The sequence below is a fragment of the Ptychodera flava genome, chromosome 21, assembly GCF_041260155.1.
Source record: "Ptychodera flava strain L36383 chromosome 21, AS_Pfla_20210202, whole genome shotgun sequence".
NCBI lineage: Eukaryota > Metazoa > Hemichordata > Enteropneusta > Ptychoderidae > Ptychodera > Ptychodera flava.
This window is the reverse complement of record NC_091948.1, coordinates 4395895-4540073: the sequence shown is the minus strand read 5'-3', so window position 1 is coordinate 4540073 and position 144179 is coordinate 4395895. Positions and strand designations below refer to the sequence as shown.

At 38.1% G+C, this 144179-nt stretch overlaps 4 protein-coding genes across 4 annotated transcripts; all 4 read right to left on the bottom strand.

Moving 5' to 3' along the window:
* Positions 1-10054: 10054 nt before the first annotated feature.
* LOC139120923 (G-protein coupled receptor 161-like) lies at positions 10055-21686 on the bottom strand. Its single transcript, XM_070685511.1, has 3 exons — positions 20793-21686; positions 11947-12131; positions 10055-11670 (listed from the first exon to the last, which is right to left on the bottom strand). Exons 1-3 carry the CDS (start codon positions 21419-21421, stop codon positions 11450-11452), a joined length of 1035 nt encoding a protein of 344 aa, XP_070541612.1. The 5' UTR covers positions 21422-21686; the 3' UTR covers positions 10055-11449.
* A 32487-nt stretch (positions 21687-54173) lies between these two features.
* LOC139121161 (beta-1 adrenergic receptor-like) lies at positions 54174-77899 on the bottom strand. Its single transcript, XM_070685837.1, has 3 exons — positions 77196-77899; positions 54842-55029; positions 54174-54569 (listed from the first exon to the last, which is right to left on the bottom strand). Exons 1-3 carry the CDS (start codon positions 77822-77824, stop codon positions 54274-54276), a joined length of 1113 nt encoding a protein of 370 aa, XP_070541938.1. The 5' UTR covers positions 77825-77899; the 3' UTR covers positions 54174-54273.
* A 3928-nt stretch (positions 77900-81827) lies between these two features.
* LOC139121160 (histamine H2 receptor-like) lies at positions 81828-101648 on the bottom strand. Its single transcript, XM_070685836.1, has 3 exons — positions 100554-101648; positions 83960-84144; positions 81828-82752 (listed from the first exon to the last, which is right to left on the bottom strand). The coding sequence occupies exons 1-3, from the start codon at positions 101306-101308 to the stop codon at positions 82460-82462; spliced, it is 1233 nt and encodes a 410-aa protein (XP_070541937.1). The 5' UTR covers positions 101309-101648; the 3' UTR covers positions 81828-82459.
* A 6290-nt stretch (positions 101649-107938) lies between these two features.
* On the bottom strand, positions 107939-122421 carry LOC139121164 (nucleotide triphosphate diphosphatase NUDT15-like). Its single transcript, XM_070685842.1, has 3 exons — positions 122202-122421; positions 110889-111085; positions 107939-108177 (listed from the first exon to the last, which is right to left on the bottom strand). Exons 1-3 carry the CDS (start codon positions 122387-122389, stop codon positions 108053-108055), a joined length of 510 nt encoding a protein of 169 aa, XP_070541943.1. The 5' UTR covers positions 122390-122421; the 3' UTR covers positions 107939-108052.
* Between the last annotated feature and the right edge of the window lie 21758 nt (positions 122422-144179).

The window sequence follows — 144179 nt, the reverse complement described above, 5'->3', positions numbered from 1 at the left end:
CTGTACCTTATTAATTATGCGCATATCTAATTCTGAGCCAGCCAATAGAGCTAGAGGTCTGATTTTTGGTATATAGGGATAAACTTAGCAATACAATTTTTTTGACAAAATGTCACGTGACCTCGATGACCTTTGCCCTTAAATATGAGCATATGTACATAACTCAGTAACCACAAGTGCTACACCCTTCATATTTGGTATGATGGGAGACCTTATGACACCACATCCTGTACCTTATTAATTATGCGCATATCTAATTCTGAGCCAGCCAATAGAGCTAGAGGTCTGATTTTTGGTATATAGGGATAACTTAGCATTACAATTTTTTTGACAAAATGTCACGTGACCTCGATGACCTTTGACCTTGAATATACGTATATGTCAATAACTCAGTAACCACAAGTGCTACACCCTTCATATTTGGTATGATGGGAGACCTTATGACACCACATCCTGTACCTCATTAATTATGCGCATATCTAATTCTGGGCAAGCCAATAGAGCTAGAGGTCTGATTTTTGGTATATAGGCATAACTTAGCATTACAATTTTCTTGACAAAATATCACGTGACCTCGATGACCTTTGACCTTGAATATACGTATATGTCCATAACTCAGTAACCACAAGTGCTACACCCTTCATATTTGGTATGATGGGAGACCTTATGACACCACATCCTGTACCTCATTAATTATGTGCATATCTAATTCTCAGCCAGCCAATAGAGCTAAAGGTCCGATTTTTGGTATATAGGGATAACTTAGCAATACAATTTTTTTGACAAAATGTCACGTGACCTCGATGACCTTTGACCTTGAATATACGTATATGTCCATAACTCAGTAACCACAAGTGCTACAGCCTTCATATTTGGTATGATGGGAGACCATATGACACCACATCCTGTACCTCATTAATTATGCGCATATCTAATTCTGAGCCAGCCAATAGAGCTAGAGGTCTGATTTTTGGTATATATGGATAACTTAGCAATACAATTTTTTTGACAAAATATCACGTGACCTCGATGACCTTTTTGACCTTGAATATACGTATATGTCCATAACTCAGTAACCACAAGTGCTACAGCCTTCATATTTGGTATGATGGGAGACCTTATGACACCATATCCTGTACCTCATTAATTATGCGCATATCTAATTCTGAGCCAGCCAATAGAGCTAGAGGTCTGATTTTTGGTACATAGGGATAACTAAGCTTTACAATTATTTTTGACAAAATGTCAAGTGACCTCGATGACCTTTGACCTTGAATATGAGTATATGTCCATAACTCAGTAACCACAAGTGCTACATCCTTCATATTTCGCCGCCATATTGGATTTAACGTAAAACATGCAATTCCCACTGACACGTACAGTAACTATGAGATGATGTTCAAAATCATACTTTTCCAAGATCGAATTTTGCACATAATATCATTAGTGCAAGATCTTTCAACCATGTTATCCACTTGGGCCCTGCAAACGCTGCTTGCAGCTTTAATTATTATTATTATTATTATTATTATTATTATTATTATTATTATTATTAAAAACTTCTTTAAAGCGCACTACACATACGTCTCAGCACGCTGTACATGAATGAAGAAAAATAATACATGTAACTTTGGTTTAGGGAAATTAAATTTGTGAATTTATTTGAGTCTCACAACTTTCTATCTTTACACAGCAGTATAATTTGTCCTTTTATGTCAAAGATGATATTCTCAGTATGCCACATGTAAAAAACATAACACAGCGACAGCATGTCGCGGAACTGATACCAGACGAAAACATGTTAAACAGCGATAATATGAACAGTTCTAAAGGCCTGTAAGAAATTAGGTAATCAATCGGGGACTCAATTACAGTACAACGTAGCTGCAATGATTGTGTAGTGAGAGGTCGCTCGCTGAATTTCACGTTGAACGCGAACCCTACGCTGCGCTACAAGGCCCTATGCCATGGGCGATTGGCCAATCAATTTTCCCAAAATCATTTGGTTTCGCCATAAAACCAGGGATGAACAGTGCGATCGCCTACTTTGGGTAGAGAACGTGAAATTCAGCGAGCGACCTCTCGCAACAATCATTGCAGCTAAGTATGCGACGATACAACAACAGAAAACAACTAAAAGAAAGGCAGTCCAGTGAATTACAGGACACAGATTAAAAATGCCTACATGTACGGTAAAAAACGCAACAGATACATACGGGGGCGACAACGCACGGAAATGTGTATCAGACGAGGGGAGTCATCGGACCCAGGTAGACTGAAAGATTCCGTCGCGTGCGGGCGCTCCGGCGCAGTGGGTGGACTTGATTGGGACGACCGGTGTAGACCGGTGCACCCAGGGCAAGTAAGTTCGTCCTTGATTGGGTCGGGGATTCTGCGCGCGCATCTATTCGGGGATCCCCGAATGGCCCGATCGATTTTGGTCGGGGCAGACGACGAATACAATATGGCGGCCACTTGATTGGAGGATCCGCCGGATGACCCCGACCACGTGACGGAAAGAACCGGTCATACTCCGGTCCGATGAACCGGGGCGTCCCAATCAAGTCCACCCACTGCGACCAACGATCTACTGCGCCGTAGCGCCCGCACGCGACGGAATCTTTCAGTCTACGGTCCTAGGCCGTTGAACTTGAAAACCGAGGCCACATGGCTACCCACTCAGCTCCGGACAATCAACAAAGAAAGCCTCGTATATGTATACAAATATCTTCGGCACAACTTATAATAAAGTTATAAAACCCATCTTCAAAATGCGATCGCTCTCCGAAACGTTACAATATCTAAGCTCTTGAACGATAACGCATGGTCGCTATGCTTGAATCATCGCAAAGCATGTCCGGCAGACGAGTCTAAACCATGATGGAAGGCGTATGACGTAACAGTATAGCGCCACGTACGGCGGGTATTTAGAGAAAAATAAAAAGCAAAAAGCAACAAAAAACTAAGAGAAAGAAAGCAAGAATTATTAATAGCTAAACGCAATTTGATATTTGTGCAATGCAAAATAAAAAAATAAATAAACAAACAAGAAATACCCGTGAAACCCGTCCGAGCGGAGCGATGACGTCATACGCTTGTCGCAATGCATTCTGGGTAATATAGGTAAAATTTGCATATAGCATGTTCTGTGGTAGTAATCATAAGGGATAGCCTATGTGTGTGTAGGTGTTTTGGGGTGGGTAGGTGTTTTGTTGTATTGCTAATAAAGGTTTATTCTACCAAACTTTGGTGTTTTGGTCTTGCACTGCCCTTGACAAGCTTGCGTAAACGTTTTATCAGCATGCTGCATCTATTATCTGACCAGTTACAGTTTGATTGCCTAATTCGCCAAAGCAAGCAAGGTGGTAATTTAGTCAATTATCTGATGAGTTTGAGTGCCTAATTTGCCAAAGTAAGCAAAGGTTAATTATTAAACTGTGGACACTGTCACCAGATTATCACCGGATTAACTTTGACAAAGTCAACAACGAGCGCACCAGGAAGGTATAACTGTTTTATCTTGACCATCAAGTTAAATCGAGTAGGTTGTTTTTATGAAATATGAAAGAGGAACTTATGAAATAAACAAGAGCAATTCAAATCATTTTGAGAGACGAGCAAAATATTACAACAAAATCAAGAAAAGTTGATATAATATGATACTTCGCTGCTCGGAATATGAAGAAGTACGTGATGTTGATGGTGGCCATCGAAGGTAACAGACCGGCAAAGAGGTAGGTTAACCCGTAGACCGCAGAATATCTCCACTTGGTTGTGCAAGTGAAAGCAGCAGGAATGAAGTCGTATTTCCCAAATCCAAACAACGGCAAGATTGATAATGTTCCCATGTACATCCAGAGGGCACAGAGTGAGACCGCCATTGCCTTTGTGCTCATAATTTGAGAGTAGTGGAGGGGCTTCAAGATCGCGATGTACTTTTCTAGACTCATAAGTGCAAGCGTCCCGAACGACACGGAGCAGGGCAAAGACGTCAGGAAACTATAAATTGACACAGTATGCGTCCGAAAACCCAACGGCTGTACGCTGACGAGATAATCGTCAGTGGTAGGACGAGGGATCCGTAGGTCAGGTCCATCGCGAAATAAAATTCATCCCGTAATTTCGGCGATTTTATGAAGACAACCATAACCATGAAATTTCCAACGAAGATAGCAGTAACGAGAAAGGACATTACACAAGGAAGAACGACCTTTAAGGTTGTCCGTGAGTGAAAAATTCTTCCATCGCGATCGCTGGTATTCGCTATTTCCATTTGACGATTTGAAATAGAATGTGTGGCGTCGATGTTTCATCAAACTTTCTCCTCTTATTGTGCATTCGTAGAACAGTCAAAGGTTTTAGTTCAAAATTTAGGTTGACATTATATAACAATGCAAAACAAAGACTGGTAAGGGTAGGATTATCAACATATTGCAGTCCAATCATCGACAGGAGTAAAATAGAAAAACGCGCCCTCAACTATGTCGCCACCACGTACACGGCTACTTTGCTGAGGACGGTAAAAATTGAATCTGGACTTGAGTGGTTTCCTTCTGGTTGTTTTGTAGTATACATCAATAACATGTCATGAATAGTCATGAATATCTATCGATGAAAGAATTAATGTTTGTTACAATCATATGAAATCTACAAAATAGTTCTAAAATTAAAGAGTTTTTAAAAACTAAGCTGAACAATCTCAAGTACAAGTTGAACGCACGTCCTGATATCCAATTTAGTACGTATCTTTTTATGATGTTCTTTTCAAACTGAAATCAGTTCAAAGGACATGGCTGTGATACTTTGATAACATTGTCTTTCTCTTTTCCCTGAAGTGTGTTATCCTGGCTAAAAAAACGTATAGTGTGCAATATCAGACTTTATTTAGTTTTTATCATGTGAATTCTAGTCCGGACTAAACTTCAGTTGTCATCAATAAAATGCGGCAGTGTGTAAACACTAGCTTTGTTCACAACTGCAGGGAAGGCTAGGTATTTCAACATGATTTTTGGAGAAGAACAAGAAACTGCCTGTTGTAAATACAATAGAACAATGGAAAATAAATGAAGTTACACCTTGTCAGTGTTGAAGATGTATAACCGAAGATATGTGTGCAATTACAAGTAACTATGAACTAAGACTTGATGAAGAACATTAAATAATATTATTGGGTCCCACTAAAATATGTCTACCCCTATAAATCATGCATAAAATGAAATACATGCTAATACTAATAAATTGTACTAATTTGAATTCTCACATAAACGCAATGTTGTCACCCATTAGAAAATATCCCGATGTATTTGATTTATTTGACCAAACTCCACGTAAATTTCCACAAAACTTAAGTTACGCCCTTTCAATATTCAAATATTGTATATATCCTCAGATCTCTGCAGAATATGTAAGAATGGGGTTCATCATGGTTTCAAACAGTTTAAAATACAGTGATAGCTGCATATTGTTAATTTTACAACAAAATTTCCGTAATATAGCCATATTTTTGTTTGCTTGATGCGCTAGAGTATTTACTGCTTTCCCCAAACTTCCCCTGATTAAAAATAATAAACCCAGATATTTGTAGTGACTAACACATAATATCTTTTTCCCATCATAGTACCATTTGGGAAGAAATATTGACGCACTCACACGTATGTACGGCCAACGACAATCACCTTTGACCTCCGAATGTGCTTTTCGATGATAGGTGAAAGAGTGATTTAAATAAATTTACGGGTATAAGAATTGGGAATAAATGTCACAGACTGCTAATCAAGACCAAAAATAACCTTAGACGATCAGCCGGACAGACACACAGACAGGGAAGTCATGCAGGTAGACAGACAAACCGATTCTTCATGCTCTGCTGCCCTCAATTCTTCATAATATAAGCAAATCATTGTAAGTAATCCCCATGAGTTGCAAAGAAAACTTTATAATTACTCCCGCAAATACCTCTTGTCACTGAAACATGATCGATACACCAGCAGGAAAATGAACACTTAATTAGCTAATCAGCTAATACATCGAATATCAGCGGACAGCTAAAATATATATTAATATTGTTGTGGTGATTTATGTGAAACATGAATAATTTACTGTGCTACTTTTCCCTCCTCTAGATAAAGCATTATCCCTTCCATTAATTGGTAGCTTCTTAGAACTCAATCGAAATTAGTAAGGGAGAAAAAGGGCCGGATTTTTCACCCAAGCCTACTCACTCACTCACTCGTTCAAGATTAGCGCACGCATTTACTTATTTACATACCTTTCAGTGAGTTATTTCCTATATACCCATCCACTGTACTTTTTACTCGCATAAGCATACTTTAATTGTTTACCTTATTCATCTCACTTAAAGGTCCTGTAAAATGTAACTTTTGGCAATTGTTGACATTGCATGTGTAGGTCTACTTCCCACCGTACGTTGAAATACTCAGTATTCAGCTTGTCAACATTGACTGTATGTGTGCCCTAGATTGCTAGTGTTGACAATCAAATTCAGTTCCGGACTTGAATTCAGTTATCTACAATAACTATTCATGTCACAAACAGTCACACCGCATTGACAAACAAAGTACTGGATATTTCAAAACATGCTGCGGGAAGTAGACGAAGAAACTGTAGTTGATACAACGGAAAAAACCAAAACACCCCCCTTGTAATTTTGGTTTCGTTGATTTAGTTTTTGCTGAGTCATCCCAGTGAAATGCACGAGTACATCTACAAATAAGTCAAGCAAATACACAGTTAAAACGTTATTTTACATTTTCTTTTTTAATCAGACTTAAACGTTAAATGACTCAACAAAAACTAAATGAGCGAAACCCCAAGTACATGAGAGGGTGTTCAAAACAAATTTCAAAAGCGACAATCACTGTAGCTTTAAATACAGTGTATCACTTCTCATCTTTTTGATGATATTTTGCTAATCTACATACTATTACAATACTCTGATTCTGCAAACAATAGAAAAGATATACAAATGTGTACAAATTTTCACTTGCCAGTGCGCGGCATGCCATAATTATACTTTTTCAAACCGACGTCATGAATAAATTAAAACGATATTAAACAGCTCACTATGATAGCTGGCTACGATACAATAAGAACATGGAGTTACCATACATACCTCCGTTATGAGAAGAATTTACCACTGGGTTTCTTCTTAATTTTGTGAACGAGTTCGGCCATGTTGTTGAACCCCGTACTAGTATTTTGTGGTGCTGTCATTGTTTTGCTCCTAATCAAATGGAACCGTGAGATACTTATCGCGTTCATGGGCGCTAATTTATCGCAAAATGTTGAAATGTAAGAAAATAAATCAACACCACCAAGGCAGAATATCGAAATATGACAGTAATGAAAATTTAAGGCGTCAAATATTAATTTTTTGAGGAGTATGACACAATCTTGACATCGATTAAATCATCGAGTAGCTTGTTTTTATGAATAATGAAAGAAGAGTTTATCAAATAAACAAGAGCGATCCAAGTTATTTTGAGAGAAGAGCCAAATATAACAACAGGACCCAGAAAAGCGGATATAACATGATACCTCACTGCTCGGAATATGAAGAAGTATGTGATGTTGATGGTGGTCATCGAAGGTAACAGACCGGCAAAAACGAAGTTGAAGCCGTAGACCGAAGAATACCTCCCCTTGGTTGTGCAAGTGAAAGCAGCAGGAATGAACTCGTATTTCCCAAATTCGAACAACGACAAGATTGATAATGTTCCCATGTACATCCAGAGACCGCAGAGTGAGACCGCCATTGCCTTTGTGGTCATAATTTGAGAGTAGTGGAGGGGCTTCAAGATCGCGATGTACTTTTCTAGACTCATAAGTCCAAGTGTCCCGAACGACACGGAGCAGAGTAAAGACGTCAAGTAACCTTTAAACTGACACAGTATCCGCCCGAAAACCCAACGGCCGTACGCTGACTAGACAATCGTCAGTGGTAGGACGAGGATTCCGTAGGTCAGGTCCGTCGCTACCAGAGTCATCATATAAACACCAGCGATGTCCCGTAATTTCGGCGTTTTTATTAAGACAACCAAAACCATGAAATTTCCAATGACGATAACAATAAGAAGGGATATCATAAAAGGAAGAACGACATTTAAGGTTGTCCGTGAGTGAAAAATTCTTCCATCACGATCGCTGGTATTCGCTATTTCCATCTCTACCCTCAACTACGTCCCTAACACGTATATACAAGGCCGATGGAAATTGAATCATTAATTGGTGGTTTCTTTCTGGCTGCTTTGCTATGTAGATCGATAACAATTGTCTCCATAAATATCTAAGAATGTTATAAAAATAAAAAGAACTTCTGAAATTAAAGAGTATTTGAAAACTCAGCTGAACAATCACAAGTACAAGTTGAAAGTAGGTTCTGAAGTGCAAATTGGTACGTATCTTTTTAGTCCCCACGGACACCGTCCGGGGGTTTGGTCATGTCTGTGCGTGCGTGCGTTCGTGCGTCCGTCCGTTCACGCAGATATCTCAGAGATGCCTGGAGCGATTTCATTCAAACTTGGTACAAGGATTACTTCATATGTCATACATATGCACGTCGATTTGTTTTTCTGATACGATCCAATATGGCCGCTAGGCGGCCATTTTGTTACGATTTTTAATATACGGAGCCATAACTCAGGCACATCTCAACTGATTCTATTCAAAGTTGGTACAAGGACATTGACCTATATCATACATATGCACGTCAATTTGTTTCACGATATGATCCAATATGGCCGCTTGGTGGCCATTTTGTTTAAATTTTTCATGTACAGAGCCATAAATCATGTACGTTTCAACCGATTTTATTCAAAGTTGGTACAGGGACATTGACTCATGTCATGCATATGCACATTGATTTGTTTTGTGATACGATCCAATATGGCCGCATGGCGGCCATTTTGTTATGATTTTTTCATGTACAGAGCCATAACTCAGGCACATCTCAACTTATTTTATTCAAAGTTGTACAAGGACATTGACCTATATCATACATATGCACTTCAATTTGTTTCACGATATAATCCAATATGGCCGCGTCGCGGCCATTTTGTTACATTTTTTCATGTACGGAGCCATAACTCAGGCATGTCTCAACTGATTTTATTAAAAGTTTGCAAAAGGACATTGACCTATGTCATGCATATGCACGTGAATTTGTTTCACGATGTGATCCAATATGGCTGCATGGCGGCCATTTTGTTACAATTTTTTCATGTCCGTAGCCATAACTGACAGGCAGGTCTAAACAAATTTCATTTAAAGTTGGTACAAGGACATTGACCTATATCATACATAAGCACGTCAATTTGTTTCACGATGTGATCCCATATGGCCGGATGGCGGCCCTTTTGTTACAATTTTTTCGTGTCCTTAGCCATAACTCAGGCAGGTCTAAACAAATTGTACTGCATCAAACTTTACCGGTGATAATCTGTCAGTGTTAGGATAGGATGCAAAAATGTTTGGCAGCATCCTGTTTATTAAGAACTAATTGATTCATTTAAATGACCTTTTGTAATTAGTACGGCAGCTTACATCGGTTTCATGTTTTCACCACCATGGAACTCATTTTTGACCATTAAGCCCCATCTGCATCGCAGTATTTTTCATCACAGACCTAATTAATGAAGATTTTTTTCCTCTCAGAGGACTTGTAATTAAAGTACACGTGGGGACTGTGTCATTGTCAATGACTTGTTATGGTGCTATTTTCAAACTGAAATTAGTTCGAGGGACAATGGCTGTAATTCTCTGACAACATTTTCTTTCTCTTTTCCCTGGAGTATATTACCGTGGTAAACACAACGTAGGCCTATAGTGTTCAATACCAGACTTTATTAGATTTTTATCACGTGAATTCTAGTCCGGACTAATTTCAGTTGTCATCAATAAAATTCGGCAGTGCGTAAACACTGGCTTTGTTCACAAATGGAACGCTAGGTATTTCGGAATAACTTTGCAGTAGAAAAAGAAACTCTCTCTTGCAAACACAACAGAACAATATATTATCCTGGTAAACACAACGTATAGAGTGCATAATCAGACTTTATTAGATTTTTATCATGTGAATTCTAGTCCGGATTAATTTCAGTTGTCATCAATAAAATTCGGCAGTGCGTAAAAACTGGCTTTGTTCACAAGTGGAACGCTAGGTATTTCGGAATAACTTTTGCAGTACAAAAAGAAACCCTCTCTTGCAAAGATAACAGGCAAAGATAACAGGACAGTGGAAAATAAATGAAGTTACACCTTGTCAATGTTGAAGATATTTACTGAAGATATGTGTGCAATGATTAGTAACCATGAACCAGAATTTGGTGTAGAATTTTAAATAATGATATCGGTTCCCTATGAAATATATCTACCTCTATCAAATCATGCATAAAATGACAGACATGCACATGCTTATTAATTGTACTCATTTGAATCATCAAAGAAACACGATGCTGTCATCCGTTAGAAAATATGCCTGTCAGGTCCCTTCAATTACGTGTTTTGTTCTCTTGTTTATTTTGAAAAAAATGATGAGAATATAAAATGAACTGAAAGCAATTAAATTTACTCATCAATGATGTCAAAAATGAATGTAGTAGTAAGTAAGTAAGTAAGTAAGTAAGTAAGTAAGTAAGTAAGTAAGTAAGTAAGAGGCCAATTCATCCGTGGATAGACTTCAAAAATATCTTAAAAAATTGAAAGTTACTTTTGACGTAAGCAAATTACGTAGAGATACAGCTCGTGGATATTAGAACTATCACAGTATCTTTGCCTTTTGAAATCACTCCGCACTTCATTTACTCTACAGTATGTGAACGCCCAGAGCATTCGGAAGCTGATCACCTGTTTCGTCTACGGCTGCAATTGAGATTGCTGTTTGCTCAAAAGAATCTCATCTTACAGAAGGGCTGGAATTGAAATTGCTGATCGCTCAAAATAATCTCCCCTTACTGATTCTAGTAGGATGAAAGCATCCTTCGTCCCGATGGACATTTCTGATATACATTGCTTCCTTACTAGTTTGACTCTGAATCAATAATTTGACACATTCTTATGATCAGGCAGATTCTTTCAAATGAGATTTTCAGAGGAAATACTTATAAGGCGACACAATTTTGGCATTGATGGATGCTCTTTTCCTGTGCGTGTTTGCAAGTATACAGATCTACTTCTTAATATTGTAATAAATACGATAAGTAACAATTATAAATACAATATTAACAGCATTTAGTTACAATTGATGGAAATGGAAAGACGGTAAATAATAGTTGCATTGTGTTCACAAAATGCTGAATTTAAAAGGTGATGTGACAAAAACCGAGAGTAAGTCCACTACATTCAGGTTCAGTGACTTCAACGATGCACTGTATGAGTCACTGTTGTATAGGCTCAGTAGTTTCTTCAACATCTGGTTGCCATGACAGACAATTCAGCTGTTTTCCTCCCACTGCGCACGAGCAGGACTACCCACACGCCTCAGCCCGTTTTGGAAACTCTTCGTCCTGACTGCGTAGATGTACGGATTCAGGGCAGAGTTCAAACAGGCGAGCCACGTTACAACCAACTCGACGTAAAATGGTAGTGGTGTGTTAGTGGCCACCGACCAAGTGTTGGCAATAGCAAAAGGACTCCATGACAACATAAACACACCTGGGAAAACGAAGCAATAGAGTGACAATTGCTATAATGTAAGTGCCTATTAATTATCTTTCAACGTCGACAGGTACATGCACCAATATTTCGTCTTAATGAAATTATAACCGATTCCTCACCAGATGAGATATGAAAATACAATGGGCATGGACTTTTTAATTTCACTTGATCATTCGCGCACAGACATCTTGAGTATTCTGATCCACTGCCCCTGATAATTTGATGAGACATAAATTTTACACACAAAAGACCGCCATGGTGTATTACACTCACCTATTACAATAAGTACTGTCATGGCGGCTTTGGTCTGCGTCTTATTAAAACTCGTTGGCAGATGGGACTGACGTTGACCGTTTTCGACGGAATTAGTAGGTACACTAACACCAGAGTTAGCTTCTTCCGTAGCATCTGTTCTACACATGCGTACTTCAATCGTGTTGATCCTTCGAGCTTGCTGTCTGTAGTCATTTAAAACAAAACTTGCATAGGTAACTGAAGGGAATCAATTAAAAACCATTAGCTTAAATTGTATTCCTGCTTGCAGTGATGGACTAATTTGACATTTGAATATTGCAATCTGGTACTGATACATAGAACTGGGTGTTGTTGAAACGAATTTCAGCCCGGATGTGGAATAATTATTTATCACAATGACATATACTTGAACATACGGAAACACATAGGCTATGTTGACAGTGTGTCGGTTGTGCAGCTCCGAAGACAGTCAACCAGTTGATCTTATAACATGGACTGCTGTTTGTCACCTTTCATCATATACACCGACAAGATTCATCCTGATTCCCGTTCCGAGATCTTAGGGATTGTATTGTGAATTTGATTGAAGGAGTGATTTAAATTAATTCACGGGTATAGGAATTGGGCATACATGTCACAGACAGCTACAGACCAAAAAGTAACCTCAGACCATCAGACTGATAGACACACAGACAGGGAAAGTCATGGAGGTAAACAGACAAACCGATTCTTCAACACAGCTCATCGTGAATACTCGCCACGAGTTGCAGAGGAAATTATATAATTACTTCCGCAAATGCCTTATGTCAGTGTAACGTGATGGACATACCAGCAGGAAAATTAAGTTAACTCTTAATTAGCCAATAAATGGAAGTATCGATGAACAGTCAAAATATATTTTAACATTGTTGTGGTGATTTAAGGACAAAAACGAATAATTTAAAGAGTACTAATATTTATTGGAGATATATGATTATCTCTGGGATTATTGACAGCCTTTGGGAACTCAAGGGAAATTAGTATGAGAAACAAAGAGATACTACAGACCTGCGAGTTACCCATTTTTTCACCCAAGCTACTCACTATAAAAATTCATGTGAAACACAGTCACGCCGCATTGATAATCAAAATACTGAGAATTTGAAAAATACTGCGGGAAGTATATCTAAAAAATGTAGTTGTTACTGTCAAGAAAAAAAATTAAAACCCCCAAAAATACAAATACCAAAAGTTTCAATCACAGTAGCTTTAAAATACAAATAGGTAGAGGATTAACACTTTTCATCTTTTCGATTAGTATTTGCTAATCTACTAAATGTGCAATTGTAAGTTACCCCTAAAATAGGCTCGCATGTTGAGTAATCTGAGACTGTTACTGGCAGATTCGGGTGATTTAGTCAAGATAAAGCTATGCTAATCCATATAGAAACAGACACACACACAACTACCTACACACACACACATACACACACACACACACACACACACACACACACATATATATATATATATATATATATATATATATATATATATATATATATATAAACAGATTACTTCAAGTACAAAGTAATGAAATCTATTACTTAAGTTTCATGCATCTTGCAATCCTCAGATAGAGTGAAAGGATTACTAGCTCGACACTCTTACATATATGATTGGGACGAACCATTCTATTTGTAGGTAGTGTTAAAATTCGATAAATAATATTTGTTTTGGTGGCGACATTTTGAAACCAACTCAGAGCGTTTGTTTAACAGTGTAGATTTGTCAGCATTGATAATATGCAGTTTTCTGATATGCAAAGATTACATCGCTTGTTCATGTTAGAGTAGCTCAATGCTTTATCAATGATTGACCATGAAATGTCAAAGTCTTGTCCCTTATTTCTTAAGTTCCATACATATTTTGATAACTCGGTGTCGTTTTTGTATCTCTCGTTGCGGAACGACTTCATGTGATTAGTGTAGCGCGTCTTGAAGGTGTTATCAGTGAGGCCGATGTAAACCCTCTCTCCGTTGCCCTCCGTTGATACGTTGGCCTTGTACACCACGCCTTTGACTTGACAGTTACCCTTCAAGGGGCATGCTGACTTAACCCTTCAATTGCAATCAGCTGGTTGGTCCTTACGCTGTTCTCCGGAGATTACCCTCTTATTGTGCGATTTGATTATACTTGCCATATTCCTCATACAGCTATAACTCACTTTAATTGTGTTTCTGTTGAAGATCTTGTGACCAAACAATGTATGTCCATAAGCAGTCTAATCACCCGCCAACCATTATTAATCACATACCTGACGCAATAACCAAACGCATCTCAACAATATCTAGTGATAAGGGCATCTTTGATAAATATAAAGGGCGATACAATACAGCGCTAAAGGCAAGTGGCTACACCGAACAAATTGAATTCACCAAGACCAACCAATCAGCGAGGAGAAGCAATAACAGGAAGCGTCATATCAAGTGGTTCAACCCCCCTTTCAGCAAGAACGTGGAAACAAACATCGGCAGGAAATTTCTCCAACTTGTCGATAAATATTTTCCAAAGGGGTCTAAACTTCACAAGATCAAACAATGTATGTCCATACATATGTGACCAAACAATGTATGTCCATAAGCAGTCTAATCACCCGCCAACCATTATTAATCACATACCTGACGCAATAAGCAAACGCATCTCAACAATATCTAGTGATAAGGGCATCTTTGATAAATATAAAGGGCGATACAATACAGCGCTAAAGGCAAGCGGCTACACCGAACAAATTGAATTCACCAAGACCAACCAATCAGCGAGGAGAAGCAATAACAGGAAGCGTCATATCACGTGGTTCAACCCCCCTTTCAGCAAGAACGTGGAAACAAACATCGGCAGGAAATTTCTCCAACTGTCGATAAATATTTTCCAAAGGGGTCTAAACTTCACAAGATCTTCAACAGAAACACAATTAAAGTGAGTTATAGCTGTATGAGGAATATGGCAAGTATAATCAAATCGCACAATAAGAGGGTAATCTCCGGAGAACAGCGTAAGGACCAACCAGCTGATTGTAATTGCAGGGTGAAGTCAGCATGCCCCTTGAAGGGTAACTGTCAAGTCAAAGGCGTGGTGTACAAGGCCAACGTATCAACGGAGGGCAACGGAGAGAGGGTTTACATCGGCTCACTGATAACACCTTCAAGACGCGCTACACTAATCACATGAAGTCGTTCCGCAACGAGAGATACAAAAACGACACCGAGTTATCAAAATATGTATGGAACTTAAGAAATAAGGGACAAGACTTTGACATTTCATGGTCAATCATTGATAAAGCATTGAGCTACTCTAACATGAACAAGCGATGTAATCTTTGCATATCAGAAAAGCTGCATATTATCAATGCTGACAAATCTACACTGTTAAACAAACGCTCTGAGTTGGTTTCAAAATGTCGCCACCAAAACAAATATTATTTATCGAATTTTAACACTACCTACAAATAGAATGGTTCGTCCCGATCATATATGTAAGAGTGTCGAGCTAGTAATCCTTTCACTCTATCTGAGGATTGCAAGATGCCATGAAACGTAAGTAATAGATTTCATTACTTTGTACTTGAAGTAATCTGTTTATTATAACGCTCTGCTTTTTGCATTGAGCACTGTAATTTCCCTCGAGGACATCTGTATACTTCAGTATATATATATATATATATATATATATATATATATATATATATATATATATATATATAATATATATAATATCTTGAACTAAACAAGTATATATCTATATCTATATATCTATATATATATATATATATATATATATATATATATATATCAAAAAATAAAAATTACTGAGTGAATTGAGCTTGAATATCTCATCTTAGGAAATGGATCCTTGAGAATAGCCTATTGACACTTGCTAGAATTCTAATGAAAGTTTGCATAGATAAAACTGATAGTGATAACATTATGTTCATAGCAGTTGCACAACTGTAATTGCCTTATGTGTCCGCAGGTAGAAACTAATTCATTCCAGATTCTCTTAATAACAGGAATGAATTTAGTTTATTACTTGCCCATGCGTGGAATGCTACAATTCCATAGTTTCAAAGCCACGCTTATGGCGTGTAATCCATGCCAAAATAAACACCTAACATTTTGAGCCAACCTACGACTCACCGAGCTACATGCAACTCACCGAGCGACATGCAACACACCGAGATACATGCAACTCACCGAGATACATGCGACTCACCGAGCTACATGCGACTCACCGAGCGACATGCAACTCACCGAGCTACATGCAACTCACCGAGATACATGCGACTCACCGAGCTACATGCGACCACAGAGTAAGATAGACAGAGTGGCAACACTTGCATGCCTTTTGTTCCATGGTCGTCTCGGTAGACTATTGGCTTTTCATATTAAAATGAGGTTCAAAGGTGTTAAACTTTTTGGAGGCTTTGTTTGTGGTTGATAATTACACGAGATTATGCAAAACATACGACGAGATGGCATCGTACTGCCAGTCGCGTAGCAACCATAGTTACTTTGTGAGCTCTCAGGCCAGAAACACTGCTTCACGCCAATCAAAACATAACACGCCAGCAGTTTCATAAACATGTCCTTTCTTGACGCACGTGTAAAAGACGGTATGACTGACCGTAAACCATTGAGTAAAACCAGACAGTATCGATTAAAGGCTTTCAAATTTGGTTCAAACACACTCATTATATATTCATAAAAATATGAGAGGAATTTTTAAAACGGTAAAACCCACTTTCCTGAAGCTAAAAACACTCCCGTTTTTGCCAGCACATCAATTCCGATCAGCACCACACGACAACAACAACACAAACTTTGTCAAACATACTTTCGCTTAACAATTGGTGAAAATCCGAAAATTACCGAAGGGTGCATGGTCGGCACTCTTCGGAAAAGAGAGCCAAGAGCTTCGTGAGGCGAGGCAAACATGGATTGCTTACGTAACCGCTTCACGCCTTAAACAATAGGTGTTGCTACTCTGTCTATGATGTTACTCTGTGATGCGACTCACCGAGCTACATGTAACTCTCTTGAAATGCATTTGCTTTGCGCTGCTGCGATTGATTTGAATCGGACTCCCTAGATTACCTTTGAAGCTCAACTCATCTTTTGACTCGCAGCGTGTTTGCAAGGTTATATCTGATTGGTCGATTGTCACTATTCACAGCAACTTAGGGAGTTTATTTGTATTATTTCATTATAACGGTACGATTCTGCCAACCAATTGGATAACAGCTTCGAAATCGCTGCGAGTCGGCCCTGACTCATTGCTTGAAGCTCGTTTTTGAGCTGAACGCATTCGTGTCGGGGGTCAGTCCGTGTGAAGGGGGAACTTGGTTGGGGTAAACCAATTTTAAATAGGTCCGCTGCATGCTGCTTTCGATTTAAATAAAGGCACTTCTGGGTTGAGAAAACCATACGTTAATTGGAGTTCACTGCAATCGGTTAACGTGTGTGAATGAGATTCTATCGTATTTTATTTGACTCTCGTTTGACTTCAAGTAGACTGTGCCACAATGTGGTTTACAATAAACCAACCCATCATTAAAGTGACTAACTTTGCCCCGACAACACGGAAGCTTATGAGACGTCACAACGCGTCATACAACGTCACATGACGTATTCAGGTGTTTTCTGTCAGTGAGCCAGGGGATCTGAAAAAAATGACCCGACATATAGTATAATGCAGTGCAACGAGCGACTTGAGTTGCCTGTTGCGTTGCCTCGTTTGTACGATGTCATCGTGTCGCTCGATTACCATGGACGAAAACGACAATTGTCCGCGCAGCGTAAAAATATCCGTGCTCTTAGAAATTCTCCGCGCTGTGTAAAAATCTCGGCGCTGTTTAAAAATCTCCTCGCTGGGAAGATAAATCGCGGCGGTGTGTAAAAATTTCGGGGCTCTTGAAAACTCTCTGCGCTGTGTAAAAATCTCCGTGCTGTTTGAAATTCTTTGCGCCTTTTTAAATTTCTCTCTACTGTTTAAAATTTCTCCGCAGGCTGTTTCAAATTCCCTGCTGGGAGACAATTCTCCGCACTGTTTCAAATTTCTCTCTACTGTTTGTTCTCCGCGTTATTCACTTCTGTGACTATTCAATAAGGAAACTGAGGGCAACGTCACACAGCGTATGCGTACAGCTGGCAATGTTTAACGGGTCGAATATTAGCCTGCTAAATACGTAGTCGTTACAATCGCATTGTCAGACAAAACAATTTGAAATCATAAAAATCGACAGGAAATGGCCCAAGGATATATCCTTTACAATCGAATTAATGTAAGAGAACAATTTACAAAAACACTGGACATTTTTGCAGTGTGCAGATTGCCTTAAAGCCATGGCATGGTTACGTATGTACAGCATGATGAGTGATTCCTGGAGATTCCAACATCACCGACAACTTTAGATTTCATAATTACTTTCTGGGAGGTCGTTCACAATTTTTTGTCCGGAGGCTTTTCATAATTTTGTTTACCACCTGATTTTTTAAAGGTTCATACTTCAACGTGGACAATTTGCGTATATTGTGTACTGTACTATGCCTAAATCATCAAGTCATACAATATTTTCACAGTACATTGACCGTATCGACATCGATAAAATACGAGTCGGGATAAAATAGAGTAATATATTTTACAAGTTTTTCCTTCGCGACCGGACGTAGAGTCGTGGCGATAAATGCCGAGAGAAACAGCACATGCACATGCACATGGAGAGAGTGTACGTTGGTATACATCGCCCCATCGTGTCAAAGAATGATGGTATCCTTGCAGCGTTTCTAATGGCATCTACATTGCGTTTGAAACAGCCACAACACAACATTTATGTTAGTTGAATTCCATTTGTCAACAACAACAACAACAACAACAACAACAACAACATCACGACTAATAAACATAAACAACAATACAGACAACAATAACAACAGCAACTAAATTTCTTGGTTTTATGGTTTAAACATTAAACTAAGAACAGGCAGAGGTCATAGCCTGCCTGCCAGGATCGCGAGTCTCGTCTGATTAGCATGGCGAGCAGCGCGTCCCATTTTGTAGGGAAATCGGATCGTTAATTTTGACACCTACCATAACGCAAGCATTTAAAGATTAAGAAAGTACCCATTTCGATAAAGCTTATATGGAACTACCTCTCAGTTCATTCTGAGTTCTGCTATCTTTCTGGATTTGCAGTAAATTGCCCACAACCCGGCTGATGAATTTGTGTCACAGAAAGTGCTCAGTTTGACATGATTTATAAAATAACTGAGTGAAAGGAAATTTTGGAATAAAATCAATGAGCGCCATAGGTCAACATGTAATTTACGTATGTGGTAAATGTCATGTATTTTGAGCGCATCTTTTACGTTAGTTTTTCGACGGCAAATCCGAATCGCCCGTACAGTGTACATTCAAAAGTTTTGCACGTCACTCGCGATCGGTTGATAGTGTCTATATATGCTAATGAGCGCTTGCTGTCTGACTGTCTGTGACTAGTAGGGCCGATAAATATCGGCGATTTCGGACTTAAACTATGATACTAGACGATAATTTGTCAAATCGTGGGTAAATATCCGATGTATATCGGAGATTTCACCACCCAACAGATCTGACCATCCAACTACGCAGAAATAGCATCCATGGTCGATAGTCAAGAATCCTGCATGTTTTACATTATTAGATTTATTCATTCACGAAATACGTTTTTTACGTAAGGTAATCTATAAGGAGCATGATTCAAACGAGTCGCGGCGCAAAGCGAATGCATTTCACGAGTCGCATTGAGTTTCGTGAAAGTTGGATAGGTTGGCGACAATATTGGATGGAATTTGGCGAGAATTGAATGAAGGTTGGCTCAAAATGTAAGGTGTTAATTTGGCATGGATTATACGCAAAATTGGCGAGAGTTGAATGAAATTGGCCACAGTTGGGTCGAATTGGGCAAGAGCTGAATGAAGTCGGCCACAGTTGTTGATACCGTGCTAGTGTTTAATGGCGCTACCATTGTTTTGCTCCCAATCGAGTGGAACTATACATAATACTTATCGCGTTTATGGAAGCTAATTTATCAGAAAACATTAAAATGTAAGAAAACGAATCAATGCCAGCAAAGCAGAATATGGAAACATGATAGTCAAGAAAACTTATTAGGATTATGACAATATGATGACGAGTTAAACCGAATGTGCTGTTTTTATGGAACATGAATGAAGAATTTATGAAATGAACAAGAGCGACGCAAGTCATTTGAGAGACGTGCCAAATGTTGACAACAGAACACAGAAGTCCCGGATGTTATAGAGATTGTATAAAAGAATTAATTATTCACTGGGCTTTACTTCCACTATTTTCGCTGAAACAAAAACCTCGCTAAATTAAATTCCAGTGAAAAATGTTTAGAATATATTGTTTTACTGACAAAAACAATGAAATTAAGGTAGTATGCACCTCGAAAGTGAAAGACTTAAACTTTTGCTCAAACGTTCCTTAAAGAATCTTTCAACCATTCTCTTTCAAAATCAAGAATAAAAGTCGGGGTCACCGTGCAAATTTTGGTACTAGAGAAACAAATAACCTAAGATTTACCTATATTTTAAATTCAAAATGGCCGCCACCCCTGTGTTAACTCTATGGAAAAAACTTAAATTTTCGAATTTCGAAAATCTAAGCCGGTGAAAAGTTTTCTTACACGAAGAGCTTTAAAATGAACCCCTATAACTGGTAGATCAGAAAAGAATTGTAAAAGTTTGAGAGTCCGAATATCTGTCGCCGAGGCGCATTCTACCTTAAATCCCCGTAAAAAATATTTTTTTTATATTTTATAATACCTCGCTGCTCGGAATATGAAGAAGTATGTGATGTTGATGGTGGCCATCGAAGGTAACAGACCGGCAAAGAGGAAAGTTGTCCAGTAGACCGCAGAATATCTCCACTTGGTTGTGCAAGTGAAAGCAGCTGGAATGAAGTCGTATTTCCCAAATCCAAACAACGGCAAGATTGACAATGTTCCCATGTACATCCAGAGGCCGCAGAGTGAGACCGCCATTGCCTTTGTGGTCATAATTTGAGAGTAGTGGAGGGGCTTCAAGATCGCGATGTACTTTTCTAGACTCAGAAGTCCAAGGGTCCCGAACGACACGGAGCAGAGCAAAGACGTCAGGAAACCTTTAAACTGACACAGTATCCGCCCGAACACCCAACGGCCGTACGCTGACGAGATAATCGTCAGTGGTAGGACGAGGGCTCCGTAGGTCAGGTCCGTCGCGACCAAATTCATCGTGTAAACGCCAGCGATGTCCCGTAATTTCGGCGTTTTTATGAAGACAACCATAACCATGAAGTTTCCAATGACGATAACAATAACGAGAAAGGACATTACACAGGGAAGAACGACATTTAAGGTCGCCCGTGGGTGAAAAATTCTTCCAACAAGATTGCTAGTATTTGCGACTTCCATTTCTCACGAAAATTGGCTTTTCTTATTTCAAACCTGTCTTGCTTGACGATTTGAAATAGAATGTGCGGAGTTGGTGTTTCATCAAACCTACTTCTCCCTTCCTCCGAGCGTAGAACAATCAAACGTGTTGATCCATGAGAAAATTCAGGTCGATATTACCATGAAAAACAGAGACAGGCAAGTATTGATATTACAGTCCAATCATCGACAGGAATAAGATCGAGAAAAGCGCCCTTAACTATGTCGCCACCACGCATGCGGCCGATTTGTTCAGTAAAACAAGACGAAAATTCATTCCTAAATTGAGTGATTACCTGCTAGTTGCTTTGCTATATCACAGAGTAATATACACAGAGTGGCAACACCTATTGTTTAAGGCGTGAAGCGGTTACGTAAGCAATCCATGTTTGCCTCGCCTCACGAAGCTCTTGGCTCTCTTTTCCGAAGAGTGCCGACCATGCACCCTTCGGTAATTTTCGGATTTTCACCAATTGTTGAGCGAAAGTATGTTCGACAAAGTTTGTGTTGTTGTTGTCGTGTGGTGCTGATCGGAATTGATGTGCTGGCAAAAACGGGAATGTTTTGAGCTTCAGGAAAGTGGGTTTTACCGTTTTAAAAATTCCTCTCATATTTTTATGAATATATAATGAGTGTGTTTGAACCAAATTTGAAAGTCTTTCATCGATACTGTCTGGTTTTACTCAATGGTTTACGGTCAGTCATACTGTCTTTTACACGTGCGTCAAGAAAGGACATGTTTATGAAACTGCTGGCGTGTTATGTTTTGATTGGCGTGAAGCAGTGTTTCTGGCCTGAGAGCACACAAAGTAACTATGGTTGCTTCGCGACTGGCAGTACGATGCCATCTCGTCGTATGCTTCGCATAATCTCGTGTAATTATCAACCAAAAAAAAAGCCTCCAAAAAGTTTAACACCTTTGAAGCTCATTTCAATATGAAAAGCCAATAGTCTACCGAGGCGACCATGGAACAAAAGGCATGCAAGTGTTGCCACTCTGTCTATTGGTACTCTGTGGCTATATACATCGATAATAATGATCGTTAACAATGAAGTAGGTCATCTGGAACGTGTGCCATTTGCACTCACGACTAATTTCAACAAAATGCTTGCAGTGTAAATGGATATGGAGAGTGACAGAACTTTACCTAATGCTCTCAAGTATCAGTGTGATAACGACTTTGTTCAATACTCAATATTTGCAAACTCTTATATATATATATATATATATATATATATATATATATATATATATATATATATATATATATATATATATACATATATATAGATATATAGATAGATAGATAGATAGATAGACAGATTTTTCTTGTATTGTCGGTGTTATGTAGGTCATTTCCCCCTACACTCATCATGACCTGAGTTCAATTAGTCTAGAACATTCTCAAGGTCACTGCCCTTAATGACCTCACAACCTTGAATTCAATTAGACATGTTTGGAATTTTCTGGAAAGTTAATTAGTTGTGTAAGAGAGATAATTTTAGAACAGTAATTAGCATGTCAATAAAAGTTCTAGATTGCTCTTATATGCCCTTTGTAAGCACATGTGTATAAAAGGAACGTGCACAGCTTAAAGTCAGACTTTTGGGATCGTGTCTCTTGTGTGTTACTACATGTGTTTGGAAACCCAGCAGTAGTCATTCTCAAGACTTTTCAAGACCTTCACTGCCAACGCTGGATTTACTCTGTTGACTTTGTGCAACTTCAAGCCTGCAAGCCAAAGGACTGTTCATTCATCCGACAGACTGTTACAACTCTGAGACTGGAGCTTTGCCGTCCCAGCTGAGATAAGTAGTCTGTACACTTTTAAAGCTTGTACTCTATCCCTGACTTAGCAATTAGTTTTATTTTCGTAATAAATTTTGTTTAAACGTTAACTGCTGAGTTCACCCTTTTTGTTCGTTTTCTTTGCACGTAACAAATTGGGGGCTCGTCTGGGAGTCGAACCCGGGACCTCTCGCAAATCGTCAAGAATTCGTTTTCTTTGCACATAACATCGTTCTTGTAATTTTTCACTAAATTGTGTGACTTTCTGTGTAAAATCGGTTTCGTTGTTGCATGTTCTGACGTATCGTAATGTTTCACCTTTGATCAGACCATTGAATGTTGCTGCCTGATGGCATGAGTTTCTTTGTAAGAATTGGAATGTATCTGTTGGCTTTGTGTGTGTCTTGATGTCGAGAATATTCTCTTTGTTGTATCGATGACCTTTGTAGATAGTCAGGTCTAAGTATGTGATTTCTTGAGGGGAGCTTTCAAACGAAAATGTGAACGTGGGATGCATTTGTTTATGTTTGATATGAATTGATTGAGTTCGTGTTGTGTTCTGATGAAAATCAGAAAAACATCTTCCCTGAACCTCAGCCAGGTCGATATTTGTTGTTTGTGTTTATGCATTATTCTCATTTCTGCCTCGTGGAATGTGAGGTCTGCCAACTGTGGCGAAGATGGCGAACGCATGGCCATGCCGTAGATTTGCCGGTAGAATTCATTATTGAATTCAAATGTGTTGTTTTTTAAGATTATTTCTAGCAGAGCTATCATGTATTTCGTTGGTGGTTGCTTGATTATGTAATTGTTTGATGATCTTTCCTGATTTAATGCTCTGCCGACTGATTCAATGGCCTCATCATGTGGTGTATTCCTGTACATGGAATTTACATCCAGTGTTACTAGTGTCGCATTGGTTGGAACTTTGATTGTCTCAATTTTCCGTATAAAGTCTGTTGTGTCTTTGATGTATGTTGGTTGTTTCTTGACGATTTGTTTGAGAAAATGGTCAATGAACTCTGATATGTGAAATGTTGGACTGGAGCATCCATTTATGATTGGCCGTCCTATGAATATAGCTCCTGGTGGCGGTACTTTGTGAATTTTCGGTAGAAGGTACCAAAGTGGTGTTCTTATTTTTCTATTGACTGGATTCAGATATTCATATGTGTGATGGTCAATGTCTTTTTCATTGTACATTTCTGTTATGAGATTGCGTATGTCTTCTATTGTATTTTTTGTGTCATCTGTTGCCAATTTTGTGTAGTATCGTTGATCGTTAAGTTGACATTGACATTCTCTTATGTAATCATCAGTATTTAAAATTGCTGCCCCCCGTCCTTTATCAAACGGTTTGATGGTTATCTGGGTTTTTTTTGATAGCGTTTTCAACGCTATTTTTTCTGCACGTGTAATGTTATTTTTTGTGTTTCGAAAAGGTGTGTTAACGATAGCCAATTTTGTCGCTTCCAAATAATTCTCTAGTTTTGTGTTCTCGGTTGTATGTGGGATCCATTTCGAGTTTACTTTGAATGGGTGTTTTACGGTCTGTTTGTGTCTCATAATATATCGGAGTCTCATTTTCCGAATGTACTTTTTTATGTCCTCTAACAGGTGGATTCTGTTAGGAAGGTTTGGTGTGGGAATGAATTTTAAGCCTTTGCTAAGTACGTTGATTTCGATGTCGGTGAGTTTGTGTGTTGATAGGTTTTTAATGAATCTGAGATTGTTGTTTGTTACAGTGCTCAATTTTGTTCTATTGCGACGTTTCGTTATTTTTGTCATACTGTGATTCTTGTTTCTGTGTTCCCTTTTTTGTAGCTTTGTTCTGTTTTTTGTCATTTCTATTGTGTTTGGATTTGTGTTGTCTGTGTTCTTGGTAGTTCATTGTTTTTAACGGTAGTTCTCTTTTCATATGCGTTGGCCTTGAAAAAGGCCGTTTGTGGTTTGGTTTTGTTAGGCGAGAGCCGTCACTTATGGATGTTGCTGAGACGGCTTGCTGTTTATGTTGTCTTTCGCCTTCTTCCTAGCCGATTTGATAGTCGAGCTAAGAAGTTGGAGTGCTTTCTCTCTCTCAGTCTTGGTGCGGATGGCCCCCGCTTCCCGACGAAGACTTCTGATGAAGGCTTTTGTTCTGAGTTTTTGTTTATCTAGACGTACTGGAAGGTAGTTGTGGAGAAGGGTGACGAATTGCTTACCGCTGTGTCGTTCTAGTTGTTGCCACTTCTGGATGAAATCGTTGTCTGGCTTGGTTCCCGCGATAAACGCTTTCAGACGGACTTGGAGGCTGCGAGGTATTGTGGATGTTCTGAGGAAGCATTTTAGTGTTGTCTACTGTTTGCTTATCTTTTCCTCGGTGTCGTACAGTGCCGTTAGTTCGTGTTTCGTCTTGTTGATTCTTTCTGTGATGTTGTGGTCGTTCTTTCTCTTAGATGTTGTGTGTTTTCTTACCTTAAATGTCAGATCGGGAGTGCTGCTGCGTTGTGGCTGGCTCGGCGGTATGTGAAGATCTAACTCGGAGAGAGCGAAGCTGTCGTCTGTCTCCGTGCCAGATAGTTGTTCTTTGTCTTGATGACTTGGATCTTGTGTACCACTGCGTATAGGTTGAGCTGATGATAGGCTCTGATCGTTATCAGAGAGACTAATGAAGCTCACGTCTCGTGTTGAGAGATTGCGGTTGCTATCGGTGTCACCACAGAGTAACATGGACAGAGTGGCAACGCTTGCATGCCTAGACTATTGGCTTTTCATATTAAAATGAGCTTCAAAGGTGTTAAACTTTTTGGAGGCTTTGTTTGTGGTTGATAATTACACGAGATTATGCGAAACATACGACGAGATGGCATCGTACTGCCAGTCGCGTAGCAACCATAGCTACTTTGTGTGAGCTCTCAGGCCAGAAACACTGCTTCACGCCAATCAAAACATAACACGCCAGCAGTTTCATAAACATGTCCTTTCTTGACGCACGTGTAGAAGACGGTATGACTGACCGTAAACCATTGAGTAAAACCAGACAGTATCGATAAAAGACTTTCAAATTTGGTTCAAACACACTCATTATATATTCATAAAAATATGAGAGGAATTTTTAAAACGGTAAAACTCACTTTCCTGAAGCTCAAAACACTCCCGTTTTCGCCAGCACATCAATTCCGATCAGCACCACACGACAACAACAACACAAAATTTGTCGAACATACTTTCGCTTAACAATTGGTGATAATCCGAAAATTACCGAAGGGTGCATGGTCGGCACTCTTCGGAAAAGAGAGCCAATAGCTTCGTGAGGCGAGGCAAACATGGATTGCTTACGTAACCGCTTCACGCCTTAAACAATAGCCGTTGCCACTCTGTCCATGTTACTCTGTGGTGTCACTCATTGTGAGATACTGACCGTTATTTTTGTCTGTGTCATAATTTGTAGTAAGCGTGATGTAATCTATCTTTCCCGCTTTTATTTTGATTGGTTGTTTTTGTTTCCTGTTATGTTTCTATTGGTCATTACATGAGCACTGCTATTGGCTAATATTTGTGTATTTTTTGATCTCAGAATCTTGTTTGTGCACCTAGCTCTGATGAATTTTGTGTTACGTAGACAGCGGTGCGCTATCTGTATATTCTCTGTATCGAATAGTGCCTTGGCTAATTAGTATATGAGTGTAGAAACTGCTCGGGGCTTTTTGGTGTTACGCATATATGTATATGACGATGGATACCTTAAAAGGTATTCTCGTGTATGTAAGCTTTCGACTTAAACCTGCAAAACAGGGATAAGAATGAGTCATAGGTAGTAAAGGGAAAGCAACTCCACACATCGTTTATATTTGGGTTGTTTGCGTTTTAAGTATGATATCGTGTATAATATAAGTGTATATCCTGTTTTGCTGTTGTTTTAGCCATGGCGAGACGTACCCGTAATCTACGTGTCTTGTGTTACTCCGGGTTGGAGCGGAGAGATTACTGTGACACTACGATCCTTTGGCGCTACGTTTCGAAAACAGAGTTTTCTTCATCAGTCGCTTAAAATTCAGTTTTGTTCGGTGAGACGTGTTGAATGGTTGATTGTTTTTATTTTGTAATATGTTTTTCCACTTGAGTTTGTTGTTCAAATAAGGAAGCTAAAATATCTACTGTTTGATCTCGTTGTGTTTGTATAGGTTCTTGTGAACCTGAGTTTGAGCTATTGTAGTTTTTTTAGCTTCCTTATTTGAACAACAAATAAGGAATAATTCATTCCAGGTTCTCTTAATCACAGGAAATCCATGCCATAAATAAATTAAAGCGATGTTTTAACTTTTATAGAAGTTCCGCCATGTTGTTGATACCGTTCTAGTATTTTGTGCCGCTACCATTGTTTTGCTTATCGCGTTCGTGAAAGCAAATTTCTCAGAAAACGTTGAAATGTAGAAAACGAATCAATACCAGCAAAGCAGAATATTGAAACATGATAGTAAAGAAAACTTATTGAGGATTTATGAAACAATGATGACGAGTTAAACCGAATGTGCTGTTTTTATGAAATATGAATGAAGAAGTTATGAAACGAACAAGAGCGAGGAAGGCATTTTGAGAGACGTGATAAATGTTGACAACAGAACACAAAAGGACCGGATGTAAGCTTAATATGATAGTGTAAAACATTAATTATTCACTGGGATTTACTTTCACTATTTTCGCCGAAACATTAAATTCCCTAAATTAAATTCCATTGAAAATGAATAGAATATATTGTTTTACTGGCAGAAACAGTGAAATTAAGTCACAGTGAAACTCTTAAAAATTAAGATAGTGAAATAAAATCCCCATGAAAATTAATTTAATATTTTATAATACCTTGCTGCTCGGAATATGAAGAAGTACGTGGTGTTGATGGTGGCCATTGAAGGTAACAGACCGGCAAAGAGGTAGGTTAACCCGTAGACCGCAGAATACCTCCACTTGGTTGTAAAAGTGTAAGCAGCTGGAATGAAGTCGTTTTTTCCAAATCCAAACAACGGCACGATTGATAATGTTCCCATGATTTGGTTATGATTTGAGAGTAGTGGAAGGGCTTCAAGATCGCGATGTACTTTTCTAGACTCATAAGTCCAAGCGTCCCGAACGACACGGAGCAGAGCAAAGACGTCAGGAAACCTTTAAACTGACACAGTATCGGTCCGAAAACCCAACGGCCGTACGTTGACGAGATAATCGTCAGTGGTAGGACGAGGGCGCCGTAGGTCAGGTCCATCGCGACCAAATTCATCCCGTAATTTCGGCGTTTTTATAAAGACAACCATCATGAAATTTCCAATGACGATAGCAGTAACGAGAAAGGACATTACACAAGGAAGAACGACATTTAAGGTTGTCCTCGTGTGAAAAATTCTTCCATCACGATCACTGGTATTCGCTATTTCCATTTCTCACGAAAATTGGCTTTTCTTGCTTCAAATCTTGTTTGACGATTTGAAATAGAATATGTGGCGTCGATGTTTCATCAAACTTTCTCCTCTTATTGTGCATTCGTGGAACAGTCAAAGGTGTTAGTTCAAATTTAGGTTGACATTATATAACAATGCAAAACAAAGACTGGTAAGTGTAGATTATCAACATTTTGAAGTCCAATCATCGACAGGAGTAAAATAGAAAAACGCGCCCTCAACTATGTCGCCACCATGTACGCGGCCACTTTGTTGAGGACGGTAAAAATTGAATCAGGACTTGAATGGCTTCCTTCTGGTTGTTTTGCAATATACATCAATAACATGTCATGAATAGTCGTGAATATCAATTGTCGAAAGAATGTTTGTTACAATCGTATGAAATCTACAAAATAGTTCTAAAATTAAAGAGTTTTTTTTAAAAAAAAGCTGAACAATCTAAAGTATAAGTTAAACGCAGGTCCTGAAATGCAATTTAGTACGTATCTTTTTATGATGTTCTTTTCAAACTAAAATCAGTTCAAAGGACATGGCTGTGATTCTTTGATAACATTGTCTTTCTCTTTTCCCTGAAGTGTGTTATCCTGGCAAAAAAAAAAACCGTTTAGTGTGCAATATCAGACTTTATTTACTTTTTATTATGTGAATTCTTGTCGGGACTAAATTTCAGTTGTCATCAGTAAAATCCGGCAGTGCGTAAACACTAGCTTTGTTCACAACTGGAAGGCTGGGTATTTCAACATGATTTTTCGAGTAGAACCAGAAACTGCCTGTTGTAAATACAATAGTTCAATAGAAAATAAATGAAGTTACACCTTGTCAATGTTGAAGATATACATAACTGAAAATATGTGTGTAATTATTTGTAACCATGAACTAGGACTTGATGAAGAACATTAAATAATATTATCGGGTCCCCCTAAAATATGTCTATTCCTATAAATCATGCATAAAATGACATACATGCTCATACTAATAAATTGTACTAATTTGAATTCTCACAGAAACGCAATATTGTCACCCGTTAGAAAATATGCCGATTTATTTGATTTATTTGACCTAACTCTAAGTAAATTTCCACAAAACTTAAGTTGCACCCTTTCAATATTCAAATATTGTATATATCCCCAGATCTCTGCAGAATATGTAAGAATGGGGTTCATCATGGTTTCAAACAATTTAAAATACAGTGATAGCTGCAGATTGTTAATTTTACAACAAAATTTCCGTAATATAGCCATATTTTTGTTTGCTTTGACATAAAGATTTTGACTATTACGGCGAGCCTCCAGTTGATACTAGTAAGCAACTGTTGATTGGGAGACCGTTTGGTGGTGTAGCTATTTTATGGCGCAAATCTTTGGGTAATGCCATCAAAGTTAAGTCATTCGATGACAGCAGAATTGCTGGTGTAGAATTTGACAGTGGCACGTGTAAAATGCTTATTATATGTGTTTATATGCCTACCTGCAGTAGGGAAAACTATGATGAATTTTTAGACTATTTGGCGAAAATTCATTGTATTGTTCAATCTAGTAACTCTCATATTTGTATGGTTATTGGTGACTGGAATGCTGATAAAAAGTCTTTGTTCGGTTCATCATTGCAAAGCTTTTGCAAAGATTACAATTATTGTCTTTCTGACTGCGCTTTTTTGCCTGAAAATTCATTTACTTATGTCAGTGATGTACACGGCACTACGTCTTGGATAGACCATTGCATTTCTACTTATGGTGCTCATGAATGTATAGATTCTATCTCAGTCATGTACGGTACGATCTCTTCAGATCATTTACCTCTCAGCATAAATTGTGACATTGGTATTTTACCATCAGAATCTACCCCTAAGTCTGACTCCGGTACTGCTGTGGAGATTCAAATATCGCCGAAATGTGGCGGGAACATTATTGTAACCTCTTTAATGATGTGCATAATAACAGGGATCAGAAGATTGTTTTGGATATGATAGATGATTGTGTAATTGATAATGAAATTCTTGTTTCTCCGTATGGCATTCAGTGTGCCATTGGTAAATTACAAAAGGGTAAATCTGCTGGTCCTGATTCACTTTCAGAAGAACACTTTATTCTTGCTAGTACCAAAGTGTCAGTTTTGCTTAGTATGTGCTTTACAGCAATGTTGGTTCACGGTGTATGTCCAAACAGACTTTCTGAAACTATTTTAGTCCCGATTATCAAAGATAAGAATAGTAATATAAGTAGTATAAACAACTATCGTCCGATAGCATTATCGAACATTGCTTCTAAGATAATGGAAGTTGTTATTTTGAGTAAAATTGAGTCGTTTCTAGAAACTTCGCCTTTCCAGTTTGGCTTCAAGAAAGGACATTCAACTGATATGTGTCTTTTCGTTTTAAAGGAAGTTATCAACTACTATAGGAAACATGGAAGTGATGTCATTGTAACTTTCTTAGATGCATCTAAAGCATTTGATCGAATAAATCATTGGTCACTTTTAAAGAAGTTGATTTCCCGTAAAGTACAAATCTTTATTGTGAGATTTCTCCTTGTCTGGTATAGGACTCAGTGTATATTTATTCGTTGGGGCGACTAACTTTCATCTGGTTTCAGTTTCTAACGGTGTGAAACAAGGGGGAGTTTTATCACCAAAACTGTTTAATGTTTATGTTGATCAGTTAAGTACACGACTTACAAATTCTTTAACAGGGTGTTATGTAGGGGGTTGCTTCGTAAACCACCTCATATATGTTGACGATATTTGTTTGTTGAGTCCCTCTGTTAAAGGGACACAGAAGCCGGTAAATATATGTAGGAATTATAGTGATATTTACGACATTACTTTTAATACTGGAAAGACTGAATGTTTATGTGTCACTACTGATAAGTCAAGTACTGTTCGTTTGCCCACGGTATATCTTAATGGTGTTAAACTTGTTTTCGTAGAGAACAAAAAGTATCTTGGTTATATATTAACAACCCACTTCAGAGACGATGCTGACATTGAACGACAGAAAAGATCGTTCTACGTTTCAGCTAATATGCTTCTCAGGAAATTCTGCTCATGTTCTTTTGATGTTAAATGTACGATATTTAAGATTTATTGTCATAAATTGTATGGGGCACACCTCTGGTTTAACCATACTGCCAGTGCCCTGAGAAAGTTGAGGGTCGCATACAACAATGCGGCTCGGATATTTCTAGGATTTGACAAACGGAGTAGCGCTAGTGACATGTTTGTTACCAATAATTTGTACAACTTCGATGCACTTCGTAGAAAACAAATGTATAGTTTTATGACACGCTTATCGAAAAGTGAAAATATGATTGTTAGGTTGGTACATGATCGTCTTTATTTCATCTCTGATATTTGTAAATTGTGGGTCGATTCCCTGTACCTTTTATTTTCTCTTTCTCTACAAATACAGAAAATCATATTTTTGTAATGCTTTAAGAAAATTTTCCTACCCGTGAATTATGAATTAGTCCGAAATAAAGTGAAATAAATAAATAAATATCTTTTTCCCATCATAGTACCATTTGGGAAGAAATATTGACACACTTACACGTGTGTACGGCCAACAACAATCACCTTTGACCTCCGAAAGTGTTTTTTGATGGTAGGTGAAGGAGTAATTTAAATAAATTTACGGGTATAAGAATTGGGCATAAATGTCACAGACTGCTAATCAAGACCAAAAATAAACTCAGACGATCAGCCGGACAGACACACAGACAGGAAAGTCATGCAGGTAGACAGATAAACCGATTCTTCATGCTTGGCTGCCCTCAATTCTTCATAATATAAAAATTAACACTTAATTAGCTAATCAGCTAATACATGGAATATCAGCGGACAGCTAAAATATATATATTAATATTGTTGTAGTGATTTATGGGAAACACGAATAATTTACTGTGCTACTTTTCCCTCCTCTAGATAAAGCATTATCCCTTCCATTAATTGGTAGCTTCTTAGAACTCAATCGAAATTAGTAAGGGAGAAAAGGGCCGGATTTTTCACCCAAGCTTGCTCACTCACTCACTCGTTCCAGATTAGCGCACGCATTTACTTATTTACATACCTTTCAGTGAGTTATTTCCTGTATACCCATCCACTGTACTTTTTACTCGCATAAGCATACTTTAATTGTTTACCTTATTCATCTCACTTAAAGGTCCTGTAAAATGTAACTTTTGGCAATTGTTGACATTGCATGTGTAGGTCTACTTCCCACAGTACGTTGAAATACTCAGTATTCAGCTTGTCAACATTGACTGTATGTGTGCCCTACATAGCTAGTGTTGACAATCAAATTCAAATCCGGACTTGCATTCAGTTATCTACAATAACTATTCATGTCGAAAACAGTCACACCGCATTGACAAACAAAGAATTGGATATTTCAAAAAATGCTGCGGGATGTAGACGAAGAAACTGTAGTTGATACAACGGAAAAAACCAAAACACCCCCTCTTGTAATTTTGGTTTTGTTGATTTAGTTTTTGCGGAGTCATCCCAGTCAAAATTCGATTATGGGAGGAAAAGAAAAAAATTATATTGCAGCACGAATACATCTACCAATAAGTCAAGCAAACACACAGTTAAAACGTTATTTTACATTTTCTTTTTTAATCAGACTTAAACGTTAAATGACTCAACAAAATCTAAATGAGCGAAACCCCAAGTACATGAGAGGGTGTTCAAAACAAATTTCAAAAGCTACAATCACTGTAGCTTTAAATACAGTGTATCACTTCTCATCTTTTTGATGACTTTTGCTAATCTACATACTATTACAATACTCTGATTCTGCAAACAATAGAAAAGATATACAAATGTGTACAAATTTTCACTTGCCAGTGCGCAGCATGCCACAATTATACTTTTTCAAACCGACGTCATGAATAAATTAAAACGATATCAAAAAGCTCAATATGATAGCTGGCTACGATACAATAAGACTATGGAGGCAGTAGAGTTCAAGACCCGGTAGGTCCAGAGTAACGGACTCACTGTCGGAGGATGGTGAGTTCGAGACTCTAGCACGGTGTTGTGCCCTTGAGCAAGGCACTTCACTCCTCAGTGCTCCATTGGGGGGTTTGTGGGTTATTTACCTCATCCTGTTATTGGGCTAACGCCTGTTGGATGATGGACTGAATAAAAAAAAAAAAAAAAAAAAAAAGTATACAGACCTCCGTTATGAGAAGAATTTACCACTGGGTTGCTTGTTAATTTTGTGAACGAGTTCGGTCATGTTGTTGAACCCCGTTCTGGTATTTTGTTTAGCTGTCATTGTTTTGCTTCTAATCAAATGGAACCGTGAGATACTTATCGCGTTCATGGGCGCTAATTTATCGCAAAATGTTGAAATGTAAGAAAATAAATCAACACCACCAAGGCAGAATATCGAAATATAACGGCAATGAAAATTTAAGGCGTCAAATATTAATTATTGAGGATAATAATTTATGAAATAAACAAGAGCAATCCAAGTCATTTTGAGAGAAGAGCCAAATATTACAACAAAACCTAGAAAAGCGGATATAACATGATACCTCGCTGCTCGGAATATGGAGAAGTATGTGATGTTGATGGTGGCCATCGAAGGTAACAGACCGGCAAAAACGAAGTTGAAGCCGTAGACCGAAGAAAACCTTCCCTTGGTTGTGCAAGTGAATGCAGCTGGAATGAAGACGTATTTCCCAAATCCGAACAACGACAAGATCGATAGTGTTCCCATGTACATCCAGAGACCGCAGAGTGAGGCCGCCATTGCCTTTGTGGTCATAATTTGAGAGTAGTGGAGGGGCTTCAAGATCGCGATGTACTTTTCTAGACTCATAAGTCCAAGTGTCCCGAACGACACAGAGCAGAGTAAAGACGTCAAGTAACCTTTAAACTGACACAGTATCCGCCAGAAAACCCAACGGCCGTACGCTGACGAGACAATCGGACATTACACAAGGAAGAACGACATTTAAGGTTGTCCGTGAGTGAAAAATTCTTCCATCGCGATCGCTGGTATTCGCTATTTCCATTTCTCACGAAAATTGCCTCATCTTGTTTTAAACCGTGCTTGACGATTTTAATAGAATGTGTGGCGTCGATTATTCCTCAAATGTCCTCTTCCTACAGTGTAGTCATAGAACAGTCACACGTGTTGATTCATATAAAATTTATTTTGACATTACATAACAATGCAAAACAGAGATGGATAAGGGTAGGATTATCAACATATTGCAGTCCAGTCATCGATTGAAGTAAAATAGAAAAGGCGCCCTCAACTACGTCCCTAACACGTACACGGCCGATGAAAATTGAATCATTAATTGAGTGTTTTTTTTCTGGCTGCTTTGTTATGTAGATCGATAACAATTGTCTCCATAAATATCTAAGAATGTTATAAAAATAAAAATAAGTTCTACCTCTATTAAATCATGCATAAAATGACAGACATGCACATACTAATTAATTGTACTCATTCGAATCATCAAAGAAACATGATGTTGTCATCCGTTAGAAAATATGCCTGTCAGGTCCCTTCACTTACATGTTTTGTTCTCTGGTTTATTTTGAAAAAATGATGAGAATATAAAAGGAACTGAAAGCAATTAAATTTACTCATCAATTCTATCAAAAATGAATGTAGTAGTAAGTAAGTAAGTAAGTAAGAAAGTAAGTAAGTAAGTAAGTAAGTAAGTAAGTAAGTAAGTAAGTAAGTAAATAAGTAAGTAAGTAAGTAAGTAAGTAAAATAATCGCAATCATACCAATCAATAATCCAATAACACTATTAGATTTCTTGCACACATGCACTTGTAACCACCTTAGTCTGATCAAGTACATTAACATCAATAATTAAGCTAATATGCACCTCGAAAGTGAAAGACTTAAACTTTTGCTCAAACATTCCTCAGTGAAACTTTCAACCATTCTCTTACCATAGCAAGAATAAAAATCAGGGGTCACCGTGCAAACTTTGGTACTAAAGAGACAAATAACTCGCGATTTCTCGATTTTTGAAATTCAAAATTGCCGCCATCCCTGTGTTGACTCTATGGGAAAAAATAAAATTTTCGATTTTCGAAAAACTAAGACGGTGAAAACTCTTCTTTCGCCAAGATCTTCAAAATGAGCCCCCACAAGTGGTAGGTCATAAGAACATTGATAAAATTTGACGGCCCAAATTTCTGTCCCCGAGGCGCGTTCTACCTTAAGAGTACATAAACATACAGACTTATCGAGTTTTGCATTGTAAAATAATATTCATAGTTTCCTCATAAACTACAATGTATAGTGGATCAACATTTCGGTGACATTCCAATATCAAATTTCTTGCACACACATGCACTTGTAACCACCCTAGTCTGATCAAGTATATTGATATCAATAATCAAGCGAACATTATTACACAGATTTACCGAATTGTATTATACACGTCTATCTGATAATGAGATCACTACTTTAGGATCGACTTATTCGTCTATGAATTTCTGTAAGAGATTTCCAGGTCCCAACTCCCGTAAAATCCGTTCCATCCATTGAGATTTGAGTGATGTACCCTGCAGTGCAATAACTTATGCGTCGGGCAAAGCGAATGAAAGTTTGCACGCTCAAAGAAAGTGTCCGAAGGCGTGCGCCCTCTATATAATCATATAATGACTTTAAACATAATAATAAAGACGTTACACATAATAATAATGGCGTGTGCACATAATATATTGACGCTACTAAATAATATATTTACATTACCTTATAATATAATGGCCTTTTCAATTCATATATTGCTGTGATCTAACAATATAAGCACTACTTAATCATATACTGTTATTGACTCGAAATATAAAGGCATTGCCTATTCACATGTAGATGTCACCTAATTATATATTTACGGAACCTTATGATATATTGACACAACCTCATAATATAAAGGCGTCACCTAATCATATATTGACACGACCTAATCATATATTGATGTCACCTAATTATATAATAACAGCACCTATGGTATATTGATACCACCTTATAATAGAAAGGCGTCACCTAATCATATATTGACACGACCTTATCATATAAAGGCATCACTAATCATATAATGATGTCACATAATTATATATTAAGGGCACCTTATGATATATTGATACCACCTTATAATATAAAGGCGTCACCTAATCATATATTGACACGACCTAATCATATAAAGGCATTACTAAATCATATATTGATGTCACCTTATTAAATAATAACAGCACCTTATGATATATTGATACCACCTTATGATATAAAGGCGTCACCTAATCATATATTGATACGACCTAATCATATAAAGGCATTACTAAATCATATATTGATGTCACCTAATTATATAATAACAGCACCTTATGATATATTGATACCACCTTATAACATAAAGGCGTCACCTAATCATATATTGACACGACCTAATCATATAAAGGCATTACTAAATCATATATTGATGTCATCTCATCAAATACAGCAAATAAACCACAGAAGGCAGCAACGGCGTTCCGATCGCTCTCCGTAACGTCACAATATCTAAGCTCTTGAACGATCACGCACGATCGCTATGCTTGAATCATCGCAAAGCAAAAATTCAACATGTCCGCCAGATTAGTCTAAACCAGGGGTGCGTTCGATTATCTTCCTCGAGGCGCCATTGGGCGGCCCGGGGCGACCCAGTTTCTGTTCGATTATCGTGTGACGTCATTGTCGGGGTACCTCGGGGTAGATTTCTCCGCCCCTGCCCTGCTCGTTGAGTCGGGGAAGTGAGGGGCACTGTATAACAAATATGGCGGACGACAAACAGAAAACACTAGTGCTCATGGACGTGGTGGAGTTGTTGAAAATAAACAGGGAAAAAATAGCTAATCTGTGGCGAAATCTTTGATTTACGTCTGTATTGTTGTTGTCGTCTGACATTTTGTTCCCCGGTAACGTTCGATTTTCCCACTTCCCCGGGTAGCCCCATCGTAACGTCATGACGTCACTTAGGGCTCCCTTAGGATCATAATCGAACGCAGCACTGGATGGAAGGCGTATGACGTAACAGTATAGCTCCACGTACGGCGGGTATTTAAAGAAAAATAAAAAGCAACAAGAAACAAAGCGAAAGAAAGCTAGAATTATTAATAACTGAACGCAATTTGATATTTGTGTAACGTAAAATAAAAATAAATAAATAAACACAAGAAATGCCCTTGAAACCCGTCCGAGCTGCGCGATGACGTCATAACCATGTCGCAATGCATTCTGGGTAATAAGGGTAAACTTTGTATATAGCATGTTCTATGGTAGTAATACGAGAAATAGAGAAAGAAAGAAAGAAAGAAAGAAAGAAAGAAAGAAAGAAAGAAAGAAAGAAAGAAGGAAAGTGAGCAAAAACTAACAGTTCCAGAGCTGGTCTCTGGAACTGATTAGCAAGCGAGAAAAAAGACCTGATTTTCATGCAAGCTTGCTCATTCACTCACTCGCTCACTCACTCGCTCGCCGGACAATGCACGCACTCACTTATCTACATACCTTTTAGTAAGTAATTTCCTACAATCACTCTAATATTTACTTGCATAAACTTACTTTAATTGTTTACCTTATTCATCTCACTTAAAGGTCCTGTAAAATGTAACTTTTGGCCAATGTTGTTGCAGGTGCAGGTCTACTTCCCACCATACGTTGAAATACTCAGTATTCAGCTTGTCAACATTGACTGTATGTGTGCCCTAAATTGCTAGTGTTGAGAATCAAATTCAAATCCGGACTTGAATTCAGTTATCTACAGTAACTATTCATGTCACAAACAGTCACACCGCATTGACAAACAAAGTACTGATATTTCAAAAAATGCTGCGGGGAGTAGACGAAGAAACTGTAGTTGATACCACTAAAAATCCCAAAACGCCCGCTCTTGTATTTTGGGTTTCGTTGATTTAGTTTTTGCTAAGTCATCACAGTCAAAATTCGATTATGGGAGGAAAAGAACAAAAGTATATTGCAGTGCGAGTACATCTACCAAATGACTAAATGACTCAGCAAAAACTAAATGAGCGAAACCCCAAGTACATGACAGGGTTGTTCAAAACAAATTTCAAAAGTTACAATCACTGTAGCTTTAAATACAGTGTATCACTTCTCATCTTTTTGGTGATTTTTTGCTAATCTACATACTATTACAATACTCTGATTCTGCAAACAATAGTAAGATATACAAATATGTACAAATTTTCACTTGCCAGTGCGCGGCATGCCACAATAATACTTTTTCAAACCGACGTCATGAATAAATTTAAACGATATTAAACATCTAAATATGATAGGTGACTACGATACAATATTGAACGTGGAGGTAGCATACATACCTCCGTTATGAGAAGAATTGTTTCTTAACTTTGTGAACGAGCTCCGCCATGTTGTTGAACCCCATACTGGTATTTTGTGGCGCTACTATTGTTTTGCTCCCAATTGAGTGGAACCGTGTGATACTTATGTCATTCATTTGCGCTTATTTATCAGAAAACGTTGACATATAGGATAATGAATCAAACAAGCGAGGCAGAATATGGAAACATGACAGTAATGAAAATTTTAGGGCGTGAAATATTAACTTTTGCGGATTATGTCACCATCTTGGCCATCAAGTTAAATCGAGTAGGTTGTTTTTATGAAATATGAAAGAGGAACTTATGAAATAAACAAGAGCCATTAAAGTTATCTTGAGAGACGAGCAAAATATTACAACAAAACCAAGAAAAGCGGATATAACATGATACCTCGCTGCTCGGAATATGAAGAAGTACGTGATGTTGATGGTGGCCATTGAAGGTATAGACCGGCAAAGAGGTAGGTGAACCCATAGACCGCAGAATATCTCCACTTGGTTGTGCATGTGAAAGCAGCTGGAATGAAGTCGTATTTTCCAAATCCAAACAACGGCAAGATTGATAATGTTCCCATGTACATCCAGAGGCCGCAGAGTGAGGCGCCATTGCCTTTGTGGTCATAATTTGAGAGTAGTGGAGGGGCTTCAAGATCGCGATGTACTTTTCTAGACTCATAAGTCCAAGTGTCCCGTACGACACGGAACAGAGCAAAGACGTCAAGAAACCTTTAAACTGACACAGTATCCGTCCGAACACCCAATGGCCGTACGCTGACGAGATAATCGTGATCAGTGGTAGGACGGGGGCTCCGTAGGTCAGGTCCGTCGCGACCAAGTTCATCATATAAACACCAGCGATGTCCCGTAATTTCGGCGTTTTTATGAAGACAACCAAAACCATGAAATTTCCAATGACGATAACAAGAACGAGAAAGGACATTACACAGGGAAGAACGACATTTAAGGTTGTCCGTGAGTCAAAAAGTCTTCCATCACGATCGCTGGTATTCGCTATTTCCATTTCTCACGAAATTTGCCTTATCTTGTTTCAAACCGTGCTTGACGATTTGAAATAGAATGTGCGGCGTCGATTATTGATCAAATGTCCTCCTCCTGCAGTGCAGTCGTAGAACAGTCAACCGTGTTGATTCATAGAAAATTTAGGTTGACATTATACAACAATGCAAAACAAAGACAGGTTAAGGGTAGGATTATCAACATATTGAAGTCCAATCATCGATTGAAGTACAATAGAAAAAAGTGCCCTCAACTATGTCCCTACCACGTACGCGGCCGCTTTGTTAAGGGAAGATGAAAATTGAATCATTAATTGAGTGGTTTCCTTCTGGTTGCTATGCCATATTAATCGATAACAATGGTCGCCATGAATACCTATGAATTTTTGTTAAAATCAGATGAAATCTACGAAAAAGGTTTTAAAATTAAAGAGTTTTTGAAAACTAATCTGAACAATCTCAAGTACAAGTTGAAAGCAAATCCTCAAATGCAACTTAGTACGTATCTTTTTATAATGATCTATTGGAAATGAAATTAGTTCAAAGGACAATGGTTGTAATTCTTTGACAACATTTTCTTTCTCTTTCCCTGAAGTATATAATCCGGGCAAACACATCGTACAGTGTGCAATATCAGACTTTATTTACTTTTTATCATGTGAATTCTAGTCCGGACTAAATTTCAGTTGTCATCAATAAAATTCGACAGTGCGTAAACACAGGCTTTGTTTACAAGTAGAAAGCTAGGTATTTCAAAATGATTTTAGGGGTAGAAGAAGAAACTATGTTACAAACACAATACATATAGAACAATACAAAGTAAACGAAGATAGACATTAGAAATGTTGAGGTACTTACTGATGGTATTTATACAATTAGTCGTAACCATGAACCATAACTTGATGTAGAACTTTGAACAAGATTATATATTATCGCCTGAATACATGGGTTTATGTGTCCGAGAGCTGGTGACAATTTGCCCGGCGCCATAAACCCAGGTGTTCAGGCAATAATATTTCTATTACATGCCTCTTCACAGTTAATGCTATATGAGATTTAGTTACATGCAGGGTATTTTGAAACAATTTTACCATTATCGACCCGCATCAAACAGATTTTAACGAAAGTCAAAATAGCAGTCGCGCATGGATATTTTACATCTAGCGTTAAGCGTCTACTTTGACGTCGAAAACATCGAAGGGCTTCACTGGACCGCGTAACCATGGAAACCGGTCAGTATCTCGTCCACAGGCCCGGTAACTCCCCGGATGTTCCTATTCAAATCAATACATTGATTTGTATTCATATTGAGGCATGTAATAAAAACAATGATAACGTGTTCCTATAAAATATATCTACCTCTATGAAATCATGCATAAAATGACAGATATACCTATACTAATCACTTGTACTCCGTTAGAAAATATGCCTGTGAAGTCCATTCACTTACATGTTTTGTTTTCTGGTTTGAAAATGGTGAGGATATAAAATGAAGTGATAAACCATTATGTTTACTCATCCATTCTGTCAAAAATAAAATTTTTAGTAATGAAGTAAATGGCAATTCATCCATGGATAGAATTCAAAGAATAGCTGAAAAAATGGAAAGATACTTTTGACGTCAACAAATTACGTAGAGATACAGCTCATGGATATTTAAAACATCACAGTATCTTTCCCTTTTGAAATAAATCCGCACCTCAGTTTTACTCTATAATATATGTCATTGCCCAGAGCATTCGGAAGCTGATCACCCTGTTTCGTCAAGGGCTGGAATTGCTGTTTGCTCAAAACAATATAATCTTACAGAAGGGCTGGAATTGAAATTGCTAATCGCTGAAAATAATTTCCCCGTACTGATTCTATGAAAGAGTCCTTCGTCCCGATGAACAGTTGTGATATACATTGCTTCCTTACTAGTTTGACTGTGAATCAAGAATTTGACATCTTCTTATGATCCGGCAGATGCAGTTGCAGATGAGATACTTCTAAGGCGACACAATTTTGGCATCATGATGGATGCTCTTTTCCTGTGCGTGTTTGCAAGTATATAGATCTGCTTCTTAATATATATGTAATAAATGCGATAAGTAACAATTATAAATCAAATATTGACAACATTCGCTTAACATTTGTCGGGAAATGGTAAGACAGGATAAATAGTAGTTTTATTTTGTCGACAAGATGCTGAATTAAAAATGTGATGTGGCAAAAACCAGAATAAGTCCACTACATTCAGGTTGAGTGACTTCAACGATGCACGGTATTAGTCATTACCGAAAGCTCAGTAGTCTCTTTAACATCTGGTTGCTATGACAGACAGTTCCGCTCTCTTCCTCGCACTATGTACGAGCAGGACGTACCCACCTGCTCAGCCAATTTTGGAAACTCTTCGTCCTGACTGCATAGATGTACAGATTCAGGGCAGAGTTCAGGCAGGCGATCCACGTCACAACCAACTCGACGTAAAACGGTAGTGGTGTGTTAGTGGCCACCGACCAAGTGTTAGCAATATCAAAAGGACTTCATGACAACATAAAAACACCTGGAACAATGAAACAGTAAAGTGACAACTTGCTATCTAACTGCCTCTTAATTATCTTTCAATGCCGACAAGTTACATGCATCAATATTTCGCCCAAATGAAATTAAAATCGATTCTCACAAGATGTTATAAAAACAATATGAGAATGGACTTTTTAATTTCACTTGACCTTTCGAGCACCGACCTCTTGAATATTCTGATCCACGGTCCCTGATAACTTGATGAAATACATTCTTACTCACAACAGACCGCCATGGTATATTACACTCACCTACTACAATAAGTACTGTCATGGCTGCTTTGGTCTGCGTCTTATAAACATTTCTGGTTAACAGATGGGACTGACGTTGACCGTTTTCGACGGAATTAGTAGGTACACTGACACAAGAGTTAACTCCTTCCGTAGCATCTGTTCTACACATGCGTACTTCAATCGTGTTTACCAGCAGGAAAATTTATTCTTAATTAGCTAATAAATGGAAGTATCGAATATTTTATAACATTGTTGTGGTGATTTATGGACAACGCGAATAATTTAAAGAGTATTTATATTTATTGGAGATATATGATTATCTCTGGGATTTATTGGTGGTCTTTGGGAACTCAAGGGAAATTTTACTGCTGGTATGTCGATCATGTTACACTGACAAAAGGTATTTGCGGGAGTAATAATATAATTTACTCTGCAACTCATGGCGAGTATTCACGATGAGCAGTGTTGAAGAATCGATTTGTCTGTTTACCTGCATGACTTCCCCTGTGTGTGTGTCTGTCCGGCTGATCGTCTGAGGTTATTTTTTGGTCTAGCTGTCTTTGACCTTTATGCCAAATTTCTATACCCGTGAATTTATTTAAATCACTCCTTCAACCACATTCAAAATAAATTCCCTATAATCTCGAAGTGGAATTAAGGATGAATCTTGTTTGTGTATATGATCATGAAAGGTACAAGACAGCAGTCCATGTTATAATATCGACTGGCTGACTGTCTTCGAAGCTGCACAGCCGACACACCGTCAACATAGCCTATGTATGTATAAGTATGTACAAGTATGTCATTGTTGATAAATAATTATCTAAAATCCGGGCTGAAATTCGTTTCAACAACACCCAGTTCTGTGTATCAGTACCACATTGCAATATTCAAATGCCAAATAGTCCATCACTGCGAGCAGGAATACAATTTAAGCTAATTTTTTTTAATGGATTCTCTCCAGTTACCTATGCAAGTTTTGTTTTAAATGACTACAGACGACAAGCTCGAAGGATCAACACGATTGAAGTACGCATGTGTAGAACAGATACTACGGAAGGAGTTAACTCTTGTGTCAGTGTACCTACTAATTCTGTCGAAAACGGTCAACGTCAGTCCCATCTGCTAACCAGAAATGTTTATAAGACGCAGACCAAAGCAGCCATGACAGTACTTATTGTAGAAGGTATTTTATAACATTGTTGTGGTGATTTATGGACAACGCGAATAATTTAAAGAGTATTTATATTTATTGGAGATATATGATTATCTCTGGGATTTATTGGTGGTCTTTGGGAACTCAAGGGAAATTAGTATGAGAAAAAAAGAGTTACTACAGACCTGCGAGTTACCCAATTCATCCAAGCTACTCACTCACACTTACTCACTATACCAATTCACGTGACACACAATCACGCCGCATTGATAAATAAAATACTGAGTATTTAAACAAATAAAACCACCTTATATAAATAAAAAAAAACGTCAATCACAGTAGCTTTAAAATACAAATAACTGGAGGTTTAACACTTTTCAGCTTTTCAATTATTATTGGGTAATCTACTAAATGTGCAATTGTAAGTTGCCTAGTATGCTGGCATACTGAGTAATCTGAGGCTGTTAGTGGCAGATTCAGTGGATTAAGTTAAGATAAAGCTATGCTAATCCACACACACAGACAGACCTATGTATATATATTTTTACACACATATATATAAATATAAATATAAATATAAACAAGGCAGTATTGCTGAAGGCAATGAGTACTTGGGCGATGATAGAGTAATTTTGAGGACAATATATACTACTATTCAAATATGGTCTTGAATTTCCTCCTGTCAATTAGGCATTTGATTAAGTGATTATTAAACGAAGCAATGGCATGACAATGGCAAAATATGTCTAGCAACTTTTGTGGAGTTTGAGGCAGGGGTTCTTTATTTATAGTGGAAATTGCTTAAACTCCTTCAATATTCAAATTACAGCAAATTTCTTTTGTTCTCGATGGTAGATGTCTTATATTTAGATGGGCATATTTAGATTTCTACCCTATAGTTATCATTATATACCAAAAATAGGACATCCAGCTCTATTGGCTTGCTCAGAATTAGATATGCGCATAATTAATGAGGTACAATATGTGGTGTCATAAGGTGTCCCATCATGCCAAATATGAAGGGTGTAGCACTTGTGGTTACTGAGTTGTGGACAAATATATATATTTGAGGTCAAAGGTCATTGACGTCACGTGACATTTGTCAAAATAATTGTATTGCTAAGTTATTCCTCTAGACCAAAAATCATACCTCTGGCTCTATTGGCTCGCTCAAAATTAGATATGCGCATAATTAATGAGGTACAATATATGGTGTCATAAGGTGTTCTATCATACCAAATATGAAGGGCGTAGCACTTGTGGTTACCGAGTTGTGGACAAATATGTCTATTTGAGGTCAAAGGTCATTGAGGTCACGTGACGTTTTGTCAAACAAATTTTATTGTTAACTTAGCCTTATATACCAAAAATCAGACCTCTAGCTCTATTGGCTCGCTCAAAATTAGATATGCGCATAATTAATGGCGTACAATATGTGGCGTCATAAGGTGCCCCATCATACCAAATATGAAAGGTTTAGCACTTGCGGTTACTGAGTTATGGACAATAATGTATATTTGAGGTCAAAGGTCACATGATATTTTGTCAAAATGTCTGAGATATCTGGTGAACTGATGGACTCACTGATGGACTCACGGACGGATATGACCCAATCTACACAAAAAACTGTGTCACTGCATTCTTTAGGCAATATGAATACAATGAGAAACTAAATTTTTATTTTTCTTGGCCTTAGACATGGGAGTCTATGGAGAACTGCCTTATACATGGGAGTCTATGGAGGTGTAAACTAAAAAGTCCTCTAACACGGCCAAATTCGATCGCATTGTGAAACAAATCGACGTGCATCTGTATGGGGTTGGGTACTATTCTTGTGCAAAGTTTGAAAGAAATTGACCAGGGCATGTCTGAGATATCTGCGTGAACGGACGGAAGGATGGCCTGACATGACCAAACCTATAACTTCCCCAGGACTTCGTCCGTGAGCACTAAAAACAACGCAACAGTTATTACAGCTACACCGGCGGTAGGTTCATATCCAGAGCCCCGTACGGTCTGCCGCCGTCGCTTGAAAACAATCTCATAAACCTGGCCATATCGGCAACTGTGTATGGGCAGCTGGATGCTTGACTTCCCGGAGAAGGCGAGCTGTCACGTTCAAGGTCAGGATTATTTGTCGATAAAATTTCAGTAAATTTACCTTACCTAGATGAAATTTTGTCTATATGCTGAAATTTCGCCGAAGTTTGACAAAATTGCATCGATTTTTCAGGTTCATATCCGACATTTTTGAGTTTTGAGTGCAGACAGAAATAAGTTTCGAGGCAACATGGCTGCGACCCCATGTTGACCCCTAGCCCTGCGTACAATGCTATGTGCTACAGCTAACACACAGCATCGTACGCAGGGCCAGCGAGAGAGTTGCCGACATCGACGGTTATTTACGAGAAGTGAATAAAAGACTGTCATTTTTGGAAGCGATCGAGTAGCTGAGGTAGGCTGGGATACGACTTGGGCCCAAGAACGCTGAATTTCGGCAGTAATTTGGCTTTTTACGTCAAGTCCCAAAATGGATTTGAAGTCACCGACCCTACATACGGGTCTTTGCAGGGCCGCGTAGTGAGCGGGGCGATTAGCTGTAGCGGAACACACAGCATCGTACGCAGGGCTAGTTGACCCCAAGTGAAAATGTGTTCGCGATCAAATCTTCCTATATTTTTTTCAGAATTTTCAACAAAATCATTGCTTCTTAAATCCTTTGTAAATTATAAAATACTAAAATAAAAATGCGATGTGCCATGTCTCCAGATTTCTAAAATATCGTTCGTTGACCGTTCGACGGAATACTCATTTCGCAAACTTGTGACGCAGTTGAAATTCAATACTGACCGCCAAATAATCTTAATGAGACGAGATCATTCTAGACATCCTCCAAATTATCCAACCATTCGCGTTAGAGTTCAGCTCGCTTAGAGTATCATAACATTCTTCGGCCTTCGTTTAGATCGACCCTAATCTCTCCCATTTAGGAAATAAATACACAAGCTGCCTTGACAAAACTTCGTGCACCATCCAGGACCAAACGCACTACAAATCTGTCTTGACGTCATCATCTCCTTACATGGTAATCGGCATACCGTATGTTTTAGCAAAGGAGACACAGAATACATCAGAGTATTCAGTTTCAAAACGTATTACATTGTGTGATGTTGTCAAAAAAAGGTAATGTTACTGCAGTGGTATAAATTACAAAACACAAAAGTTCAAATCAGTTTATCTTGGACTGGCTTTACCCAACATTTCATATTGTTTCTTATGCCAGATTTGACCACGTGCTTACTGGCGACCCCTTTACATGCAAATTTTGTGTCAAATGGTGTGTTCTCCTGGAAAAACAAACGTACGATTTCTATATGAAGGAGGCGAAATTTGCCCTCAAAACTCGAAACCACCCCTTTATGGGGTGTACCTAGCTATTTTGAACGAGCTTCTCGAATCTGCAGCTCTATTTCGAAGTGATGGTCAGGTTTTCTCAGCTCAAGGATAAGTGTTCTCCATCGCTGTGGGCATTACTATTCTCAACTGGGGGTACAGTTTCCAGTCGTAATGTTTTTCATTGTGTCCCGGATATAAAACCTTTCCTTTTCACACTTTTACTTTGATTAGCACTAGTCCACATCTTGTCAGCGATTAAACATGTTTCAAGTTTAAATGTTAAATTCTGGTCTCGAGCCCTCTCTTCTGAAATTACCCCTCCCACTTTGGCTCGTCCAGTGGGTGTAGCAAGGGTCGTGCCATCGCCTAGGAAACGGAGGGTGCATTAATTGTTGCATTTCGATGTAAATTTTGAATATATTCAGAAGATTTTGTGGCAAAAACTCAGATAGAGAAGCATTAATATTCACATCTCACTTATTCAAGACTGGCTGAGAGCAGCACTTCCATTCAGTTAACATCATTACGCCATTTATTATGCCAAGAAAGATGAAGCCAAGACATTTTGCCCTCCCTGGTCTCAGCTACAAATGGTTATACCTTACAGAGTTTTTTCCCACGGAATGAAAACAAATGTACTTGGGCTGAGGCCCAAGTACAATAAAGGACTCGCCCTTGCGACAATGTCCCTAAACGGAACCCGTTGTCCTGCATTTTCACGTACTGCGGGCCACCTCAGGCGCACTCATGAGTCAACTGTGTTGGGTGTAGTCTGAAATTAATACGGACTTTCGGAGATATGATTTAAAGTAATTGGAACGCTGCACTTGATATAATAACTTGCTTGTAGTCCGACTGATCTCTGATTGGCGGCAGATACGGCATACTTGCTGCAGGCCTGAAATTCAAGCATATCGACGCGGTCTCGATAATGTTTAACCTTTTTGTGTGAAGCTAAATTTGTTAAAAAATAATATAAAAGTTGATTGACAGCTGTCGCATGTTCATCGAGCGGTGATATCAGACCGACGAATTCAAGACGCGAGCTTGAATATGTTATCTTAGGAAATGGATCCTTGCGAATAGCCTTTTGTTTAACGATTTGACACTTGCTAGAATTCTAATTGAAGTTTGCATAGATAAAACTGATAGTGATAACATTATGTTCATAGCAGTTTGCACAACAGTAATTTCCTTATGTGTGTGCTGGTGGAAACTAATTCATTCCAGGTTCTCTTAATCACAGGAAATCCACGCCATAAATTTTTCAAAGCGATGTTTTAACTTTTATAACGAGTTCCGCCATGTTGTTGATACCATTCTGGTATTTTGTGGCGCTGCCATTGTTTTGCTCCCAAACGAGTTGAATTACGTGATACTTATCGCGTTCATGGAAGCAAATTTATCAGAAAACGTTGAAAACTAGAAAACGAATCAATACCAACAAAGCAGAATATTGAAACATGATAGTAAAGAAAACTTATTGAGGATTTATGAAACAATGATGACGAGTTAAACCGAATGTGCTGTTTTTATGAAATATGAATGAAGAAGTTATGAAACGAACAAGAGCGACGGAAGGTATTTTGAGAGGCGTGCCAAATGTTGACAACAGAATACAAAAGGACCGGATGTAATATGATTATGTATAACATTAATTATTCACTGGGATTTACTTGCACTGTTTTCGCTGAAACATAAAATTCGCTAAATTAAATTCCATTGAAAATAAATAGAATATATTGTTTTACTGGCAGAAACAGTGAAATTAAGTCACAGTGAAACTCTTAAACATTAAGATAGTGAAATGAAATCCCCGGGAAAATTAATTTAATATTTTATAATACCTCACTGCTCGGAATATGAAGAAGTATGTGATGTTGATGGTGGCCATTGAAGGTAACAGACCGGCAAAGAGGTAGGTTAACCCGTAGACCGCAGAATATCTCCACTTGGTTGTGCAAGTAAATGCAGCTGGAATGAAGTCGTATTTCCCGAATCCAAACAACGGCAAGATTGATAATGTTCCCATGTACATTCAGAGGCCGCAGAGCGAGACCGCCATTGCTTTGGTGGTCATAATTTGAGAGTAGTGGGAGGGCTTCAAGATCGAGATGTACTCTTCTAGACTCATAAGTCCAAGCGTCCCGAACGACACGGAGCAGAGCAAAGACGTCAGGAAACCTTTAAACTGACACAGTATCCGTCCGAAAACCCAACGGCCGTACGTTGACGAGATAATCGTCAGTGGTAGGACGAGGGCTCCGTAGGTCAGGTCCATCGCGACCAAAATCATCCCGTTATTTCGGCGTTTTTATGAAGACAACCATAACCATGAAATTGCCAATGACGATGGCACTAACGAGAAAGGACATTACACAAGAAGAACGACATTTAAGGTTGTCCGTGAGTGAAAAATTCTTCCATCACGATTGCTGGTATTCGCTATTTCCATTTCTCACGAAAATTGGCTTTTCTTGCTTCAAATCTTGTCTGACGATTTGAAATAGAATGTGTGGCGTCGATGTTTCATCAAACTTTCTCCTCTTATCGTGCATTCGTAGAACAGTCAAAGGTATTAGTTAAAATTTAGGTTGACATTATATAACAATGCAAAACAAAGACTGGTAAGGGTAGAATTATCAACATACGATCAGTCAGAGCATGAAGAAAAGGAGAGGGACTGACAGTGACAGAGAAAACTGAGAAAAACTCAATAATAAGCTTTATTAATAGTGATTGGGCCGCCTGTGGATGGTCGTCGCAGTCAATAATTTTTGTCATCAACACATGAAGGCGCTGGCAAGTTTTGGTGAGCGTGAACCTCGCTCCATGACCCATGATTACATCCGGAAAAAGTATCACTCTTTTAGTGTTCGTGATCGCGAAAAGCTCATTTTTGAAGGTAAGTGACAAAATTATTCATTGTATTGTAAGCTTATGGGGTTAATGATCTAGCCAAGTGGGTACGCTGCTCACCAGTATAGTATGGACGCATCCTAGGGGTCCCACATGCGCGTCCAAATGTAAAACGGCAGCCCGTCCCACAACTGCCAATACATCCAGGACTAGACAGTGGCTGGATCATTAACCCCATAAGCTTACAATACAATGAATAACTTTGTCACTTACCTTCGAAATCAATCAGCTTTTCGCGATCACGAACACTGAAAGAGTGATACTTTTTCCGGATGTAATTATGGGGCATAGAGCGAGGGTCACGCTCACAGAAACTTGCCAGCGCCCTCATGTGTTGGTGACAAAATCACTGACTGCGACGCCCATCTAGGAGAGAAACAATTGAATGCGACGCAGACTTTGAATGCGGAGACATATGTGAGAGAAAAACAATTGAATGCGACGCAGACTTTAAATGCGGAGAACAGGTAGTTTTTGGCCACCGTAGCACGCATTTACTTATTTACATACCTTTCAGTGAGTTATTTCCTATATACCAACCCACTGTACTTTTTACTCGCATAAGCATACTTTAATTGTTTACCTTATTCATCTCACTTAAAGATCCTGTAAAATGTAACTTTTGGCAATTGTTGTTGCATGTAAAGGTCTACTTCCCACCGTACGTTGAAATACTCAGTATTCAGCTTGTCAACATTGACTGTATGTGTGCCCTACATTGCTAGTGTTGACAATCAAATTCAGTTCCGGACTTGAATTCAGTTATCTACAATAACTATTCATGTCACAAACAGTCACAACGCATTGACAAACAAAGTACTGGGTATTTCAAAACATGCTGCGGGGAGTAGACAAAAAAACTGTACTTGATACAACGGAAAAAACCAAAACACCCCCTCTTGTAATTTTTGTTTCGTTGATTTAGTTTTTGCTGAGTCATCCCAGTCAAAATTCGATTATGGGAGGAAAAGAACAAAAATATATTGCAGCACGAATACATCTACCAATAAGTCAAGCAAACACATATAGTTAAAACGTTATTTTACATTTTCTTTTTTAATCAGACTTAAACGTTAAATGACTCAACAAAAACTAAATGAGCGAAACCCCAAGTACATCAGAGGGTGTTCAAAACAAATTTCAAAAGTTACAATCACTGTAGCTTTAAATACAGTGTATCACTTCTCATCTTTTTGATGATTTTTTGCTAATCTACATACTATTACAATACTCTGATTCTGCAAGCAATAGAAAAGATATACAAATGTGTACAAATTTTCACTTGCCAGTGCGCGGCAAAGTATGTGATGTTGATGGTGGCCATTGAAGGTAACAGACCAGCAAAAACGAAGTTGAAGCCGTAGACCGAAGAATACCTCCCCTTGGTTGTTCAAGTGAATGCAGCTGGAATAAAGTCGTTTTTTCCAAATCCAAACAACGGCAAGATTGACAATGTTCCCATGTACATCCAGAGGCCGCAGAGTGAGGCCGCCATTGCCTTTGTGGTCATAATTTGAGAGTAGTGGAGGGGCTTCAAGATCGCAATGTACTTTTCTAGACTCAAAAGTCCAAGGGTCCCGAACGATATGGAGCAGAGTAAAGACGTCAAGTAACCTTTGAACTGACACAGTATCCGCCCGAAAACCCAACGACCGTACGCTGACGAGACAATCGCCAGTGGTAGGACGAGGGCTCCGTAGGTCAGGTCCGTCGCTACCAAAGTCATCATGTAAACACCAGCGATGTCCCGTAATTTCGGCGTTTTTATCAAAACAACCAAAACCATGAAATTCCAATGACGATAACAATAACGAGAAAGGACATTACACAGGGAAGAACGACACTTAAGGTTGTCCGTGAGTGAAAAATTCTTCCATCACGATCGCTGGTATTCGCTATTTCCTTTTCTCACGAAATTTGCCTTATCTTGTTTTAAACCGTGCTTGACGATTTGAAATAGAATGTGTGGCGTCGATTATTCATCAAATGTCCTCCTCCTGCAGTGTAGTCGTAGAACAGTCACACGTTTTGATTCATAGAAAATTTATTTTGACATTACATAACGATGCAAAACAAAGATAGATAAGGGTAGGATTATCAACATATTGCAGTCTAATCATTGATTGAAGTAAAATAGAAAAGGCGCCCTCAACTACGTCCCTAACACGTACACGGCCGATGAAAATTGAATCATTAATTGAGTATTTTCTTTCTAGCTGCTTTGCTATGTAGATCGATAACAATTGTCTCCATAAATATTTAAGAATGTTCTGAAAATAAAAATAAATTCTAAAATTAAAGTTTTTGAAAACTTAGCTGAACAATCTCAAGTACAAGTTGAAAGCAGGTTCTGAAATGCAAATTAGTACGTATCTTTTTATGATGCTATTTTCAAACTTAAATTAGTTCAAGGGACAATGGCTGTAATTCTCTAACAACATTTTCTTTCTCTTTTCCCTGGAGTATATTATCCTGGTAAACACAACGTATAGAGTGCAATATCAGACTTTATTAGATTTTTATCATGTGAAGTCTAGTCAGGACTAATTTCAGTTGTCATCAATAAAATTTGGCAGTGCGTAAACACTGGCTTTGTTCACAAATGGAACGCTAGGTATTTCGGAATAACTTTTGCAGTAGAAAGAGAAACTCTCTCTTGCAAACACAACAGAACAATATATTATCCTGGTAAACACAACGTATAGAGTGCATAATCAGACTTTATTAGATTTTTATCAAGTGAATTCTAGTCCGGGTTAATTTCAGTTGTCATCAATAAAATTCGGCAGTGCGTAAACGCTGTCTTGTTCACAAGTGGAACGCTAGGTATTTCGGAATAACTTTTGCTGTAGAAAAAGAAACTCTCTCTTGCAAACACAACAGGACAATGGAAAATAAATGAAGTTACACCTTGTCAATGCTGAAGATATTTACTGAAGATATGTGTGCAAAGATTAGTAACCATGAACCAGAACTTGGTGTAGAATTTTAAATAATGATATCGGGTCCCTCTGAAATATATCTACCTCTATTTAATCATGCATAAAATGACAGGCATGCACATACTAATTAATTGTACTCATTTGAATCATCAGAGAAACATGATGTTGTCATCCGTTAGAATATATGCCTGTCAGGTCCCTTCACTTGCATGTTTTGTTCTCTGGTTTATTTTGAAAAAATGATGAGAATATAAAAGGAACTGAAAGCAATTAAATTTACTCATCAATTCTATCAAAAATGAATGTACTTGTAAGTAAGTAAGTAAGTAAGTAAGTAAGTAAGTAAGTAAGTAAGTAAGTAAGTAAGTAAGTTAGTACGTAAGAGGCTAATTCATCCATGGATAGAATTCAAAAAATATCTGAAAAAATTGAAAGTTACTTTTGACGTAAGTAAATTACGTAGAGATACAGCTCATGGATATTTGAACTACTACAGTATCTTTGCCTTTTGAAATCACTCCTCACTTCATTTTACTCTACAGTATGTCAACGCCCAGAGCATTCGGAAGCTGATCACCCTGTTTCGTCTACGACTGCAATCGAGATTGCTTTTGCTCAAAAGAACCTCATCTTACAGATGGGCTGGCATTGAAATTGCTGATCGCTCAAAATAATCTCCCTTTACTAATTCTAGGACGATGAAAGCGTCCATCGTCCCGACACTTTCTTATGATCGGGCAGATTCTTTCAAATTAGCGGCAGATGATATACTTATTAGGTGACATAATTAAGCTATGGGTGGGTGTTCTTTTCCTGTGCGTTTTCGCAAATATACAGATCTGCTTCTCAATACAAATGTAATAAATGTTGTAAGGAATATAATATTTACAACATTCACTTAAACTTCGTAGGGAAATGGAAAGAAAGGGTAAATAATAGTTTTATTTTGTCGACAGGATGTTGATGTGATGTGAAAATAAACAAGAATAAGTCCACTACATTTAGGTTGAGTGACTTCAACGATGCACGGTATTAGTCATTACCGAAAGCTCAGTAATTTCTTCAACATCTGGTTGCCATGACAGACAGTTCAGCTCTCTTCCTCTCACTGTGCACGACCAGGACCTAGCCACACGCCTTAGCCCGTTTTTGAAACTCTTCGTCCTGACTGCGTAGATGTACGGATTCAGGGCAGAGTTCAAACAGGCGAGCCACGTTACTATAAGCTCGATGTAAAATGGTATTGGTGTGTTAGTGACCACCGACCAAGTGTTTGCCATAGCAAAAGGACTCCATGACAACATAAACACACCTGGGAAAAACGAAACAATCAAGTGTCAACTTGCTATCTCTTAATTATATTTCAACGCCGATAGATTGCCTGCATCAATATTTCGCCCTCCGCAAATGAAATTAAAACCGATTCTCACAAAATGAGTTATGGAACCACAATGAGCATGGACTTTTTAATTTCCATAGATCTTTGGAGCACCGACCTCTTGAGTATTCAGATCCACTGCCCCTGATAATTTGATGAGATACAAAGTTTACGCACAAAAGACCGCCATGGTGTATTACACTTACCTACTACAATAAGTACTGTCATGGCTGCTTTCGTCTGCGTCTTATTAAAACTTCTGGTTAGCAGATTGGACTGACGTTGACTGTTTTCGACGGAATTAGTAGGTACACTAACACCAGAGTGAATTTCTTCCGTAGTATCTGTTCGACACATGCGTACTTCAATCGTGTTGATCTTTCGAGCTTGCTGTCTGTAGTCATTTAAAACAAAACTTGCATAGGTAAGGCTGCATTCACAAACACCCTTGGATGGAGGGCGAAGGATTTCGGGCGGGGGGGGGGGGGGGCTTTTATGTTGTCATGATTTCTACTTACCAAACCCTTCTGTTTTGCAAAACTGGCCTCTATAATGACTAAAATTTCAACGTAACCTTTCAATAACAATTTGAGAGATACCTTATTTAATAACATTCTCCCATTGACAATAAATTATTGTACATTTTTTGTTTTTTGAGGACTTTGACAGAATACAAACTATTTAGTATAGTGCATAGTGTCATCAATAACAACTGGAAGCTTCAGGTCAAACAACCTTTGAATAACAATTTGGGAAATGATAACCTCTGTGTTATTTGAAGTTTCCTCAGTCATAGCGTACTATGTATAGTGAATCAACATTTTCAACGAAATTCCTAAATCAAATTTCTTGCACACATGCACTTCTAACTACCTTAGTCTGATCTAGTACATTAACATCAATAATTAAGAGTACATAAACATACAGATTTATCGAGTTTTGCATTGTAAAATAATATTCATAGTTTCCTCATAAACTACAATGTATAGTGGATCAACATTTCGGTGAAATTCCAAAATCAAATTTCTTGCACATACATGCACTTGTAAGCACCCTAGTCTTATCAAGTATATTAATATCAATAATCAAGCGAACATTATTACACAGATTTACCGAATTTGTATTATAAAACACATTCACGGTTTCCTCATAGACTATAATGTGTATTGGATCAAAATTTTCGGCGAAATTCCAAAATCAAATTTTTTGTATACATATGCACATGTAACCACCCTCTACTAGCCTTGACAGTGACGTGACAAATGTGTTCAGAACACACCTGATTACAGTTGTATCATTTTTATTCGTCCGTATTATGAGAATAATCAAATAAGATAATAAAGAAATAAATAGTCCATGGCTTTCTATAGTAAATATACTATAATTTGTGAAAAGTTAAGTCCAATACATTTAGCCAAGATTGAGAAATTACTTCACAAAATTTGAAAACGGGTCTCAAATCCACACACTGCCCCGCTGATAAGCATGGCCGCCATTTTGCTAATGAGCCGGTCCTAGCACAAAACTGCCGACGTGTCTCCAAAGGCTGATGTGGAATGTTCCATTATGAAAGTCACAAAGTCGGAGGGTACAGTATGTAAGCTTTACAATGAGGGGTCACAATCGACTGTCGGCCGAAATATGTGGAAACGGCACCAAAACTAAAATTTTGGAAACGAAATTTTACCAAAAGTAACCTTCTGATTCAATAGTATGGTTTCTAATATATCGATGAAACTAATATTTCGATATTTGGAGCGAACGCAAAGTTGCAACTGCCCTGTTTTCATAGTTCAATGGCAGTGTGTTTGTTGATTGAAAGTATACACAACTTTGTACAATTGGTCTCACTTAGTACTTTACATTTGCTGAAGATTTGATGCAAATCGGTCATGAAATGGTAAAGTTACAAGCATTTAACCAATTTTTTGTGCCATTGTCTTTCCTATACAACAATGGTTAATAATGGCAAACACCCTTCCAAATTGATGCTGAAAATTTAATTCTTCAAAAATCCGTATCTGCAAACTGGATTATCCGATTTTTATCAAATGAAGTTCATTCTTCTTCGTTTTAAGAGTTCTATCCTGATACAACATTTCTGATGCTAAGAAAAACATGATCAATTTTCACCTGACCAGGCTTCCTCTACTGATCAAGTACAATTATGTCAATTATTCAGGGTCCATATGCACAATTATCATACATGCTATGCCAGTATAGCCATTCTTCTATTGTTCAGACGGTACTGATATGAACCCATATTTTAACTAGTGAAAATACTGTAACCGAACTACTAACAGCTACGCGTGCGAGTGACTTTCGCTGTTATGTATGACCTTCGTTGGTATATGTACATATAAAACAGCTGAGCGAATAAGACAAATGACAATCCGGAACGTCATTATGACTATGGTCAAAATTCTGTTGTTTGCAGTAACTTCATTGGCACGGCACTTAGGCACAAGTTCAGTTGCACCGAAAACATACAAACGAACGCATTGAAAATTTGTATCATTTGCCGACACCTGTCATCGTTCACGGCCGGGACCATACAGTGCAGTGTTTTCATGTTGTCTACGCTGCTGAAGATTACATGTAAGATACCGGTTGACATTGCATCATGAAAGAACCGCCTTACGACAAGTTTTCTGTTGATTAGCTTAAGTATATGGGTGGGGAATTACGTTGTTCACAGCCGAAAATGAGCCGCAAAAATCCAGCCACACTGAAAATAATGCGATAGACAAGGTTGAAGGTGAACATAATATTTCCGATTTGTACCTGTCAGTGAGATTCACAGGTTATGATCATGTCTGGTAGCAGCCTTTAGTGCTATTTAGGCAAGCCAGGAACGAAAATAAATGAGCAGACGACGGAAATACCTCAGAAATGTTTTATTCGTACAGCAACAAATCACCAACTAGTTACGACACTACAGCTTACTGTGTACTCACTTAATGTTTTCCCTAATCCGCTTACTAAGATGGTAAATTCGGCATATTTGACGACATCGTAATATTTAAATTATTCGCTTGAAAAGTGCTCCATAAACCCTCATTTGAAGTGGAATGGCCCAAGACCGCGTTCAAGAAAAAATGGTGAGGGGGGCGGGGCTGGAGGAATCGCGATTGAAATCTTTTTTTTTCAGATCCCCCCTCCTCCATACCCTCAAAAATTTCCAAGTTCCCCTCAATACCCTCAAAAATTTTCAAGTCCCCCCCCAAATTACCATATAGCCGCATATTTATTAGGAATTCACGCTGAGTAAAAAAACATGTAATGTGTCGTTCTGCACGCAGATGTTCAACACTACCTCTTATCAGCAGGTTGTAGAACCATATACCTAGGGTAAGTTCTTAAATTGATTCATTTTTAAATGCATCAGTGAACTTTTTGGATTTTTCAGTCTAAGCCGACTTGAGTTTATCCAACTCTGGCCAGTTCAATGGCACCAGCTGAAAAGCACACAAAATGACAGTCATGAGAGAGTATGAAAATTGTGTATTCCTAGCTACGTTTAACCAAACTGTGAAAAAATGAGCACAGTGACCTACCGAAATTTTTTTCAAAAGTACAAGACATATACAACTTAGATGCCACTTATAAAATGTTTTACAAAATTGACAATACTGGAGGGTTAAAATATTCCATGAAATTAATGTTTTAAGCCCAGAAATTTTGGGTATAATAATGGCAAATTTGATAAAAAAATAAAAGATTCCATTTAGTGACACATTTTTTTCCATTTAAATCAGAGTCTTTACAGTTCAAAGTTTTACTTTTGTGTTATTGGTACGATGAGATGTGAAAATTTTATTCACTGCATGAACTTGAAAAGAATGGTTTTATATATTGATTTTAAGTGATTTTAGAAAAACTGACTTTTCATCGTACATTTGTATTTATTAAGATCAAGTATGGTGACCTCATCTTTTTTCTCTAATATTTGATTGTTCTTATATGCCAAAATTCAAAAATCCATGGTAACTGTTAGTCCCCTACTTTTCTATGTGTTGCTCTCTGGCTGGATCTTGTGTACAAGTAGATGTATGTTTCACTGTCAATTGAGTGTCCTATGACCGAAACTCTTCTTAAACTACATCAGAGTCAGAGCTACATGTATCACTGTCACTGCTTGTATGTAGTAGCTGGGCAGTAGTTGTATTAACTTCTTATTTTGACAATATTTTTGTTCAGTATATACAACTGCGTTCTTGTTCTACTCCCTACAGCATGTTGAGCTGTCAAGTATTCAGCCTGCCAACACAGCCTAGTGTACCGTGCATTTGCACCATTCAGTTATCACCTATATTTAGACAAATGCGCTTTATTGACAACTGAATATTGTGTTTTTCAGCAGCATGCTTTAGAGAGACACCAAGAAACTGTGTTTGATACATTGCATAGAAATATTGAAAATTATCAACAGTTGTAGCTCCTGCCCAATTACAAGGCCAACTTGTTCTACGAAAATTTAATGGCATTCATACATTTTAAGGCTTTCTCGAGATTAAAGACATAAAATATGACAAAACGGTTCTAGATTTTGTTTAATTATTACTAACATTAGAACCATTGGACGACATCAAAATGTTGGGAGTTTCAGCCCCCCCCCCCTAGGCAGAGCAAAACTTTCAAGTCCCCCCTCGACTACCCCAAAAATTTTCGAATCCCCCCTGAATTCCTCCAGGCCCCCCCCAACCACCACCACTTTTTTTGAATGGGGCCCAAGAGCGGAATAGTATCAAGAAGTGATACGGTTGTCATCACTCCTTAGCAACCAACTTTTTATAAGTACAGCCAGGAGGGAGCAAGGTCGATTTTAGTTGATTTCGTCACTAATTTCGGAGCGTCCGTAGGAAAACGGTCACCAAAGCATACATGTATGATAAAGGGATTATTGCACAAAAAATAATTGCAATCATACCAATCCATAATCCAATAACACTAGGTCAGAATTCGTAAGACAATAGTCGTAAACATTGACACAAAACAGCACAGAACAGACAGTAACTGGACAGACTGGTACACAAACAAAGTCAAATTCATGAAAGAAAGATATATGGACCTCTCGCCAAAAGACCAAGAAGTGATGTCAGGTGTTTCGAAAATAGTAAGCGCATCCTGACCCATATGTGGCACCCACCATATCTCAATCTGTAAGTCAGATAGGTAGTGGTCACTAAGGCCCCATGTCACTGATGCCATCAGCGATCATTTGTCGAAGAGAAATATTGTTTTTATCTACCAGCTTGCGATACCTGCCAAAAAAGCGTTTGAATTTAGAGACAAGTCTTGCTCTGGCGTAACCTTGATGTAACAGCTTGTAAGAGAGATGGCCAGGTCTCTCTACAAAATAACCATATGAACTGCATGCTCCTGCCTATCGAATAATCTTGAAAATGTATTTCTCACATTCCTGGCCGCTGGGAGTGCGGGATCGACGGTGTGGGAAAAATCGATCCCACACTCTCAGAAATCGTCCCACACTCTGCAGTAAATATTACACGAGCTGTGATTGGATGATGAAGAGTCGATTTCGTTCCACGCGCAAAATGTTATCCAATGGCACGACGAGTAACACACGGGCCGATACTACAAAGTAAGCAGGTCAGAGTACAGTGGCAGACGACAGAGTTGTTACGATTTTTGATAATATTGTACGTGTCCAATGTGAATTTAACGCAATTTGTGGTCAAGTAAGAAAAAGAATCTCACACACCAAGGACCTGGGATCAGATTTGTGGCGAGTGTGAGACAAAATATCCCGAACTCGTGTGAGAAATCTGATCCCAGGTCCTTGGGGATGCGAGATTCTATTAAGCCTATAAGCTGATGAGAGTGGAATATTACTGATGAGGTGTGGACAATTGATTATACTAAAGCTGAAATCATCTCTCTTGTCACCTAGCCTAGTAGAAAGGTGACCATTAGAGTCAAATTCAAGTAAAATGTCCAGATATGAAGCAGAAGAGGCTGTTTCTCTAGTTTCTTTAATCTCAAATTCTGGAGGATAAATCATAGCGAGATAGTCACTCAATTTTGAGTTATTCATTGAAATAACATCGTCTATGTATCTAAATGTTAGGTTGAAAGTTCTAGCTACAGAGACCTTTTTCTGTTTGATAAGGTTCTGGATAAATTCTGCCTCGTATGAGAACAGAAATAAGTCGGCAAGCAAGGGAGCACAGTTAGTGCCCATAGGAATTCCTATACACTGTTGGAAAATGTTTCCTCCAAATTCAACAAATATGTTGTCAATGAGGAAATCAACCATACTGATAATGTCTTTCTCGGTATAAAACACTTTAGCGTTAGTTATGTAGAAATATACCCTAATACTACACATTTGTAACGGCGTGAACCGTTTTGTAGAAAAATGCTTGGTTGATGATGTTTTTCAAGCGTTCTTGCCATTTATCATGTGGTATTGTGTATGGTGTCCAATCCATGCCAAAATTACTACTTTGATTTTACAACACAACATGCTATTTCACAACTCAACATGCTATTTGACAACACATCATGCACTTCCAAATCCTATTTTACAACTCAACATGCTCTTCCCAATTTCATTTGACAACACATCATGGACTTCCAAATCCTATTTTACAACTCAACATGCTCTTCCCAATTTCATTTGACAATTCAACATGCTATTTCACAACTCAACATGCTATTTGACAACACATCATGGACTTCCAAATCCTATTTTACAACTCAACATGCTCTTCCCAATTTCATTTGACAACACATCATGGACTTCCAAATCCTATTTTACAACTCAACATGCTCTTCCCAATTTCATTTGACAATTCAACATGCTATTTCACAACTCAACATGCTATTTGACAACACATCATGGACTTCCAAATCCTATTTTACAACTCAACATGCTCTTCCCAATTTCATTTGACAACACATCATGGACTTCCAAATCCTATTTTACAACTCAACATCCCATTCTAAAGCTAGCTCTGCGGAGCAGGGCAGTGTTACTGGCTATCGAACAAGATTCAAAATGGCGGACGCGAAATGGTCCCCTCGCACAGAGAGAGAAATGCGAACTTTGCACAAGTCTAAAAACGCAGCTTAGTACATTGTGTATCTAAACAAAATGAGCGTGCTCGAAAACTAGGATCGATAGGATCGATCACGATTATAAATTAAAAATTGGCTGTTTTGGAAAAGAAACTGCGCGCTGCAATCAGCAGTTTTGTCTATTGTGCACCGTGCGTGGGAGGCTTATCGTGAAAGACCGAGATTTACTATATGGCGCATCTGATACGGATATGGTCCCATCGCATAGAGAGATGAAAATAGGCTTTGTCTAAGTTCAAAAGCACAGCTTAGCTCATCGTGCATCTAGACAAGTTGAGCGTGCTCAAAATAGGAGATCGATCACGATTTGGGTGAAAAAAACCGATTGTTTTCGGTGGAGAAACTGCGCGTTGCAACCAGTGGTTGGTTTTGCCTATGGCGGTCAGCAAGGCTGTGGTGGGAGGCCTTTAGCCGGCAAGAGGGGTAACCATTGGGGAGTGGAAAATTTTCGAAAAAAAAATTCCCCACAAATTCAATAAAAATAATCAGCAAAAGAAACTTGAGAAAAACAGATGACGCACTTAGGTAAAAGGAAAAAAAATCCGTCAAAAGTTACTTTCTGAAACATTTTTATTTTAGTCTGCATCAGATATACTATGATTCTTTGGCCAAGAAGGGGGGGGGAGGGGAGATCTGAAGGGTATGATCGTGGCCAGTAAATGAAGTAACTTTTTATTTTATAACTTTTTGTTCTGTTCATCATATGTTTTTCTTTCACTGAAGTTTGGCATCGTAAAGTAATTCGAGATATAAGATAATATAAAAATCATATCTGTGATATCGATTGTTAACAACTGTATTGTGGGTCTTTACACTATGATTAATTAACAAGAATTCAACAATTCAGGCAGCTTGCATCGGTACATAAAATGGGAAATATTCACCAACCATATGACAAACAATCACTTTCTTTGTATTTCACTATTCAACGAAACTGATTTCCATTGTAATGTTTAAACTTTATTTTACAATTAAACATTACGGATAGCGACATTACAGCCATGACAACTGACAACTAAGCCTCAGCAAGCGGAGATGTAAAATACGAATATGGGGCCAGACAAGGGTCAAAGCTCTGTTGGAACGGACTTCGCGAGAAAGACTGTGTGGATAACAACCGATAGAGGTCGCTGTAATGTCGCTATCCGTATTCTTCTGCACTATTGCATTTCACACGCACGGTATTCAACCGTCAAGACAAGTGTACAAATGAAATTTTGAAAAGAAAAATACGGATTTGTAATGTTTAATTGTAAAATAAAGTTTAAACATTACAATGGAAATCAGTTTCGTTGAATAGTGAAATACAAAGAAAGTGATTGTTTGTCATATGGTTGGTGAATATTTCCCATTTTATGTACCGATGCAAGCTGCCTGAATTGTTGAATTCTTGTTAATTAATCATAGTGTAAAGACCCACAATACAGTTGTTAACAATCGATATCACAGATATGATTTTTATATTATCTTATATCTCGAATTACTTTACGATGCCAAACTTCAGTGAAAGAAAAACATATGATGAACAGAACAAAAAGTTATAAAATAAAAAAGTTACTTCATTTACTGGCCACGATCATACCCTTCAGATCTCCCCTCCCCCCCCCCTTCTTGGCCAAAGAATCATAGTATATCTGATGCAGACTAAAATAAAAATGTTTCAGAAAGTAACTTTTGACGGATTTTTTTTCCTTTTACCTAAGTGCGTCATCTGTTTTTCTCAAGTTTCTTTGGCTGATTATTTTTATTGAAATTTGTGGGGAATTTTTTTTCGAAAATTTTCCACTCCCCAATGGTCCACCCCTTGCCGGCTAAAGGCCTCCCACCACAGCCTTGCTGACCGCCATAGGCAAAACCAACCACTGGTTGCAACGCGCAGTTTCTCCACCGAAAACAATCGTTTTTTTCACCCAAAATCGTGATCGATCTCCTATTTTGAGCACGCTCAACTTGTCTAGATGCACGATGAGCTAAGCTGTGCTTTTGAACTTAGACAAAGCCTATTTTCATCTCTCTATGCGATGGGACCATATCCGTATCAGATGCGCCATATAGTAAATCTCGGTCTTTCACGATAAGCCTCCCACGCACGGTGCACAATAGACAAAACTGCTGATTGCAGCGCGCAGTTTCTTTTCCAAAAACCAAAAACAGCCAATTTTTAATTTATAATCGTGATCGATCCTAGTTTTCGAGCACGCTCATTTTGTTTAGATACACAATGTACTAAGCTGCATTTTTAGACTTGTGCAAAGTTCGCATTTCTCTCTCTGTGCGAGGGGACCATTTCGCGTCCGCCATTTTGAATCTTGTTCGATAGCCAGTAACACTGCCCTGCTCCGCAGAGCTAGCTTTAGAATGGGATGTTGAGTTGTAAAATAGGATTTGGAAGTCCATGATGTGTTGTCAAATGAAATTGGGAAGAGCATGTTGAGTTGTAAAATAGGATTTGGAAGTGCATGATGTGTTGTCAAATAGCATGTTGAGTTGTGAAATAGCATGTTGAATTGTCAAATGAAATTGGGAAGAGCATGTTGAGTTGTAAAATAGGATTTGGAAGTCCATGATGTGTTGTCAAATGAAATTGGGAAGAGCATGTTGAGTTGTAAAATAGGATTTGGAAGTGCATGATGTGTTGTCAAATAGCATGTTGAGTTGTGAAATAGCATGTTGTGTTGTAAAATCAAAGTAGTAATTTTGGCATGGATTGGACACCATATATTGTGGTATACAATGTGGAAAAATCGAAAGTTTTAATAGATGTTATTTTTGAAACTGATCTTGATTTCAAACTTTCCAAGAGTTCCTTCGAATTTTTTAATATCCACATTTGATTTATACCACTCCGAGAAAAGACAACATCACAGTATGCTTGAAGTCCCCGTTTAACAGTACAAAGAACAGAAGTCAGTATCTTCGATAACTCTGTTGTTGAACATTTTGAAGATCCTGCGATGAACCTAACTTTGTAAGGTGTTTTTGGAGCTTTGGTATCCATTATAAGCTAGGCAACTTATTATGGTTTATCCTTTGTTGTAATATTAAAATTATCCATGAATGACTTATGGTTTGCCAACATTTCAGATTTGTTGAACATTGATTGTCTGTAAGTGGAGTTGGTGGAGGTCTTAGTTACACCAAGCTCGGCTATAAGACATTCAAAATAATACTTCTAACAGACAAATACAATGTTATTGGCAGCAGGGACGACAACATATTTGTCATGGATATCATTCAAACACTTAACAGCATCAGTATCTTTAAATACAGAATAGGGTCTTCTGCAAACATATAATTTTAGTCGACCAATACGGCCACGAACTATTTTCCTCACAGATTTGACCCATTCTGACTGTTTCTAGCTCTACATCCTCCCTTTTAGCCTATTTTCTTGCATATTCTTCAACAGAGTATATAATAATCGTAAAATTATGGTTCCAGTTGATCCTGCGAGGTTCTCCCACAAGATAATATCTTACGAAGGTGGTGATGTTCAACCAAGTTCAGATCACCAGTGATGACATGGCCAACTGGAGTGTATTTGAAGGGAGATGTAGAGCAGTCACAGGATGCTGGTTTCTGAAGGAATTCATCAATTTTTAAGTGCCACAATGCCTTATTGTAATTGAATATTTTATTGGAGATTGTCTTGGTGTACCGATACGACAGAATAGGTACAGACTGGTTCTTAAAGTATACAAGTATAGTTGATGTAACCTTAGAGTGTCCGCATTTTGACTCGGTGCTGCGCAGCTTGTCAAAATACGGACATATCACTCGAATACGACGCGGTATCGCCCAAACTTCGTGTAATAACCCCTAAATATTGCAAGTTTTAAATTGGGGAAAAACTATTCACAGTTTTATTATTGACTCCCATGTACACTGGATCAACATTTTCGGCGAAATTCCAAAATCAAATTTCTTGTACACGCATGCATTTGTAAACATCCCATGCTAATTTATGACATTTATATTAGTTATCAAACGTCTATAGATGAGCAGATATTGCTAGTTTTACATTGGAAAATATTATACGCATTCATAGTTTTCTCATAGACTACGGAAGTGTAGTATCAACATTATTGATGAAATCCAAAATTAAAATTTTGTACTCGCGTACAAGCAAATACATTTACATGAATTACTGCACACATATAAATGTAGAGATATAGCTTGTTTTTATGGGACAAATGTTAATAGTTTGCCTAATAGACTCCCATGTATTATGATTTGATAATTTTGGACGAAGCACTATATCTGCCACATTTTGCCTTCCGGGGGGCCTTCAAAATTATAGAAAGTCAGAAGGGGGACTTGAACACATTGCAAGTTTGTTAGGGGGTATTCGAAAAAATCTGAGAACTTTTCCGGGAATCCCCCCCCCCCAAGATGTGTTTGTGAATGCAGCCTAACTGAAGAGATTCAACTGAATTTATGTTAATATGTTCAGTGTTTTTTACAAATATTTTCCTAAATCGTATTCCTGGTCTCAGTGATTACAAAATCGAATATTGTAATGTGTATAATAATACTGATGCACAGAACTGGATGTTGTCCAAACGAATTTCAGCCCGGACATTAAAAAATATTCATTAACAACAACGTACTTGTACATACATAGGCTATGCTGACGTTGTAAATATTGTGTCGGGCAGTCCTGAAGACTGTCAACTGGTCGATAAATTTATAACATAGACGGCTATCAATCACCTTTCAACATACACAGAGTTCATCCTGACCATCGCTCCGAGATCATTAATGTTTTTTCGGTAATAGGGGAAGGAATGGTTTGAATAATGGGTACTGGAATTTAGCACAAAATATCACAGACTGCGAGACCAAAAACATCACAGACAATCAGACGGACAGACAGACACACAGACAGAGAAAGGCATGCAGGAACAGGCAAGTACATGTATAGGTAACATTTTCACTTAATGTTGAATTTCTGGCCACTTTTGAAATTTGTCTTATTACTAAAAAAAGAACACACAACATTCTTTTGGTAGGGACAGACAGACAAACCGATTCTTCATGCGTGGGCTTCCTTCAATTCTTCATGTTACATGTATACACAACTCATAGTGAGTAATCCCCATTAGTTGGAATGATAAATTTTATAATTACTCCCGCAAATGTCTCTTGTCAGTTAAACATGATCGATATACCAGCAGAAAAATTAACACTGAACTTTTAGAAAGCATTTGCAAGCAAAAGCGAAGTTCCAGAGACCAGAGCAGCGGAAGAAACAAGAGAATGTGTGACAAAGATAGGTGCAGAATGAAAGAGTGCTTTGGATTTTAATATTCAGGGCTGATAGCAGTAAACACCATAATACAACTAAAAGCAAGGCAGTCCGGGGAATTACAGTACACAGATTACAAATGCCTACATGTACGGTAAAAACGCAACAGATACATACGGGGGCGACAACGCACGGAAATGTTTAGGCCTATCAGACGACATTCTCGCGAGCCAGAGCAATAATTTTCGCTCCGCTGACCTACCCAGAAATCAATCGCTTGACGGGTAGCGCTGAGTTGTTGCCGTAAAGAGGCGTGTCATTTACGACGATGATCAGACGAGAGGAAACATCGGACCTAGGCCGTTGAAATTGAGCCACATGCATTTTCATTTGATTAAAAGCACAGACTAAAACAATTTTCATTGCTATGTCGCTGTTTTCACAAGATACTGACCATTTGATCTTGGAAAGTTGAGTTACTTTTACGTGCAGCCAACGCATGCCGGTGCATGACAGACAGTACGTTCACTATGAATGCCTAGCTCTGCATGGCAGGGCTGTGTGTTACCGGCGTTAAACGGCCTCCCACCACAGCCCCGCAGACTGATATAGGAAAAACCGCTGGTGGCTCCTCAGAAATAAGGCGGGCAGTTTCTTCGCCAAAACAGCCGATTTTGAGTCCAAATATTGCATTGATCATCGTTTTCGAGCACACCCACCTCGCCTAGGTACACGATGTGCCCAGCCGCGCTTGTAAACTTAGGGAAACGCTACTTTTCTCTCTCTGTGCGAGCGAGGCGATCGATGCGCCGCCATGTTGTCTCATGAGCATTCGGGCGAAACAGTATAGCGCCACGTACGGCGAGTATTTAGAGAAAAATAAAATCAAAAAGCAACAAAAAACAAAGCGAAAGAAAGCTAGAATTATTAATAACTGAACGCAATATGATAGTTGAGCAATGCCAAATAAAAAATAAATAAATAAACAAACAAGAAATGCCCGTAAAACCCGTCCGAGCTGAGCGATGACGTCATAAGCGTGTCGCAATGCATTCTGGGTAATTAAGGTTAAATTTGTGTATAGCATGTTCTATGGTAGTAAAACCGGAAAAAGAGAAAGAAAGAAAGAAAGAAAGAAAGAAAGAAAGTGAGCAAAAACTAACAGTTCCAGAGCTGGTCTCTGGAACTAATTAGCAAATCAGCTAATACATGGAATACCAGCGGACAGCTAAAATATACTGTAATATTGTTGTGGTGATTTATGGGAAACACGAATAATTTACTGTGCTACTTTTCCCTCTAGATAAAATATTATCTCTTGTATTTATTTGTGGCCTTTGAAAACTCAAGGGAAACTAGAAAGCATTTGCAAGCAAAAGCGAAGTTCCAGAGACCAGAGCAGCGGAAGAAAAGAGAATGTGTGATGAAGATTGGTGCTACTTTAGCAAACTTTGAAAAATAAGTTTTTTACATTTGGCATACTGAGAATATCATCATATACACCTGCTTTTTTATCATCTTTGACATAAAAGGACAAATTATACTGCTGTGTAAAGATGGAAACAGTTGTGAGACTCAAATAAATTTACAAATTTAATTTCCCTAAACCAAAGTTACAATTGCCTATGAGAACGATACAATAAACCCAAGTCGCGGTACTGACACTTCATAATTATTATTATTATTATTATTATTATTATTATTGGGCCTCAGCCCAAGTACATTTGTTTTCATTCCGTGGGAAAAAACTCTGTAAGGTATAACAATTTCTGGCTGAGCCCAGGGAGGGCAAAATGTCTTGGCTTCATCTTTCTTGGCATAATAAATGGCGTAATGATGTTAACTGAATGGAAGTGCTGCTCTCAGCCAGTCTTGAATAAGTGAGATGTGAATATTAATGCTTCTCTATCTGAGTTTTTGCCACAAAATCTTCTGAATATAATCAAAATGTGCATCGAAATGCAACAATTAATGCACCCTCCGTTTCCTAGGCGATGGCACGACCCTTGCTACACCCACTGGACGAGCCAAAGTGGGAGGGGCAATTTCAGTTTGGTCGAACAAGAGGGCTCGAGACCAGAATTTAACATTTAAACTTGAAACATGTTTAATCGCTGACAAGATGTGGACTAGTGTTAATCAAAGTAAAAGTGTGAAAAGGAAAGGTTTTATATTCCGGACACAATGAAAAACATTACGACTGGAAACTGTACCCCCAGTTGAGAATAGTAATGCCCACAGCGATGGAGAACACTTATCCTTGAGCTGAGAAAACCAGACCATCATTTCGAAATACAGGTGCAGCCAACGGAGCTACTCATCGAAAAAGCTATTCCAGGAGCAATTTTTGAGGGCAGGGGAAATTTTAATTTTGCTAGGGCAGGGAACATTTTTTTAGGTGGTAGGGGAGCAAATTTTAGTTTTCTTTGTAGGGCAGGGCGGATATCGGTTGATTGTCCTGGGGACAGGGCTTGGCGAAAATTTTTTTGAGGGGAATTGTTTCCAGGACAGGGGAAATTGGCAAGTTTTTTTCGCCACAGGGCGAGGGAGTTTCAATAATTCACAGTGGGGAGGGGAAACAGGCAAAAATAAGTGGGGAGTGGGTAAAAATGAAGTTTGCGTGTGGGAGGGTAAGTCGAAAAATTTTCAGTGGGAGGGCAAATTATGAACAGCTAATTAATTACCCTCTTGACTTAAAATTAGTCACTTCACATTATTTGTCATGCGCAGTATATCTTATCATAGTAAGGACCTTTTTAAAAGTGCATTGTTCGTTGGCTGCACCTGGAAATAGAGCTGCAGATTCGAGAAGCTCGTTCAAAATAGCTAGGTACACCCCGTAAAGGGGTGGTTTCGAGTTTTGAGGGCAAATTTCGCCTCCTTGATATAGAAATCGTACGTTTGTTTTTCCAGGAGAACACACCATTTGACACAAAATTTGCATGTAAAGGGGTCGCCAGTAAGCACGTGGTCAAATCTGGCATAAGAAACAATATGAAATGTTGGGTAAAGCCAGTCCAAAATAAACTGATTTGAACTTTTGTGTTTTGTAATTTATACCACTGCAGTAACATAACCTTTTTTTGACAACATCACACAATGTAATACGTTTTGATACTGAATACTCTGACGTATTCTGTGTCTCCTTTGCTAAAAAATACGGTATGCAGATTACCATGTAAGGAGATGATGACGTCAAGACAGATTTGTTGGGCCTAGTGTGTTTGGTCCTGGATGGTGCAGGAAGTTTTGTCAAGGTAGCTTGTGTATTTATTTCCTAAATGGGAGAGATTAGGGTCGATCAAAACGAAGGCCGAAGAATTTTATGATACTCTAAGCGAGCTGAACTCTAACGCGAATGGTTGGATAATTCGGAGGATGTCTAGAATGATCTCGTCTCATTAAGATTATTTGGCGGTCAGTATTGAATTTCAACTGCATCACAAGTTTGCGAAATGAGTATTCCGTCGAACCGTCAACGAACGATATTTTAGAAATCTGGAGACATGGCAAATCGCATTTTTATTTTAGTATTTTATATTTTTACAAAAGATTTAAGAAGCAATGATTTTGTCGAAAATTCTGAAAAAATATAGGAAGATTTGATCGCGAACACATTTTCACTTGGGGTCAACTAGCCCTGCGTACGATGCTGTGTGTTCTGCTACAGCTAATCGCCCCGCTCACCACAGCCCTGCAAAGACCCGTACGTAGGGTCGGTGACTTCAAATCCATTTTGGGACGTGACGTAAAAAGCCAAATTACTGCCGAAATTCAGCGTTCTTAGGCCCAAGTCTTATCCCAGCCTACCTCAGCTACTCAATCGCTTCCAAAAATGACAGTCTTTTATTCACTTCTCGTAAAAAACCGTTAATGTCAGCAACTCTCTCGCTAGCCCTGCATACGATGCTGTTTATTAGCTGTAGCACATGGCATCGTACGCAGGGCTAGGGGTCAACATGGGGTCGCAGCCATGTTGCCTCAAAACTTATTTTTGTCTGCACTCAAAACTCAAAAATGTCGGATATGAACCTGAAAAATCGATGCAATTTCGTCAAACTTCGGCGAAATTTCAGCCTATAGACAAAATTTCATCTAGGTAAGGTAAATTTACTGAAATTTGATCGACAAATAATCCTGAGCTTGAACGTGACAGCTCGCCTTCTCCGAGAAGTAAAGCATCCAGCTGCCCATACACAGTTGTCCATATGGCCAGGTTTATGAGATTGTTTTCAAGCGACGGCGGCAGACCGTACGGGGCTCTGGATATGAACCTACCGCCGGTGTAGCTGTAATAACTGTTGAGTTGTTTTTAGTGCCCACGGATGAAGTCCTGGGGGAGTTATAGGTTTGGTCATGTCAGTCCGTCCGTCCGTCCGTCCGTTCACGCAGATATCTCAGACATGCCCTGGTCAATTTCTTTCAAACTTTGCACAAGAATAGTACCCAACCCCATACAGATGCACGTCGATTTGTTTCACAATGCGATCGAATTTGGCCGTGTTAGAGGACTTTTTAGTTCACACCTCCATAGACTCCCATGTATAAGGCAGTTCTCCATAGACTCCCATGTATAAGGCCAAGAAAAATAAAAATTTAGTTTCTCATCGTATTCATATTGCCTTAAGGATGCAGTGACACAGTTTTTTGTCCCCACGGATAAATTCCAGGGGGCTTACAGATTGGGTCATATCCGTCCGTGAGTCCATCAGTGAGTCCATCGCTTCACGCAGATATCTCAGACATTTTGACAAAATATCATGTGACCTTGGTGACCTTTGACCTCAAATATACATTATTGTCCATAACTTAGTAACCACAAGTGCTAAACCTTTCATATTTGGTATGATGGGACACCTTATGATGCCACATAGAGGTCTGATTTTTGGTATATAGGGATAAGTTAACAATATAATTTGTTTGACAAAACGTCACGTGACCTCAATGACCTTTGACCTCAAATATACATATTTGTCCACAACTCAGTAACCACAAGTGCTACATCCTTCATATTGGGTATGATAAGACACCTTATGACACCATATATTGTACCTCATTAATTATGCACATATCTAATTTTGAGCGAGCCAATAGAGCTAGAGGTCTGATTTTTGGTATATAGGAATAACTTAGCAATACAATTATTTTGACAAAATGTCACGTGACCTCAATGACCTTTGACCTCAAATATATATATTTGTCCACAACTCAGTAACCACAAGTGCTACACCCTTTATATTTGGTATGATGGGACACCTTATGACACCAAATATTGTACCTCATTAATTATGCGCATATCTAATTCTGAGCAAGCCAATAGAGCTGGATGTCCGATTTTTGGTATATAGGGATAACTATAGGGTAGAAATCTAAATGTGCCCATCTAAATATTAGACATCTACCATCGAGAACAAAAGAAATTTGCAGTAATTTGAATATTTAAGGAGTTTAAGCAATTTCCACTATAAAGAACGAACCCCTGCCTCAAACTCCACAAAAGTTGCTAGACATATTTTGCCATTGTCATGCCATTGCTTCGTTTAATAACCAGTTAATCAAATGCCTAATTGACAGGAGGAAATTCAAGACCATATTTGAAAAGTAGTATATATTGTCCTCAAAATCACTCTATCACGGCCCAAGTACTCATTGCCTTCAGCAATACTGCCTTGTTATTGTTATTATTATTATTATTATTATTATTATTATTATTATTATTATTATTATTAAAAACGTCTTTAAAGCGCACTACACATACGTCTCAGCGCGCTGTACATGACTGAAGAAAAATAATACATGTAACTTTGGTTTAGGGAAATTAAATTTGTGAATTTATTTGAGTCTCAAAACTTTCCATCTTTACACAGCAGTATAATTTGTCCTTTTATGTCAAAGATGATAAAAAAGCAGGTGTAAATGATGATATTCACAGTATGCCACATGTAAAAAACATAACACAGCGACAGCATTCGCGGAACTAATACCAGACGACAACATGTTAAACAGCGATAATATGAACAGTTCTAAAGGCCTGTAAGAAATTAGGTAATCAATCGGCAACTCAATTACACTGCAACGTAGCTGCAATGATTGCGTAGCGAGAGGTCGGTCGCTGAATTTTACGTTGAACGCGAACCCTACGCTGAGCTACAAGGCCCTATGCCATGGGCGATTGGTCAATCAATTTTCCCAAAATCATTTGGTTTTGCCATAAAACCAGGGATCAAAAGTGCGATCGCCTATTTTGGGTAAATTCAGCGAGGGACCTCTCGCAACAATCATTGCAGCTAAGTACGCGACGATACAACAACAGAAAACAACTAAAAGCAAGGCAGTCCAGTGAATTACAGTACACAGATTACAAATGCCTACATATACGGTAAAAACCACAACAAATACATACGGGGGCGACAACGCACGGAAATGTGTATCAGACGAGGGGAGTCATCGGACCCAGGTAGACTGAAAGATTCCGTTGCGTGCGGGCACTCCGGTGCACTGCGACCTACGACGTACATACGACCTACTGCGCCGGAGCACCCGCATGCGACGGAATCTTTCAGTCTACGGACCTAGGCCGTTGAACTTGAAAACCGAGGCCACATGGCTACCCACTCAGCTCCGGACAATCAACAAAGAAAACCTCGTATATGTAAACAAATATCTTCGGCAAAACTTATAATAAAGTTACAAAACCCATCTTCAAAATGCGATCGCTCTCCGAAACGTTACAATATCTAAGCTCTTAATCTTTACGGCCCTGATACGGCTTTTGCGGCCCGAGGTCGTACGGCGGAAGGGCCCGAGTGTTCTAGGGCCTGTACGCCTTTCTACCAAGGGCCGCAAAAGCCGTATCAGGGCCGTAAAGGTTTTATCATATACCTTATGGAATGATAAGGGACCGTTCAGTTTTTACGGCCAGGGGGCCGGCAAAATCCAGGGGGGGTCATCGTAATTTTGGAATCCGCAAAGGGGGAGGGTCATCGCTTTTTCACTGGTAGGAAAGGGGGGGTCACCACATTTTCAAAAACATAATACCAACAATAAAGTTCACTTTATGCCATGGCCATGATCGACCCTCTTTACCGGCGGGCCGCCTTAGGCGGCCCACTACAATAAATAGACATTATGTATTACCCATGACCCTCTTAACGGGCAGACGCCTTTGGCGGCCCACTCCAATTAGGTTTACTTCATGCAATGGTCATGATCCGACCCTCTTTACCGGCGGGCCGCCTGCGGTGGCTGTTATAGCGCTGACTTCGATCGTCTTACGAGTAGGATACCAGAGATCGACCAGAGTAGTGGCTTGTGGATGACAAATGGCAATCTTTATTTCTTCGATAAAGATGCTTACAGAAGAGCCACTGATGTTAAAAGGCTACTCTATCAACTTAACTCCTAACTATATAACTTCTTAACTTAATTATACATGGAAATGCGATTCAACCCATTACAATAATTCAAGGTAAAACTTAATTGGACAAACAACTATGAAAACAATCAGCGGGTAATTAATTACAAATCTTAATCAGTGAAACTGTTTCATAAGCTATTCTTCCGGAGAACTCTCGTAGATTAATTACACACTGGCGAAAACAACATATATTATTAAAAACGTCTACCCTTAAACTTTCAACTTGTTCATACAAAAATCCGTTTATGCTGACATCATCCTGAGCAAACATCTGCTCAACTACTTTGTGATAGTTTAGCCGGCTATTGAACCACTCTTTTTTGGGAGTGGAGATTTAGCCGAGTGGTTCTGTCTGTGGCCTCTCAGCTAGGCGACTGATGCCGTATGTTGTGGGTTCGAATCGGATTGAAAACTATCCGTATTTCCGACAATTAAGAGTATGCGTGAATTAGATGAGTCATGCTAGATTACCATCAACTTTGTGTTGTTTGTCAAGTACCCAATTAACACATAACTGTTAGATTTCATGAAGTCAAGTTACGTAAAATTCACAGAGTAGGTTCACTTAAACTGTTACACACTGAACTCTGTACTATACTGAAAGTTTGAACTTCGTACCACACTAAAAGTTTTCTGAGAAACAAATTTCCTTCGTAACACGGCCAACTACAATAAATTGACTTAATGTAATACCCAACGGCAATCTTACTGTAAAATTCCCAATTGAAGACGCGGCTTGTATTAGAAATATTTTTGAGGGACCCCTGGGATCACGCACTGAATAATGGTAATAGCCGCGCGCCTTCAGCGGCCCTGTCCAGTAAAGTCTACTTTATGCAATAGCCATGATCGACCCTCTTTACCGGCGGGCCACCTTTGGTGGCCCACTAGAATAAAGTTGACTTTACGTAATGGCCCATGACCCTCTTAACCGGAGGGCTGCCTTTGGCAAACCACTCCAATAAAGTTTACTTTATACAATGTCCATGGACATGAGTTGTCTATGGAAATGAAGTTAAAACTTGCCTTACAGTCGTCCTAATTAACAGACGTTTCAATGGATGTGGCTGAGAAGTTTGTGCACTGGCATCTCTGCTACACAAATAAAGTGCGCCGCGTAGCCTACCGGAGTTCAAATCCAAACCATGCGGGTAAATTTGACATATGGGTTTTGGTTATTTTTCAGGGGGGTCATCAATTTTTTTCGTCTGATAAAGGGGGGGTCATCTTTTTTTCACAAAAAATGCAGGGGGGGGGTCTGGTTTTTGAACACCGGCGACAAGATTTTGCCGCCCCCCCCCCCCCCGGCCGTAAAAACTGAACGCTCCCTAAGCATGTAGTTTACTAGCCCTGCGTACGATGCTGTGTGTTCCGCTACAGCTAATCGCCAAACAATTAGCGGGGCTATTAGCTGTAGCGGAACACACAGCATCGTACGCAGGGCTATTAGTTTACATAATATTCAGCATCGTTTTGGAGATAAAAATCCGTGCGATATCAGTAATTCATCGCCATTTGTGTCGGTTTTTCATAATACGATGGCCGCTTCCCGTCGCGGATTGACATACATAATGACGTCATTTGTTTACCAGCAGAATTCTAGAACGCGCAAAGCAACATCCGTACTATTACGTGACAAATACACAGGATTTCACTAGAATTTAGAAATAAAAGCCGGTGTCACCGGCGCGGCTCCACTGTCGCCACGCGCAACTACGATCTGAGCGAGCAGACGTTTTTCTAAGTCTCAGTCGCGCTGGCTTTGTGTACGAATGGAACGTTTGCGGATAGCAACGCGCGTAGTAACCAGAATCGAGATAGTTCAGAAATGCCCACATTTGGGCACCGGGCCGGGGCATGATAAGTAAAAAAAGTGCATGGATCTGAGGGCGTTTTCTCCCATAGCTTTACACAGGCACGCGAATGTAGGTATATGATAATGAACGATCACACACGGTCGCTATGCTTGAATCATCGCAAAGCATGTCCGCCAGACGAGTCTAAACCAGGATGGAAGGCGTATGACGTAACAGTATAGCGCCACGTACGGCGGGTATTTAGAGAAAAATAAAAAGCAAAAACCAACAAAAAACAAAGAGAAAGAAAGCAGGAATTATCAATAGCTGAACGCAATTTGATATTTGTGCAATGCAGAATAAAAAAAAATAAATAAACAAACAAGAAATGCCCGGGAAACCCGTCCGAGCGGAGCGATGACGTCATACGCTTGTCGCAATGCATTCTGGGTAATATAGGTAAAATTTGCATATAGCATGTTCTATGGTAGTAATCATAGGGGATAGCCTATGTGTCCGTCCCCAGGGGCGGGTAGGTGTTTTGTTGTATTGCTAATAAAGGTTTATTCTACCAAACGTTGGTGTTTTGGTCTTGCACTGCCCTTGACAATCTTGCGTAAACGTATTATCAGCATGCTGCATCTATTATCTGACCAGTTGCAGTTTGATTGCCTAATTCGCCAAAGCAAGCAAGGTGGTAATTTAGTCAATTATCTGATGAGGTTGAGTGCCTCATTTGCCAAAGTGAGCAAGCGTAAATTATTAATCTGTGGACGCTGTCACCAGATTATCACCGGATTAACTTTGACAAAGTCAACAACGAGCGCACCAGCAAGGTATAACTGTTTCATCTTGACCATCAAGTTAAATCGAGTAGGTTGTTTTTATGAAATATGAAAGAGGAACTTATGAAATAAACAAGAGCAATTCAAATCATTGTGAGAGACGAGCAAAATATTACAACAAAATAAAGAAAAGTTGATATAATATGATACCTCGCTGCTCGGAATATGAAGAAGTACGTGATGTTGATGGTGGCCATCGAAGGTAACAGACCGGCAAAGAGGTAGGTTAACCCGTAGACCGCAGAATACCTCCACTTGGTTGTGCAAGTGAATGCAGCTGGAATGAAGTCGTATTTCCCAAATCCAAACAACGGCAAGATTGATAATGTTCCCATGTACATCCAGAGACCGCAAAGTGAGACCGCCATTGCCTTTGTGGTCATAATTTGAGAGTAGTGGAGGGGCTTCAAGATCGCGATGTACTTTTCTAGACTCATAAGTCCAAGGGTCCCGTACGACACGGAGCAGAGTAAAGACGTCAAGAAACCTTTAAACTGACACAGTATCCGCCCGAAAACCCAACGGCCGTACGCTGACGAGATAATCGTCAGTGGTAGGACGAGGGCTCCGTAGGTCAGGTCCGTCGCGACCAAATTCATCATGTAAACGCCAGCGATGTCCCGTAATTTCGGCGTTTTTATGAAGACAACCAAAACCATGAAATTTCCAATGACGATAACAATAACGAGAAAGGACATGATGCATGGAAGAACGACGTTTAAGGTCGCCCATGGGTGAAAAATTCTTCCAACAAGATCGCTAGTATTTGCGACTTCCATTTCTCACGAAAATTGACTTTTCTTATTTCAAACCTGTCTTGCTTGACGATTTGAAATAGAATGTGCGGCGTCGGTGTTTCATCAAACCTAATTCTCCCTTCATCAGAGCGTAGAACAATCAAACGTATTGATCCATGAGAAAATTAAGGTCGATATTACCATGAAAAACAGAGACAGGCAAGTATTGTTATTGCAGTCCAATCATCGACAGGAATAAGATCGAGAAAAGCGCCCTCAACTATGTCGCCACCACGCATGCGGCCGATTTGTTCAGTAAAACAAGACGAAAACTGATTCATAAATTGAGTGATTACCTGCTAGTTGCTTTGCTATATACATCGATAATAATGATCGTTAACAAAGAAGAAGGTCATCTGAAACGTGTGCCATTTGCACTCACGACTAATTTCAACAAAATGTTTGCAGTGTAAATGGATTTGGAAAGTGACAGAACTTTACCTATTGCTCTCAAGTATCAGTGTGATAACGACTTTGTTCAACACTCGATACTCTTATATATATATATATATTATATATATATATATATATATATATATATATATATATTATATATATATATATATATATATATATATATATATATATATACACAAAATGTATACAATGTGCCCTCCCGGTTATCACCATAATGGCTTTATGGCAACCTCTGAACTTGGGCACAGAGAGTATATATATATATATATATATATATATATATATATATATATATATATATATATATATATATATATATATATATATATATATATATATATATATATATATATATATATATATATATATTATAGATAGATAGATAGATAGATAGATAGATAGATAGATAGATAGATAAGGCGGAGAAGATCAGAAAGAGATAAAAGAAAATAACAAACTTCTTGGATGTGACATTCATTCTGAGCGACGGCAGAGTTCTATCCGTATACCGTAAACCAAACGACCAAACTATGTGTGTCCATAAACAGTCTTATCACCCGCCAGCTACTTTTAAACACATATCTGACGCAATAAGCAAACGCATCTCGACAATATCCAATGATAAGGGCATCTTTGATAAATATAAAGGTCAATACAATAAGGCGCTAAAGACAAGCGGATACACCGAACAAATTGAATATGTCAAGACCGACCAATTATCGAGGAGAAACAATAACAGGAAACGTCATATCACGTGGTTCAACCCCCCCTTTCAGCAAGAACGTGGAAACTAATATTCGGGTATCCTAAATAATAGACTGGTGACATTCCTTGATTTAGAAAACTAGTTGATGAACAAAATGGCTTGAGGAAATCAAGGGCTTGTATAGATCACATATTTGTTCTTACTACCATAATTAGAAATAGAAAAGCTCAAGGTCTGTCAACGTTTGCTGCATTTGTAGACATGAAAAAAGCTTTTGACTGGGTTAACAGAGATATGCTGTTTTATAAACTAACTGCACTATGGGATAAATGGTAACTTTTACAATACTATTAAGAATATGTATCATAATCCATTTTTTTGTATAAATATTGATGGGTTTTTGTCTCCATGGTTCAGTACAAGTTCTGGGGTGAGACAGGGGGACGTTCTTTCTCCCACTCTATTTTCAGTGTACTTAATGATTTGGCAGTTGAAATTAATGACCTCCACATTGGCATTCCTGTGGGTGATCGGATGATTAGTGCCCTTTTATACGCTGACGATATAGTGATTGTAGCCGACTCCGAAGATAAACTTCAAATTGCAATCATAGTACTTGCCCATTGGTGTCAAAAGTGGCGTATGGTCGTTAACGAGGCCAAAACACAAATTGTACATTTTAGAGATCCAAATATTGATAGAACAAATTTTGTTTTTCAGTACAATGAGAAAACATTAGATATAAATACCTTGGGGTTGTACTGGATGAATTTTTAAATTTCGATGTCACAGTAGGTACACTAAGTGATGCAGCTGGTAGGGCATTAGGGGCTGTAATCTCAAGAATGCACAAATACAGAGATTTTAGGTTTGGTACTTTCACCGCTTTATTTAACTCTTGTGTTACACCAATTGCGGATTACTGTTCTTGGATATGGGGTTATGTTGATAATATGAAATGTGATTCTTTACAAAATAGGGCAATAAGATACTTTCTTTGGGTCCATAAATTTGCACCAAAACTTGCTATAAATGGTGATATGCGTTGGACTCCATCGAATGTGAGACATAAACTAAATATCCAAAGGTTTTGGAACAGAGTTGTTAATATGTCACACGACAGAATCACAAAAGTTGTTTTTCTATGGGATTACAATCTAAGAGATAGAATCAAGAATTGGTCTAATGATATAGCTAATGTATTTAGAGATATTAATTTACATAATAAGTTTTTAAATCTTGAAACTTTAAACTTGGACTATGCCTCTTATAAGTTAAAAGATATTTTTGAAAGAAAGTGGTGTACAGATGTGTGTAGAAAACCCAAGTTAAGAACATATGTAACTTTTAAGTAAAAACATGAAACAGAAAATTATTTACTGCAACCATTGTCAAGACCGAAACGCTCAATTCTTGCACAATTCAGAACTGGTATTTTGCCTTTAAAAGTAGAAACAGGCAGATTTCAGCAATTACCGGTAGAAGATAGAATCTGTAATTTTTGTCCAGGGACTGAAATTGAAGATGAGAAACACTTTCTTTTTGATTGCTGTCTGTATGATTCCCTAAGAGATACATTATTTGGAAAAGTGTGTGCGTTATACCCAGAATTCAGTGCTCTTCATATTACTGATAAGGTTGAACTACTGATGCTTAAAACACCTGACTTGTTGGCAAACCATATCTTTGATGCTTATAATATGAGAAAGGAGACAATGTATAAATTAGAAAGATAAACTCCTCTCACTCAGAATACTGTTACTTTTTCAATTTATTTATTTCTTGTTGAAATTGGTTTTCTGTGTCTTATAAGCCCAAGGGGCTGGATGTGGCAAGTTCTAACAGATATTGTACTACACATGTGAGCAAAATGTAATCTTTAAGCCCACGTAGGACACGTTAATAAATGAAATACAACAACAACAACATCAGCAAGAAATTTCTTCAACTTGTTGATAAACACTTTCCAACGGGGTCTAAACTTCACATGATCTTCAGTAGGAACACAATTAAAGTGAGTTACAGCTGTATGAAGAATATGTTAAGTATAAACAAATCTCATAATAAGAGAGTAATCACCGGAGACCAACGTCAAGATCACCAGCTGATTGTTATTGCCGGGATAAGTCTACATGCCACTTGAAGGGTAACTGTCAAGTAAAAGGTGTGGTTTACAAGGTTGAGGTATCAACGCAGGACAACGCAGAGAAGGTTAACATCGGCCTCACTGATAACGCCTTTAACACGCGCTACACTAACCGCATGCAATCGTTTCGTAACGAGAGATACAACAATAATACCGAGTTGTCAAAGTTTGTATGTAACTTAAAAAGTAAGGACCAAGTCTTTGACATTTCGTTGTCAATCATTGATGAAGCATCGAGCTACTCTACCATAAGCAAGCGATTTAATCTTTGTATATCAGAAAAGCTGCACATTATCAATGCTGACAAATACACACTGGTTTCAAAATGTCGCCACCAAAACAAATATTATTTACCAAATTTTAACACCACCTACAAATAGAATGGTTCCTCCCAATCATATATGTAGGAGTGTAAAGCTAGTAATCCTTACACTTCTATCTGAGGATTGCAGGATGCATGAAACTTTAGTAATAGATTTCATTACTTTGTACTTGAAATAATTTGCTTATTTATAACGCTCTGCTTAGCATCGAGCACTGTAATTTCCCACGAGGGCATCTGTATACTTCGATATATATATATATATATATATATATATATATATATATATATATATATATATATATATATATATATGTGTGTGTGTGTGTGTGTGTGTGTGTGTGTGTGTGTGTGTGTGTTTTATTTGAAATGATCAAATAATCCATACTCAGATGAGTTCTTATATTAGCAACAGTTGCATTTATTTCTGATACAAAAAGTTCCGCACATTACCAAAGTCAGTGAATACACAATTACAAAAAACGTAGTTTCTCCATTAAATAGAATGCGCCAAGGGGACAGCTATTTGGGCAGTTTTTACATTACTTTTTTAATCTACCACTTGTGTGGGCTCGATTTGAAGCTCACCGTCTTATTTTTGTGAAAATCGAAAAAAAAATACCTTTCCCCATAGAGTTAACAAAGAGATGGTGGCCTTTATGAATTCAAATATCGGTTAATTTGGGGTACTTTGCTTCTGTTTTACAAAAAAAATTGCACGGTTACCCAGATGTCTATTCTTGGTTTTGAAGGAGGGAGGTTACCCGAAAGTTTGAGCACAAGTTTAACACATGAGTCTTTCACTTTCTGAAAGTGTACGCCGAAATGATTTTACGGCTTTCTGTGAGTAGCGACGAAATGCTCGAAATATCACTGTACTTTACCGTTTGAAGGTTGCAAACTATCTTTGCGAATAGCATGGTACAACTGAAGCATAGAGTGCTGGTGACTGTATTTCACCTATGAAGAATTTGGTTTGCTGAACTACAACCAGGGTTTTGCCCCGGGTAGACCCATTGCCTGACGTCATGAAACTGTTGCTACGATCACGGACCCGTCCTCGTTTTCAATCGCAGTTTTGTTTGATGAAAGACAGCAAAAATGTCTGCCGGACACAGCGTGCGGACAAGACCGTACCATCCGCCTAAGCACGTTTTGGAAACTCTTCGTCCTGACTGCGTAGATGTACGGATTCAGGGCAGAGTTCAAACAGGCGAGCCACGTCACAACCAACTCGACGTAAAACGGCAGTGGTGTGTCGGTAGCCAGGGACCATGCATGGGATATGGCTAAAGGACTCCAAGACAGCATAAATACTCCTGAAGAAATAAAAAAAATCCACAAATCTATATCATTCATGCATATGTCAACTGTGCTATCACAGATTAAAATGCAGAGTCAAGTATATGAGCACATTTGTCACAAAATTCCGGCTGACTCGCAGCGTGTTTGCAAGGTTATATCTGATTGGTCGATTGTCACTATTCACAGCCACTTAGGGAGTCTATTTGTATTGTTTTCATTATATTGGTAAGATTCAGCCACCCAATTGGATAACAGCTTCGAAATCGCTGCGAGTCGGCCCCAAAATTGTAGAGAAGAAGTATGTCATAATTTTTATTTGGGCACACCTGCAACAGCCGTTGACTGTGTTCCTTGTTATATGAGCTTTCTCGCTAATTTGTTTTCCCTAAGAAAATTTGATGAGGTGTATCATCAAACCCATACTAACTGGCCACCTTCAGGTAACAACATACAAAGATGTTTCCTGCGGTTTCATGAAACAGACCGGCTTGGGGAGTCCGTCAGGCCCTCTAGCAAACCGTAAAACGTATGCTGTAACCATAGCCAGTTAGTATGTGTATCCTGTCCACTATGGAAGTCCGTTCCGATCAAAATTATGTTACATAATTTTTGTCTGTTGAAATTCATTTTTTTAAATCTGGAATTAATTTTACTTGTACTGGCGGTTAATTTTGCATATTCTTTGAATTATTAAACATATTTCAAATTCACCTTACATGGTGGAATTCATATTATGTAGCACAGAATTAATTTTTCTGCCATTTTCAATTAATTTGCTTTTTTCTTGTAACTAATTTAATCCATTAAGATTAATATTTTACGCGTTGGAATTAATTTTGTGAAGTCAAGAATTAATTTTATCAGTATATCGAAATAATTTTCCATTTTCTATTTCATTTAATTTTATGTAGTCTAGAATTAATTAAAATTTAGTATGTGTATATACATATATAATACATGCAGACTGACGACTGACGCTTGACGGATACCCATCCCAATAGCTTTTATAGTAGCTAAGAATTAATTCTATGCTACATTAATTCCAGCATGTAAGATTAATTTACAATATGTTTAATAAATTCAAGGAATATAGAAAATTAATTGACAGTACAAGTAAAATTAATTCCAGACTACATAAAATGAATTTTAACCAAATAAAATGTATGTAATGTATTTTTGACCAGAATGGACCTCCATAGACTACGCTATGGAGATACTCACCAACCACAATAAGTACAGTCATTGCAGCCTTTGTTTGTGTTTTGCTATCGGTTTTCCTAAGCTGTTTGCGATGACCTTGACCCTGTCCTGAGTGGTTAACACTGTGACCGGTGATGCCAGAATGACCATCTGCAGTATTTTCCATAGGACGAACTTCGATAACGTTGATCCTTCTAGCTTGTTGCCTGTGAAATCGGATGAAATTAAATAAAATTAAATTAAATTAAATTAAATTAAATTAAATTAAAGGGAGACAGTCGTCGGAAGTGCGCATGTGCGACTTTCTTGTTTACAAAATATGTGTTTCATGCACTATATATGGGTACATCATGTCAACATAGCTGCAACATTTAAATTTTACGATTACATTGTGACAAACATGTTTTAACTTTCATCAATGTCAACGTACCGTGGATACAGTGTTTACATCGATCGTAAGGGTCCCTTGCGACCTTTGAGCGCAGTTCCGACGACTGCCTCCCTTACAAGTAATTCTATCTATACATCAAATTAAATTAAACTAAATTGAAGTAAGCTGAATTAAACGTAACTGAATTAAATTAAATTAAATCAAATCAAATCAAATTAAATTATTTTTCACGGTGTTGACACGCTTGCGCTGTTCCCTTACGATTACAACAATGGTTCGCGATTAAAACAGTGTACACGTAAAGCATGCATGTCAACCAAAAGTAGAAACTGATTATCGGAAACGAATTTTAATCTGGACATTACATTGATTGCATGGTATATAATAGAACCCTACAGATATAAAGCAACTGTGCCGATAGTGTTATATACGTGGCCATGAGCTGAAGAGTTTTTCTGGGTGAATTCTATTTGTCAGGATATTTTCCTACCAAAGCAATCTGGAAATCTATTATTACAGACGCCCTCTATGAAAGAGAAAACACCCTATGAAGGAACAGAGTTTAAACAATTCGGAGCTTTATTTCTTCTATAAATTGCATTCAAAAATTGAACCATTCTATTTATACCGCTTTGTAAAAACATTTCCCCAGTCAGTGAGGTACTAACGTTTATCCTGAAGGTCTTGTCAAACTTGGAGACAATACAATGTCCCCATTGTAACGAAGGTACAAGTAATATGCTAATTCACCTAGCTACTACATGTATTGGTACAGAAACCAAGAGAAATCGCCTCTGGTACAAAGTGGTTGATGATGTCAGTGTTTTATTTAATTGTACATCTTTAGAATTTGGATGTTGAAAGATATGTTTCAGCTCTGCTTGGTAATAAGCAAATCATAAATTATTTTCAGCCAGAAGAGAGAGAATGGCTTGTTGAAACTGCCTTGGAAATTTTTTCCTCCCCTGTCGAATGTAACGCACGGTTTCTTTCTTTTTTGAATGCCTTTTCCTTTTCACAATTATGTGAGTCTTTGTGATTTGTAAAAGTTCTGTTGCTGGAACTCTTCTTTAATAAGGAGGAATAAAGAAGAAACAACAACAACAACAACAACAACAACAACAACAGCAACATCAACAACTCACTCTCGCTCGCTCTCTCACTTACTCATAAACTTTTCACTTATTTACACTTTCGCACACTGCTCTCATTCCTTCACCTTGCAAAGCCACCTTACAATGGGGAATTAAACGGAAATTGCAAGAAAGAATTTGAATAGCGTCGGAAGACTCAAAACAATTTACCAAGAGTCAAAAAATGGGAGTACCATTGGGATCATGTGCCAGACGATCAGTTTTTTCATCGACCCTCACAAATGTCGAATGCACAGCATATGGATAACATGATTACAATTGAACTATGGGTGTTTAAGGCGATGATATTCATCATTACTATATTAAATTCAGGCAAATCGTATGGAAGGCGACAAGATCAACGTAGAGATAAATTGGACATCAGACTTTGCAAATACAGGAGAAATCGAGGTCGAGGTATATGGTTTGATTCAACTGTAGAAAAGCACGAAGCAATCAGGATCACTCGTTAGGATAAAACACTTTCACATTTTAAGGTAATAAAACGAGATTATGGAAAACTGCTTGGCCCTTGCTATCAAGGTGACAGTAAAATCTAATTATGTGTAATTTTGAATTATTCAGTCCCTGGGAAACTCAGAAGGATAAAGAGATCCCTGTCTTTGCCTTGTGATTATTGTGACCGCAAGAAGATTTCTATCGAATGTTTGAGGGCGCTATATTTTCGTAATGAAAACAACCAGGCCAATTCTCGACATTTTTTGTTTCCTGGAAACACAATAAAGGTCGATTTATTTTCTAAATGGATCGACTGAAAACGACTGATTGAAAACGAGTTTAGTAGATGGAAGTTAGTCGATGCCAGTAGAGCGCGACTTAAAACCAAAAACTGCCACACCCAATTCTCGAAACAACTAAATTAGTTTGGTATCTGTCAATGTATCAGGTGTCCAGCAAACTTTTTTCCAGACGTTTACAGAGGCATGTCGATGCCTTGCATTCACATTCGCTTACAATTGATTTACTTTATTCTTTATTTTTTAGTTTGAGGACCACTTTGTAACATTGGCAGTACACAGCTGTAATAGTTTTGCAGAGATTGGTAAGTAAACAGACCCACCGATTCAGTCACTCATTCATTTAAAGGGATTGGTCTTCCCGTCTGCGACTGCGCGTATGGGACCTATACAACCTGTCTGTTGTTATGCACATCAAATCCAAACATCCCCTTGTGCATATCCAAAATTAACACGGTTGGAACTAATTTGGGATAATTGGATGGTGAAGTAATGTCGATTTAATCAACAAATGTAATCTCATCTGCTTTTCTTTTTACATTACACACTTGCTTTGATGAGTAATTTGCAATATTGCAAACATTCAGCTATACAGCATTCAGCTATACGGCAGCTAACAACATTCAGCTATATGGCACCTAACACTTTCAAGAAATTTGAAAAATATGAAAATATAATTAACCACATTAGTTGCAATCGTGTTAATAATAATTATTGCAGCTGTACCGAAACTGGTGACCGCAACTGAAGCAGCTTCTTATAAACGAAGGGGACGCAACCACACGTTTGTTTGGAAAAGTTTTGCAATGATTGGAAAGCTACAAAACTATTGAACTATGGATCAAATGAATCAAATGCCAAATTTGCTTCACATTTGCTCGACATTCATCGCCAATTCTTGAAAGAGGCAATGTTCATCAACAAGAAGTCGCGCAGCCGCAGACAGGACGACCCCCTCCCTTTAATGACTCACTTGCACTACTTGAATAAACTACTAAGCTTATTCACTTTATTTTCTCAGGTCATCTACCCCTTGGTACACACGTGCTCACGCGCATACGTAATGACTGATTGATTTGTATACTGGGTCATAAAGGACAGTAATGATTGACAAATTGCATACCGTGTACACTACAGTTGCAGTAACTGTGGTTAATCGCTGGGGTTTAGGTAGAACACAGTAGCGTGCTACTGACATCCGAGTGATTATCTACTTAGATTAACATTGCTACCTGTCACATATCTTGTAACTACGGTGTATACCAACAATCACTACAACCTTCGTAAAAAGCTTAGGTTCATAGTTTTGCACTTCTCCAGCACAGTTTTCTACAATTGAAAGCAATAAAAACAAGGCAGTATTTCTGAAGGCAATGAGTACTTGGGCCGAGATAGAGTAATTTTGAGGACAATATATACTACTATTCAAATATGGTCTTGAATTTCCTCCTGTCAATTAGGCATTTGATTAATTGGTTATTAAACGAAGCAATCGCATGACAACGGCAAAATATGTCTAGCAACTTTTGTGGAGTTTAAGGCAGGGGTTCTTTATTTATAGTGAAATTGCTTAAACTCCTTAAATATTCAAATTACAGCAAATTTCTTTTGTTCTCGATGGTAGATGTCTAATATTTAGATGGGCATATTTAGATTTCTACCCTATAGTTATCCCTATATACCAAAAATCGGACATCTAGCTCTATTGGCTTGCTCAGAATTAGATATGCGAATAATTAATGAGGTACAATATGTGGTGTCATAAGGTGTCCCATCATACCAAATATGAAGGGTGTAGCACTTGTGGTTACTGAGTTGTGGACAAATATATATATATTTGAGGTCAAAGGTCATTGAGGTCACATGACATTTTGTCACAACAATTGTATTGCTAAGTTATTCCTATATACCAAAAATCAGACCTCTAGCTCTATTGGCTCGCTCAAAATTAGATATGCGCATAATTAATAAGGTACAATATGTGGTGTCGTTAGGTGTCTTATCATACCAAATATGAAGGATGTAGCACTTGTGGTTACTGAGTTGTGGACAAATATATATATTTGAGGTCAAAGGTCATTGAGGTCACGTCACATTTTGTCATAATAATTGTATTGCTAAGTTATTCCTATATACCAAAAATCAGACCTCTAGCTCTATTGGCTCGCTCAAAATAAGATATGCGCATAATTAATGAGGTACAATATATGGTGTCATAAGGTGTCCTATCATACCAAATATGAAGGGTGTAGCACTTGTGGTTACTGAGTTGTGGACAAATATATATATTTGAGGTCAAAGGTCATTGAGGTCACGTGACGTTTTGTCAAACAAATTATATTGTTAACTTATCCCTATATACCAAAAATCAGACCTCTAGCTCTATTGGCTCGCTCAAAATTAGATATGCGCATAATTAATGAGGTACAATATGTGGCGTCATAAGGTGTCCCATCATACCAAATATGAAAGGTTTAGCACTTGTGGTTACTGAGTTATGGACAATAATGTATATTTGAGGTCAAAGGTCACCAAGGTCACATGATTTTTGTCAAAATGTCTGAGATATCTGCGTGAACCGATGGACTCACTGATGGACTCAGGGACGGATATGACCCAATCTATAAGCCCCCTGGACTTTATCCGTGGGGACAAAAAACTGTGTCACTGCATCCTTTAGGCAATATGAATACGATGAGAAACTAAATTTTTATTTTTCTTGGCCGTATACATGAAAGTCTATGGAGAACTGCCTTATACATGGGAGTCTATGGAGGTGTAAATTAAAAAGTCCTCTGACACGGCCAAATTCGATCGCATTGTGAAACAAATCGACGTGCATCTGTATGGGGTTAGGTACTATTCTTGTGCAAAGTTTGAAAGAAATTGACCAGGGCATGTTTGAGATATCTGCGTGAAAGGACGGACGGACGCGTACGGACTGACATGACCAAACCTATAACTCCCCCAGGACTTCGTCCGTGGGCACTAAAAACAACGCAACAGTTATTACAGCTACACCGGCGGTAGGTTCATATCCAGAGCCCCGTACGGTCTGCCGCCGTCGCTTGAAAACAATCTCATAAACCTGGCCATATGGGCAACTGTGTATGAGCAGCTAGATGCTTGACTTCCCGGAGAAGGCGAGCTGTCACGTTCAAGCTCAGGATTATTTGTCGATCAAATTTCAGTAAATTTACCTTACCTAGATGAAATTTTGTCTATATGCTGAAATTTCGCCGAAGTTTGACAAAATTGCATCGATTTTTCAGGTTCATATCCGACATTTTTGAGTTTTGAGTGCAGACAGAAATAAGTTTTGAGGCAACATGGCTGCGACCCATGTTGACCCCTAGCCCTGCGTACGATGCTATGTGCTACAGCTAACACACAGCATCGTACGCAGGGCTAGCGAGAGAGTTGCCGACATCGACGGTTATTTACGAGAAGTGAATAAAAGACTGTCATTTTTGGAAGCGATCGAGTAGCTGAGGTAGGCTGGGATACGACTTGGGCCCAACAACGCTGAATTTCGGCAGTAATTTGGCTTTTTACGTCAAGTCCCAAAATGGATTTGAAGTCACCGACCCTACGTACGCGTACGGGTCTTTGCAGGGCTGTGGTGAGCGGGGCGATTAGCTGTAGCGGAACACACAGCATCGTACGCAGAGCTAGTTGACCCCAAGTGAAAATGTGTTCGCAATCAAATCTTCCTATATTTTTTCAGAATTTTCGACAAATCATTGCTTCTTACATCTTTTGTAAAATATAAAATATAAAATAAAAATGCGATGTGCCATGTCTCCAGATTTCTAAAATATCGTTCGTTGACGGTTCGACGGAATACTCATTTCGCAAACTTGTGACGCAGTTGAAATTTAATACTGACCGCCAAATAATCTTAATGAGACGAGATCATTCTAGACATCCTCCAAATTATCCAACCATTCGCGTTAGAGTTCAGCTCGCTTAGAGGATCATAACATTCTTCGGCCTTCGTTTAGATCGACCCTAATCTCTCCCCTTTAGGAAATAAATACACAAGCTACCTTGACAAAACTTCGTACACCATCCAGGACCAAACACACTACAAATCTGTCTTGACATCATCATCTCCTTACATGGTAATTGGCATACCGTATTTTTTAGCAAAGGAGACACAGAATACGTCGGAGTATTCAGTTTCAAAACGTATTACATTGTGTGATGTTGTCAAAAAAAGGTAATGTTACTGCAGTGGTATAAATTACAAAACACAAAAGTTCAAATCAGTTTATTTTGGACTGGCTTTACCCAACATTTCATATTGTTTCTTATGCCAGATTTGACCACGTGCTTACTGGCGACCCCTTTACATGCAAATTTTGTGTCAAATGGTGTGTTCTCCTGGAAAAACAAACGTACGATTTCTATATGAAGGAGGCGAAATTTGCCCTCAAAACTCGAAACCACCCCTTTATGGGGTGTACCTAGCTATTTTGAACGAGCTTCTCGAATCTGCAGCTCTATTTCGAAATGATGGTCTGGTTTTCTCAGCTCAAGGATAAGTGTTCTCCATCGCTGTGGGCATTACTATTCTCAACTGGGGTACAGTTTCCAGTCGTAATGTTTTTCATTGTGTCCGGGATATAAAACCTTTCCTTTTCACAATTTACTTCGATTAACACTAGTCCACATCTTGTCAGCGATTAAACATGTTTCAAGTTTAAATGTTAAATTCTGGTCTCGAGCCCTCTTGTTCGACCAAACAGAAATTACCCCTCCCACTTTGGCTCGTCCAGTGGGTGTAGCAAGGGTCGTGCCATCGCCTAGGAAACGGAGGGTGAATTAATTGTTGCATTTCGATGCACATTTTGATTATATTCAGAAGATTTTGTGGCAAAAACTCAGATAGAGAAGCATTAATATTCACATCTCACTTATTCAAGACTGGCTGAGAGCAGCACTCCCATTCAGTTAACATCATTACGCCATTTATTATGCCAAGAAAGATGAAGCCAAGACATTTTGCCCTCCCTGGTCTCAGCCAGGAATGGTTATACCTTACAGAGTTTTTTCCCACGGAATGAAAACAAATGTACTTGGGCTGAGGCCCAAGTACAATAACTTTAAAAACCTTATATTATATATTTTCGAAAAGCAGAGAATCGAAAGTTCATTATGACATCATTAGTCTACTCAAAGGATGAAGGGTACATATTTGGGGTAAAAATCCTCAATTTTGGTATTAATGATAAAAATTTAAGTCAAAAACTTGATATGATTTTATGAAATTTAAAATCTTATTTGATCGAAACTAGATTTTGTGTAGAAGGAAAGGACAATGTAGGGGTGGATTTGGTTGATGAGTGTTGTTTTGCCATTAGTTTAAATTAAGTTCCGTAAGGAAAGTTTTAGAAAGAGTTTAAGTTTTTTGATTTCGAGGCGCGTACTAACTTAAATGGCAGGGGTTGAAAGACTGACATTCAAAAAAGTGATTAATCGTGATAAGCAAAAGAAGTGATTCTTATTCCAAAAGTAAGAACTTTATTGCCAAATGAAATGGTCATTTCGTTATATAGTATTTAAAGAATGAAATTTCGAAATTGTAAAAAAGGTCAAGAATGCAATGATATTCTTGTTGAATACGGGAGAAGAAAGTCGGGAAATTGGGTGATTTGCACTTTCTAACCTAAATAACAACTGCTTGTCACATGCTAAAATGTGAACTCTACATATATTTAAACTTGAGTTGACAAATTACCAAAATTGAACGAATCTTTGCAAAAGAAGTTATTTTTACTAAAATACACATTGCGTTATGTCAATGCCCCTTCATGATCACATTTTCCTTGGTTTAGTGCATTACGATAACGAAACGACGAAAAGCATTTTTTTCAAGAGCTTTTAAGAGGCCAATACCTTTGTTAAGTTGATCTGTGATCGGTACAGAACGAAAACAGAAACTGCACAATCCTTCTCGCTTCAACACGGAACGATCAGGATGTAATTATATTAAATTGCTTTTATCCAACTCTGTTGATTGAACAATGTATGATATATGTTCCGGAAACATGTGTGTCGATAATTAATTCGATTCTGGCTGTGTTGTAAAAATAAAAACCAATTTTAATGTAAAAAATTAATGTATAAGATAAACTGCAAAGGTTATTCGTTCAATTTTGAAAGATATACCAATAATTCAGTGTCTAACAAACTTAATTTGTTGTGATTAAAGATCCTCCCGGGTATATTGTGATGTGTGAACAACATCTGAGTTATTTCTTTGTAGTAATATTTTATCTGACCCTAAATCCGAGCCGATAAAAGATTGTGCATTAGAAAATCCTCAAAACGCTGCGACTATGGTAATGATTTGCGTGTTTGTGACAGCTGTGCATTTGCTAACGAGCGTCATATACATGTACATAGCCACGGAAATTCTCTCGTTGTGAAATGTCTATTTGAAATTTTCTCCCAGCTCAACATTCCGTCTGTCAAACAGCTTTGCAATGGTGAGAAACATTCATCTCCTGACTAAGATTAGTGAGACGCGTCCAGGAAAATTTGACAAATCCAATTACCGCGAATCACATTTTCGAGGAAACAGCGAAACGTTTACGTGTTTATTGCACCACTCATGTCCCATCATGAGATCGCAGTAGATTTTTTTCTGTAACGGTAAATTTGTTCGAGCGTTGAAGCGTTACAATTACGACTAATTCAAATAGTTTCACTTTACGTGCTTAATGGTATCGCCAACGAATTAATCACTTTTGCTAATTTCGCATCGACAAAACATCCAAGTCAATTTCCTGGAAACCGGAATGAGGATGATGGGAGCAATTGACCAACCTCTTGATATCTCAGGGGATTATAACGCAGCTGCATTGTTTGATGGGGTCAATGCAATGTCTTATAGCTAGCGTATTCGGAGAGCAATTTAATTGAAATGAAACTTTTTTGTGATTTTGAATACCATAGTTTTTCCGATTTAATCTTCCTTGATATTGCTTTTATAAGTCATGGGTATTTTATAAGGCTAGTCTATTTTCAATAGTTGATCCATTGTATGCATTTAACAAGGGTTTTCATCATAACTCCAGCCTGCATCCCCATCTCATATAGGCTAACGTAATTACATAGCGCACTCTCACGACACCATTTCAAAGACTACGCGTGTCCTGCAAAAGAATTACACAGCAGGAATACGTGCGTAGGATGTCTATAAATGTGGTTTGGTGGTGAGAACGTTACAATTATGTATGGGCTCCGAGCTACAATTCCACCCACAGACATGTTAGAGTATATATGGACAATGACGAATACCTTAATGCGCGCATTTATATCATTTTCTTGCAGAATGCATACATAAGAATAAGTTATGAATACTTTTCCAGTGTGTATATACTGGACCGATACAATGTAGATCATATGTTCCTCTCTCAGCTTGGACCGATAACAACTGAGTGTAGTAATAAAGCTCCTTCAAATTAAGTCACGATTATTTTAAAACTTTTCTATTTTTACTGTACCTGTAGTATTTTACTCCAAAGATCACTTCGAAATCCGTAGTATATAACTTGTCAGTATAGTCTGTAGATGTATAATGTCCAAGTTACATCGTTGACAACTGAATTCAGCACTGCCTAAAATTCACTTGTCAACAATGACTCCATTTTACGCGATGAACATTCAACGTTATGGAGAAATGTATCTTTGTTTCGACAACGGAAAGAGTGACACTGGCACCAACAACATTTACAGTTATTGTCTCGTAAACTTTTGTGTGATGAACTTTTTGGCAAGGAAACGTGACCGTCAAATCCACTGAAAAACCTTTCAAATGTTGCACCTGCTTCCCCCCCCCCCCCTGAACCGAAAGATACCAAAATTAGTGACGATCTGGAGAAACATGCTATCATTAGATTTTGACATGCTATCATTAGTTTAGTGCCCTCTGGGACTCCCGAAATATGCAGCATATCGAAAATGCAAAACGTGAAATGGTTCTGCGCATGTGTAGTACATCTTTTTCTTGCGCAATATCAATGAAGCTGCTTTCACAGCCTCTGACTTTAATCTACAATCGAAAATTCATCTGACAAACAAGAACAAACCGAGTACGCTAAAATCGCCGCAAAGATTTGTGAAAATCGCGGGAAAAAAGTTTGTAATTCTAACGTAATAAACATTCATAAAAGGGGTGGACAAAGTTGACGATTGTTTTCATATGACAGGCAAATAAAATGCATTTTTGAAATTCACATATACACTCGTTCAATTGTTGCTCTATCACGTTAGGAATGTCAGACATAATCTTGATCATGTACTTTATGGGGCAGATACTACTGCGCTATCAGATTGTACGACGTACCATCAATTAAATTTTACCATTAACACGATTGGAACTGATTTGGAATAAATGGATGGTGAAGTGATGTCGATTTAATCTGCAAATGTAACCTCATCTGCTTTTCTTTTCAAGTTGCACACTTGTTTTTATGAGGTATTTGTAATATCGCAACATTCAGCCATAGGGCACCTAAAATTTTTGAGAAATTTGAAATATATAAAGATCCAATTATCCCAAATTAGTTCCAATCGTGCTCATTGTCGTTCTCAAGATAGAAGTGAACGCTCAAATCAGTCAATTGTTATGCAAGCTACGAGACCATCAAGCAGCGTATTCCACTTCCATAAAAAATCTTGCCGTCGTCATAGATTTTAATTCAAAACTCTGCATACATTCTGAATAAATTTCATCTCTTGAATTTGACTAAAAAAATCTTTTCAATATATTTGTGTCAGATATTACAAATTTTTATTCGACGTTTCTCCACAACGTTGGCATCGTTCTTGGGTGACTTATCTAGGTCTCTGGCCTGTACACAAAGGATCCTCGTTCACGACTAGAGACATACATAGATTGCTGCGATACATATGCAGGAAAATATTATATTGCAATCGCTGTCTTAGATTTGGATAGAGCGATGTTCTCAAATTTTACAAAAAGTTAATAAAAAGTAGGTCTTTAAAGTCTGCAACGGCCGTTCCGAATCGACACTAATCTTAGTTTTGACTGTCCACTCGATATAAATCAACTTCCGTAGAAAGGAGTGACTTTTAACATCAGAATATTTATTGATCACAACTTAGGTAAATAAATTAAAGTCATTCTCCATATCAAGGCGACAGTCAGACCTGCAAGGAAGTATGGACAATAACTTTAAAGCTTAAGTCGCGTTAATTGAGGTCAGTATTCTTTTGTCTGGGTCATCTGGGTCATCGGCTGACTAGCACGCTCAATCAAGGAGTTGCATAAATAACATTGTCTGAACAACGATCGTATTTTGCTGTGAGTGCAACACACCGTCATACAAATTTCAAAATTTATTGTCATGCATTTTCGTGACAAGCAGCTCAACGCAATATCGTTCGGCTGTTTTACAGATCCTTTTTTACCTAGCAGAACCTTTCAATGTCCTTTTTAAACATTTTTCTCACACCGTCTACATCTGTTGGGAGATCTACTCAAACCAAATTATGTGATCATTTCTTCTATCGTTTCATAATACAAATATAGTTGGGCAATGCAAAGGACAAAGAGAGTTGTTTCAATCCTTTGTTCAGACTTTGTGGCGTGACGTTTTTATGCTGTCAAACTACTCACAAAAAATAAAACTAATATCCAGAACAGTCAGCTATAATTAGATACGATTCTAGTATTTGGTCTTATTATATGTCAGCAATAACTGTAATTTTGAGATGGTTAAAAGTGTCACAATGCACGCGTCACAGTCGGTTTAAGGTTTACCATTGGAAAGCAACGTACGGTGATCGGCACAATAGGCCCGGATCTCACCGTCGTTGTTTGGTCTTATCATGGGCTAAGGCAAAACGACGACGGCGAGATCCTAGACTATCGGCACAAAGAGTTTATCTATTCATCTTCGGCTTGTTTTCTTTCTGCCTAATGAGGAATAAAATAACGGCCATCTAATTTGTTGGCTTCTCATAACGTTAATTTTACGACCCAGCGGACTGTAAAAGGGCAATTTTGCACCCCCTGAAGCGAATCGTCATCGCTAAAAGACAACGTCATGAATCAGTTCAAGATCAGCCGGAGTAGAGTGCTCAATACCAGAGTAGAGCTAAATACACATAGCAGCCTAATGAGTGTAGGCGGCTCTGCTGTCTATACAAACAAATTTGTAGTGGAAATGTATTTCAGATTATCCTGATCAACTAAGTTGAGAATATATATATATATATATATATATATATATATATATATATATATATATAAAAGAAACTGTAGGAATTCAGGTGATCCCCAGTGGAGCGTGGAGTGGGGTGAAGATAGAAGAAACTTGGGTTGACACACACTACCACACCTGGTTGTTAGGTTCCAAACGTATTTATTATACCTCAAACACAACGTTTCGCTCTAAATTTAGAGCTTCTTCAGGTGTTTTCTACAATAAAAAGTACGAACATGAAAATTACAATGGTTGAATTGTGTAGGAAAACGAGCAATGTAGAGTTATAAGTCTGTGAAAATCTGGAAATGTACATGAATGACAGGAGAGAGACTAAAAAATTACAATGGTTGAATTGTATAGGAAAACGAGCAATGTGGAGTTACAAGTATCTGAAAATCTGTAAATGTAAATAAATGACAGGAGAGAGACTAACCTCGAGGTTGTGAGAAGCTCTAAATTTAGAGCGAAACGTTGTGTTTGAGGTATAATAAATACGTTTGGAACCTAACAACCAGGTGTGGTAGTGTGTCAACCCAAGTTCCTTATATATATATATATATATATATATATATATATATATATATATATATATATATATATATATATATATATATATATATATATATATATATATAATTATTAACGGTCCGAAATCCAAATTGATAACTAAACGTAGTGAGTTTCTTCAAAAGTGTAAGCGTGAAATTGACTAATAGTTATAACTAAGCGATCAATTTCAGAGAATGGTATGATCCCACAGCCGTTATATATGACATGGGTATCAGATAAATTTGTGAGTACAATAATATACTAAAATGAACTGGAAAATGTGAAATAATCACACATGTCAGTATTTTTAATGGTCAAGTTGTGCTAATTTTAAGTCTCATAAGTCACAAGCTTATTTGTCTCTCTGTTTTGTATTTAATTTTAGTGCTAATGGTCAAGGGTTTATCTCTCGAAGAAATTTCTATTACTTTGCTATTTACCGCTGATTTGATTCGGGACTAACGTATAACCTTCCTTGTAAAGGGAAACAGCTAACGAACGCACCTTCAGGGAGCGCAAGTTTACCCTTCATCGAAAAAAGTCTAATTTGTGCTGAATACATTAGGACGAAGGTCGGCATTATGCGTCATCTTTCAATGCGTCCGCTTAGAAAATCAGATTTCCGCTGATATCGTATGAGAGATCTCGCTAACAAGGCTGACGTCGAGGCAGTGAACAACACGCTCGCATTATGCATTGGACACTAAGCACTTTATCTCTCCCGGAAATGCAATCATATGGATTACATAGTTGTTACGTTGCTTTTCTTCAAGGAATGATGTACTCAATCAATCTATAACATTCTATCCGTCGAGGTATTAATCAGTATAATTCCTCCTGTCGATGCTAATACTTTCGGAAGAGGATTTTAGAATTGATACTGAAGGCTAGAATGTGGCATTGCAAAGACTTGGTGGCATTTTTCTGTTTCATGCATACCTTACTTACGCTGTATCTCAAGACGTCATCAGGACGTTGATGAATGATGAGATCGTTTGCGCTCTGAAGCGGAATCGCATTGAAATTTGTCTAATTGGTCAACTAGGGAAGAATACTCCCCGGGGACAGTTTTGCTGGCACTTAAATTCTCAAATTGTCTTTCTGGTCTGCTGTTCGTGACAACCTAATTTAAAATCTGTGGACATTAATTTTATCAAGTTCTGAGTATACAATGTGTTTCTGAAACACCAAAATTTATACGGTGATCCTTGGTCAATATCCTTTACCATGAAAGAGGTTAGTTTAACGTTCCCTAAAGAAATTTCAAGAGAAAGTAATAAATGTAGTTTAAAACTTTTATGTTCGAGGTAGGTGCTACCTTAACGACAATTACGTTGTCCCATTTCATGACGTCACTGGGTTCGTTCATAGACAGTAGAGCGTTCCTCCACTGTCTATGGTTCGTTGATTGCTAAGGTTCATCAACTATGATACGTGAAAGATGGTATTTGCAGACGGTAACCTGGTGAAAAATCGATCAATAGTGATGACAAATAATACTAATGATAAGATCATTTCTGTTGTATCTGTTTTGACAAAACATGAACGAATCAATTCGTTTGCTCAATTAAAGTTTTATTCCTGTGTTGTCGCAAATTCTATTAAAATGAAGATGGCCCTAGCCATATCTACCTCGTGGCTGTCACAGCGGGAGCATGAACTGATGTATTGCGACCGTTATCTCGTTGACAACCATCAATGGTCCTCATTTACACAGACCTTGCTATCACTCGGCACAAAGCAATTCTAAAATAATCAATCCCTTTGATCTTTTCAAAGAAATTTTGTCCAATAATGAACCTACGTAAATTTCATTGTTAAAGAAATAATTGGTACTTCATCAACTACGATGGATTTTAAAATAGCGCAAGTTCCACAGTATGCGCGTTCCGAAATGTACAACTGGTAGCCTTGCAAACAAAACATAATGAGTGCACGATTCATCATTGACAACTGAAATCCTCGTCCAGGCTAGAGCTCACTCGTCAACAATAACATTGGGTACAAACCCATACAGTCTGTTTTGTCAAGTTGTACACTTTGAGACATAAGTTCGAAAGTATAACGGGGCACTGTATTTCACAAAGTTAACACTGTCAAGACTCTGTATTTCATGAACATAACAAAAATGGTGCAACATGAAGCAACAACTACAGCTAACTGAAGCGTAACATCACTTAAAGGGATATAGTCGTCGGAACTGCGCTCAAAGGTCGTATGGGACCCATACGGCCCATGGCAACAATGTATCCAAGGCATAATGGTGATTGATGACAGTTAAAACATGTCTGTCATAATCTATCATCGTATAATTTAAATGTTGCAGCTATGATGATGAGGTGCATCTTGATATCGTGCACGAAATACATTGTTCGTAAACAAGAAACTCGCACAGGCGCAGTTCCGACGACTATATCCCTTTAAGGTTAAGTACGACGAATCACGTCAAAATTAAAAAGCATAGTCCTTTTCGTGGAACTTTGCACAAACATTCCTTGAAGTTGTGCGAGTGCAAAAATGAAATAAAAAATGGGGGTCACCACGCTCGTTTCCATGGAAACGGACGTTAAAGTGGCGTCGTCAGAAATAAATGAAATTGAGATAATTCACTTTAACTAAAGAAATCAATTATAAGACGCTTAGCAAGTTAGATAATTTTAATAAGTACCAAGACTTGAGATGCATATCTATCGAATGTATATATGATTTTTCAAAGAAATTTTAACACTTGTATCGACTTCAACATGACGATATCAACATTTTATCACTACATAATTTTCGAGCTTTCTTCCTGTCTCTCTGAATGATGTCATTGTGACCAAACTTGGCAGATCAAATTTTGACATCATACTGATCAGTTTGCCCTATTAATAAAATAATGTCACCACACTGCTTTTTGAAATATCTCCAGGTGAATGTGTAACCTGTGCCACGTAAAAGGAAGAGGAATGTTAATTTTTCGCTCATATTTTTCCCTCTGTTTATTCAATTATCTCTGCACAATTGATCCACTCTCGATTTGACACTAAACGGCTGGATAATACATGTATATAACGAAGAACGAGTAGACACAGATCTCTGTTCAGACAAAAAAGTATGGGTAGATAACCTACATGAATGTTTCCTGCACATAAGTGGAATTATTACAATTTATAAATAGGTACATTCACACACAGAGAAAAATAAAATACAGGAAAATGAAGGACTAGTAGCTGTAATTTTTTATGATTTCTTTTCTATTTTTTGTATTTAATGTAATCTAACGTAGTTTGTTCTGCTACCCAACTCATGTTGGGACACACGGTATTTATCTTTCCAACTCAGTCTGTACATTATTGTTGACAGGTGATTTCTGGCCCAGTCTAAAGTTCAAGTGTAAACTATAATAGTGCATTTTACACATACAGACGCTGTGTTGACAAAGTATTGCGTGTTTCTACATACTACGGGAAGTAGAAGAACTTGTAATTTAAATACAAAACGAAAGAGTGAAAAATCACCAAAAGTTACAAGTAATAAAGAAATGATATCATAGTTTACCTTGCTACTCGGAGTATGTAGAAGTATGTGATGTTGATTGTAACCATTGAGGGTAATAAGGCAGCGCAGATAAACGCCACGGTATAAGTCACGGAATATCTCCAATTTGTTGAGCAAGCAAAAGAGGCTGGAATAAAATCATACTTCCCCCATCCGAACAACGGTGACACCGATAAGATACCCATGTACATCCAAAGACAGCAGAGGGAAACTGCCATCGCCTTTTTGGTCATAATCTGAGAGTACCGCAGTGGCTTCAATATAGCGACGTACTTTTCCAAACTCATGAGTGCGAGGGTCCCGTACGACACGGAGCACAGCAAAGCTGTTGTTAGGCCCTTGAGCTGACACAGCGTGTGCCCAAGAACCCAACGACCGTACGCCGACGATACGGCTGTCAGGGGCAAGGCAACAGACCCGTAGATCAAGTCCGTTGTGAGCAAGTTGACCATGTATATCCCGGCGATGTCCTGCAATTTTGGCGTTTTGACCACGACGATTAAAACCACAGAGTTCCCTAGAACTGTTAGAAGGACAAGAAGGGACATGACGCAAGGCAGGATGATGTTAAGGATTTTTGGCGGGTTGAAAGCGTCTCCGTTATGATAGCTGATATTTTCTGCAAAAAACTGCGTCGGTGAAGCCATGTTGCTACGATACGCTGATTCCAACCGAATACCTTCCGTGGCCTGCTGGATGCCCGCGAATGAGTTAGAGAAAATCACATTTTGTATAAATGCAACCGACGATAACATTGAAAATGTGAAAACAACATCAAAACAACGTAAATGTTGCAAAATACGTTCTCAGAAAACGACGCAGCGGTCCAATGAGTGTCTCTAACGGATGCATCACAAAGTTTAATCAACAGACGAGATCAGACGGAAAATATCGCGAGAATCTAGTGCCGTCAATCACCGCCTTTATCAGGACGCTCGCAGACCAGACCTTTGAACACGCCCAGGGCATTTGGATTTACAGCAGTCATCAAAAACGAGAACACATCACAAACGTTGATCACTAAAACACGATTCTGGAAACTCGCTGGAGCAGCCCACGCATGTGTTACAACTGTTGAATGTTCATGTCAACATCACTGCAACAAGGGACCCAAAACGGTAACTATGGCGACAGAACATGCGTAAAACCTATATGAACACGCATAAGTTCTTTTTGTCATAAATAGTGAACGTGCGATGTCGGCCCATCCAACATACATACATGTTCTTCACAATTGACATTTTGACTGAAATTTCGTCATACGAAATGGTGTAAATGTTTCTGAATAAATTGTTTTCTTCTATGAAATGATCAATGGTGAGATGATTTTGGCTGACGTCAATAACAAACCAATTTGCAAGCAACTCGATGGGTCCTGAAGCTCTGTAGAAAAGGTATGAACTGAAAATGCTCACGTGTTTCATTATATATTGCAGTTGTGTGTAAATTTAAACTTTTGCCACATGTTTGCAACTTCATTGAAAGTGTTATGATCAACATCATAATAAAAATACTAAATGTCTTTGCCTGCTGTCCTGTCATTGTATTACAACTAAATATAGCAAGTGTGATTGCCTTTGGTCAAGTCTTCAAAGCTATATATGCGAAACTGTGAATGCTCATTAGATATGCAAATTATAAATTAGCTGACATGAAAATGCGAAATGATTTTCAATATTATTTAACACAGTATCATCAATGTACATAGCATGTTTTGATCAAGTTCCAGGTATATACTCCTGATTTGGAAAGATCATTAAGTTTGCAAATTATCAATTATCTTTCATGCCACCCCTTAGTATCTTTCACGGCTAATATATCATGGTGTGATCAACATTTGTAGCAAAAGCAAAAGTATGAAATCTCAGCCCACCAAAAACTAATCAATTCTTGTCATTTGCAAACTGAATCTATGTACCAGATTTGATTCTGATCTGATAAGCCGTTTTTGACAGACACACAGGCAGACATCGCTGCGACATTAGCTCACGTGTGTGAACACGTGAGATAAAAATAGAAAGTTGCAGGCTACTAGTCCTGGGATGAACGGATTATCCGTAAGCAAGTATAGCAAACGATAGCTCAGCCAGTTGTTTTCACGTGTTTGACATTACATATTTAGGAATTTGCACTTGTCAAGTTAATTACCCTTTCAAAGGCCTTTCATAATGTGGTAAAGAATTAATTATCAAATACTTTTCCTACTAAAGCGAAATGGTCGTAATGTATACTATAAACAAAGTATTAGTATTTGTACAGTCGCCATCAAAGTATGTATCGATATAGTAATGTGATATACCGTGCACGACTTTGGGCTAATGAATATTCTCCGTTGATTATGAGTCATAATTTGATTTACATGCGGAAACACTATATACTTGTAAAACTTGCCTTGCTTGAACTATTGAACTGATTCAGAAATGTCGGGCATTAAAAAATATGACACGCACGTTGAAGGAACAAAAATGCTCAAGAACTATAATGGTCCAGACCCTGATCGATAGAAACTTGCAATATCTCAAAACAATGGCAACGGCAAAAACTCTGTGAGAAACATCATGTTATAAATGATTAAAATTTGGATTAACGATCTGCGATGTCCACTCAGTCTGTCATTTTTACTCTTCACACTGGCTAAATATTGTTGCACAGTTGAAAAAACTCATGGAACTTATTCTGACGAAAGCAGCAATTAACCTTCATCAACAGCGCCAAAGCGAATCTGACATTCCTGATCTTTAGTCAACATTAGCAGGCGCCCAGGTAGTTTGACGATGGCAAAGTATATTGGATTTGAGAAAAATACCGAGAAATGAAGTTCAAAATGACCGATGCACGTTCGGAAATAATCTTGAAAAACGCACTACAGGCTTCAAAATGTGCTCGTATAATCAGTGTCCGCAAGGCATTAACTACCTCGACTATTAAGAGAGAGGGGGAGGGGAGATTGTAGGTAACCGTTCCTTACTTGAAATAGTTTATTATAGTTTGCACAGGGGAGGGGAGATTGTAGGTAACTGTTCCTTACTTGAAATAGTTTATTATAGTTTGCACAGATAGATCTAAACGTTCACTAGTACACTAGCTGATACAGGTGAGTGCATTCTTAGATTTGAAAGGTTGTAAGTGAGCAAGCGTAAATATGCGATGTAAGTTGATCCAAGGGGTGCAAAGTTAAAGCAATAACATAATATTGGACGTCACACATAGTGTATGTCTCATATAACGTTTGAATGCTCACAAACGACCCATGTAACTCCCGAGTCCCGTTTCAACATGACTTGCATGGTAATACACTCATAAAAATGATGCAGAACGTCGAGCACTCTGTGCGCAGTGACATGGGAGTTCATGATTCCGAGTAAAACGGGTTCATGATTCCGAGTAAAACGGAAATGAGAGAAAGTGTGTTCTTGTGAAGGCAAACAAAGGGTTTGGACTTATTGCAACTGGAAAAAGCATATGTCAAGAACTGATTATTTATGAAATTTCTGTTCCTTCCATGTGTGCGCTCACATCGTCAAGGTTTTAAGGTTTATTCTGTGTCTCTTGAAGCAATGCAAAGATATTTTCCCGGGAAGATGTTCGTGTCTTCACCTTCAACAATTGCACATGATTCTAAAAAACGATTATCCTTACGATATCGATTTAATCCCGATGTCGGACAGTAATGGTAAATATACCCATTTGTTTTGTATTAATTATTATGCAGATTTTCTTTTTTCCTCCATGATGTAACTTTTTACATAAGATGTATTGAACCAGGTAAACCGATTATCGTGAACGGAAAATAAACGTAAGAGCGACAGCCAGTCAGCGTGTGTTCCGTCCATCACACACCCTTTGCTTAAAATCCTCCATGCCCCATGGATTCCCATCAGTTTAGTATGAAGAGGACGATTCGTGTTGCATGATCTCCAATATTTAATGGCTGAGGCAAAATCAAGACACTGCACATTTCCGATTTAACCCGGCCTACCCTAGTTCACATCCCCTGAAAAGCTTAAACTTTTCCTTCTCTAATAAGCCGATTTCTTTGACTTTTCGCCATCGCCAGACATCACTTCTGATTCAGTGACGTCATGCCATCTAAAACCGGCTACTCCCACTCCTACTTCTTGATGATGCATGGAAGGACAACCATGTATATTTCTTTAAGGAAAACTGTCTTTGCTTTATTTCAAGCATTACTCTCATCTGAATATGTTACCAGACAAAATCCTAATTCTAGGTGTCGCTTCGTGGAAAAAAAGAATGGCAAGGAACATACTTTATTACATTTTACTCGTTAACGTTATTCGGCAAGGGTTAAATTTTGTTGAATGAGGTTAAATTATCTTAACATTCAAAGACTTGGGGAACAAAACAACACATCAGAGAGAGAGAGAGAGAGAGAGAGAGAGAGAGAGAGAGAGAGAGAGAGAGAGAATAAGCGCACGCGCGAGTTTGTGACGCCAGTGACAATTTCAGCTAATTAGACATCGCCATTGAAAGGAACTTTTTGAACAAATGATACGATCTGCTGTCTGTTGATGTTTAAAAAGTTGACAAAATAAGATTATGATCCAATGGCTACATATGTACGGGCGACGGCTGCCATGATCATTGGGCAACAATACACTGTACGTATAACTTCACAGTAATCTGTGGCCGTCGTTTCCAATCGCAAATACGCGATCCGGGTATTTGTTTCTGGGCACAAAAAAAAACATAACAAAATAATAATCAAACCGGTGTCTTCATGATTCAAAATTTAAGAATTAAGTCTGCATGATCTAGCGCCAGTCAAAAGTTAATAATACAGCAACGCACAAGAAATCATAAGAAGCCATGCAAAGTGTCACAGTGGTACGCTGTCAATTCTGGAAATGTTACATTAACGCTCGGAGACAGCAGCGAAGAAATTGAGTAAATTTACTAAGGGGGAAAGAGATGGCCCGTTAAATTACGGGGAGGTGTCCGCAATGCGGGCTCGTGAACTTTTTTATTGGCGTTAAAAATTTGACATAGTTTGGACGGAGATGGGAGAGTTCGCATATCCAGGCTTTTCTGAGAATTCGATTCTTTTCCAGCTTGAATTAATGTAAATATACAGAATGATTATTTAGCAAGAGCTTAAAGTTTTGTTCGACTGATTTGCGTTCATTTCTGATGGACCCCCCCCCCCCGGAGATATAATGGACAATCCCATGGTAACATGTGTGAGTCGGCTAGTCGGGGGTAAATCACCTTCGAGCTTCCATGGACAGCCGTTACTATTTCAATGCACTCGGACTCCTCTAACTGAACCGAGTAATTTTTCAACTGACCTCGGATCGGAATGGGATTGTATATCGAAAGAAGCCACAACAAGGACCGGAAATTAAATCTGATTATCAAAGTGTGGCATATCTCTCTACCATATGCCTAATAGAAGAATAGCGGCGCACATATCTGACATTTAAATAAAACTTGACAGGTATCCATATGGCAAGGACTGTCAATTAATTTCACTTTTCGTAATTGCAATGACAAAACCTACACATGCGCAGTCTCGCCTTGTGCGCTTAAATCACTGATCGCAACCACATTACTTTTTCGACTTACGATAATTCTTTGCTCCTTTGGGAATGCTTGCAACACTACATACCATCATATCACTTCATTTAATGCATGTTCATTCTTCTTTCAAGGGAACCGTTGTTTGCGGGTTAGCATAATTGAAACGAGAATTATCTAAACCTATAGTTTACAATTAGTATTGTTGGTCTTCTTCCTCCTTCCATAAGTTACCATGGCATTGAGTCATCAATGGGTCAAATTTTGCCGTATTTTTCATTTCTCCAGCGATGGATATAAATTTCATGCTGTCATCGGACGCAGTAGATGTCAGCTGTGACAAACTAACATGGTTAGGGGGAGCTACACAAAGCACAATTAATCTACAGCCAGTGAAAAAGGCGTCCTATTGCCCAAGTTGACCGATGTTGTTTTGGACCTCAGAGTCATCATTAGTATAACTGGAAACTGCTATGGATGTGAATGTATACGACTAGAAGTCTCTACGCACTAAAGGGCTTACATGGTAAGCCTGTACTCATTTAAATGGGTTGATCATCATGATTAGATATTGAGAGAGATGGGGAATTTGCAGAGAAAAAACTGTTTAAAATTGCAGCCATGCTTTTTGACAGAAAATATATTCACATGATGGTCAGCTGAAACAAGTGTTGGAATTAGGATAAAAAAGGTTTGCATGCGACGATGTAAAATCTGAATAAAAACAAGTGTCAGATTTTTGAATGTGAATAAATTTCCACGTCAGCAGTCTGATCACCCCCAAACATCTATAGATAGGTCTATCCCATGCATGCATCATCCCCTCGAAGTTCGACTGGTCCATCCCTTATCTTCGTCACTCCCTCCAAATATCTACTGGTCCATCCCTTATCTTCATCACCCCAACTAAAGATCTACTGGTCCATCCCTTATCTTCGTCACCCCAACAAAAGATCTACTGGTCCATCCCTTACCTTCGTCACAGCTTCAATGATTTACTGGTCTGTCCCTTTATTTATCATTCCTCCAAATATCTACTGGTCCATCCCTTACCTTCATTACCCCTCCAAATATCTACTGGTCCATCCCTTACCTTCGTCATAAAGATCCACTTATGTGGATGATGGGAGGATGTGATGGATGGATGGTGGATGGATCCATCCCTCATCTTTATCATTTCCTCCAAATGTCCGCCAATTTATCCCTTACCTTCATCATCCCCTCCAAAGATCTACTGGTCCATCCCTTATCTTCAGTGTCTCACACATTGGGACAAATTATTTCATATTTATGTGCAAACGTTAGTCTGTATCCAGTCTGACAAATTGAACTTCCTATGTAACTACATGACAACACTGTCTGACATGGTTATGATGACCAAAATTGTAGCATTTCAAATTAATTTGATGTGTTTGTCCGATGCGTATAGCGTATTTTCATGCTTCACTCCCTCCATGTGCAAATATTTTGTGTTTGGCTTGTCACAATAGACAGTACTGTAAATCCATTAGGTATATTACTTTTTGGCTGATATATGAATTTCTGTCTTGACTAGAATTAAATTGGAATGATGACAATTTAATTAACTGGCAAATGCATGCACAGAAATAATAACCCAAGTAATGGTGTTTCTACGAAACAATTTTTCAAATATCAAGAAGACGGTACACTGCTATTCCCCTCAGGACTGTAGCCTCAGGAAACGGTAATGGATTTTCCAGAACTCACAACCCTGCAGGGTAATCAATTGATGCAATGGCCCTCATGTCGGGTGACTTCCCTCTCTTGTTCTGTCTCTCGATCATAGATTAACATATATCAAACACACAGATAAACAGAACTACATGTATTTTCTGAAATATAGATTTATATTTCTTATCAAAATAACAATTTACACAATAAAGCAACCTGGGTTTAGTCCATTGGCAGGATATGTGGATAATAAAAACAAAGTTTAGGAGTCATATCCTGGAGGAATTCTCTCTTAGAGTCTGAAATGGGTCGAAGCCTCGTTGCCTGGCAACAAGCAGAGGATGGAAGAGCTGAGAGTCTGGTGGAAAGTCATCCCATTTTACCCATTCCCATCCTGTGGAGATACAACAGAGATAGAAAGAGGAATGTCATGGGGAGTTATACCGGATATATATCTGAGTTGTAGGGTATTTTTAAAGGTTAGACACAACTCTATGGGCTGGATTATGTGGACAAGTGATTTTTGAACATCAATAACATGTCTGCTCGGTACAACCTCTGCCTTTGAAAAACGCCTTATATAATAATAATAATAATCTTTATTACCCTTAATCATAATAATATTACAATTCAATAATGAATGTACATCTGAGTTGTGCTGTGATAAAGGGTAAATGGAAACGGAAAATAGCAAATGCTAGTCTAGTCCGTTCCAAAAGCCATTTGATGTTAAAGCAAGAAAACGAAGAAGAAAAAAGAAAACTGAAGTATATCGAGGGTAGTGTACATGAAAGTAGTGGGATTGCAAAGTAACGTGATGCAACAACAGCATACTCTTGTGAAGTAACTTGGAAACTTCACTAATACATGTATTTTTGGTATGATACTGTGAAACGAAAATGCTGTACTGAAAAGAACGATCTGAAAGATACAGTATACATGTACATGTACAATACATGTACTTTAAGGGTTTTCTTTTGAAAGGTCAGATTGAAAGTAATTTTTTATCAGCAGTCTGAATATCTGACAAAGATTCATTCTCCACAGGTGTTTGTAATTTCCAACCCATGATCTGATGTCTGTGTTTGTTGGTGTCTTGATAACTCATGCATTAAGAATAGTTACAAAAGTCCAAAATGGGTAAAAACCACCGCTGTTCAACGAGATATAAAAGTACTAATTATATTAAAAACCATACACTCAAATATTTGTAACCTACAAGCTGAATATTTGACGTAATTAGGACTTTAAGGAAAAACACCATACATGTGGTATTCAAACTTAATGCTAAGAATGTTGTGTTGTAATCACATTGATATGAACAGACCTAAAAATGACAGAAATTGTCAAATATTTCAAAAAGTCAGACTACAGTGGTTTGACTATATTTAACCCTTTCATCACCATGGTTTGGCCCAAACCCATTGTTATTGATGGTGATTGTGGAACTGTTAACAGGGAATTGGGGGTGAACAGGTTATAGTAAAGTGAAGTTTAATCATGGAGTACATTTTTACACAGGTTGGAAAAGTATAATTTATGAATCATTCCATTGGACACGGTTGGGAATAGTCAGATCTGGCACCAGTGAAGCTGACACTGTAGGTGTTGTACTAAGGATCATTTTTCGCCTGAGCCCTGACGCTTAGGGTGAGGATAGGAGGATGATGCTAACTTTATGCTATTGCTCATCAGATTTTGTTACTTTATTACAAAATAAATGGGTCAAGGTCAAAAAGAACAATAGAATTAAACTTGTATTTTTATTTATACAATTGCAAAACCATAAATCTATATTACAGGAAGGTCCTTTAGTTAACAGAAATTACTCTGAGTTCGTAAATGCCTCGTTTTTCTTAGTTAAGTTTTGATGTTGCCATATTCTTGTATTCAGTAGTTGTAATTATGCCTTCTCATCATTTCTGTCTCCAAAGCATTGCTTTATATAATCCCACTGTTTTCAAAACAACCCAAAGATTGCAAAAGACTTTCCCATATATGTTTCATAGTGTGCAGATTAAGGACGCTCATGTTTTTGGCAAAAAAATATTCCAGACTCATATTCATTTATCAAGCAGGTTTTCTACTTTTTTGTCAGGTGAAATGTTTACACTTCATGTGAGGTTAAAACAAACTGTGACAAACAAAAGCAAACAAAAGCAAAAAACTGAATGAGACTAATCTAATTAAACATTTCTGATTGATTATCAGTTTAAAAACAACCTATTTGGAAAATATTCTATCTTCATGTTTTCAGGTAATTTATTTGCATGTCCAAGGAGATTAGAATTTTTCTATTATTACTGATGACAAATATGATGCAAATGAGACGTATCATAAATTGGTATGTTACATCATCAACCCTGGAGGGTGTATGGTTACATCAGGCACTGATACAAAGATGGCTGTTTCAGGAATTTCTCTGAATAATCCTCAAACCTACGAATCAACTCAAGAAAAATGTCACATGTTATTTGAATGATCCACATAATGGGTCTCATACAACCATGCCACTGTCCTTAGAATGACTGGCTTAACCCTTTGAGAGCTGTAATTTTTCCCACCAAAACTTTACTGCCACATTTTGCCAATTTTTATGAATTTTTCCTGAATTTTTTTGATAATTTTGGACCAACTGGACATCATATTTCATAGGTTACAGATTTTTATCAAAACTTTGGCAAAATCTGAGAAAAATTGACCACGGTTTATTTTGTAAAGGGGAGAAAAATTGATGTAGGCACTCAAAGGGTTAAGGTAGTATACACCTTGACAGTGAAAGACTGAAACTTCAGCTCAAACTTTCCTCAATCAAACTTTCAACTAAACACTTACCAAATCAAGAATGAAAATCAGGGGTCATTTTTTGTACTAGACAAACTACCTGGCGTTTATCGATATTTAAAATTCAAAATGGCCACTATCCCTGCGTAAACTCCATGGGGAAAATTTAAATTTTTTTGATTTTCAAAAAACTGAGATTGTGAAAATTTTTCTCACTCCAAAAGCTCTAAAATAAGCCCCACAAGCAGAAGATCAGAAAAGAATTGTAAAAATTTTGGAGTCTGAATATCTGTCCCCGAGGCACATTCCACCTTTACCTACCTTCACATTTTTCAGGTTCCATGTTCAGCGGTTCGGGCTCCTTCGTTGCGTCAATTTCCGCTGACATAAACAACGTGATGTAGTGGTAGTCCTTCTCTTCCATGACTGCATTGATCACGAAGGAAAAGCAGACGTCTTTCAAGGACAGGCCTGTCTCCTCCAGCGTCTCTCTCCTTGCACATTCTTCCCAAGATTCACTGTAAAGATAAGTGAAAAAATACCGTCAATGACACTGGCCTCACATTTGTTTGATGTGGCAGGCCAGAGTGAGTATACTTAACTAAATTTGCCCCTGGGAACATGCATACCAAGTTTCAAAGCAATTAGATGAGCGATTTCAGAGAAAACGATTTTTTTGACCAAAAATGGAGAAAATTACCCCAAAAATATTAACTCAATGGGGAAAAATATAATTTTCCGTTTTTAAAAAAAACTAAGATACTGGAAATTGTTCTTACTACAAGAGCTTTAAAATTGAGATCCGAAAATCTGTCCTTGAGGTGAGTTCTACATGTGCCTTAAGCCAATAGTGTTACTGATTCTGTGGAAGCCTTACAAATACCAATGTGCTCTCCTGCATACATGTAGGTTTTTCAAATTATTACCCTCTCAGGTCTGAATGACATTGATAATTCAGTAAATTATCGAGCTAATTCAAACTCACAATGTATGATAGTCACATAGTGAAGACATCATACTCACTGCTCTACTTCATCCGTACCTTTAAAAACATGATTAAAAAATAGTGACAATGTCACTGGTCGCTCCCATATAGTTATCAAAACAAGCTAAAATCAAGCTAAAGGATTTTTTTATCACAAATAGAAACAATTCCCCCAATAAAATAAAATTATACAAATTTCACCAGAATTTGATCAAATCTTACTGACGTCACCCGTAAAAACCTCTACACTAAGTTTCAACTCAATCGGACGTGTGGTTTCAGAGTTAAAAAAAATTTTTGATCAAAAATGAAAAAAAAATAGCCAAAAAATGCAAATATGCAAATTTCACCACAATTTGCCCAGATTTGAGAAAGGTCACTCCTATGCACTTCCATACCAAGTTTCAAATCAATCAGACTTGTGGTTTCAGAGAAGAAGATTTTTTGACCAAAAATGGGAGAAAATTACAAAAAAATTCATGAAAAATAGCAAGTCCAAGATACTGACCCAAGATTAGTCTGGCAGAGACCCTGCGATTCGCGTTCTTCCCTGTTGGAACACGCGTGCGCCCTTCAGAGACGCGACGCGAATCCCAGGGTCTGGACGTTCTTGCAAGCGACCGGTTGGATTTCTGCCTGATCCGGGTACTTTACAGAACTCCTCACATCCGTTAATCAAACAAAAAATGACAAGTACCATAGCCAAATAAAATCAAAAATGAAAAATAAAAACATACAGCGTATATAGGTCTACCAGCTACTAGTATATATTCTCTCCGCCCAGTTAGATAGGTGTTTCTTTTGACGTCACTACCCTTATGAATATTCATACCCTTGCAAAAACCGACAGTCGCTGTGTCTGGCAGCGCGTGCTCACAGCTGCACAGCGTAGCCTTCGAATGCAGGCCCATCGTGGGCGCGCATAAAACAAGGCACAGCGACTGTGGAGAGTCTAACCCAAGATGTGCACAATCATTTCAGGTCAGCCCAAAGTACTTACATGCTAATTTTTCATCTAATCTGCTCAGTGGCTATTGAGATTTTCAATAAAATGTAAACTTGTAAACATATATACATATGGCTATGGGAGCTAACAAACGACCCAATGGTCGACAGAGCTCTGCTGTGTTATGAAGAGAGCAACGTTTTGTGACATATGTATTGATGAAGAAGGTTGAGATCTTTGATAGCTCATTTCAGGATGGCCTGACCTAAAATGGCAAAATTAGCTGCAAAAATACAAAATTGATGATTTCATCATAATTATGTATAAAAATGTATACCAAATATCAAAGCTATCACATGAGTAACTTTTGAGAAACAAATATTTTGACCAAAAACGGCAAAAACTGACCCAAAAATACAAAAATTGAAGATTTCATCAAATTTCACTATATCACACTAAGAGAACCCCCAGGAACCTGTATACCAAATATCAAAGGCATCAGACAAGTAGTTTTTGAGAAACACATTTTTTGACCAAAAATGGCAAAAATTGCACCAAAAATACAAGATTGCAGATTTCATCATATATTCTGTATATCATATTTAGTTTATCTGTAGGAACCTGTATACCAAATATCAAAGCTGTCAGACGAGCGGTTTTGATGAAATAAATTTTTGACCAAAAATGACAAAAAAATTCCTTAAAAATACAGATTTGCTTATTTCATCATAATTTGAACAAATCCAAGTTGGGCTATCCCTAGGGACCTGTATACCAAATATCAAAGCTGTCAGACGAGCGGTTTTGATGAAATAAATTTTTGACCAAAAATGACAAAAAAATTCCTTAAAAATACAGATTTGCTTATTTCATCACAATTTGAACAAATCAAAGTTGGGCTATCCCTAGGGACCTGTATACCAAATATCAAAGCTGTCAGACAAGCGGTTTTGATGAAATAAATTTTTGACCAAAAATGACAAAAAAAATTCCTTAAAAATACAGATTTGCATATTTCATCACAATTTGAACAAATCCAAGTTGGGTTATCGCTAGGGACCTGTATACCAAATATCAAAGCTGTCTGACCAGCGGTTATGAAGAAGGAGATTTTTTACCAAAAACGCCTTTTTTGGCACTAATTTGCATATTTTTGGCAATGACAACTTCATTTGAACAAAATCTCATCTACAGCCCATCATCCATGTACACACCAAATATCAAGATGAAATGTGCAGCGGTTTTGGAGTTTTTGATGTTGACATACAGACATACAGACATACAGACATACAGACATTTTCCTAGCCTATAAGAATAGCTTCCATTGCCATATATACATATGGCTATGGGAGCTAAAAAACTCATGAAGCACTCACACGTAGTCACTCACTATCACACATTGCAGACAAATTCAAGCAAAGCAATAAAGTTTAAGTGGCCATCTACAGGAAACCTCCAATCATTCCATGTTGTATGCAAACACATCCTTAATATAAGTGTGAACAAATTTCCTTGGCAGAAATTTCATTAATTATGGCTTCTATCAAGGTGAAAGTGTTCTGAAATTGGATATTTGGTTGTTGTCACTGATAACCCACTACTAATTGATTTTTCACTACTTTCAATGATGTTGCTAATTAAAACAGCACAATCAGTCTGCGCGTGATGCATTCCTGTCCCAAGGGGCCTTGCTGAATAGCAAATGATACTGACAGCATCGACATAAACATTTACGACGCAAAATCTAGCAAGAAAAGGGTCGTGATTTTTTTCAATCACTGCCATTACTACAGCAGATAAGAATATAGATCCCGTCAAAGAGGATATCTCTGTTGCTTTGAGAGTGACAACAGACTGATGTCAGCACTCAGTGGGAATATATACACATGGACAGGTATTAATGGCCATACACTGACTTTGAAAGGGAAATTACCCCGGACAGACAACTGTGATATGTGTTCATCAATATCCTAGCTTTTTTTAACAAATGGCAACTGATGGATTATGGGTAAGGTAAATAAAATGCTGCATCTGGGAATTTCTTTAACATACAGTGGAAGTAGATGCACTTTGGTCAACTTATCCTTCAGGTGTTTTTGCAGCAAAACTGAAAACTCAATGCCCCATTTCACCTCTGACTATCTTTGCAAGGTGATGTGTTTGCTTGGCAGTTATTATGACAGCTTGGAGTATTTCATTTGGCAATAACCTGTTTGTTATGTCTTTAGATATTTCAACAAATTAATAGGTATTAATAGGTACTAGAAGGTGTATACACACACACACACACACACACACACACACACACACACATATATATAATTATATAATTATATATATGATGATTTTATATATATATATATATATATATATATATATATATATATATATATATATATATATATATATATATATATATATATATATATGGTTTTCCCTTGACTGCGCGATTGTGCAAATTGCGCATTTTGAGCCATTGTCTGCCCTTTAAAAGTTACTGACTGCTCGAAAATCGCGCACAAAGCAAAGGACGCAAATGCGCCCATATGATGGTGACCCAAGCGCATAGTGTAGTGACCTGTAAATTTGTTGTTGTTTCTGATCAGAATACTCTTTCGGAAAAGACAAAATATTGCCTGTCATTCAGCTTTGGAGTGTACGCATCAAAAAGAACAGCCAAGGACATAGTTGTGGTCCAGTCTCCATGGATACTAGTACCATTTTGTGTCCATGTTTTGATAGGATATATTGTTAAATGTCATTAGTAAGCATTAAAAAATACTGCCTCCTAAAATGCAAAGTCTGCCCCCTAATTTTGATTAATAGGGCAGAAATCGCCCCTTCAGTGAACATGCAGAGAAAATACTATATATATATATATATATATATATATATATATATATATATATATATATATATATATATATATATATATATATATATATATATATATATATATATGTGTGAAAGTCATAAGATTCATAACATAAGCATGGTGCATGTACGCAATATTGTTGATTTTCATGTCATGAATTCCCAGCTGATGAGTAAAGTCAGTATAACTCATTTTCCAATTTCATTATTCTTAGCTAGGGGTGCACTAAAAGTGAAATATTACAAGCCATTAATCATATGATAAATCTTTCTATTAAATGGAAATATTTATCATCAAGGATTATACTTCTACAAAGTTACATAGGAAAAGTCAGGAACAAGAACATCTACCATATGAAGAAAGAATTGCAAATTGTATTGCTGGATGACTAACAGACAAAAATGTCATTTGAAAAGAGCATGTCCCCATATATTTCTAGTAAATTCTAATCTATTAATTATTATTTTAGTGGATGTTTCCACTTGTTGCTGTGTCTGCTTCCGGTAGCAAACTGAGGAGTAGACAATTGAATTTCTCTCTGAACTTGCTGTTGCTGGTGATAGTCACTTTGTGGCCAAGCACCAGACTAGGATGATGGAAGACGATGGAATTGAACAAAATATGTATATTTAAAGTGACAGAATGTGTGACAGAATATGTGACAGAATATGTGACAGAATATGTGACAGAACATCAGAATGTGTGACAGAATATGTGACAGAATATATGACAGAATGTGGGACAGAATATGTGACAGAATATGTGACAGATTGTGACAGAACATCAGAATGTGACAATATGTGACAGAATATGTGACAGAATACATGTATGTGACAGAATGTGTGACAAAATGTGTGACAGAACATCAGAATATGTGACAGAATGTGGGACAGAATATGTGACAGAATGTGAAATAAAAGACTGTGCTTGTTCTGAACAAACAACTGAACAAGATGTTTTACTTCAACAAAACAGATAAATAACTGGCAAGAAAAAACAGTATTCTGACATAATGAGCTATTTTGTCAATACATTGAGCCCTATTTTTACAATGTATTGATGTATACTTTAAGTGTATGAATAAGGTTGACTAGAGAGAAGAAAAGCAGAACTTCATGAAACTAAATTAGTGATGTTCATGATAAAAATTATTTCTCCCAATCGGTAATCCTTTGTTAAACTGACAGAATGACGTCGTAAGGTTCATCTTTTTGTAATGGAAATATTCATGGATAAGACCAAACAATACACAATAAAATGACTTAGAATGTCAAAATCTGACAATGACTGCTTGTTTTATTGATAGAGTGACAGTTCTATTTTTACAACATCTTCAGGTTTATCTTAATAAGTGTAACGATATGCTTGCCTTGGAAGAAGAATATTTCAACAAAAATGATAATATGGTTGCCTTGATAGAAGAAAAAACCCATGAAACAAAATTACTGATTTGATAAAAAAATCATTTTCATATAAGTGCATGCGGTGTCAAATTGAAACAGTGACTTCATGTGTATATTTCAAATATTTGTATGGTAAAGCCACAAACAGAAAATTTGTTTCTCAACATTGAATGTGTTTAGACCAGCCATACTAGCCTTTTTATCTTGCAATGGTTTAAAAAAATCTTTCAAAAAGAGCTGACAATGCACTTTGGGTCACACAAATGTTGTAGAGCTGTGAGCTGTGAGTTTAGAGACACTGGATCTCGATGGGTGTCAGAATTGCCAAGGTGTTAAAACAGTGCTCCCTTACAATTTAAAATATTTCTGGCAAAACTGGTCAGGTACATGTAAATCTTTCACTTTTCAATATTTCATTAATTTAATGCATATCATGAACTGTTTTCATTGAGGATACCTTTATGAAAAAATAAATGATCATTGGCTGGGATTTGAATACTGTATATGCTACATCTGTGTACACTGTAATTGAAATATGCTAATATTCATAGTGAAAGCTCACTGTCAGCTTTCTGCTGGTTGGCATATAAGACTCGCCCTGTAGGCACGTAAACATCAAAATAGAGTTGAATAGAGTTGGGTGAGGTGATCACGAAATTGAAGCCATATACTTTGGCAGACTGTCACCAAGATAGCAGGTGAAATCTATGACTCACAGCCAGTAACTGGTAGGTAGGCCATATAGGGCCACCTAGTCTGGCAGTGTATGAACATCATACGATATTGCAAGCAATATTTGTCTAGAAGTTATGATCTCTGTATAATGTTCAAAAGAAGAAAAGTCCATATCTGTGAATTACCCTCCCTAATCCCCTCTACTATGTTCTACTGATCACTTGGGGAGGGGGGCTTACCGCCCTGACCAAATTACTTTTTAGCAGCTCCTAAGGTCCAGGGTTTTCTCTCGACTGTGCAATTGCGCAAATTGTGCATTTTGAGGCATCATCTGCCCTGAAAAGTTACTGACAGCACGGAAATAGCGCACAAAACACAGAAAGCAAAGACGTCCACATATACTGATATATGAGGGTGACCCAAACACACAGTGTAGTGAACTGTGTGTAATGATGGAATTTGGGAAAATTCCAGCTTTAGCATTGTGTAGGCACGCAATCGTTTGATCAGCACATTGGGATCGGGTGCATATTTTCATGGATTACAAACCCCAAATTCAGACCGAATCGTGTCCAAGGGAGCAAATACATCAAATTCTGAGCAGCCAAGCACATCACAAGCTGACAAACATCATGATGTCAATGTTAGTACGGGTGCTGCATGCTACATGTACATATCGAATCTGATGATTCCTTGGTGCATCTTACTGCAAAGTTCTTTGATGAGCTGAAGAAAGCTTATAACATGTAATTTTGGATTTTTTCATCTTTTCCATGCAAAGTTTTTCAATCTTGCAATTCTTTTGTTTTTTATTTCATTTTATGCCAATGTCATGTATGTGTACACGGCTAAATAAATAAATAAATAATATACGAGGCAAATGAGCTGGGTGACAATCGTAATGATATCAAGGAAGCACTTCCTAGGAAGGTAAAATCAACATCAAAAGTGACTGCCCCCTATTAAAATGTCAAGTCAGAGTTCGCGTTTACGCAAAAATTGTGCGTATTTACGCATTGAAATTGACTCTCTACGCATTTTTTTCATCATTATGCATTTTCTATACGCAAAGGATAACACCGAAAGCACTCCCCACGACTGAGCTTAGGCGACAACCAGACGAAATTTGTTGCAACACATTTCTGTCAATAACTCATTTTGTGTGGAAAGTTTCGGATTCTCTGGGCGTTGTCTGAAAAATCGGCATCGTAGTCCACACGTTATCACGTTAGGCACGTTATCATGTCAGCTGTGCCTATGAATTACGTTGCTAATTTTCAGGCGAGCGATAGTTTCTGAAAGTGAGCGATTGACAGAAATGTTGCGACAAATTATATAAATGCCAACCGTGCACGATCATCGCGTAGTTCCCAAATTTTGATCAAGCACACATGCAGCATGGCGTAGAAGCAGACAAATCTGTTTTAATTTCTTTCAACTTTGCTCTACGAGTCCGTGAAAACAATGATTCATTGGTAGAGCTCGTCGGAATCCCGATAAATTTTGAACACTGCAGAAGTGTCTGGATGGTAACTGGTCGTTCAGGCACCAAGTCGTTTCGGCCCAAGTCGTTTCGGCCTCTCAATTTCCGGTCCCAAGTCACTTCGGCACCGCAACCCAAGACATTTCGGCATCTGTGTTTCGATTTTTTTTCAAACTATTTAGTAATTGACTGATCCGTCATATTCGTAAGCGTGACCTTTGCGTTCTGACCAGTACTTTATGTGCATTTTGTGTGAATTTTGCCGTGCTGTTTCCTCACCGCTTTCAAACTTTTGCCGTGTCGGCGGCTATTGATATCGATAAACTTGTGTCACAGATTTGAAAATGATAATTATGAAGTTTTTTCTTACGGTCTCTTCCCATGTTCTCACAAAGATTACGCATGTACGTGAATATTAGTTGACACTATACTTTTTAGTACTTTGATTTGTAACATTACGCTCCAGCACTAGTTCCCACAGGTAGCCTTCAGCGTTGTCGAAACGTCTTGGGTTGCAGTGCCGAAACGACTCGGACTTGGGGCCTGAAATTGGAAGGCCGAAACGTCTTGGGCCGAAACGACTTGGTGCCGAAACGTCCAGAAACCGTCTGGATAAGCTGCCATAACTCTAACTTTTGGGTTGCCCCATGTGGTGTGATGGTTGCATGTATACCCTTCGCTATTACGGTTCAACATTGTTCAAGTTGTTTGTTAAACTGTTTTCATTAAAGTAATGTTACATCGTACAATCCGAATATGTAGTGTAGGTTTATTCAACGGCACATTGTATTTTGCTGTCACTTTTTTCATCAATCGAGTGCGGAAGTGAAATTACGCACTCAAATCTAGCCATTACGCAATTTTAGCAGGCTAATGCGTATGCCGTACGCGAGGAGAAAAAGTCACCGCGAACACTGCAAGTCTTCCCCCCCCCCCAATTTTGATGAATGGGGCAGAAAGTGCCCCTTTCAACGAACATGCAGAGAAAACACTGAAGGTCATCTTTTAGTTTTACCTTCATTATGAACTGCTAACGAGTTTAGTCAGGGATATATATTCTATGGAAGACAGGTCACGACATGCGACATGCGAGTTTTTTTTTAAATTGCGACCTGGGAGTTCTTAAGCTGCGACATGCGAGTTCTTAAACTGCGACATGCGAGTTGCAAAACTAATATGGCGTTTGCATACATGTCAGGTAGAGACGAGCTTATTTCTGCATACTTCTACAATGGATACACCCTGGGAGAAATAACGGCCACGTTAGGACTCCGACATGTATGGAAGTCCGGTCACGACCTGCTACATACCACCTGCGTCTTTAACTGTGATCTGCGACCTAACCCTAACCCCTAACCCCTAACGCTAACTAACCCCAAGTTATGCCGTTACAATTTTTCTTTCCCTTGGCCTAACCTCCAGGGTTGAGAGCGAAGTAAGGCTTTTTACGAGAGAAAACCTAACCCCTAACCCTAACCCTAACCCCTACCCTAACCCTAACTCTTACCCCTAACCCTAACCATAGGGGAAAGAAATCAGTCCCCTGGGGTGGGGAGGGAGGTTTTTTTGTGCAACGGTTTACCTTATTTGATTTTATTAATCTTGACTGTGATATTTCAAATAAAGAGTTCAACTCCACACCGTCTGACTGTTTTCTTTATTGCTACAAGTAGCCTAATTTTATTAATTATGACTGTGATATTTCAAATAAAGATTTCAACTCCACACCGTCTGACAGCTTTATATATTACCGACAAGTCCTTATCTCCTCTCCAACTTGTGTATACACCACTGCAATTGCTCCTAAAACATTGCCAACTTGCTAATCCGCTGTCCGTATCAGCGGATTAAGTGATTGAGTCAACACCACAGCCGTCCCACACGCATTAAAATAAGGAGCTACGTGTGTGACGGCTGTGGTGTTGACTCAATCACTTAATCCGCTGATACGGACAGCGGATTAGCAAGTTGGCAATGTTTTCGGAGCAATTACAGTGGTGTATACACAAGTTGGAGAGGAGATAAGGACTTGTCGGTAATATATAAAGCAGTCAGACGGTGTGGAGTTGAACTCTTTATTTGAAATATCACAGTCAAAATTAATAAAATCAAATAAGGTAAACCGTTGCACACAAAAAACCCTCCTCCCCACCCCAGGGTCCTTTCATCTGTTCCCTGTGCCCTAACCCTAACCGCAGATCGCAGTTTTAAAAACTCGCATGTCGCATGTCGTGACCGGTCTTCCATAATATTCTGCACTGGCGATTGGTAGAAAAACTAATGAAAGGGATTAGGGAGGGCATTATTAACAGTTATGGTCTGATTTCACTGAAATACTACACAGAAATACAAAGGGAAAGTAATATGCATAAACACGACACAGGCATGGTACCTTTTGGTACTTCCTAGCTGCAGAACTATAGCTCGAGGTTTTGTCTGGGTATTTTGGTTGGGTTTTGCCATCCAACACAAATACCCAGGCAAAGCTCGAGCTACAGTACTGCAGCTTGGTACCTCCATGACACAGGTAAGGCTTGTTAAATACAAATGCTATAAAATATTGCCCGCGATACGCTTGTATCCTGGGGAATTCCCCGGCTCGTTGACGTCATGCTCTTCTCCTGATATGGACAAAAAGTTCAAAGTGCACACAAGTGATGGGCTTATGTCCTGTGACGTCAAGATGGCGGGAAATTGAGTTGACTACTACAGTGGAGAGGGCGGGAGAAGCAAAGTTGTGAATCGTCGCATAGCTTAATATTTGCATTGAAACACGGTGACCATTGCCGATTACAACAGCGCCATAGAAAGAGCGATTTGTCTGTATACGACTCCATTTGTCGGCAGAATAAAGTTTATATTTTTAATGAGAAGCTATTCGAAAACAACGGAACCAGATGTCATTATGCGCATGGAGGTAAACTTCCCTCCATGTTATGCGTTAGTCTGTAAGTTGCAGAGGAAGCGAGTATGGGAATGCAGTATACGTGGAAGATTTGAAGAATTTTCGCGGGAATTATTTAGACTAGGCTATGCGCGATTGTGGGATTGACATTGTATGTATTATTCCATTAAACTTGCAGTTGCAATTGTCCTTTCCACAAATTGTGATATCCTTACCGTAGGGTATCATCATGGTGGCGATCCTTTTAAATTTACGTCTTTATGATTATATAACTCGCGAATAGACTATCCCGCGGATCCCGTCCCTTCCCTACCCAGTACCGCCATGGAGCTACAAAAGAAAAGCCCCATGATAGTACTTACCCAAATTCCAGGTGACCACCTGGTAGAGCGTACAGGCCAGCACCAGTTATCTTCCCTCTTCGTCTGCCGATGAGAATACAGTCGGGATGTTGGCAACTCGTAACAACAACGCCGACGCCAACTTTTGGCCTCATGTTAACGTCGTGAAAGTTGCCGTTGCTCATCGCGGCAGCGGACACCACTGCCATCTCAACCAACTGATTCAACCTTTGACCTTTGAACTTTCATAGGCTACGCGTGATTGACAGACAGTAAAGGGGTCGGTTCCCAACAAAGGTGTCTCACCGGTGAATATTCTTTTTCGCTAAATATTGTGAAGAGTTTTGCATTTTGTTGTTTTAAAGGACGGTGTTGTTTTTGCAGTTTATAGTTTTGTGCAATTTTCATTCCCGGAGCCCGCACCCGGAGCAGAATAGCCCTCTAGTGGCCAGTTTGGGATGTGATTTCACCACCTCGAGATCCTCGGCATATTTATAGAAAATTGGTTTCTCTCAAACCTCATGCTGTAGAACGCGTTCGCTATCTCATCGCTGAGAAATTCTGCCAATGTAACAAGGGGAAAAATGATATTGTGCAAAAGGCAGGTGAAATGAGAAATGTTTTCCTCTACAAGGATGTAATGTATGTAACTGTGGGAGAGCTATTTCTTGATTGAAGTATTATTGTAAAGTTTTCAAATTCCTCAAACAACACATTGGATTAAAGATGAAATTGGCAATGTATAAGGGACGGACCATTGGTTCTTGGGGATGGTCACAATCAGATTGTGAATATTTTTTTTACAATTATAAATTTTTAATTCTTTTTTCCAAGTGAGAGTCATAATGTGCTTAATTTTTTTCTGAGTAAACTGTCAGATTTATAGTTTTTTAGGCTTGACGAAGTCTGTTTAGAGGACTTTTTCATTCGTTACATCCATATAAATAAATAAAGATTGTACACCATAACCCCAATATACATATGACTAAGTGATTAGCTGATAGTATTTACACAGTCACACTTATTTTAACGACAGAACAGACGGAAAATATATATACATGTACATGATAACTTAAAGCTCCCTCAGTGACTTCGACTATCAGCTCAGTGATTACTAACGACTCTTTTCTCCGGCCTGACTTTCTGCTCCTTAAAAAACAAATTTTCAAATTAAGGTAGACGGCGCCTCGGAGATATTTGGACTCTCAAACGTTTACAACATTCTTTTGGCCAACCACTTCATTTTGAAGCTTATGTTATAGAATAAACACAGTTTCACCGGCTGAGATTTGTGAAAGTCGGGAATTTTATTTCCCCCATACAGATAACATAGGAATGGCGGCCATTTGAATTTCAGATGTCGGGAAATATTGGATAATTTGTTTCTCTGGTGCAAACGTTTGCACGGAGTCCTCCGATTTCTATTCTTGATTTTGAAAGAGAATGGTTGAAAGGTTGCTTGAGAAAAGTTGGAGGAAAATTTTAAAATTTTACATTTTCGAGGCGCGAACTACCTTAATGCTTTAGATATCCATCACCTGAATAATTGAAGTTGAGGCATGTTTGTAATTTAAAGCTTTCAACCAAAAGTTGCATGGCGGACAATAGAGGTAAATGATGGACAGGTAAACTTTGACTTTCGTAGACCCTTTCCATTCTTAGTTTTCCCGGATTGTATCATTGTTAATTTCAAGACCCTTGGTGTTCACCCGATGGTTTTTCTCTTAAAATCAGGTTATTCTGTGCCAAATGCAATGTTATTAATACATAATGAGTGGACAAATGGATGGTAAATAAATCTATATGTAAGTAAATAATCAAATAAATAAATCTAAATTTTGAAACATTTGAGTATGAAATGAACACGCCTCTGTCACGGTGCATTCCTACTGGTTACTGTGCTTATTCTGTTTCTTTGGATATTGAGTGGTAGGTGCAACTAGGCATGCAACACCAAATACAGAATCCGTATCGATCCCTGGAGTAAAGGGAGGACCGTCAGAACTGTACTCAAATGTCTTATGGGACCTATATGACCAACGTAAACACCGTATTCAAGGTAAATTGGCGATTGATGAAAGTTGAAACATATTTGTAATGATGTACATCGAAAATGTTAATGTTGCAGCTATGTTGACGTGATGCATCTTGGTATCGTGCATGAAATACAAACAAGAAAATCATACATGCCCAGTTCCAATGATTCCTTCTCTTTAAGAAGAATGCACCTCAGGGGCAGATATTCGGACTGAGCCTCTCAAAGTTTCCGAAACTGTACTGGTAGTACCATTTTTTTAATGGGCTCATTTTGAAGCTCTTGACTAGAAGAAGCTCACCGACTTAATTTTTTGAAAATAGAAAATCCCCTATACAATTTCACGGAACGCAACCATTTAGAATTTTAAATGTGGTTAACTTTGAGGCAATTGTTTCTCTGGTCAAATGTTGCATGGTGACCCCTGATTTTTCTATTCTTGATTCAGTATTAAGAGAATGGTTTCAAGTTTCATTGATGAGGAAAGTTTGAGCAGACGTTTAAATCTTTCAATTTCGAGGAGCGTCCTGACATAACGTTGAGTTTTCATGATATCAAAGCATGCTTAAATGACATGTCTGTAGCCTCTGACGTTAAACTGACTTACTCGATTCCAGCGTACATTAAAGGTATACAGTCACCTGTAATCTGAATATGCCCATATATGGTCAAAGGGGTGTTCTTTGGTATTCAAAACACGGTGTTTTGGGGAGCGGGGGTACGGAACGCCCGCACATGACTGTGCTTTACAGTCTATAATCAAGTCATGATCACCGAAAGTCTACAATTTGCATTTCCATGACCGTTAGGCGACACAAATTGACGGTTAGGGACGGATGGCAACACGGGGAAAGTTTAAAGAGCATTTACAGGTTATTATCGTCTTGTTTTAAACCTAAACAGTAAATTTTTGTGCGGTATCTCCCGGGCCCTTGACGGTCAGCGAATAATGATTTGTGGACATGAATTATTTTAATATCAAACAGATCGGTTCACGATCACCAGTAATCTGCGTCCGTTTTCAAAGTAAGCATTTCGTATACTTTTCTAAATAATGGTATTGAGAATTATAGAGCGCAGAAATTATGCTGTGCGATTATTGAACGTCTCTTTCTTATTTTCACCCGCTGCTGGCGCTGTTGTATCGCCTCGGGTCGACACCAAATTCGGATTTTCTCTCGCTCGAACCATATCATTGTTAACACTTATGAGGTTATCAATGCAATATGTATTGAAGATAGTAAGGCGTACTTTCGTTGCTATTGCCTTCTATGTCTTGATGATTTTACCATCGGTAACATGTTTGCCAAACACCAACAATTATTCTGAAATAAATTCAATAAATCTGTTAATGTGGACAATGCCAAATATTTGTCAAAAAGAAAGGAATTTGTATGAATCAGCTGTCCGTAAATATCTCCTTTATTTTTTTTTTTTATTTTTTTTTATTTAATCTCGAACCAACAGGTTGCCCCAATAACAGGTTCGTTTGAAAATAAAACACCAATAACAAAGTCCGAATAATATGACGATTGTGACTTAAGATGTACTCCCGGGAGTGTCTGTGTCACGACACAATTCTGTTTGTGATTATATTGTAATTCAATAATTGATGCCCGCATTATCATTTTGTTCATCCTAGAACCAAAGCTGTTTTTAAGGATAAATTCGTAAAATATACAAGCATATAGCCTTTCCAGTATTGTAAAATTTTAAACAAAATGTGTGATTAAGCTTTAGTGCCATAATTATCACATTTTCTGGGTGCTGCAATGTAGTCAAATATAAGTTTGCAGAATGCTTGTAGAAATATCGCCACCTACGTTGGCCAATTACATCACCGTCCATGTTTAAAGGTTACACATACGACGTACTCAATCAAAAAAATTTCAACATCCCCGCTGAAAGAAAATCTACGAATATTGACGTTTCTTGTCTGAAGCCAGTTTCATCCAAACTGTATAGAAATAACAATCGCAGATGATGTTTGACAGAGATGATTTTAAAAAATGAGACTCGTCCCATAGATTTCAATTTCAAATATATCAGAAGAAAATTTTGTTTGTATGTTCTTGTCGAAGTATTTGACAATGCTGATGCCGCAATGCTTTTTCGCTTTCTTTTGCGCTATATTTTAGACAATAGAGACTGTAGCTGCGTATACAGTGCTTTCGAAGAGTTTGTCTGATTTTATGACTCATGATAAAATCTGCTAGAGCCACTACAAGCTTCGCAATCTCAAGTCACATTTTCAAGTCCTTCTCTTTCGGCATAACACGTCTATCAAAACCAAGCTTACCCGGAACTACTTTCGGGGAACGTATTTGCCAAATGACATGTTTCTAGTCCCAAAGAAATTCATCCAGAAACAACTTGCCAGAGTTTATTAAATATTCAAATCTTCATTAATATCGAAAAAGTCCCATCGGCAATAGAGTTTGAGTAATTACTTTTACCCGTATTTTCAAGGATTTCGACTGAGACATTTTAAAACTATTTTACAACAACCCTTTAAATCGCTAATTCAACCTGCCTGAAGACATTGTTCCATTAGCAATACAATTGTTAATCATGATGCAGATTGCCGTTAAAATATCAAACGCCAATATCCTGGCCGGTCCTGGACAAACCGATTGTTTTGCATGCTGCGTCTTTATCGAGGAATTTTACACGTTTAGAATCTATCTATAAAACAAGCCTTATTTTGTGTTAAGATACTACTTAAACTCTGAAGACAGAGAATTCATCAAACGGAGTGTTCGCATTATTTGTTAAAGCCATGTGATAAAAATGGCATTTACATTTATACCGCGGTATATTTCTTAGAAGTGTGGTACCCCCGTCAAAGTTAATTTGAGTTTTGGCGGGTGGGTAAGCCGTCATCAGCCAATAATACATACATAAATAAATACATACATACATACATACATACATGCATACATACATACATACATACATACATACATACATACATACATACATACATACACAGGTAGGCGTGCAAGCAGACGGACAAATTGACTGAACTAACTCACTGATGAACACTATTGAGGAAATCACAGATATTTCTTTCTAATATCATGTCTTTCGGAAGCTTTACTTGTAATAGGTAAAGAAGTTAGGCGCCTTCGACCTCGATGGGGAACGCCCTCTATTGTTCAATACCTCTGGAAATCACAGCCGCATCACGTTGATTTGATGTTCGATAAGGTTGATGGAGTTCATCCCAACATACAGGGCCGATGCTTCCGGCGATTTCATTGCGACCTCATTAGCGTATATATCATTTTGTTTTTTCAATCGACGCAGGTTAACTGAATTGTCTCCATGCATTCAACATGTACATGTCCGATTTTGATAGCATTTCCATATAAACAACGGCGAATTCTACGGCCTCAAGGTTTGCAGCAGTATCAGCGACGTCAGTTTGCACGGAATCTAAGGCAATTATACAAAGCAATTATGGCTTTTTCTTAATTTTCATGCATCCTACATCATCAGACAGAACTAAATTTTTCCTAGATCTTCATTCTCATTTGTATGATTGGGACGAATTCTAGGAAGCTGACTAAGGGAGCGTTCAGTTTTTACGGCCTGGGGGGGGGGCGGCAAAATCTTGTCGCCGGTGTTCAAAAAAATATAGACCCCCTGCATTTTTTGTGAAAAAAAGATGACCCCCCCTTTGTCAGACGAAAAAAATTGATGACCCCCCCCCCCTGAAAAATAACCAAAACCCATATGTCAAATTTACCCGCATGGTTTGGATTTGAACTCCGGTACGCGGCGCACTTTATTCGTGTAGCAGAGATGCCAGTGCACAAACTTCTCAGCCACATCCATTGAAACGTCTGTTAATTAGGACGACTGTAAGGTAATTTTTAACTTCATTTCCATAGACAACTCATGTCCATGGACATTGTATAAAGTAAACTTTATTGGAGTGGTTCGCCAAAGGCAGCCCTCCGGTTAAGAGGGTCATGGGCCATTACATAAAGTCAACTTTATTCTAGTGGGCCACCAAAGGTGGCACGCTGGTAAAGAGGGTTGATCATGGCTATTGCATAAAGTAGACTTTACTGGACAGGGCCGCTGAAGGCACGCAGCCATTACCATTATTCAGTGCGTGATCCCAGGGGTCCCTCAAAAATGTTTCTAATACAAGCCGCGACTTCAATTGTGAATTTTACGGTAAGATTGCTGTGGGATATTACATAAAGTCAATTTATTGTAGTGGGCCGCCGAAGGCGGCCCGCCGGTAAAGAGGGTCAATCATGGCCATTGCATGAAGTAAACCTAATTGGAGTGGGCCGCCAAAGGCGTCTGCCCGTTAAGAGGGTCATGGGTAATACATAATGTACATTTATTGTAGTGGGCCGCCGAAGGCGGCCCGCTGGTAAAGAGGGTCGATCATGGCCATGGCATAAAGTGAACTTTATTGTTGGTATTATGTTTATGAAAATGTGGTGACCCCCCCCCCTTTCCTACCAGTGAAAAGCGATGACCCCCCCCCCCTTTGTGGATTCCAAAATTGCGATGACCCCCCCCCCTGGATTTTGCCGGCCCCCCCGGCCGTAAAAACTGAACGGTCCCTAAGGTCAGCCTTCCACCCTCTAGTACCCAACCCAAATCTAACCGTGACGGTATAGGCTACATGTATTCCTTGATGTGGTTTCTTCAGTTTAACGACATGGTATGGTCTTCGCTGTTTCCAATTTCAAATTCACATATTCTTCTCGGGTCATCTTGTTGAGCGTTCTCAGTCTTTTAAGATTTTGTGGGCCAGTGAGCAAAAACGATATATGCCATGAATACAGATTTGATTTCAGTATACGCCAATCCATATTCCTGATTTGATTGTTTACATTTTCCCCTGGAGTCTAAGATTGCTGACACATAGTCACTGCGTCGTTTGGACCAGGGTGTTATGACTCCTCGGTTTGGAATCCACATCTCTTCACCCACCCTCCTCCCTTACCATCATGTGTTTGCAAATCGACTCAGGCAATCCTTGGGTTGAGCAAAGTTTGTCGATTTCATGGCTTTTTTTCCCCGGTACTCTCAATCAAACACATGACACGCCATGTGTCATGAACACCAGCGTCATGAAAGGAAAGAGTTCACGGGGAGATAACGTCAAAGAAAGATATGATGACCCATATAGAGGACAGAGAAATTCAAAAATGGTACTATATTTTGATCTTTTCTCTGTGTCTATTTGGAAAATGTATATCGGTGCAGCATGAGCCTTCATGTCCCTGAGTAACTAAATTTTCCTTTTTCATTTTTCTAAGTATTCTCACAGGTTGTTGATTACTGTGGCTAGATCTCTGACCGATCTTCGCAGTAACGTCGACTTTGTCGACATTGCTAAAAAATAACCGATCCTATCAAATCCCTGGTGTTCAATTCAAAGCAATCCCGAAGACCAAGGTAAAGCCATTTTTATTAAATATGATTTTACCAATTCGCAAGGTTTCCTGGGTAATAAATATCCCGGAGACTTCAACCTATGATCAGGCGCAGCCACGTATGCGCCATGACGGCGCGGCTTTGATGTGTACCGATGATCGATACTATAGCATAATAAGGAAGTGAGGCATGATATTACCCACACAAAAATGACAGTTTTCAACGCCAAAGGGCAATTTTTAGTCGGCCGTTTTGTTTCGTACTGCACGGTACGGGCGTCGGGGCCGCAGGCTGTGAAACTGATACCGCCGCATAGTCGACCATAGAGAAATACACTAGAACATCGAAAATCCATATGACACACACGTGACCCGCGCGTTCCCTCCCTGGCGTGAGGTTACCACGGCAACTAGCGAAGCGCCATAACTGCCTAACACGTATGAGTAATTTGGCTGATCGTTTTCGTGATGCATTCACCGACAAACAGTAGAAAGTGTAGAAATTAAGAAACAGAACACTAAATTCCGAGATATAGGCCTAAGTGAAAAACAAGTGCTTCTTTCTCTCTTGACTCGGCCGACATTTAAAAATAGCTACTTGCATCTTTCGGTCTTCATTCTCGATTCCTTCCGTTTCCGCAATGTTCCCACAGGGCAGATGAACTCTGTTCCGACATCGGAGCAAATCTGAAATCTTCAGTTTCCTATCGTATATGTGGGGAGACTTTTATATATTTTTAAAAAATGGGAAAAGAGCATTTTTAATCGCTGTTGAGCGGACTTCCTGTTACAACGTCACGTCAGAAAGGGTAAAATTCGCCGTCTTTTGACAAAAGTTTTGCTTATGAAGTTGATTTCACTCTGGGAGATTTCTAGGTGGCAGAAGGTCTAATATCAACACAGGCCTCCCCTCACTTGTCTCCAACATAACATACAGATATAATGTTATTTCCAGTATATGCCGGAAAAAACGTCATGTTAAAATGTCGGCGGTGTCGTACAGTGTGTATAAAGCAATTGCCGAGAGCAATAAATCAACCAATATGATACAAGTCCTACATATATGCGTCTATCCGACATGTCAAACGAAATGGCGACTTTGCCATTTCAGTGATGACAGCGTGCAGATAATTATAAGTTTCAATGGCATCCTATACATCCATCCATACATACAAACAAATCATTCTCTTTTCGTCTGTTCATAAATGTCGTCACTGTATGTGGGATTGTCGAAAACGACCTATTTGTCATTCAGGAGTCAGGAAACCGTTTAAGATAACATTTACAGACTGTGTTTCTCTTCAAATTGACTAGTCGTCATGCTCCCTACATTGTCTTTCTCATGGTTGTCCGGGGACTCGTAAGCTATTATCAAATCGACCTTATTCAAGAACAGCAGTTACAGAAAGCTTGTCAGCTGAGGATCTTTCAAGTTATGCGACAAATCGAGGAATATATATTATGTCTCGAGTCATTAGCAGAATCCCCAAGAGTAGTACCCGGGCGTTAGGTTACAGTGATAACATAAACCTATAGAGATTGGAGAGAGAGAGAGAGAGAGAGAGAGAGAGAGAGAGAGAGAGAGAGAGAGAGAGAGAGAGAGAGAGAGAGAGAGAGAGAGAGAGAGAGAGAGAGAGAGAGAGAGAGAGTGTGAGTGTGTGTGTGTGTGTGTGTGTGTGTGTGTGTGTGTGTGTGTGTGTTTGGGTGGATATGGAAGGATAGCTAGGCTTGGAGAAGGCCTAAGTAAACTGACGAGGTTATGCCTATTTCTCGTTGCAATCGAATAGATGAGGGCTCAAAATACACGTTCATATTTCGTTTCAAAAAATTTCATACTCTATCGTCGTTGTTATGTAGCATCGATCTTTCCTGGGAAAAAAACAGTGATAAACTAAGGATGGACTAGCACTGCATGATATTCGTAGGCTTTCATTATCCTTTTCAAATGCGAAGCCAGAATCGGAAACCAGCGGGAAAAAATTAAAGGCATTTCTGCAGCCATGGTTTGCAGACTCCCCTTGGAGCGAATTTTCGAAAGGAGAGCTATACGCTGTAGTAGATTTTTGGAAAGTTTGATAAGCTTGATTCTTTGCAACCCCGAATTCCCTCTCAATTTGTCGTCACATGACGCACCCGCATCACTTAATGAAGATGCCCGGTTTCTCGTTTCTCTGAACTCTTACAAAATAACAAAACGACGATTTAATCACTCCGCTTTGTCAGCCTTTCGCTGTCGTTAACTGACTACCAACTCGTCCTTTTCAAGTCCCGCCTTGCCTCTTACAGATGTAATAAAAGGTTAACCAAGATTACATTGACACAAAACGAAGATGAAAAAAGAACATATTGGCGCGCACCTTAATCGACACGACTTTAATATGAATAACAGAATACATGCCATTAAAACCCTGTTGTAAAACTACCGCACTAATGCTTTGAGAGGAAGACTTTCAATTTCCAACGCCGCGGTTCTTAGACGTCTGTCAAACAAACGACCGAAACGGGATTTCGCGCCTTATTAGCTTTATTACGGTTCACGCTATAAATAAACACGCGATTTTCTGAAGATTTCAGGCTGATAGAATGAAACGTTGAATTTGAATTGTCAAGGGAATTTTGAATGTCGTTGCTTGGAGACATATACGGTATTAGAGATGTTTACATTCGAGGGTCAGTGAATTCCACTGGCAGTAAGGTCATGAGAATTTCAATTTTTTCGGTTCTTATTAAAGGGGCAATGCCGCCATCTCTTCAAATTATTCCGATTAATTTTGTTTCATATCAGCAACTATGTATTTTGTTCTGCTCATAGAATTGTACGTTGTCAGATCTCCACTCCCTCCTTGCTCTCAGATATGATCATAATGATAAATGCTTCGATGACAAAATGCATGGTACATACCAGTAGAAATTATGTCATCAGCATATTCACAGGTTATGTGATAACGCAAGGTGTTAGTAGAGCGCTGATAATTGATAATTCAACATATTGCAGTACGAAGAACACCATAACGAAGAACACAATGAATAACTTCTCATTTAAAAAAAAACACACACCCAAAATAATTTGAAAAGATGGCTACTTTTTCTCTTTGAAAAAGAAAGAAATATTTATGAACAGTTTCACCATCTTGACTGAGCAACTTTACAGTTCGAATTTGATGTCGCCGATATCAACCACCAGGGATCGATAAGACAGTTGACAAACTACGAGGCTTTGCGAATTTATACCGTTGCCAGGTGATTTAAACACAACATATTTTTCCCAAGACGAACAGCCAAATCGAGACAAATTTGCACATCAATATGATGGCCCCCACAATAAAATTCTGATTCACCGAGTCTAACAATATCATCCTTAATTGTGTGATGGATCGGAAGCGTGGATTAAAGAGCAGAGAAAAGTAATTGCTCATTATCGATTTTCAGTCACGATTTTTGCCTTGTTAACTCAGGTGAAAATAAACATTGTGTGTATTTGTAAAGGATGTTTTGCTCTTGTAAAATAAATGTAGCACGTGTCTCTATCTCGTGATGGAATTACAGTTTGTTGTTGTCAAAATGGTATTATTTGGTACATTGGCAGCGTTAAAGACTGGGCGATGGTGTCTTTGTAGGCCGGGAATATGGAAAGCTACCCATGAGTATTTTTGTCATCTATTTTTACACAAACGAGGTCACAAACTTGATCGTGAACTCCGAGATCTCATTTCTCCTATAAATCAACAGTTTTATAATCTTAAACAGGATTTTTGATACATATACTCTACCATGAAGAGATAGGGAAGAAGACTTGTCGAATAGTGAAGAGCAATTTTTCACCCATTTTGACGCAATTAAATTTTTGATCAAATCTATTGAAATTGAGTGTGTGAAAAGACAGCATCAAAAATAGTTTCAAAGCTCCAACAATAAAATTTCCGAGCTTCGAAGAATAGCGCGCATGCTGAGACTATATATATAGTTATATATATATATATATATATATATATATATATATATATATATATATATATATATATATATATATATATAATATATATATATTATATTATATATATATATATATATATATATATATATATATATATATATATATATATATATATATATATATATATATATATACTAGTCCTATCTACCCGACATGTCAAACGAAATGGCGACACGTGTTCACACATGTGAGCGTATATCGTAGCGATGTCTGTCTGTCCGTCCCTCTGTCTGTCTGTCTGTCTGTCTGTCTGTCTGTTTACACGATAACTCAAAAACGTCTGAACAGATTCAAGTAAGATTTGGTAGACAGGGCACTGTATGCCAATTGGAAAACTGATTAGATTTTGGTTGGTATGGCTTGCATATTAATGAAGTTCTGAAACATTTTTTTTCCATACAATTGTTTCCCTATGGAGACAGTAATGACACTGTCGACATATATCGAGAAAATCTGCACAAAATTTAACGAAACTTTTCACTGATGACAATCTCATGACATTATAATAATACTGTGAGTGTCATGTCAATTATCTGCTCATCTTTTGTAATTAGTGATATTACTCCGAAATTCCTTCACCAAATTCGATGAAACTTGCTACAACTATTGATCTGATATATATCTAATTGTACTCAGAAGCATCGGGGTGTGTCTAGTTAAGGAACAGCTCATTTGCATATTTAATGAAGTTTTGTAATTAATTGGTCATATAACTCTGAAATGACTGGACCAAATTTGATGAAATCTGCTGCAGATACAGATCTGACAGATATCTGACTTTCTTGCCAGCATTTAGCAGTGTGAAATTAATTAAGGGCTCATTTGCATATATAATGAACTTTGCAATTAGTTATATAACTTTGAAATTATGACACCAAATTTGGTGAAACCAACTACAGATTTTGATCTTATAAATGTCTAATATCGTCGTGCTAAGCACTGTGCAGTGGCAAGTTAATTTAGGGTTCATTTGCATATTTAATAAAAGTTTTGTAATTGTTTATATAACTCCGTAATTACAGCATTAAATTTTATTAAACGTGCTAAACTCCGTAATTACAGCATTAAATTTTATTAAACGTGCTAAACTCCGTAATTACAGCATTAAATTTTATTAAACGTGCTAAACTCCGTAATTACAGCATTAAATTTTATTAAACGTGCTACAGATGTTGATCTGATAGATATCTAATTGTCCCATGAAGCATTTAGCAATGTCAAGTTAATAAACAGCTCATTTGCATATTAAATGAAGTTTAGTAATTAGTGATTTAACTCCGAGATTACAGTAAAAAAGTTGATGAAACCTGCTACATATAATGATCTGACAGATATCTGAATGTTCTGTTAAAGGGATATAGTCGTCAGAACTGCGCTCAAAGGTCGTATGGGACCCATACGACCCATGGCAACAATGTATGCAAGGCACAACATTATGGTGATTGATGACAGTTAAAACATGTCTGTCATTATCTATCATCGTATGATTTAAATGTTGCAGCTATGATGATGAGGTGCATCTTGATATTATGCATGAAATACATTGTTTGTAAACAAGAAACTTGCACAGGCGCAGTTCCGACAACTGTATCCCTTTAAGCGTACTACTATTAATGAACCTGTTGTAAACCACGTGAGCACATTCAGTAACATCTGGTATACCTTGTTATGTTTCCTAGGAAATAGGAAATGACATAGTTAGCAGAGACATAGAAGGAGCTAAGATATCGACATTTCGCTCTTACGGTGTTGTGCATAAGCAATAAGCAAGTAATACAATTTAGAAAAGTCTGTGCAAAATGGCGACTGTATACATCTTTGACATATATTTTAATAGTTATCATGTGCGATACACACATCAATGGAATAGCGCAGGAATCTGAACAGTACCGTGATGTAAGGCCGAACGTTGTATAGTGTACTCGTAAACTGTACATCATTTTGTCAAACGAAGAAGTGAACATCAGCAAATTGACCGATAAAAAATTGCGATTTCCATTGTAATTCGCAATGCTTTCTCGTATAGGCTCACACGCTTAATGCTAGTGAATGCTAGAAACTGTACCCGACTCATGGAATAAATACTGCCTACAAGTTTTCTCCATTATGTCGACAGATCATTTCCGTCAACGCTAGAAACCTGGTTACCATGGCTGGTTTTTTTTGGAAACCAGATCCGAGATCGAGACCCGCAAACGCAAAGGAAACGGTGTCCCTGCCACCATACAGTACCAGACATTAAATTGAAAAAGAGTCACCGGCCCTTGAATATAACATGATACTTTATCAACGAAAAGGAGTAATCTAGATTAGACCAGATAATTCTCATTCAGATATTTTTATCTTCTGTTATCATGCAGAATATGAATAGATTATTTCTTGTGTTTTCCACACTTATAAAACGTACGTGTACGCAGGGGCAACTCGAAAGTTAAATCACAATATACGCAACAAAGTAGTGGTAGCGAACACATTAAGCACGGTGTCTTAACAAGAATATTTTATTACACAAAAAACCAATTGCTCAATAATGGCATTAATTAATCCGAAGTTTATGTATTTACAATGTATTGTATTGAAATCAATAATTACCAGTAAGAGCCTTTATTTCTGCCTCGTTTCATGGTAATTAAGGGAGTACACGCCTCAAACTTTCCTCAATGAAACTTAATTCAACCATTCTCTTACCAACAGTTGACTCAAGAATAAAAATCAGGGGTCACCATGCAAAGTACGGTACTCGAGAAACAAACTATCTAACATTTCCCGATATTTATTGAAATTCAAAATGGCCGCCATCCCCATATTAACTTTATATGAAAAATACAATTTTCGAAAAACTAAGACAGTGAAAATTTTTCTCGCTCCATGAGGCCCCACAAGTTGTAGACCTGAAAAGCATTGCCAAAACTTGAAAGTCAGAATATCTATCCCATTACCAAATATATCTGTTGTCGTGCGTTTCTGGAGACATTTATATTGAACTTCTACTGAATAACAAATATTTTTTACATCCCTGAACACGGATATCTTCATAGTATCGTGTAGATTCTTTTCAAATATTAAAACATTCTAAAATCTAAGTGATATTTAGCAACTGACTGGACATAAAGATCAGACAAATCCAAGGACAGAAAATGTTGTGTACCGTACGTATTCTTACGGTCTGTGTCGCGTTTTATAGGGCGTATCACAAATGATGCGCACGCACACTGTGTTATGAGAGAGTAAACCCGTGAATCTAGTTAGCAGATCATGGTGATCAAATCGGAAATCGGGGCATGTGACATTTCATAAGATGTCTAAGTAATTAAAAAGCAGGTCAACGCCATATTAACCTTTGACTTTTACATTTTATGATGCACCGTCGAAGATCTAATTACAATTTTTTGAGACCACGCTTTATGGCAGAAACAGCTTTCTCACTAGATAAGTAGGGCGCTCGGACTATTAATAGATTATGGAACGGAAGATGGTATTTGCAGGTGTATTTTATCAAATGCCGCGGATCATAGTAGTCTTTTTTACTACGAAAGGTTCTGTCACAATCATTGCGGAATGCGTATTTCATATCATCGGTGTACTGATTGCAAAATATCCCTTTTCAACCGGGGGGGGGGGGGCAAAAACACGTGTCACCATGGTAACTACGTCGACATCTAATCATGACAGATGACCAAGTAGGACCCCACCGGTAAAATCGTTCGAGACGTAGCCATATTTGCATTCTCATTCTCCTCGCCTCCCTGTTCTTCGTACAATAGTCGCTATGAAACACGTATTTCAGTGGTTTCTTATGGTCACTGGACATACTCATTCCGCCGTGTGCTGGTATTATTCGTATCCATGAATGATAGATAGTTATAAGTATGTCGAAGTTTGTATGTGTGTTTTTACCTGTGAAACAATTACATTTCGACGAATTCTCAATTTTCTATATACGCCATCATCCCTGCTTTATTATAAGGATTTATATTTCTAATTCCACTGTATAAGAGGACTTGTACTCTGGTTTTGACTAAGAATGTAAATTAAATTTCAAAGGTAAATGTAGCTGACTTGAAAATAAGATCGAGATTTGTAATGTGGGATATCTGCCTGTGAAGTAATTATTCTTGTTGAGAAGGCTTGAGAGTATTAAACTGCTTCAATTAAACAAAAAAAAAACCATGAAACGACACGGAATCAGAAAGCGGACCTAAATGTTTCCTTAATTACTTCTAAAATGGGAAAAGCTTGAAGGCTTGTACAAATTGGACGAGCGATAACATCGAAGTTGGGAATACATTTGACGTGAAGTCTCATATCACTGTTCTGAGATGGGCATGCGTATCCGGGCCGTTCTATGACACGGGCATTGAAGTTGTATGTGTTGCTAGGTTACGGTCTTGAAACAAACAGCCATTGGGATTTTGCCACGGGTCTCTTTTATCTCTTTCACACTGCGCACATGCGCCTCATATACAGTGTGACATGCGCAGATGCCGCGCCATCTACCTTTCTTTCACTATGCATTGTTCAATTATTATTATTATTTATTATTTTATTATAAAGCCTTCAAAAGAAGAGAAATACAAAAACTAATACAATGACAATTTAAAAATCAGGTATTAAATGAAAACACTCGGTACAAGACAAAAAAAAATCCCAAGTTTAAAATGGTCTTAATAACATATTAAGAAGATGACGACTGTGTAAATCTTTTGCAAGTAACAACTGGCGAATGCTGTCAGTCAGCCCATCTGGCCTTGAACATGTTTTCATATTTTTAAGGATCGATTGAGAATATCGCTTGTCAAAAATATACCGCAAAAGTGAAATACCATTTCTGACACAAATTCTATTAACACGTGATACTAAATCAGTGTGACCATGCAATCTACCACAGAAATGCATATTCAAAAGATGCAGGTAAAAACAACGTGCACGAGATTTATTACTGAAGATGGATTTTATCAAATCAAGAGAACTGATTTCAAGAGACGTATCAATTTTCATAACATTAATTGCCTTCAGGAAAGAAGTACTTCTACAATATTTATGAATGCCAAACCCAGCTTTTAATAATTTTGACTGGATTTTTTCGGCCTCATTAATTGATGATTTAGACATGTGTACACAGTTAATACCATACAATAAAACTGGTCTTATGGCAACATTCCATACATAAGCGAGTACATTACAGTCAATATGGCCATTACTGAATCCAGCGCCTTGAAGTCCATAAAAAGCTTTCCTACATGCATTTATTCTATTTCTGATGTGATCATTAGGATTAGACGATGAAAGTGTAACACCTAAATAGTTCACACTTTCGCATTCATCCAGTCTTACACCACTCAGTAACCAATATGGATGTGGTGTAAGTGTACACTTACCGAAAATAACACAGCTTGTCTTTTTAGGATTGAAACACAAGCCATGATTTGTAATATATTTGTTTGCAATCTCGATCATATTTTGAAGACCAGTAACAGAAAGGCTAGCTAACAATAAGTCGTCAGCATAACAAAAAACATTAAAAGACAAATTATTAATCCTGATACCTCCAACACATGACGACAATTCATCCACTAAATCTTGATAAAACAAATTGAAAAGAAAAGGAGACGATAATCCTCCTTGACGGGTACCTACAGACACAATAACTGGTTCACTCAAACTAGAACCCCACTTAATTTGTACGCTTAGATGCCTATACCAATACACTAAAATCTTCCAGCAATGATTAGGAAGTACATCCATTGCTTTATAAAACAAAACATCATGAGGTACAGCATCAAAGGCTCCCTCTGCATCTAGAGAGCAAGTATAAACTGTCGATCCTCGTTTGTTACAGAATGAAATTACATCATTTGCTAAGGCTGCAGCAGTGGCAGTTCCTCTACCAGTAACAAAACTAAACTGTAAATCACTAAATTCATGTTGACCGGAAACATCGAGAATATAAAGTTCAATAATTTTCGAAAATGTACAGGATAAGGTCAAAGGTCTATAATGTTTTGGTACTGCAGGATCAAGTGTCGATTTCTTTAACAAAGGGATAAGTAAACCTTTAGTAAATGACAAAGGAACAATACCAAATTTAAAACAGATAGAATACATTACACTCATATGATAAATAACCTTAGAGTTAATGGAATATTTCAAATTTTCAGACATTATACCGTCTGCTCCGGGTGCACAGCCAGATCTCAGCTTCTTTATGTACGTAACGAGCATAGATTCAGACATAACAAAGTCATATGTGTTAGTTGGAAATTAACTATAAAAAGACAATTATCTAGGGCAGTTTCCGGAAAGAAAGGTGAAATGTGATGGGAAATATCATCAGCTCGTGAAAAGATGAAATACGGGCGGCACTGTTCCCCAAGGTCTGAGTTGTTCCCGATGAAAACATGTTGAGTGGGAATATTTTGAACCGATGTGTCGACCATCGGCACATAATTATCGGATCACAAAATCTCCTGAGACAGACGAAACTAGTTCGGTGTTTCCGAAGGAACTCGTATCTACAGTTACAACGTTTTTGACGGTAGAAACGAGCATGGCTTAATCGCCAAGCAAAAGATCGCGGGTCAATGATCGAGAATGGCAGTGCCAGTGGAAGTGTCACGCAATCTGCAATGATTTATGTGAATCGTACTGTCGCTGAAGGAGAACGTTAAAGCCCATGGTGATGATAAAACGAAACATCTTTAACCGTCACATCTTCTTTCAGAATAAAAAACAAACTGTCACCACTCAGGTCTTCATAAATGCATAAACGTAAAGCACTCCTTTCTCTCTTAAATGCGCTTTGATAGCAGCATTTAATATGATGATAATGCTTCATACGATACGTGTCGAATATCATAAATCTCAGTGTACTTTACAAATTACACCCAGGATAGTGTTTACCAGAAATGTTGTCAGGATTTTCTCTGAACTACTTATCTGTGAGCGGAACTGTAGGTACCGCGATGTTCTGTGGACGAATACGTGAAGTACTGATTTCTAAACAAATTAAGTATTTTTTTCAAATTACAAAAATGGACAAATATAATATGAAAGACACTGACTTTGTTCCTGTGCATGATCGCCTTTTCTTGATGAAATGATGTTAATAGCCTTGGTCTTCATATTGTACAGTGAAAGTTCAAGGACTTCAACTTAGCAATATTTTGTTTTTGATTTTCGATCGTAAAACTACTGTACACAAATTTCACCCTTATTCAACTACATCACCAAGGGAACATTGGTAACATCTTTGATGTTGCTTTTAAAAAAACCGCTCACTTAAATCCAGATGGAGCATGTTTGTTCTATCTGTTATTAATGCATAAAAGATTGAAACGCAGTGAATACATTAATATGATTAGTCATTTGGATAGGAAAACACTGTCTTCAATATCAATCAAAATGTATTCAAATGTTCACATGTCGGTGTTCCGTATGGATATCGCCTTCAAATAATAATATATAGCATGGCGCAACGCATTACGGCCTTTTGAGAAGCTTAGCATATTCTGTTTTCGCTTTTCAATGATATCAGGAAAGTGGAAAGTGATTTTTCAAAATCTCATTTCTGTGATGCGTATCCAAACCCGCCAGTTAGAAGTTACTATTGTATTTTTTCAGCAGTATGTTTAGTAAGGCCACGTTTCCTCAACCATCGACTATATATGATTAGGCTTTTTTTCGATGTGTTTATCTTCGTCTGTGTAATTTTCCAAGAAAGTAGCGATCCCAGTCCGTCTATATATCGAATCCTGCCCTCAAACATGATCAATGAATTAAAGCCTTTCTCACTGCGCCACGTGACTCAAAACGCGATTTCGGTAATTTAACAAATTGGGTCAACACAACAGGAACATTAACATCTGTAAATCCCACCATATGTATTCAGCTGCAACAAAGCCCGCTGCCGAGACAGGAATACTAGTTTTTGTCCTGCTCTGTAACTTTTAGAATTTGCAAAATATCGATTAATTCAGACGACTTTAAAGCCAACTAATGAAGCATTTAAATGTACGTGTTGTTGTGTTAGCAAGGGGAAAATACTTAGGTATTCAGCTTTATCTGACCCTGCTTTCATCGTTATTGCATTAAATTAATTTTTTCTGACGACATTCATCAATTGTCTTCGACTGTAAAGTCATTTTTACCACCATAGAGTGAAAAGTTTACAATTGGTTAGCAATGATGTCTTTCAACGTTTACATTGATATCAAAATGTGAACAGCTTCGTTTGGAAAAAGAACTATCTGTCTTATTTGATATTATATCCAGATGTCACATTTCTCGGTACGTCATGACGTCCTTCGATTAGTTATTGTATAATTTTCTCCTGCTATTTTTTATCATGTGGTAGAAGTTTCATAAGATTCGTACAGCATTTTTTGTGGTGGGAGATCCATACTGTGACATCTCGAGAATCCAGTGGAGCGACAATACGCAATGGTGTATTTTTTTATCTAGAGTCGGACAGTTTGTTCAAAACTTGCCCAAACAGCAACACAGTGAGATCAACAGGTAAACCCTTTCACCTGAACTAGTGGAATTAAGGCGAAATTTTCGTGCATGGCAGCAGAGTGGCCGGACAGAGTAGTCGGGGGTCATGGGGCAATTCCACGGTCAACATCCAACTGCCATCTACATTCAAATTACACAAAACGCGATTTAGTGGAAACTATAAGCCTTGAACTTCTCTGAAATCTGTCGCTAAGTACGCCGAAATACAATATAATTCCACAATTTCTCATTTGTGAATCCCTTGAAAATATCATGTTTCTTGTGGAATCTTGTGTTAGGTGGCAATTCTTCGAATTTAGAATGTTGGATAGAACCCCGCTTTCACGTAAAATAGAGTTTCACGTATAATTTCCTAAACACGCTGCCGTGTTATCAATATTATTTTTACGTATCTTCTGTCTACCTATCTGTCTGTCTGTTTGTCTGTCTGTCTCTCTGTCTGTCTCTTAATAATAAATAGTAACTGTCTTGAGTGATACAAAATCACAGTAAGGTTCAAGAAGTCTAGAATGATTGATCAATTGTGAAGTAATGTTGCTGGCTGTTGCCAGACAACGATATTGAATAACCAGAAATAAAATGAGGAATTGAACCGGATCAGAGATAAGTGAGAAATGATATGACACATCAATCATTGTCTCAGATGAACATATGATCACGACTCGCAACCCGGAGACCTAAATTACCTAAATAGGTGAACTTCATCCAAAAGCTGGTTCAATCAGCATTTTATTCTCCTTTCCCAAAAAGTTGTTACAAGAAAACTTGAATAAAAACAGGCACACTCACCATCTCAAACTTGAAAATGCACGAGTTCGATCACTTACGGATCATTGACACAATTTTTTTTTCAGGCGATGATGTTGTTCAGGGACCTTCGATTCAGAGCTAACTTTTTAATGTGTTATCTCTTCTTCCCATGGCACCATCCGAAAGACATCCTAATGCGTAAATGTCTAATAATTGCGATGTGACCATAGCAACTGATATTTCAAAATAATGCACCACAGTAGACACTTTCCGTTTCGTTTTGTGAAAAAAAATGAAGGACCTCAAATGATGTAGTCAAGGTAACTGTGCATTTCTAGTGGCGGTAAAAGCACGATTTCAAGGGATTAAAGTATGGCGTGCCTCGACATCGAAAGACTTCTAATTTTAGTCAATTTATCCTTAAAGGGAATTTTAAACCATTCCCATGCGAAATCAAGAATGAATAAAAAACAGGGGGTCATCGTGCAAAATTTTGAAAATATTAGTGCCAGAGAATTCAATAGGCCAAAATCTACCTACGGTTCAAATTCAAAATGGCCGCCATTCCTATGTTAATTCTATGCATGGGAAAAATACTATTTATGATTTTCGCATCAACTAGCCGGTAAAAACTTGTATTGCATGCTTCATACATCGAACGTCGCGCGCCCAACAGGAGCCAATGGTAACTTGTTGATGACGTAGCTGGCTGTATAGTCATGATTTGATTGAAAGTTACCCGGAACTATTTTCAACTTGACAACTTCAGGTTAAAAATTATCAAAGTACATGTTCTAGGTAGAGTATCCGCTTTCTAGAAGAACATTTATTTGAATATATCAATGAGCCGTTAGATAATGAAAATTGTTTTATATTTTGACAGATTTTCGTCTATCATAAAAATAAGGTATTTCCAAATTAAACAAAAGCATTTGAATGTAATTATGTAAGACAGGCATGTCATAAATTCATTATAGCCCAAACCAGGGACTATTTGCCCTTGCGGCAGGAGAACTTTTGCCCGGTGGAAGGAGGGTAAATAGTCACCTGAAATCGGGAACATTGTCCCTAATATTTGGACTAATACAATAGGTATATTTACCAAATGAACTTCAAGATGAGCCCTCACAAGTGGCAGATCAAAAATTATTGTAAAAGTTTGAGAGTCCGAATATCTGTCTCCGAGGTGCATTTATTAATAATAATCTGACATCTCTTCTAGTACATCATTAGCTTCGCTGGAAGAACACCCAGTACTTACAGAGAAGGTAACATGAGTTTTTCAAACGGAACCTCTG

Bases quoted from the DNA above. Each gene is read 5' to 3' on its own strand.
- LOC139121160 (XM_070685836.1), bottom strand. From the start codon at position 101,308: ATGTTATCGTCGGTTGCATTTATACAAAATGTGATTTTCTCTAACTCA. The intron at 84,145-100,553 runs GTAAACTATGAT...CCGATTTCACAG, and splicing joins TACATACTCCGAGTAGCAAG to GCAACAAGCTAGAAGGATCA. The intron at 82,753-83,959 runs GTGAGTATCTCC...TTATTTCTTCAG, and splicing joins GACTGTACTTATTGTGGTTG to GAGTATTTATGCTGTCTTGG.
- LOC139120923 (XM_070685511.1), bottom strand. From the start codon at position 21,421: ATGGAAGTCGCAAATACTAGCAATCTTGTTGGAAGAATTTTTCACCCA. The intron at 12,132-20,792 runs GTATTATAAAAT...AAATGACTACAG, and splicing joins TTCATATTCCGAGCAGCGAG to ACAGCAAGCTCGAAGGATCA. The intron at 11,671-11,946 runs GTGAGTGTAATA...TCGTTTTCCCAG, and splicing joins GACAGTACTTATTGTAATAG to GTGTGTTTATGTTGTCATGG.
- LOC139121161 (XM_070685837.1), bottom strand. From the start codon at position 77,824: ATGGAAGTCGCAAATACTAGCGATCTTGTTGGAAGAATTTTTCACCCA. The intron at 55,030-77,195 runs GTATCATATTAT...AAATGACTACAG, and splicing joins TTCATATTCCGAGCAGCGAG to ACAGCAAGCTCGAAAGATCA. The intron at 54,570-54,841 runs GTAAGTGTAATA...CGTTTTTCCCAG, and splicing joins GACAGTACTTATTGTAGTAG to GTGTGTTTATGTTGTCATGG.
- LOC139121164 (XM_070685842.1), bottom strand. From the start codon at position 122,389: ATGGCAGTGGTGTCCGCTGCCGCGATGAGCAACGGCAACTTTCACGAC. The intron at 111,086-122,201 runs GTAAGTACTATC...TTATCTTTACAG, and splicing joins GGTGGTCACCTGGAATTTGG to TGAATCTTGGGAAGAATGTG. The intron at 108,178-110,888 runs GTAGGTAAAGGT...GTATCTCCACAG, and splicing joins GGAACCTGAAAAATGTGAAG to GATGGGAATGGGTAAAATGG.